The sequence below is a fragment of the Typopeltis vanoorti genome, chromosome 3 (assembly GCF_054136105.1).
Source record: "Typopeltis vanoorti isolate ZY-2024b chromosome 3, IOZ_Tvanoo_1.0, whole genome shotgun sequence".
NCBI lineage: Eukaryota > Metazoa > Arthropoda > Arachnida > Uropygi > Thelyphonidae > Typopeltis > Typopeltis vanoorti.
In genome coordinates this window covers 88,594,234-88,728,449 of record NC_143551.1, presented here as the reverse complement: position 1 = coordinate 88,728,449, position 134,216 = coordinate 88,594,234, and the positions used below count along the sequence as shown (strand labels likewise).

Sequence of the window (134,216 nt, the reverse complement as noted above, 5' to 3'; positions counted from 1 at the left end):
ATTCTGGTTGTATTCAATTTTGTAAGAACTCAAATATTGGCAATTAACAATTTCGTCATGTATTTAACTTTTATAACTCCTTATACAAATAAGGATAAACTTCAATCAATTCCTCTTTTACTTTTTATCATTAAGATTTCTTCACAAATTGGAAGCGTTTTCTTCATTCCATGAAAGTAAGTACTCATTCTAATTATGTGGTCACTTCCTTTTACGTTTTTTTTTCAAGCATGAATCCTTTCTAAGATAGACACCAAAAACTTGAATGGAATACTTTATTTTACAAATTTAGATATTACACTTTTAATTCCATGATCAGTATAAATGATAAAAAAAGAAGGAACAGAAAGAATAGATTATTACCAGGGTTAGATTTGCGCACTACATACATATATTTAGACCATCATGTCCGGCCTTATCAACTTAGAAATATTCGTTGATAATTATTTTTTTTTTTCAACCAAGAAATTTAGATGTGAAAGGATTTAATTTATTTTTAATGACTTTCTCTAACATATCTCAGCTAGTTTTATTTAATAAGTTTCCAGAGTTTAACTGGATAAAAATGTTACATTTAGAAAGATATTTCCATATGAATTGATAACGAGTTTACTATCCAAGTAATGAAAACTGTCATGATTATTCTGGATTAAAATACTTTTGAAAATTTTTTCCAGTTGCGAAAGTTAGATCGCTAGATGGCAGCACCATAACCTTACATATTTATGGAGGACTATTCACCAAAATATTACTAACAAGCGATATTCATTCCAGTAGCGGGAGGAAAAGGAAAAAGAGAAGATTGAATTTCTTACATTGCATGGAATGTGTCTCAGCTGCCATCTGGCGTCCAATTTCAAATTTTTGATTTGAATTCCCATCCATTTCCAGCAGACAGCCATGGAATCTTAAGTCGAAATGCGACTTAGGAAGTCAATCGTTATAAACTCATAGAACATCGAACTTTTCCACAAGAAAGCGTCACACTTACCAAATCAGACACGCGAATGTGCAAAATCTATTCAGTACGAAAGCATGGACTCGTACTTTAACAATCGTGTGCCAGTTTGGCTTCGTTCGGAGATGAAATTGTGCACGTGAGAGAAACTTCAAGAATATTAACAATAAGTCGCTTCATTGTTTGCGTGCTCCCCGTGGATCATTGTTGAACCACTGATTTCTCAGAATTCGATTGACGAGAGTACATTATGGATTCCAGCAATCATCACGATACCAGTAACGCCAAAAAAAAAAAAAAAGATAAAGAGACGAACAGAAATATGCAAGAGCGAGAGAAAGAATTAAATAAACAACCACGAACATTGTTTATTTTTAATATTATTGATAGAATTAAATTATATATATATTTTAATTAATTTTAATATATTTTAATAAAAATTAATTATATATATATATATACAGGGTGTTCGGGATAAATTTGACAGTTTCGTAAGGAAAAAGAAAATCTTCTTTGTATCTATTAAATTTAATGAATTGACAAAAAAACATTACAGGCAGAGTTAATTACAATACTATCAACAAGATTTACTCAAAATAACCACCATTAGCATCGATCACAGCTTCAATTCTGCTTCGGAACCTCGAACAAGCTGATGCTACAGTCTCCCTGGGAAGGGCCGCAAAAACTGTTTTAATTTTATCCATTAACTGGGCTTTTGTATTACTGGAAGTGCGATTGGTGTCTTTTTCCACTGCGCCCCATACAAAATAATCCATGGGGTTAAGGTCTGGGGAGTTTGGAGGCCAAACATTTGGACTGGTGAAGTCGTAGAAATTTTCACACAACCATTTTTGACTTTTCCCAGAGGTGTGGCAAGGGGCCGAATCCTGCTGCCATACATACGGCCTACCATTGGCTACCCTTGTTATCCAGGGCTTGACTACAGTTAGCAACTCCACGAACAAAGCCCGAATTCCAATGCCAGGGTTCTTCAACACCTGTTCCTGCAGATTTGCGAGGAATTCTGCTGTACGAACGCAATCAGATCGTCTGCTAGGGATCTTTCTTCTTGCTACATCCTCGTAGTCACCATTGCAAGTCTCTAGTTCATGCCTGATTGTTTTTACTGTATTCAGGGAGCATTGGGCAGCAGTCGTAATATCCTTATTTTGATGGCGGGCACGAATCATCATGATACAAGTTATTCTCTTCCATGATTCAGGTGGGTTCCAGCTATCCATCCTTTCTGACATCTTGTATATGAATGAAGAAGGGTCCAAACTTTTAAATGAAGAGAAGTGTGTGTTAATACATGTAACTTGTATTAATAAGGTAACACACCTTTTTTATATTTGTATATTTGGAGAATATGATTTTTGCATTGATTTAAGTGTTCATCGAAAAATCAATCGACCGTGAGATGCGGTGATTGATTCATTCAATCCAATTCCCTTGGAGGGTAATGGATGGCAATGCTGTAGCTAATGAAGTTCTTACTGAGGCTCGGCTATTGCTGTTACCCTCCTGCCATGATCAGAGCTTTAATTGCTCAATAACACCTTATCCTACACTGTCCTCTACAGATAACGGGGAATATGAAAAGCATTCTTGCTTCGCCCCTTTAAGCCAGTCCTTATATATATATATAAGGACTATAAGTGTTCATCGAGAGGCGGAGTCGAGAATATATTTGGGAGGGTTTATGGCGGTTGCCAAGTGAAGTGTTTATATATATGTGATCAGTGATTTAAATAGTCGTTATGATTTTCTGAAGAAAAGTTTATTTTGTAAAATATTTGCTACTGATGCTGGTAGATCGATTTGATCTACGGGATATTTATATATAGAGGTAAGTGTTCTTCATTCTGTGAAACATTTACTACCTTTGCTGGTAGATCGACTTGATCTACGGGATATTTACATTGGGCTCTAGGTCCCACTTCTCAAACTTTATTTTAATAGAGTTGTTGATTTCTGTTAATCATGATGGGGGGGGGGTGGGGGGGGGGGGGGGTGGGGGGGGGGGGGGGTGGGGGGGGGGGGGGGTGGGGGGGGGGGGGGGTGGGGGGGGGGGGGGGTGGGGGGGGGGGGGGGTGGGGGGGGGGGGGGGTGGGGGGGGGGGGGGGTGGGGGGGGGGGGGGGTGGGGGGGGGGGGGGGTGGGGGGGGGGGGGGGTGGGGGGGGGGGGGGGTGGGGGGGGGGGGGGGTGGGGGGGGGGGGGGGTGGGGGGGGGGGGGGGTGGGGGGGGGGGGGGGTGGGGGGGGGGGGGGGTGGGGGGGGGGGGGGGTGGGGGGGGGGGGGGGTGGGGGGGGGGGGGGGTGGGGGGGGGGGGGGGTGGGGGGGGGGGGGGGTGGGGGGGGGGGGGGGTGGGGGGGGGGGGGGGTGGGGGGGGGGGGGGGTGGGGGGGGGGGGGGGTGGGGGGGGGGGGGGGTGGGGGGGGGGGGGGGTGGGGGGGGGGGGGGGTGGGGGGGGGGGGGGGTGGGGGGGGATCCTCATCCACAAACCCGGAAAAGCACCTCAATTCCCCCAGAACTACAGACCTATCAGCCTCCTATCAAATCTGGGAAAAACACGGAAAAGATAATTCTGAACCGCCTACAAAATGAAACGGACACGATCGACCTAATCCCAAAAGAACAATTCGGATTTCGCAAAGGCCACTGATTAATTCTATGAATAATTCTAAAACAATAATTTAGAATTAATAATCTAAATTATTGTTTTAGAATTCAAAATCAAAAAACAATAATCTAAAACAATAATTCTAAAACAATAATTCTAGAACAAAAAAATAATTCTATGAATTATAGAATTCATAACTACTGAATACAACTGGAAACAACACACAGGTGCAATCTTCCTGGATGTGGCGAAAGCATTTGACAAAGTATGGCACAAAGGCCTCATCCACAAACTAATAGCTGCAAAATACCCACTAAACCTAGCAAAAATCATAGAATCCTATCTGAAAGACCGAAAATTTCAAGTTAAGCTACGTGGCCTCAGATCCCCCATGAGAAGCATCACAGCAGGTGTCCCGCAAGGCTCCCTCCTATCGCCGCTACTCTTCAACATTTTCATCTCAGACCTACCAAACACAGCATCAACCACCACGGCCTTCTATGCAGACGACATGGCAATACTGACCAGATCACTCAGACCACACTTAGCCACACAACGACTACAAGACGCAGCAACAAATCTTGAAGAATGGTTTCAGAAATGGAGGATAGATGTCAACGCCGACAAAAGTACTGCCATACTATTCACAAGAAGGAAAGCAACCCACCACGGAGCAGTCACGATGTTTAACACTGATATCCCATGGCAAAAAGGAGTAAAATACCTAGGAATCAAACTGAATAACCGACTCAGATTCAACTCCCACATCTCACATGCCTGCAACAAAGCCAACTCAGCAATTGCTCAACTCTATCCGCTACTCAACCGAAGAAGCAAAGTCAGTACAGAAAACAAACTAACAATATACAAAATAATCATCAGACCCATATTAACGTAAGGATCGCCGGCATGGAGCCACACCTCCCCCAGCAACATCAAAGATTACAGGTACTACAAAATACATGCCTCCGAATGATCTTTGACGCCCCGTGGTTTGTTAGGAATGCTCTCCTCCACCAAGACGGAAACATGCCAGACATACCTTCATATCTCAACCAGACTGCAGCCAAGTACTTCGCTCAGGCATCACTCCACCCCAACCAACTCATTCGTGATGCATCAAATTATGATGAAAACGACAGATGGAGACACAAACGTCCGAAGGCAGCTCTGATCATCGCTTCACACGATGCTACACATCCCTAATTCGGGCGAGCCATGCTCTCAAAATAATTTCTCATTATCGATAATCACAATCTAGCGATGAAGGGATAAAAATCCAAGGGATTGACGTCCATCTCGCCATTTAAGTTAACAGTGTTCATCGAGGTATGGGTGAAGGAAAAGTCCTTTTTAGGACTTCCAGGGTAACGAATGGCAATGCTGTAGCCAATGATGTTTTAACTGAGGCTCGGCTATTGCCGTTACCCAGCCATGACTAGAGCTTTTTAGCTCAATAACACTCCATCCACACAGATTTTCTTCATTCAGATGACGGGATAAAGAGTCAAGGACTCAGTCCATCGCCCAGTTCTTTTAAGAACTTTAAGAAAGTGTTCATCGAGATGCAAATATCTCATACGTGTATGATCGGCCTCATTCTTACACTCTCTTGCAGCAGATTTAATTTCGAAAACGACCACACAGCTTAATCAACAAGCTGCAGCCTTCAATGAAAAAGACATTTACAAGCATAAAAGACCTAAAGTTATATTTTAATATTCAATGATAGTATGTAATCCTGTCCTCAGGGGGCGAGCTAAATACTCATAAATTTTTTCTCATCAGTTTCCTAGGTATCAGACAACGGGGAGTATAAAAAGCGGTAAGCTTCACCCTTTGAATCAGAAATGTTCCTTTGTTAGGTTTTGTGTCATGTCTGCATAATTGTGTGCTTAGATTACATGAAAAAGATGGCGGTTTTTTTTTTTAATTTAAAGTTACTCATGAATTGTTATGCCGTATTGTTGGACTAATCCTAGCATTTTATTTCAGGTTTCATAGTTCACTTGCAATTTTACAGTTTCTAGGTAAAATGTAGAAAACATTTGCTCAGGAATAAGTCACAGTTCCTTATACAATTTACATAATATACCTGATCGTCTATATTGGGGATGCACAAACTGCGGGCCGCATGCGGCCCTCCGTTGATTTGCTGGCGGCCCGCCTCACCGTGTATTATTTTAACTTTAACAAGTTACACGATAGTTTTTTTTAAATTTTTATAAATGGTACATGCGCAAAGTAAAGTAGCTGTGACGTCACGATTGCCTGTCTATTTACGATAATCGGTTAGTAATAATGTTAACACATTTTATAATTCGTCTATTTGTCATATGAGTATTTTGTTTTCGTAGGTGCGGTTGCTACAATTAATAAATTCTACAATGATAAAACAGGACCAAGTAGAAAACGCAAACTACAGGATGATAAACGTCGGGTTCAGGATAGCTGGACCAAATAATATGGTTTTGTGCAGTCGTTTAATAATATCGTGTGCTTGATTTGCAAAAGTGCTGTAGCCATACCAAAAGAATACAATATAAGGAGACACTATGAAAGTCTGCATTCTACATTTTCAAATCTACCCGAAGAACTACGTAAACAAAAGATTTCATTTTTGAAACGAGAATTGACAGGTCAGCAAGTGATGTTTACAAAACCTATTCAAGATTCGGAAATCGCAACAGAAATAAGTTTTGAAATATCTCGCCTTATAGCAAAAAGGTGCCAACCATTTACAGACGGAGATTTCGTTAAAGATTGCCTTGAGATAGCTGCTAAAAAAAGTTGTCCTGAATCAGCCGAAAACTGTTGAGAAAATTCAGTTAAACAGGATGACTGTGCAAAGAAGAATTACTGCAATGTCGGAAAATGTAAAGGACCAATTAACATCTTATTCAAAGAAATTTGCCTATTTTTCATTAGCTATCGATAAATCAACTGACATTACTTCCACAGCGCAGTTGTTAATATTTGCACGAGAGTTTAACACAAGAGTTTGAGGTAATTGAGGAGCTGATTGGAATGAGTTCATTGTCAGATCAAACGAAAGGTAATGACACGTTCACTAGGCTTTTGGAAGAGTGTTCTAAAATAGATTTAGATCTGACAAAATTATCAGGTATCACGACTGACGGAGCTTCTTCCATGATAGGAGCTAATTCTGGATTAGTAACATTATTGAAACAGCATTTGGGACGGCACGACGATGAGTTGATACAATTCCACTGTATAATCCATCAGGAGAGCTTGTGCCTTAAGAAACTTGGATTTGAGCATGTCATGAAAGTTGTGGTTTCAACGATTAATTTTATAAAATCCCGTGGCCTTAATCACCGACAATTTAAAAAGTTTCTTGAAGACATTGAAAGTGAATATGGTGACTTAATTTTTTACACAGAAGTGAGGTGGCTAAGTCGTGGACAAACATTGGAGCGGTTTCTAAATTTAATTGATGAAATTGAAATCTTCATGACTGAAAAAAACAAAAACGTCCCTGACATAAAAAATCCGGATTGGTTATGTGACTTAGCCTTTCTGGTTGACATTACTAATCATTTAAATACGTTAAACACGCGACTTCAGGGCAAAGATCAATTGTTACTCAACTTTACGGCCATATTTTGTCTTTTCAGTGCAAGTTAAATCTATTTCAAATCCCACTGAAGTCAGGGAATTACATCCATTTTCGTAATTATAAGAAAGTTTCTGAAAAGGTCAATGTCCACTTCAAAACTGTGTATGTTGAAAAGATTGATAACTTGATATCAGCCTTCAAGGATCGGTTTTCTGATTTTAAAAAATTGAAACCGTTGCTAGATTTATTTAGCAATCCTTTTGCCATTTTGCCCGAATCAGTACAGCTTGAACTCGTCGACATTTTCAAAACAATGAGAGCCTGCGAAATAAATTTAACGAAGGCAATTTATTAAACTTCTCTCGTTGTGTCGATAAAAACAATTATAGACGGTTGCTAGATAATGCATTAAAATGTACAAGCCTCTTTGGCTCGACATATATTTGTGAGAAAACGTTTTCAGTGATGAATATTAACAAATCGAAAAATAGGAACCGCTTGACTGATGAAAATTTAGAATCAATTTTGCGGTTGGCTACTACAAAACTCGAACCAAATATCAAAACAATTGTCAAATCGATGCAATGTCACGCATCAAATTAAATTCACTTACTTTTTATTATCTTTTTTGTAACAATTATGATAGGTATAAATAAAATAAACAATATATGGTAGATAACTTTAAAGTTTTTTTTGGCGGCCCTTCCATAAATAACAGTGGAACTATGCGGCCCTCGGCCCTAACAAGTTTGTGCATCCCTGGGCTATAAGATTCAGTCACACTCATTTCGAACTGTTCTGTTTCAACTTCTTTTTTCGGGTAAATAACATTAAGTATGTTCAAAGAGGGTTAATAACATCGATCGAAAGATTTTTTTTTTTATTTAAACAACGAATACGAACTCGTAAACTTTGTGCACACAACTACTGTTTACATAAAAATTAACATAAGAAGAGGAGAAGAGGAATATTAGTTCTATACTGTTGTCCATATCCTTTACTGGAATCTTCTGCTGGATATTCATTTCTTTGAAGACGTACACTAACGGAGGTCAGTGTCCCGGTGCTTCTCAAATGTTGGATCAATCGTCTGAAACATTTCGTCCAAACAGATGCCCCGTTTTAATCTCATTTATTAAACAAACTCGCCATCGAACATTCCGAAGTAGGGTTACGCTTTCCCTGATAAACCTCAGAAGAGAATTACCCCCAGAATTATCCAGCAGCGTTTGTTCTTACGGACATTTGATTGGCGACTAGGAGTAATCCGTGCGAGATCATTTCCGATAGGTTTTCCGATGCCAAACTTCGGCGCACTTCATTAAATGGGCAGACAGCCGTGGGAGACTAAAGCGTTCGTAGGAATCCCCTTCAGTGAAATCACCACGGAGGACACAAATCTTCTAAATTCCAGTTAGAATGTCTCCCAGGAGAGCGACGCTGTACACTGATCCCTCCCCCTCGGGGGTTTGTGTTATCATTCGAAAGCCGACTTCCCCCACTTGTTTTAAAGCCAATACTGGGAGTAGAGTTAGCGATCCGCATAAAAACTGATAAAGGCTACTCTAGGGATGCTTAGGAGCAAAGGAATCGTCCAATCGATGGGCTGTTATACGAACAGGAATTTACGGTAAATCCGCGGTGTTGTGAACTACAGATGTTAATGATGATTCTAGGGGGATTACCTGAAAATGATGGTCAATACGTCCGACCATTATGAATTTATATGAATAATGAATTTATCGTGATATACCGGGATTCGAACCTTCGTAGTTCAGTTGGTGTCGACGGAGCCCTTTGATGGAAACATCTACATTAGAATCCTGTCTTTGACGCGAATAATATTTATCAAGTTATTTCAATCCAAAGTGAGTTATCCGGTCTTATATGAAAGCAGGGGGGAGTTTTTTCTCCCTGAGAAAAAATTCCATTAGAATGTTAGATGCACCAGAGGAGTTCAAGACGGTTGCATCAATTGCATAAAATTCCTAATTAATTACGTACTCAATCCATCTCGAACTGACAAGAACTGAATTAGATGGATACTGTAATTCTGTAGGAGTCAGTCCTCTAATCTGGTTGTTTTACTCCTCCCCCACCCCAGGTTTATACTAGTTACTGGCAAAACGTCTTCCGAATTACAACTGTATACAATTTTCGCATCAATGAATTGGATTGTTTTGAGTCATGGCAACCAAGGCTATGAAGATGATGCACTGTCTGTTCATTGTTTTGCGTCAGTGAAGCAGGTATGAATAATTACATACTGATGGAATAGGCCTTTAGATAACCGAGAGAGAGAGTAGCACTTGCACGCCTTGCCACGGTACTCGATGGCGTATATTCTTCAGCAGGTTTATCTTTGAGTTTTTGGAAGTTGTAAATCTCAATGGATTCCTTGGTAAACGCTGCAGTTACTTTCTACCGACAAAAGAAAAGTCACAATTTGATAAACAGAAACCAAAGACGGAAATGTCCAGAAGATAATTATAAAAATATTTACTTACATAAAAGAGCCAATAGGCTTCACTTCGGCGATGTAACATTATTTAAATATCCCCTTCATTTAAATAATAAAAATATTATTTAAATGAAGTTTTTTCACCTGGGGGGGGGGGGGGGAACGCATTAAGCACGTATTCAATGTCACTACTGCTAATTGGAAAGTCGTTTTAAAATATTCGTGTCTACTCAGCCAATCTTTATTTGTATTAATCCACAAAACATGCCACGAAGTGTGGCCATTTTAGTTTGCATCAAGTCAATCAAGTAATTGTTAAAACAAGAGCAACTGCTGTCCAATATCCCTTTACAGTGCAACTGCAAACTCATCGAACCTGCTTCTTCTCTTACTCATTTATTCCATCTTCCTCTGGAACAGCCTTCCTCATAATGTGTTTCCCAACAATTTCAACCTACAGAAGAATGCCAATAGGTTTCTTCTCAACCCTCATCTACACCTCCCACACAGTACTGATGTGCTGTAGGTTCTTGTACCTCGTGTGTGCGCGCGCGAAAACGATCTGGTTCATTCCGTCCTCCATAGCGTACTTCGCAATAGTAATGAATGTCTGATAGGTTTAACCGTATAGAAAAGTTTCATAATTCGTAATGCTTTGTCCTTGAGTAGATTATCTTCTTCTTTATGTTTCTGAAAGCCGATTCATTAACACATCAGTTGAGCTAGCTTTGGTTTACGGTGCTGTGCACAGATTTTTTAAAATTGTCCTTATAACAATTTTGTATCCTTTTCGCTACTGAAAATAGATCGATTTAAACTAAAACCGAGACGAAGATCAACAGACTTTAATACGGCTTCTAAATACCAAATTTCAACAAAATTCATCTATCCAGAGCAGAGATGCGTACGGACAGACCAAAATGAATCTAATAAAAAAACACCTTTAAATTGCTTTAAACTTTTATCTGAAACGATCCAATTGCGAATTAAATGAGGGTCAAAAAAATAAGTTAGGAAACCAGGTGATCACGTGTTACTTAAGCAGTACAGACGTCATTCTTTCACAGACTACCAAATCGAATTCTTATGTATCTGACATTACTCAATTTCATAGAGTCTGGCGCGTCTCCTTATTCTTCCTTACGCTTTTGTCTTTGTTATCTCATTTCCCATCGCTCTCTTTCCAATCCCCTGCAGGCTTTTTTTCACGCTAACGGCACGTACCAAGAACGTAATTAATCTTACGTCAGAAGCCAGGACATTATCCAAAACTCCATCAGAATTTTTCCCTAATTCATTACATTAATAATAGATCGACAACGCAGTATCCTCAGAGATTATAGATGCATACGTAACAGGCTGTCGAGACTTGACCAGCCAACTGGTGATAAAACAATCTCATCAGTAACGTCATTTTTTTTAATAGTAATGTTTGATTTATATGCGCATACTACAAATGCTGTTCACATTCCAATAAAATGATACTGTCCCGTAACCAGCGGCAACCACTGAATGATTTTAATTGTTAGATTTCCAGTAATGTTTAGGAAAGAGTTTTTTCCCATAAGGCTGTTCGACTGCTCAGTGAATAATCAACTTTTGGTGTTATTTCTACCGTGATATAAATATTAAAGAGAAATACAACCAAAATAGCTGCCTTTTTTTTTTTTAAATAAAACGCACGAATCGACTTCGAATATATTGGAAAGTCTTTTAAATCACCCCTTCCAAAAAGAACTGTTTTATGAATCGAAGTAAATTTAGAATTTTTTATTTTTATTTTTAGAATCGTTGTGTAATAGCGAAAGACACACACACACACACACATCTAAGCCGAAGCACAAGAAAAACAATTTGCAGCAGGAATGAGAAGAAAGAAAAAAGTTTTGGATGTCGATTTAAGAAAGCATCTTCAAAGAAAAGCGTGTCAAAGAAAGTCATAAAAAAAGACGATCCTTTCGTCTCAAATAGAAAGAATCTTTCTAGAAAATCATACTTAAAAACAACTGACTGCAATTGATAGAGACAAAAAAATAGTTTGTTCTGAGTTTTAAAATAAATAATAAACTAAAAAAAAATGTGGTCAAGATTTTGTGTTTTGGAGAATCTTTTGAAGTGGTTGCTATAGAGAAAATGACTTAAAACGTGATTTATTCCACTCCTCGAGTTTTCCACGATTTTAAGGACATGTTGGATCTCCAGTGCACCATTATTTCAATTAACGTTGGTACATATTTTAAAGATTATACACAAGTGAGTTGCAATTATAGAAACGGAAAGAAGTGGGTGAAATCGAAGATGTCAAGTTGGATATATTCACACTTTATACAGCACAGCTTAATTATCTTTAGTCTGATATTTAAAGTAAGATGTTTAAAATAGCATGTCTTATCCGATTAGGTAGTAAATTTGTCAATGAAACGCCTACTCCCGTCATTTTGCGTATGTGCATGATATTGCAATGAAGCAGAGAAGCTCGTAACTCCAGCAACTAGCTCTGGCCATCCCTTTTTTTTTTTTTTTTTTTTTTTTTTTTCACAAGCGTGCTGTTCTAATGAGTTTCAAAACTGTCTTCTATTCAAGTAATTTTATTGCTTGAATTATTCGAACCTATATATAGATGTATGTGTGTGTGTGTGTGTTGCAAACCTTCCCTGAAAGTTATTCTTCATAAATGGTATCCACTTTATGGCGGTGAAATGCTGTTCTCAGAGAAATTAAATCATGATGGTAAAATATAAACAAAGAGAGCTAATATAATTATTTTTTTAAGATAGTAATAATCAATAATAGTAATGGTCCTGTTTCAGTGGAGATCATATTATATTTTAACCGTGTTAAAATATATGTCTCCCCCCCTTCCAGAAAACTGCACATTTTTAAGGAATGTGAGAAAGAGGAGTATAAAAGAATACACAGATCAACTAATGTTTTCATCATCTTTATTGGTGATTGGTACAACATTGGTGACACGATTTATATTTATTGACTTTGGCGTAGTTAATTTTTCTTTTTTTAATTTTCATCATGGTGCTTTTAGGAGAGCCAATAAAGAAAAATCATGATCCAGACATAAATACAAAACTTTCTTATAATTAGAATCAAGAACTAAACACTAAAAGTATTAAAATCGATATATAAAAGGTTTCAATAAATAAGACAAATAGCTATAGCTAAAAGAACGAAATCTAAGCTATTTAGAAATAGCTTTAGAAATTTTGTTTAATATCTATAAATATTTGAAAGAAATTATTTAATTTTATTCAATATCAATAAATATATCAATAAATATTTGATATTTGAAAAAGCAATAATTGTGATTATTTAAATGCTACTTATAATTTATATAAAAAGGTGTATATTAGTAGCGCTAACGAAATTTGTACATTGAGATCAAGTTATATAAAACTATTAAAAGAAAATAGTTTAATATAATCCTTTAACTAAGGTTGTTAATGTTCCTTATCTCTAACAGTAATTAAATATTCAGCTGGGAAAGAATAATAAAGTATACTACACTTTTTATATTTATAATTCTATTGAGACAATTTAATAGTTTCTTGGTTTATCGATAGATGGCGGTGTTTTCAGTAATGATACAGTGTAGATAAACTTGGAATTCTCGAGGTGTCGAACAAGAGTGAAATATATTATTGTGTTTAATTGTTAAACTGGTTTGTTAATTGGATTAAATTAAACAAGCTGATTGTTGGAATGGAAGTGTCGTCTGTTGTGTACTTTGATTTTTTAGAAACGATAAGGAATAAACATTTGGAGGTGGGGGATCTCTACAACAAATTACAAAAACGTAAAAGAACACTTTTGTGTAATATATTAAAATAACTTAGAAAACTAAACACAGAATATCTACAGCTATTTCCAACATATTCGAGTCTCCTTTATGGAGCTGTTTTGAATTTCTTAGGTAATTCTTAGAGAGTTTTTTTTTTTTTTTTTTCTCTCTCTTTAAGAAGTCTAACTGGAAGAATCTAACATTTGTGTTTTGGAAAATATTCCGAGTCTGAAATTCTTTTATGGCGGATTTCTAGGAGATATCAAAACAGCTCATATAGGAAACTTTTTTTTTTGACATTTACTTCCTTTTTTTTTATTTGCATCTTAAATTTACCAATCTACATAAAGTAAGATTTGAGCACACTTTTTAGTACAGAAAACCATGCAGGAGTTGACACTGAATTTTCCGTTACCACCTCCCTAATTCTTAAGTGTGAAATCATAAAACAATGCACGTCTCCTATCTTTACAAGGACGCAATAAATAGTGCAGTAATATTTACAGCTAAGATTTTAAAACATTTATTTAGATCTACAGTTAAGACTTAGCTAATACTTTGCAACTATTCGAGTACTTCGACTATGATCAATAGCCAATATATACATACATACATACACACACACACACACACTCATTACGATCATTCTAATGTCTTATAAACTAATATAACACACATGCAAGCCTGCTTACACGTTCTATTCATATTTTGCATTCTTATTTGAGCAGTCGAGTATCACCGAAGTTGGTATAATTCTTAACCAATTGCAAATGAGCCCCAAAATTATTTGTAATTGGTTGGAAGAGATTAAAACGCAACGTCCAAGATACTCTGAACTTATTCAAGATGCGTATACAATACCTGTTTCATTGATTTCTCCATTCTGATTACTAAAATGGATAAAAACCATTCAAATTCTTACCCATACCAGTTATATACAAGGTCTTGGATTTGACCCGGATTCAAAATCTGACTAGAAAAAAAAAAAATCTTTCCCATTTAGGCTTCCATTACACAGACGCATATATGTATATATACACACATACATACAGACATGCGCGCACACAGACTGGAAAGAAAATTTGGGCTTGGAGAGGAAGAACAACAGGACGTTATCTGGTCCATTCCCAGTACGTGGAAGAAACAATTAGTCTGGAAATACTCTTCTAGATGAGTACCAACATCTTGTTTGCTGTTTGTTCTAAGAATAGCCTATTTTTTTTTAATTTTTTTTTTTTTTTCATCTACTCTACAAGATACAAGTGGCCTACGCCTTTGGTTGTTTGGTAGAAGGACGATTGCTTAGTTCTAGAGGAAGACGATGAATCATTTGTTGAAGGCAAAGTATCCATTACGACTTTATTTTTCAACATCGTGATGGTGCATTGATTTTTTTTCTCTCATTCTGAAAAACCACTCTTTTTCAAACGTATTTCTATAGGAATGTTAAACAAAGGAACCAAATCCACCAACACGCACGCATTTATATCATTGTTAGTCTGTGAGCAATGATCTTCATCTAGCGGGAACCAATCACAGAAAATTGTTCTAAAACAACTCTGTTGACTGCAGTCTAAGTGGATTCTGAATAAATGTGATTGTTTCAAAACGCACAAATACGACTCACAGTACTGAGTTAGATTTGCATAAGATTAACTTAAATGTACATCGCATTATTATAATATTTTTTTTCCTTTTTTTTTTTTTTTATTCCTTTGATCTGTGAGCCCCTTCATTATAGTTTCCGATATCGAAATTAGAACAGATCAAATAAAAATACCCATTGTTCTTCAAATTAATTAGATTCTTCTGTTCTCTACATTTATGGATATTTTTCTTGTGGTCACAGAGAAGCTAAGCTATCCTTATCACTCTCCGTTTGACATTTGGATGGAGTTGCCTGCATTGTCAACTTTACTTGCTCTACAGAACTGCCTATAAATAATACAAAGGAAAAAATAAATTAAATGTAGAACGTGTAGCATTTGTAATTGAAAATCAATGCTGACTTAAAGTACATCAGCTTTAAAAGCATTTCGTTATCAAAATACCATGGTAATGCAATCAAAATACATAATAAAACTATAACAAAAGATATTCCCTTTTTTTTACTTAACATTTTATTTTAAATTGACTTGTGTTTGATACAAATAATTGTTACATGTATGTATTGTATTCAATATTCAACCTCGTTAATTCCTTGTGTAAATCAATTATTAAACTATTAAAAAGTAATAATGGTGTATTAACTTGTTTTAATTAAATTATGAATTTATATTGAATTAACATTTATTTTGTCAATATTCCAATATTATATTATACTTGACAAGAAATTATATTCTTTGTATTTAATTTTTCCGTAAAAAATTGAGGTTTATTTAGTTATTTCTTTGTAATGTTTAAAAAAATTTTTTTTCTTTTTCTTGTCGAGTTAATAATCCGATTATGTTTAATTATTTTTAATTAGGAAACACTATCGTTTAAATCTTTAAGTAGTTCTCTATATATTTCATAATTAATTAAAAATATATACATTAATTACATTATAGTGATATATAAAAATAATAACATAAGTATGAATTCACTGTTGTTAAATAATCCTGTAGAGGGCGCAAGTAGTCACATTTTACAAAAATGTGCTTTTCTTTTATTATTATAAATGGCTTTTCATGTTTATTCATGGTGTCATGTTTGAATTTTTCGCCTTTTCAAACAAGAAATTTTATTATCGATTTCAACTTTCTTATTCTTCGGCTAAGTCGATTTCCTTAAAGATTTTTTTTTTTTTTTGTCTTCTTCTATTAATTGACTACGACTAAGTTACTTTTGTTATTGATTTCAAAAGATACTTATTAACTTTCAGAACCACCTGAATGGAGAAAATGTATCACTTTAATGATGAATATTGTATGAAGAATAAATTTTCGGACCTAATTTTGAATACGCGAAGACAAATGATTTGTCGATGCCACCGAAAGATGACAGCGTGTGGCGAAAAGAGGACCGAAGATCTGTCAGCTCTTTTCAAAGAGCTACGGCTTTAGTTTTAAAGTTGAGAAGTTAATGTGTGACAGCGATGAGAAAAGATATTCTACACTTCTAAAGATCCGACTTTCTTAAAATAATCAGAGATGGGATCGATTCTAAATAAGTGAAATTTCATTTGGGAATGGCGAGTGTTGGTTCTTAAAAGGATTTTATTGTAGAAAAAAAAAACGAAGTCTAATTCAGGAAGATTTCAATGATACATGAAAATCTAGGCATTTGACGATTCCCGATGGAATTTTAATTTGTTGTCGTCGTCGTGTGGGATTCCTCCAATTTTGCTCATCCATAGGGCCCTCCAATGAGGGATTTAAAGTATGTGTTTTTTTAACTATAAATCCGTGTGTGTTCACGGGCCAGTTTGCCTGTTCTGGGAGGACGAAAAAACCCGCGTTTAGAGGTGAAAAACCCCTCTAGTTCCGTATGAGATCGGCTAACTCACCTTTGATCGAAACAGACCAGATAAAGGTTCCTCACATCATGGACGAGAATCGAACCCAGATCTTTCCGACCCAAGGGCTTCGTCTATACCCACTGCGCTACGGAGGCTAGTAGTAGTAGACCAGCCACTTTGAACAAGATCAAGATCAAAGATAAGGAATCGTGACATGATTGGTTCTTCATTTGATGACGTCATTGTGGTGTGACGTTAAAATTGGAATGTTGGGAATTTCCCTGTGGGCATATGTGTCAGTGACGTGAGTTTTTGTGTTTTGGTTCGCTTATGGAATTATGGGTAATGGTAGCGATAAGGATTCGTGTCGTGACTGGTGGTGCAGTTCTGACAAGATCAAGATAAGATAAGGAATCGTGACGTGGGTGTGTGTGTTGTTATGAGATGTAGATAAGTGACGTCATTTGTTAGTTGTAAATAAGTGACGTTATTGTTTTGAATGGAAAGGAAGATATATGAGAGATAAGGAATCGTGTCGTGATTGGTGGGACACTTCTGTCAAGATCAAGATAAGATAAGATAAGGAATCGTGACGTGAATGTTTGAATTTAATTATATGCTGATGTCATTCAAACATACAGATTTTTTTCTTCTATAGATAGCTGCTAATTTTCCAGTACATTTTGGGGTATTTCTTTCCTGTTAAAGGGTGGGAATTCTTAGAGAAATTCGTGATGGCGGCAATGTTTCGAGCTTTTCTGAATAATTTAATTATATACTGGTGTCCCTTAAACACACACTTTTTCCCCCCATAGCTCATCCGTATTTTCTTCTATATTCATATTCTAATTCAAGTTCATATTTTATTCATAATTCATCCGAATATTTTGATTTGTCTAAATTAACATCTTAAAGTTCAATAAATAAACAAATCTTGTGTGCATTCACGGTGATTTCAAAAGTGATCTTACTTAAACATACATAACCCATAAACGACACTGTTCTTTTAAGTTTACATGGCGACAGTATTTCGAGCTTTTCTGAATAATTTAATTATATGCCGGTGTCTCTATGGCATTTTAAAATAAATAAATTAAAATAAACGGACAGTTAAATGGATTACAAAACCTTTTGTATGTATTCTAGAAATTCTAGTGATAATTTAAATTACTTACAGCTTTCCAGAATGGCTCTTCTAAATACGAATATTCCAAAATAATTGAATTTTATATCCACACCGCAACACAAACACAAAAACCACAAAGAACGAAATGTATGTAAATACTATAACCTGAAATAGTTGAGTACTTCTTCCTTTAGATTTCAGCCTGTATAATCATGCTATGTTATCGTCATGAGCAATATCCCCCCAGGCGAGCGGTTACTACAAATCGCGGTTTTCTTCAAAAGGGTCTTTCATGAAGATGACATGAGTCACATCCGTAAATTATGGTATTGTAAAAAAGGTATAATTTTCCCAAGTTTAAATGTTTCTCAAATACTTACATATGACTAAGTGATTAGCATTCACTTGATTGTGATAATAGGTATCCTAAAATTATTCATTCTTCGTTCCCATGGGAAATTATTGCTGTAGTAAATTAATGCTTACATTTGTTTTTTAAAACCAATATTGACTATTAATTTTACCTGCGATTCCTTGTGCTCTTAACCTATTTCTGTAACTGAAATTTATTTATTTTATTTTATTTTTCTTTCGAGTCTAGTCGGCGACTAGAGGAAATTTTTCTAAGCCTTTTTTCGACCGGTTCCCGAGTTAGTCGATCTCTGGCACGGGCAAGCAGGTTTTTCCTCCCGGAAATTCGGGTTTTTCGTCCTGTAAACTCAAGAAAATCGACCGTAGAACCCACATTATTTCAGGCATTAAAATATATTGTGTTAGGGTTAGAGACCACGAGATGGCGGCACATTTGAGCAGTCTCTCTTCACTGCGTACCGCTTAATTAGTGATAGCTTTGGGCCATCTGTCTCTGATTGGGTACCAGTGGAGATTGAACTGCCCACTCAGTCTCCAAAAGTTAGATAGGGCTAAATGGCCTCGCCTACTCCCGTATATACGGTAATAAAAAGGCGTTAGCTGATTTTTTTTTTTTTTCTTTAGAATTAGTAATTTTAAGTAAGGGATATGCAACAAACACGGTTTTGAACTCACCGTTGCGTTTTCTTTTAGAAATTTCTTTTGCCAGCACAACAAATAAATAGTTATTTCTTATTATTTGAAATGAATATTAGCTCTGTAATATATACTTTGTTAATTTCTATGTAACCTTTTATTTGACTGTAATATTATTAACAAATGGCTCTGTAAAATAGCAGCCAAATTCTTACAGTATTGTAACTTTTCAGGTGAAAGCTTCTCCACTAAAATTCTGGTTATTAATTTAATACCCGATTATTCCTTTTGCTTCCAAGAGTTGACAGTTTCTTGAAATATTTCAGGACTTGCATAAACAAATAAGACTTTTAATTCAGTAAGTCAAAAAAAGTCTCTGGTTAGTTTGTGGCATGAAATTTCACAAGGAAAAAAATGTCATGGTCTTAATTAAATTTGTATAGCACATCAATGACAGCCAATTTGTTCATTTAAATTTACACATTTTATTTGAATGAAATATTATTTACAAATTGTATTTACTGAATCTAACATACAGAAATAAATAAAGTGAAAAATACAATCTTTTGTTAAATTTGCACTGTTGTTCAAAGCTTCTTCCCATGCTTGTGGAATTGCCATCATGTGGTTTTTGACAATGTGACTCTCATCTGAAAGTTAATTTTCATCTGGTGATCATTGGGAATTTATTACTGGAGTAAAATTAAGGGTTGCATATTTATTTTTTTTAAGCCAATACATATATTTCTGAGCATTATTAAAAGCACAGAATCTTTCTTTATGTTTCCAAAAGCATTTAAAAGTACACGTTATGTTTTCATGGTTTGGGCATCCAATTTCATTTAAATCAAGAACAGGCCTCCCTATTAACCTCGTTAATGTTTTTGATTTTTCTCTTCCTTTGGCGAGTAATATTTGTTATTTGCATGTTGATTCTATCATCCAATTTCTTAGTTTGTCCAAAGCTAGTGAACCAATTTCCCACTTCAGCTGATGGTTATATATTATTAACCAAGAATTCTGTTTTTTAACTCTTTCAGGTAATTCTTTCCAACTACAGGGTGATTTTGTCAATGCATATCTTAGAATAATTCCATCAGAAATACAAATTTCTTTAGGAAATAAATTTGAAGTCTTATTCAAAAGAAATTGGCAATTGATTATCCCAATGATAACTGAAACTTCATATTTTTCAGAAACGTTTTCCTTCATATGGCACCACAAATAAATAGTTTATTATTATTAATATTTCACTGATTATTAGCTCTGATCGTATATTTTATGTTAACTTCCTGTTACAAAATTCTAAACAATTAGAACTTTTCGCAAAGAAACTTTCAAAGAATTTTGTGGCTCACCCATTATTTTTACATTACCAAACACAAAACACTACAACACAAAACAGCAGCTGCAGTGGATGAACGATTACCTTAAGTCCAAAGTCACACGACTCTGTTGTTTTTTTATAGTACTGTCTACCCTTACTATATGTCCTACCCTGACCGTTCCTTCAAAAATGAACCTTTTGTGCAGATGACTCAACGTCATGTTTTCACATGCTGTTGGATATACTGTTGGTGTATTTTTATCTTACTTTGTGTGGGGAAAGGTAAAATGTGCATATATGTTATCTGGAGAGTACAAACATTTATTCTATACCAAACTTTAAGAGTTAAAGTCACGTTTTGGGTTAATTATCTGCTATCTCTCCATAAAACAACCAAATTCTAACAGTTCGGATTTTCGATTATGTGAGTGAATTGTTTTCAGATAACTCAAACAATGTCAATAAGTAGCATTAGACAATTTCTAAAATAATCAATACGTGGATATCAGTTTTCAACACTTTTTTATCTGTTCCTGGCATTAATTTCACAGTAGTGATTTTTTAAAAATAATTAAACAGGATTGCATTAAGGTATAAAGTTGTGGATTTAAATATCAAATTCTAATCAGAATAACTGAGTAAAAAATTCACTGGGGAAAAACACAACAACAAATGCACACATCTTTCTTCATTTAAGTTTACAAATGATTTCTGAATTTTTTTCTGAATAATTAAATTATTCAGAAAAACTCGAAATACTGTCGCAGTGTAAACTTAAAACAACAAACAGTGTCGTTTATGTGTTATGTATGTTTAAGTAAGATCACTTTTGAAATCACCATGAATTCACACAAGATTTGTTTATTTATTGAACTTTAAGATGTTAATTTAGACAAATCAAAATATTCGGATGAATTGTGAATAAAATATGAACTTAAATTAGAATATGAAATAGAAGAAAATATGGATGAGCTATGGGGAAAAAGTGTGTGTTTAAGGGACACCAGTATATAATTAAATTATTCAGAAAAGCTCGAAACACTGCCGCTATCACGAATTTCTCTAAGAATTCCCGCCCTTTAACAGGAAAGAAATACCGCAAAATGTATTGGAAAATTAGTACAGTCATCTATAGAAGAAAAAAAAAACGTATGCTTGAGTGACATCAGTATATAATTAAATTCAAACATTCACGTCACGATTCCATATCTTATCTTGATCTTGACAGAAGTGTCTCAGCAATCACGACACGATTCCTTATCTCTAATATATCTTCCTTTTCCATTCAAAACAATAACGTCACTTATCTACATTTCATAACACACATCCACCCACCCACGTCACGATTCCTTATCTTATCTTGATCTTGTCAGAACTGCACCACCAGTCACGACACGAATCCTTATCGCTACCATCACCCATAATTCCATACGCGAACCAAAACACAAGAACCCACGTCACTAACACATATGCCCACAGGGAAATTCCTAACATTCCAACCTCATGATGACGTCACGCACACAGTGACGTCATCAAATGAACAACCAATCACGTTATCTTATCTTGATCTTGTTCAAAGTGGTTGGTCTACTATTGAGGCTCTTTGCTTTTATTATCTACCCAAGATATAAGTATAAAAATGTACTCGCACGCTACACGTTGTTGCCGAAACTAGGCAGAAGTTAGTTTTTATATTCCAAGATGTATTTCTTTCTCTCTCTTCCTGAATATAGAAAGGGGTATTTCATCTGTATGCCATCCTTTGTTTGATTTGGATGAAATTACCACAGGAAAAAGTAAGATTATGAAGCTAATGTAATTTGAAAGTTATGTGTTTCTGCAATTGATTTTTCTATTTGGAGGGATGAAAAACCCCTGATTTCGAAAGTTAAAAAAAAATCAGGTAATCTTTGTATAAGATGGAAGCGTTATCGTATCACTGATCTTTCCATTTGCGACATTAGTAATAAAAGACAATGACCAAAATCAAGAATTTAAGTGCCGTTATTGGCCAGTGGGACATGTTTAACCTCAGCCGATGTGCCAGGCGTTCACTTTGTTTAGGAAACACACACATGCGGTTCTTGGAAATGTGATAAGAATCTTGTCATTAGCAATTCCAAGATTCTGCACGATTCACGCGAGAACGCATCAATTGAAACATCAACCAATCATGGCAAATTCGATAACACAGAATACACTGATGTAAAGCACGTCGCCCCTGCTCCGTACAGCGTTGCGATTTCATAATTCATTGTTATTCCCACCTACGAAAAACTGTAAACAATCGTGTATTACTGCCACAGTTTGGGCTGAAGGTAATAAAATCGGGGAATTTTCTGTGGAACCCAAATATGGAATTTCTCAAGCCACTTCAAGTCTCCAGTTAAGCAGGATTGGAGTCATACCTGTCAATAAAAACTTCGCCACACTAGTATACGATTCACCTTATTCGCTTTTAAGCACTGAGTTAGGAATTCCTGTATTGTGACTTTGGGTGCTCTGGTTCCATAATCATGACTGGAGTTCAGGCCCCATTTTAGACTTAAGACTCCAGGCAAAAGGCAAATAAAATAATTATCAACCCACTTATATATAACTACTATATATATATATATATATATATATATATATATATATATATATATATAACTACTATATATATATATATATATGGTCCACGCACGAAAGGCCACAAGATCTATAACACACTAGTGCTGTGGGTGGACAAGAGGAATCTGTTCACATTTTACTTGAACAGCTGAGGGTTGTAATCTTTGGGAAAGGCAGAGTGTGGGAGACTGTTCCAAAGGACAGAATTAGATGGGATGATAGGGGGACAGTGAAATCGGTTTGGCGAGTTTTAAGGTGGACTGTTAAAAAGGTGTTGGTTAGCAGGCTCTTATTTTAACGATTTTAGAGGAGAGTGGACGAATAACAGTGGCCAATTCAGCAGAACGCCGTCCATGAAAGCATCTGTAGAAGAGGCAGAAAACGAACATCTGCGTGAGAGAGGAATTGTTAATTAGCTGGATTGCCCTCTTTTGGATAGAATCGAGTAATCTTAGAGAGGATTTTAATCTTAGACTTAACAGCCGTGAAGGTGTGAGGTATTGTCTTGTGCTAAAAAGTACGCCAAATTTTTTGGCGGCTGCAAAAGCTACAGTTGAAATGTGCCAGCAGAGAGATCTGAGATGCAGGTCAATCCAAGAAGAGAAATCTGATCGTGTTTGGATATCTCGGTATTATTGAAGGTGAAAGGTGGTGATGCGAGCTTTTTTTTGCGAAAAATCAGATAGAACTTATCATAATATATAAAATGCATAATAGGGAAGATGACCGAAAATGAAGATACTCCCCATTTATTTCTCCATCAGATATTTTTTCGTCATATTCTACTGCTTTGCAGATAGTTTAACCTGTATATTGTTCTACTTCATTATTCTATCAGGATTTCCACCCAGTCAGTCACTGTTTTGTTACACTATAGTCATCCCTGACCAACGATCACGTTTTATTCCAACAATGCTAATATATTATCACTAACAAATCAAGCATAGAGTTATCTTGGTCAATCGAATAGAGTATTTGTTCCGTTGATTTGCTGTATGGTTGACGTGTCCTAAATGCCATCTTTAACCAGGCAGTAAGATTTTACCGAATAATTCAGATAGAGAATCTTCGGATCCAACCAACCACGAAATCTCCTACTGCCACCCCCCCACCCCTCCTCAAAACCACACTTTTCCAGCACTCAGATCCCTGATGTAGATCACCTTCCCGATGCATTACTCCGTTATAACACTTAACCCCGAGGTTAAAGCGGTTCGCAGAGTTTCCGCAGAACTTGCAAAGTAGATTTTCGAGGTTTCTATTACACTACACTTAAGGGGTCACAGGACTATCCCTCCGCTATCAGTGGCGACATCATTGATCTCAGTGCGGTCGTTAAAGTGCCGGGAAATACAGAAACTGCCGACAGAGCAATGACGGTAACCATTATGTGTTGAGCGCAGCCACTCTACCCTCTCGCTTCGAGGTAATCTTCTAACAGTCCGTTTCTGGATCGATCTCGCTCACTTACCATTGACGTCATCAGAAACGGGAGGTTTGGTTCTCTTTTCACTCAACTTTTGCTCTTTCAGTTCGTTTCCATATTTACCTTTTTTTTTTTTCGAAAACAAAAAGAATTTCGTTGCTTCTTTTATCTTTACGCTTTGAAGCGGCTTTCTCTATTCCTCTCTGTTCTAACCCAATTCTTCAAGAGGATTCTTATGTACAGAAATAATTTTCACTTCATAGAACACGCTTCGTATCTTGCAGCGGATGTAGTCTGTGCTGGTTCGAGATCAAAACTAAAAAAAAAAAAAAAAAAAAGAAATCAGGCCAATAGTGCTTTGATTAATCCCACTTCAACTCCACAATAATTGTCGGTACTCATTTAGAATTCTACTTTAATTCTATTGCAACAATCTACGTTGCTTAACAAACGACAATTAAAAATGCATTATTTAAATTGCATGAGTAATTGTTGTGACAACAATGCCCGCTAGTCGATTTCAACAATCGAATAAATTATTTTTAATTGTCAGCTCGCGTCAATTCATGCTTTGTCATTATAATTTCCTCGGTTAAAAGCAATATTAAAGTAGGGAAAGATAACGAAGGGGGGGGGGATATGAAATGCAACTTTTGTTTTTGTTTTTATATAACTCAGAAGATATTTGCACCCTAATTAGTTTATTTAAGCCGATCGGAATTACCAATTCATCTCTTTAAATTAGAAACGTATTAGTGCGAAGTTGACGAGAGGCAGACGACTGTTTTGAAATTCTTAAAGATGCATTCTAGAGAAAATGTGAATCAAATACGAAACTAAGTCATGAAATGAGAATAAATAGATTATTGGGAAGCACACATTTAATTAATCGGAATACAGATTGGGTTACGTCAACGAAATTGTGCAGTTTATCTTTGGAACAGACGATTTTAAACTTCTTTAAGTTAACAAAAAGAAATTAAAAATATTTGAATTACAGCATGGGAAAGAATACTTGTCACAGAGTCTATACTTCACAGTCAATTACCCCTCCCTCATCTCTGCGAAATTCCCTTATTGTACAGCCATTTATTCGATCACGGCCTTTACCACATATCTTCCAAGTAACTCTTCACTGTTACAAACTCCCTAATCGAGTAATTACCAGCAGGAAATGAGAACCGGACATGCCGTTGCTTGGCAACAAGCCGATTCAAGGGAAGATAATGATTAAGATGTGTCTATTGTCATAAACCAAAATTTTGTCATAGGACGACGAAAAGTACACCGTGTTAACAGCAACTGCGTGGTTGCATTCGTAATTATAACAATAGGAACACTATTGTGATGAACAATAGCAAGTGTAAGTCTTTATATTGTTTCGCAGTTGATCATTTTACGTATTATTTCCTTTGATTTCATAAGAATGCTAATTTACATTTTTTTTTTTTTTTTTGTCTGGCATTTTTATCACACAAACGGAAATGTCTTAATTCTGTTATCAGAACTACACTTAAAAACTGACATCTGGGAATGACGTATTCTCCTCCTTTGCTGCGTGTGCATTCTTTGTTGCGACACTAATTGCACCTATTACAGTTCTACATCGCTGTTCCTCGATATGTTCTTACAAATATCCTGACAGCAATATCTTATACCTCTTTTCGCAGGCAAAAGAAGTCTTGGATGATGGTGCTGCCATCTGTTATAAAAACAATTAACTTTTAGTGAGGATTTATTATTATTGTTTCTCTTTCCATAAACATCTGTTATAAAAACAATTAACTTTTAGTGAGGATTATTGTTTCTCTTTCCATAAATATATAAACAAATAAACAAAAAAATACGTCTTATGAAGCACATTATTTTAAAGTTGAAGTCCTTAAAAGGTCCTTAAAAAATCACTCGAGAAAACCGATTTTCTATACTAGTTATATGAAAAAAAAATGGTGTTGTTTAAACTTATGTAATATTTTAAAATTTTATTCAGTAAAATTGCTTTAAAATTCTTTTGCATTCTATACTATTATATGAGAAATTAAAATATTAATATAAATAAATATGCAACCCATCTAGAAGTACACACACAATTTATAGACATAGCACACAATAAAGATACGTTAGCGGTCATACAGTATAACAAGCATTAAGATTTCGAAGAAGCCAGGGTACCTGTCATTGATGGAGTCATTTAGTCTGACACGAAAAGGAACTTTCGTTCGGATATCAAAAATTAAAAAAATATATATATAAACTTTTGCAATTTTTTAAAAGTATTTTTGTTTCTATTCTATTTTTCGTTTATTTCTTATATTGCCAATCACGTTCGTACAGTCATTCACATTAAAATCAATTACAACATATTCTCTTGTTGTCATAAAGCATTATTAAAATTTTATTAATAATTAAATGGTGTCTTTATAAATTTAATCATACAATTAAAAAATTAATATTTAAAAATAGATGTTCTAAATAATTTTAATTTCTATATAATTGACTTTATTATTATATATACTTAATTTTATTTTGTTTGAAATACATTTGGTAAAATGATCATTGACGATCTGTTAAAGAATTATTTCATTAGTGAGAAAACAATCACGAGAAAGAGCTAAATGACTAGAATTCATATAAAATTCAAAACTTTTGCATTAATTTGTAACAATTAGTACAATAATACTATATTGTTGAAACAATCATTTGCTATCGATTACTAATAATAATTAATGAATCTATTAATCAGAAACTAATATTTAAAATGAAAATTTGAAGATAGTTTGTATTTATACGAAATTAAAACGAATTTATACGAAATTAAAAATATCTGTTTAATTTCGGAAAATATTTTAGAATGCATTGATATACAGAAGGGGAATGGGGAAAGGCAAAATATTTTTTAATTTAAACTCCACATAAGCATTTTAAACAAAATTTTGTATTGATTATCGTTCCAAAAAAAAAAAAAAAACATTTAATTCCCCTCCCCTGATCCTCAAAAAAAAATAATAATAATAAATAATAATAAATAGATAAATAAAATAAAAATACAGAACACACACACATACATGTGTGTGTGCGCTATGAATTTACGATGCTCTGAATTCACTAAAGAAAATAGTAAATTCAGAGAATCGGAAAACACACAAAAAATCTCGTTGGTCCAGTTGTAAAGTAGATTCATAATCTAAAGCTGTTCGGACGATCGTGTTTTCTAAAATAGACTCCGTCAACAGGCTGGCGTTTCCTCTGACGTTTTCCACTGATTTGCTTTCATTTGCATAAAGCGGCCTACTTCACCCTTCTCTCTTTCATCCTTGGCAGGGTTTCCTTAGACACACACACACACAGTTTTCTTCGGATCGAAATGGGATCGATGAGGGTCGATTCGTGGTTCGCTGGTGATATCGACGACAGAGTGAGCAAGTAAATAAAGATTTCATTTCGCCCCGCTAGGTGATGCTTCAATTGGAATATTTCTGTCAACGTTTACACACTCCCACTCGACTGCACCAAGCAAAAAGTTTTCTTTGGCTAACGAGGGCAGTTTGGGTCTTCCCTAAGGAAATGAAGAAAGATACTTCTGTTTGGTTAAGAACTGCAATAGGTCTAAGAGTTTTTTTTTTTTTTATTTCGTCTGATTTCATCGATTGCATTAGTTAGCGCAGGTTGACTGAAAACGTATTCAAAATTGAGTAACACTCCGTTTTTTTTTTTTTTTTTTTTTTAAACTTCAAGTATATTGTCTCTATTTTTGATAATAGATGGCACCACTAGTTAGGGTTTGAATAACTAACACTATGTAGTTAAAAAACTAATGTTATGAAGTTAGAAAACTAATGCTTCACTTATTTTTAATTTACAGGTAATGATCGTTGCTTTTTTATTTGTATTAAAATATTATTCTCAATACTCAAATCACTTTTATATTTTTTGTTCTCAAGTTTATGAAAATCAGATTTCTATTTAAGATTGCAAAATCTCCATATTTAGTACTCTGGTAATAAAATATCGAATTGTGTTTTACAGATAATCGATAGATGGCAGCAGTCCTAAGGATTAAAATCTAGAGTAATATAAACGGCATTAGGCTAATATTTTTCTAAAAATATTAGAACGAATATTACTTTGTTTTAACAAATATTAAAACAAAGTAATCTAAGAGCTACTGCTTAAAACAATAAAAAAAATTTTAAAGATAAGACCTAAATATTTAGATAATTATAATTAATGCAACATACACTTATGTGACTTTAATATGGCATGGATATATAAGAGTAAAATCTTCTTGAAAATGGCTTGATTATGAATTATACCCCGTGTAGTAGTCGGGATAAGAATAGCTCTAATGTAGCTCATGCATGTCGTACGAGGCGACTAAAATGGGTATCCAGGGAGGGTAATGGATGGCAATGCTGTAGCCAATGAAGTTCTAACTGAGGCTCGGCTATTGCTGTTACCCTCTTGCCATGATCAGAGCTTTAATTGCTCAATAACACCTTATCCCTACATTGTCCTCTACAGATAACGGGGAAGATGAAAAGCATTCTTGCTTCGCCCCTTTAAGCCACCTTTTAAGGACTTAAGGAAATTTGCATTTTTTTATTCTTTTATTTATATTTTTTATTCTTTTGTTTATATATTCACATGCATAGTTACAGGCTCCCAAAATTCACGCAAGAAGTAATTTTGATAGAAAACACAGGTTTTTAATTAAAAATTGTAATTTCTCATTGATTCATAAAGTATACAGTATTGGGTTATGCATTGAATAGTATATCGGGTAAATGGCCTCCACGGCTTTGCTGGCACATACGCACTCTTTTGTCGAAATTTTCCATGACCGTTTTGCATAAATGTGGCTGAATTTCGTTGACACAGTGCTCAATCTCCTCCTTCAAGGCGTAGGTAGTCGTGGGCTTGTTGACATAAACCTTAAACTTCAAAAAACCCCAAAGAAAAAAAAAAGTCCAAGCGTTAAGTCACATGATCTGGGCGACCAATTCTGATCACCAAAACGGGAAATTACACGACCAGGAAATGACTCATGCAGTAATTGAATTGTTTCTCGGGCTGTATAGCATGTGGCACCGTCTTGTTGAAACCACATGTCGTCCACATCCATATCTTGCCATTTAGGCACAAAAAACTGGATTATCATGTCGCGATAGCGAGCACCATTAACTGTTATTGCCTTACCAGCCGCATTTTCGAAGAAGAATGGACCGATGATGCCTCCAGCCCAAAATCCGCACCAAACAGTGACACGTTGTGGATGCATTTGTTTCTCAACAATCACTCGTGGATTTTCTGAACCCCAAATGCGACAATTTTGTCGATTAACGAAGCCATCAAGATGAAAATGAGCCTCATCGCTGAAGATGATTTTGTTCGAAAAATAAGCATCCACTTGTTGTTGTTCTCTAATCCATTCAAGCGTTGTTCTTTCGTGTAGCGCTCCATTTTTAATAACCCTGAACTGTCAGCTCTCACGCTGTCTTTTTTTTTTTCTCGTTGGCAACACTTTACCGCACAAATGGCGCTAAATTTAAATCTTGCGTGAATTTTGGGACACCCTGTATATTTGAATGTGTTTCGCTTTGTTAAATAAATAAAATTATTAAAATAACATAATAATGATAAGAATTACGCTTTAAAAGCTAAAATATTTTCTTAGATGAAGTGGAGATGAATAAAAGAAAACTGTAATCAATGCACGATTCACTGAAATTATTTTAATAATGTAGCTTATGTATTAAAGAAATATACTGAGATATAAAATCAGATCTCTTTGTAGGAGGATAGGATTTATTTTAATTTGTCATATAAGTGTGTGTGTGTGTGTGTGTGTGTGTGTTATAGGCTCTTTGATTTTATTCTTCTTGTTGGGCGTATTCAAATACGTGTACGCTGTTTGGAAAGAAGTCAAAGGACACCCCCATTAGCGAGGTACATCGTGCCATGTAACGAGTCACATGTTTCTAGCCGATATAAACCGGATAAATATGACGCTCCTAAGTCAGTTGAACTGTGTCAAAGTGAAATGATTGTGAGAAGGGAACTCACGGAGTTTGAAAGAGCTTTGCGATAGGTTGCCATGTTGCAGGCCTCTGTTCGGGAAATTGCTGAAAAGTTGCCCCACCCCAGGTCAACAATCAGTGATGAGATGGAAGCTCAGGGAATCAATTGCAAGTTATGTCCTCAGTAGATGATCCATCACACTCACCGAACGTGATCCTAGGGTGCTACGAAGGATAAGATGTAAACACCGTCATTCGTCTGCGAACATGTTGAATGCAGAGTTCCGGGCATCGACTGGAACACAAAAACATTCAGAACCGAAACTGACCAAATGGTTTCCATGGTAGGACCAAAATATGCAAGCCTCACCTTACTCGAACTAACATGCAGAGTCGTCTTTCTTCAATGGTGCATAAAGCATGTACAGCGGAACGTGGAAAAGTTATGTTATGGGGCAATGAATCGCACTACACCCTCTACAGAACAGTTGGAGGGGTCTGGCTGTGGAGAATGCCCCTTGAACATCTCTTACCCGAGTCCATAATCCCAACTATGAAATTAGGAGATGGCGGTGTGATGGTATTGTGCTGTTTTTCCTGCTTTGGCTTCGGACCACTGTTTGCGGTATCACGAACATTGAACTTTGTGACGTTTCGACGGAACTGACCAGTCTCTTTCAGCAAGGCAATGCACTGGGTCGTAATGATGCTTCTGTAACTGCTGGTTTGTTGACCTGTCAGTACACTTGTCTGGTTTCCACAGAGTCCTGATCTCAACCCTATTGAACATCTGTGAGATGAACTGGAGCGTCGGATTAGGTCCAGAGACGTTGTCCCCACAATAGTCCATGACTTCATTACAGGAAGAATGGTCCAACATTCCCCTTAATCGCATTGATTGCTGCAGTCATCGCAGAGAAAGGAGGTCCTACATCTTATTAAGTCAGCCGTCTTGGCTATTTGTTCCTCAGACACTGCGGTGTCCACTGACTTCTTTCCAAGTAGTGTATGTTACACACGTACGTGTTTATAATATATAGGTTTAAAAATAGCCAAGCGTACGTTATTTATCTGAAATGCCCACAGGCCCATTTTTATGTTTTTATCGTAGCATGGATGATTTGTCTGAAATAGACTTGTTTCATACAAGGAATTGACAGTATATTGTGTCAGGCATTTTATTATTACTATCAATTATTATTATATTTTATTATAATCATCGATATTTAGTATTCAAGTCTCATATCGTTACAATTTATCGATATTTTTCTTCTACGATAATTTTTTCTTTATAAAATCTTTCTCATTATTTACCTAAATTGTGTGATAATTTACATGCGTCATAAAACAATAAATTTTTAATGAAGTAACCGAACTAACATTTGCGCTAATTAAACAATCGGAGTATTAAAATTGCGATAACTTTTTTTCCAGTTTGGTTTAGTTTATAGGAAAAATCTTTGGATTCTTAGCGCTAAGTGCAGAATGAAGTTTTTCTATTACAAAGAAATTAATATTTTAAAAATCTTTCTAAATATGTTAGAATTCTGTGCAACAGTTGAGTTAAGTAATATAGTCTGTTCCTAAAGTACAATCATCATTTATTTGTTTAGTTGCATATTCATGATATCAACATATTTAAGATGCGTGTATTACACGGGCATCAATATAATGGAAGCTTATAATCTTTTGTGTTATGTATGAGATCCATTCGTCTTTATGTAATATACGAACGCTAGATGGCAGCACCTCACACTATCGCGTTTTATTCGTTCCTGGTTATTTTATATTTTTTGTTTATGTCTATTAATCTTCCGTTTATGTCTATTAATTTTCTTTATTATTTGGAAAATTTTTTAATCAAATGATCGTAGCGTGGAAGACGGTCTTCTTAATATATATTTATAAACAAGCGATGTTCGTCTCAACAGAATTTAAGTTTTGAAAAATCTTCTTTGGTCACGAAAGAAGATTTTTCAAATAAATTTTGAAAAATTTATTTGAAAATTAATTTTAATTTGATTTTTCGTCTATAAAAGTGTGATTAGCACATATGATTTACTTGTATAGGAAAATGAAATTACCAAGACGTTCCAGTATCCTGCTTTTACTTTCGCACTCATTTTTGGTTTCAGTTACTTTCCTCACTGTATTAAAGTTACATTTACGTTAATAAAACAGATTTAAAAATAATAAAGTATATTATTTAATAATAAACCTTCACATTTGATTCACTGCTTTTTTTCAAGCATGTTCGTTATATGGTAAATTTATGATAGATGATGTTAAAAGTATTCAGTCATAATGTGCTGCCATCTATGAATTGATGTAGTAACTATTACAATGGCAATGAGAAATTTCTAAACTTACGTACAATCGGTTCACTTTTGATCGATGCACTGTAATGAATATTAAACGATGTGATATTTAATTGTTAAATACATAATTCAATTTATATCAATTTCATTTATTGTCGAAGTATTTCTTGTAGAAATATATCGTAAATGATTGCTATAACACATTCTTTTTATTTTCTTAAAAGTTTAAAAATATTTTCTGCTATCAAAAATTAATTAAATAAAATAAATAAACAAATTCCAAGAAGAAACTGCAATTATGCAGGGAAATTAACTCAAAAAGGTTTCAAAAACCACCTGTATAGATGTGCAATTTTTTATTCTCATGTATCTATCTATAATGAGACAAACTTCCATAATCAATCAAGTATTAAATTGAAAATATATTTGCAAAGCTGTGTTCAATTTTAGTCGCTGACGAGAGGAACTTTTTTTTTAAAGCCTTTTTTTTTATTTGTTCCCGAGCCCGGGGAAGTGGGTTTTTCGCCCCAAGATTCAAGAAAACAATATTATTAGGATTAGGGACCACGAGATGGCAGCACTTGTCAGTTGCATCTCTTGACCAGATGCCGTATATAAACAGTGATAATCTCGGGCTAACTTTCTCTGATTGGCAACCCGTGGGCTGCCTACTCAGTCACCAAAAGTTAAATAGGGCTAAAACGGTCTCGCCTACTCCTAATAGGGAAATAAAATGTGTTAGCGAATAATAATAACTACAAAAAAAATCATAAAAACGTTTCAAATAGGAAATACTTCAACTGTCTTGCTAGATTATTCTCTCTATATATCATTAAGTCGATATACCTAGTTCCATATCTTGTATAAACGCAGTTGGCAATTATTATATCTTCTGCGAACCGAATACAAAATGTTACTTTCAAAGTTGATAAATAAAAACATTTGGTTTCTGCTAGAAAGAAAGCTGCCTGGAGAAAAAAAAAATCCACAATTTATATTGTGGATTTTTTTTTTTTTTATTTTCTCCAGGAAATAGATTCAGAAAACAACACGAGCGATAAAGAATGAGAAACGTGCATTCATTTTTTTATCACGAGGAAGGTACGCGCTGCCAGCAACAGAATGAAATGAACATCAAAGCGTTAACAATATAAAAAATCGAAAACATTTTATTACGTAATCTTCATTCGGACAACAAAGCACAGTCAACAATTCGACGAGATCGCGCGCTCCATTGTTTAATCTTTTCAAAACCTTCAAATACAGAAAAGATATTAAAAGCTTCACAATCCTGATTCAATTTTGCATTTTTCGATCATCTTTGGCTGTTTAGTGTTATGAAAGATGTCGAAAGAAAAGTGGGGTGGGTGGGGGAGAGAAGTTTGAGTTGGATATATCGGATTTTACGGCAACGTCTTTGAAATTAATTAGTTCACCAGAGGGCAAGAATGAAAAAAAAAAAAAAAAAAAAACGGATTGAAGGTTTAATAAATTCTTTGACGCATTTTCGTGTTTCCTTTTGGGTCGAATATATAAAATCCCTCTTGACAGTTTTGTCGTGAGAGGGAGGGAGGGAAAGAAAATGATATTACGGCAACTGACGGCACCTTTTTGATGCCCCTCATATTCTGGTTTAGTGTCATTTGTGCTGTCGGCTTTTCTACTTGATGCGTCTTTATTGGAACTTACGCTAAGGTTCCACTTAATTTGGTGCCGCGACCGTGTTCGGAGAGTTGAGAAGGCTGTCAGAACATTAAGAGAGAGTTTACAAGTAAAAAAAAAAAAAAGTACTTCATTAACCCTTTGACACCTGAAGCCAAGATGTCGCCAAGAAAATGAAAAATCTCGACGAGGTAAAGAAGGGACAATATCGGAAAGGAACGAAGACTGCATTCGAGTCAGAAGGGCGAAATATGACGCAAAAATGCCGGAAGATGAGTCGAAGACGTTTATAAAGATTGAATGTTTGATTCTATAAGAATAGACAAATTCGGTGCGAGGTAGTAGAAATTATTAAGACTATGACTAAAGTATTGTCTATCAATTGAGTGTGTTCTTGGGCTGATTTGCCTGTTCCTGTCCAAGAAGGAATTCAGACTCAGTTGTTTCTTGTAAAAGGTTATCATTGGAGTTACGGACGACTTGGAGATACTCCAAGTTAATTTCCAGGCAACTTAGGCCACAGGGACTACATTAATGTGCTTTAAGACGGAACATTACCAGAAAATCTGAGAGCTGACACAAACGTTCGTGTCATATATTATTCTAAGTTGAATTCCTCACGGTCGTCAATGCAATAATACTTAATGAAATTGACGAACTTACTAGGGAACGATTAGGAAAAACATTTGTGAGGTCGCGCGCATGCTATCAACACTCTGCTGGTTTTGAAATTCATTTATTTTCTGGAGGAAAGAAAGCTTCATTTCAAAACTGGGTAACTCAGTCTTCTTTGGAAACGTTTTCAAAATCTTGTCAGATCTTAGTAAAGAATGGACACGCGTCTTTTCGAAGGAGTAGGCTTCTATTTCGCTCATTGCAGATTAGGGTTCAATGAAACGGTAAAAGCGAAGACCAGTACCAAGGAATTTGAATTCTTTCATCGTTACGTCATTGCTTAATATTTATGCACGCATTCTGGTAGCTTGCAGTAAACAAACCCGGGATGGACATCCAATCGATACTTCAAGGAGGTTTCTTTTATGCTTGGAAAATATGAATCTAACTCTGAAGTTGGGTAATGATTATTAATGCTGAAAACACGTCTTGCAGTTGTGTGCGGGTGCACTTTGAGATACTCGCGTTGCATCCCTATAAGAAGAGTACCGAGAGAATATACGAGAGGTCTAGTAAGGAGGGAGAAATGGATGAATAAAAAGAGAAAACATTCTGAGATTAAATGTCTGATGAGAGCTACAGTTGTGGTTTTATTAGTGCAAAGTCTTTTGTACGGTTGTTCTAAGGTTGGTTTGTCTCTTCGTTACTAAAAAACTTTTCTGTTAGAGACAAAATCTTAACTCTGATCGATGCCGAATAACTCAACATCAACCGAAATAAAAAGACAAATAGAAAGATAGATTAAGATGTTCTGGACATCAATGGTTCACATTCAAGCCTCTTACTTGTTTCTCAGAAACTTCTCTAGACAGATGCAACTGGTCAGTTTCGCTATTTCAAATAAATTCTTTTCTACTTATTGTTTATTTATTTATGCGCTCATCTTGTTTCTTAAATATCAAGTTTTTTCTTCTGAATTTAAATGTTATTTCCCAATTTTAAAACTCCATGAGTGGTACTTTGGCATCTGTTCTTAATTCTTCAAGAAGCGACTATTACTCGAAGTATTTATTCAGATCGATCGTTTCCAATTATCAGTCCTCTTTCGAAATTTATAATTTTTCTTTAGAACAGGTTTAGGATTGGAAGAATTTTTTTTAATCATCTTTCAAATGTGAACGTGAAATATAATAAGCAAATATTTTATAAAAAAAAAAAAGTAAAACGAAACAATAAGAAATATAAAAAGTTACAAAAAAATGAAATAAGAAGAACGAAAAGGCATTGGTGGAAAAAAAAAACTCAAATGAAAAGATTGGAAAATATAGAGGGAAAAAAAAAACAATAAATAAAATTTAAAAAAAATGCACTCACCATGGTTTGCCGAAGTCCCGCATGTGCTACTGGTCGGAGCTTTTTTGTAGGTGGCGCTGTTCATGGTGAGTTTCCTGACATTTTTGTCAGGATGGAAGATGATTATGTAGATCTTGGGCGAAAAGAGACAGAAAAGTGCCACGTAGGCGCTCAGCGATATGGACACGCACAGAGTTGTAATTTGTACCTGAAAAGGACAAACGAATTGCATTACTACAAACTGCTTCGCAACACGTGATTAAATAATTTAAAATTCTATTTGATTTGCCGACACTTCGTAAGATTACTCTTCTCCCGTAAACACACGAGCTATTTCTTTCCGCTGCGTCATGGGATGTCGTGAAAATTAGCTCGAGCGAGAACGAAAAGAGCTGCAAATATTTTGAGAGAGGTTAAAGGGAATGTTGAAAGATAAATTAGATGATGGGTAGAAAACATCCGACCTCGAGAATAATCAGGAGGGAAATGAAGATAGAGTTCCCTTCAGATTACTCTTTAAGGCCCATTCCGTACATTCCCTGTCTTAAGAAGCCTGCAGAGAATTGCAATTTTAAGAAAATTTGACCCGCAAATAAAATTAAAACGTTTATTGAACAAGGTTTAAGTCCTATTTCCACTAAAGCCTTTTTATTTTCCTACTATACAAGAACTAAAACAATTCCATATAATAGACCTTAAATAATATCCTGGCACGTCTCTTTAATTATATATTAAAGACAACCCATAAAAAAAATGATAATGTCGACCAAGATTTCAACATTTCTATCTTTTGCCAGTAGATGGTGCCACTAGTAAATCAAGAAATTGATACTCGGAGTGGAAAATTGATTCGGAAGACCCAGAAAGCAAGGGAAAGCTAGCAATTACAATCCAATTTACTCTGCAATATTCTATCATGATTCAACTGAGATGTTTGTATCCCAAGGGGTTTTCTCTCTTTTGCGGAAGAGTGGCCGGGTGAGATTACCAACGATATCAGTAGTTGATGGCTATCAGACCAGTCCACACAAAATGGAAGCTGAAGCTAAACAAACACGATTAAGTTGAGCTCTTTCCACATTCCGAAAAATATACAGGAAAGAAACCGTAACTTCGTTATAGGAAACATTTTAAAAGACCCTTGAGGACATTCAAAAGTAACGGTTATACGAGATCTACATGGTAGATGTCGATGGTTTGCTATGAGAACAGAAACACGTTTTTTCTTCCTATCATTTAAAAGCTAAGTTTAAAATATACATCAGCGCCATTTTCTACCATCATTGTTATTAAATGATGTTACAACCCAAGTTCCATTGTTCTAAATATCAATGTATGTGATTAAAATAATTAAATGGTGTGGGAAGAAAACAATGCAAATTATTTTAAATATTTAATAGTTTAGTCTAATATAAAAATATAATTTTTTTAATTAAGATGCTACATTTCTTCAGAACACTTAATATTTTATAAAATTTAAGGCTTTAAAATTGCTTATAAAGAAGCTCGATTAACACGTTCACCGAACTTTCAAAGTTATAATGAAGTTTCAAACTGAACAAAAAAATCCATTTTTATTTTGTTAGGCAGGTTAATTAAATCTTTATTTTTGCTAGAGGGCACAACTGCATCGCATCGTCCTTTAATTATTTATGTGTATACCAAAGTGGTACATTCTAATTGGTTATGATAACGTAATCATTGTTTTTAAAATTATCCATTTAAAATGTAACTATCGAGTATTGATTCCGTGAATATTTTGTAAGGAATTATTTTTAATATATTGTCGAAGTGTTTATGAAAAATTGACACAATAATTGAATATAATTTTCTATTGTTTTCACAAACAGCTTTGCGTGTAATTAAAAAATAATGACGTAAAATTGAAGGTGCTGACATCTAGTGAGCACTAGTGAAATTACTATTGCTCACTAGATGTCAGCACGTCCATGAATATCATACACTTCCTAGATTACTGTTACACGTGCTAGGCACACGAAGAATGGAGCTTGAACATTTCTAAAGAGGTTTCGGTAATCAAGTGGGATAGTTTCATTCCCGGATGTGCTAGATGAACACTGGAGTGTCTCACGCATCTCTCCTTTGTCCCTATTATTTTCCCTCTTCGCTATTGTTCAGGTAGCAAACAAAAAGCCATTAAGAGAAACGAGGGGATTAATTGGCCACTGCTGTTATTCGGACTAAAGCTAACCCCATGTGGTCATTAGTCGACCAGCTGTCGGGTGCATACTTCGTGTCTGCTCTAATTAGAAAACAGACTCATTCTTTCGTATGCTCGCGCACTGCTTCGTTAAGTTCTGCTAGTAGGGGGATGGTCAGACAGTTAGTCCGTTAAATAGCACGGACTGCAGACTGGCACGCGGTTTGGAAGTTGGGCGGGGGAGAACAGAGAGGCTGTGGGCGCGAGAAAATGTTAGGAATGCCAGAAATCGTTAATTTGTTGGGAAATCTTTTTTTTTTTTTTTTCATTATTTTTTTCTCCTCTTTCTTTCAATCTTAGACGTTCTGGTATCTCCGTAAAGGTATGCTTTCCTTTTTTTTTTTTTTTTTTTCGGTTCAGTAAAATCAGCATTCATTACAGCGGAGACAAGTTTTTTTTGGAAAGGAATTCGCAAAAATGGAATTCTAATGAAAAAATTATGCGTCATTAACTGAAATGTACTGATGATTACTAAGACGTTTTTTTCTCCCTTAAAATTGTTTTCTTTCTTTCTTTCTTTTTCTTTTTTTTTTTTAATTGTTTGCGCGGCTGTTAAGACACCTTAAGTAAAGAATAAAATTGAATTAATCCTCCAAACAACAAAAAAAGGGTAAAAAAAGCTTGAATTCAACATCAGGGGAGGTTATTTGCATAGTTGACGCCGTTGTCTTTAGATCATAACCTTCTCCCGCTCAATAAGACGTTCGCCATGTTAATGCATCCATTACCATATAAGTTTGATTAATATGCAAAATAAGTTCGCTTTTTACTCACTAGATGTCAGCACTTATAGCTCTACTCAAGAAAGGCATTAGTTTATCAATCTATGACGCACTTCCGGAACATTCAAGACGTCATTTCCCGTTCGATATTTTTTTTAGAACTGCAAACTTTTTTGCGTTGTTAATTTCATCCTAGCACTATATTCCTTTACTAGTAAGATACCTATTTTTCCATAGTTCATCAAATAAGTTAAACTACCTTAAGCTGTTCTAGACGTTCGCCATGCACACACAAAAATTAAAAAAAAAAAACCTAACGGTAATCTCCTTAAACAGATACTTTATCAAAAGCTTGTCAAGCAATAAAGCTAGCAGGATTTAAGGGCGAAACTCCATAAAGAAAAGCACTTTTCTTGTCAGAAAACTAGTTAGAGATTTACCTGCTTACTTGAAAGTCAATTTTATAGACTTTTCTTATTAGTTTTTGGTCTTTAAGAAGGCTTAAGAATTCAGCAGATCTATCCGTGCATATTACAGGCAGATATTAAGCTTGTAAAACAAGCATTCAAAATGGTGTCCGAAACGACTTCAACGCATGCGCAGAATACACTTCTATCATGCAAGCGAAGCCCGACTTATTCTCGAACAGGAATTTCTAATACGCACACACGTGACTATTTATGTGAAATGTTTTCACAAAACTATACTCAACTCGAAGGCGGTTTAACGGTTAATTGTTCTCCAGAATTAATTTCGAAACATTTTTCACGCCATCTGGTGGTGATTTATGACACTTTTAACGATGTTTACGGACCGGAAGTAGTTCGATTTTATGGCCATTAATTTACAGGGCAGTCGTCGTTAATTGCGGTTGAAAATTAAGAAGGGTGACTTTCACTTTTTTTTCGTAATTAATTTTAGTTGGCTTTAATTATTCTCTTAAAGTGTCGAAGTATTAGAACTCAAATGAAAACTGTTTCTAAATGAATTCAAAGTATGTTTGATGTAACTTTCAAGTTTAGTATCCTAAGTAGTACATTCTTTTCACTAACTTGTATAAAGTTTGAAAAAATATAAGAAAACCAAATACTTTTCATCTGCTGGAAATCAACTGATGCGCACTCTAGCGAGAAATCATAGAAGATTGGCAACAACATGTCCGGCATTTTTGGGGGTGCTTTGAAGATCCTCTTTTTCATGCCATTTCCCCAAAACCTACGCTGTGTACAAATAGATCGACATATTTGATGTACGGAATGGTTTTTCATTGAGTTTAGTGCTTTTACGCTCTAAAAATAAATGCGATTCCTTTAGGGGTCGGTTCATTCTAGAGGAGGAGAAGAAAAACATAACCAGTTAACCTTTCCGCATTTATTCATCCTTCGTTAGCCGAATGGTACTTTGATATCCTCAGTATTTCGGAAAAGAACTTATACTGACTTTTATATTCATGCTACCGTCTAAAATCGGAATTATCACGACCCTTATTACATCTTGCTGGCACGTGTTTGAATTATAAATCCTTTATTACCAAAACAATTAACAGAGTTAAGGCTCTACATCCGTAGAGCCTAAAATACTTCTGATTCCTTATGTTAGAGGAATATGCGAACTTACTGATAAAGTCCTGATTTCTCTCGGCGTCTTTACATCCAGTCAGAAAAAAAATTTCAGTCTTCCTTTTTTCACCTAAAAGACTTGCCCTTAATTTTCTGGTATCTGACCAAATCCGTTACTCCCGTGGCTTATCTTACTTCGGACAATCTGACAAATCTACGCTTGTCCGCAGTGCAAAATATAAATGTTATATCTAGTACCAAGAAGCTGAGCAATCTGGCTTAGGTGAACATGTTATCTCCATTACCAGCGTCAAGTGTATCATTCTTCTGATAATTCATATTTTTTCTTAGATTTATGCATTTTGTATGGAGTGTTTATTGTTCAGCTATTATGATGCTTAATCTGTTATTATTTTTAAAATTTTAATTGTGTTTTGTTACACATTTTACTTAAGAAATGGGCCACACGGTCGTTGCATATCACACACTAACAAATTTTATTCCGTTATAATAAGGAAGATTGTTGAGTTGTTTACGAATTACGAAGCGACTAAGGCTACAAGGCGTATTATGTTATCTGTTAATTGTGGGTGTTCTTCTAGCCAGTTTGTCCATTTTGCGGAAGGCAAAACCCTTCATGAGATTGGCTAATTTACGTTTAGATGGGATCTTCGCATTCTTGAGAGGTGGGGGGGGGATTCGAACCAAAGGACATCGTACATATCGACAGTGCTCCAACGAAATGGGACTTCATTTCATTTTTAATTATAACTGGAAGTAAGTCGCCTGAGGATACTTATTTTCATCCAACAGCTCCAATGAGCATGATGGTTATTATCAAATACCCAATTTATGAAATGCAAAAATCTCTAGTTGGAATTAAACAAGGTGGAAGAATGTGCATCAGTAATAATGGATACTCATAGCTAATCCAACGCACATCATCATCCCCTAACGATTACATTTGAGAGAACCAAGGTTTCCAAAGCTCACGGGTTTGATCTGATTTTCGTGAGGATTGGCTTCATTGGAATCTTCACTAAAGGCGCTTCTGCAGATGAGAAATGAGCAAACTTAGCGAAAAAGCAACTTGTAAAATGATATGTTCTTAAAGAATGTATTTTCATGGAAACATAGCTATTCTGCTGAAAGGATTGCTAATCGCGATCTAGTAGATAAATTTGAATCTACTCTAAGCCAAGCATAGCCATTACATGCCTATGTTTTTCTTGACTGGATTAGATTAAAATTCAATGTTTGAAATTTTCTCTTAAGAACCCAAAACACCGCACAACAAATGGAAATATATTTGCGATACGTCAGATCAACGGCTTGCTCTCCTTCTTTTAGATCTCTTATTTAACTCTCATGGAATTCTTGTCCAGCAGTTTCTCTCTTTTATTTTGAACAGATGTAAGATGTGCGGAGCATTTCCAAATTTTCAAGATGACGTTTTCTTACGACGTTAAAAAAGTGAGATATAACATACGGGTATTTACAAGTTGGGTTCTGCGATTGAGTCACGAGTGATATTCATATACGATAGTGTATTAACATTGTGTAATACGAAGACAATAATATAAGAAGCCAAAGAAGAACTCTTCGAAACAATAGTATTTGAAATCTTTGAAATGATGCAGTCAAAACTAATCACACGACAATACCGAAGCCCATCATAAGCGCACAGAATTCTATTACAAGATCTTCAAGATTGCTTAAAGAAACATAGGAGACATTGATTCAAACTTTAAAAAAAAATGATTTTATTTTAAGCCTTTCTTGTAACTATAATATCTTACTGATCTGTGAAGCTTCACCACCATATTCCTACGATATAAATACTAAAACGTATCGCTACGTACTTTTAATTCAAACAGAAGATTCCACAGTTAGACTTTTGATAAGGATTGCGATATTTAATCGAAATGTTAGTTGACATTAAATATTCTTATGCAACGTATTTACGTTTATATTGCTGATTATAATTTAATAACCAGATGGACCGTGTGCGCTTGCGTATAATAACGGTAGACGAAAGAAAATTTAATTCTAGATGATTCTGGTACGAAATGCATTTAGAGAGGGCATTGGATATATTTTTGTCTTTAAGAATCATCCACTAATTATTGAAAGTCTCGAAGACATGACCAAATAAGAAAATGAATGCAACTATTCAATTTCGCATAGAAATTGTTTCGAGTCAATACATAACGAAATGAAACATTTAACGGTGAATAAATTAAAAAGAAGGGAACAACAACCAAAGCTGTACTCACCTCAAAGGAGTTTCCGGTCCCGAAGTAGATGGGAACGAACGCTAGCCATATAATACAAGTGGTGTACATGGTGAAGCCTATGAACTTGGATTCATTAAAGTTCTCGGGGATTTTGCGCGTTTTTACAGCGTACACTGTGCACACAGTGATGAGGAGCATGTTGTAGATCAGCGAAATAAGGAAGCTGGAATCCTTGATGCGACACTTGAGAATCACCTCGTTCCGCTTAGCGTCCGGATAATATTGGCGGGTGCCCGGCGGCTCTACGATAAACCACACGATAGTCGCGATGACCTCCACCGATATGAAGATCAGGGTGATAATCACCTGCGACTTCGGACTGATGAAGCTCGGCCTGCGGGCGGATTTGCGGGCGCTGTCGAAGATGCGGGATATGCGATTGGTCTTGGTCAGTAGCGCGCTGTAGATGACCGAGAATCCAAAGCCCACTCCGAACCGTTGCATACCGCACACCGCCGTGCTGGGCTTCGCTAACAGCACAAAGGTCATTAGGTAACTGAACAAGATTCCCCCAAGGAGCATGTAGCTGAGCTCCCGTCCGGAGGCCTTGACGATCGGGGTGTCATTGAACTTGAAGAAGATCGCCACGACGGACATCGTCAAGAGGATACCGAACCCCGCGATCACTATCGGAACGATGGCGAAGACGGTGTCCCATTGCATATATTGCTGGCGGAGTTCGTAGCAGCCCGTCTTGTCCGTGTACGGCCACCACCCCGGAATGCAGTCCCTGCAAGTGAACTCGTCGTGGACGTATTGCCACGCGTCGCATTTGGAGCAAATCCAACAGCAGATGTCGCCTGCCTGCATGATTTTGATTTCACCCACTGCGCAAGGAGGGCTGCAAACAGAAGGGGGCACCATCTTCGTCCCCTTTGTCCACACTACCTCGTCTAGGTCCATGTGCAAGCCGTCAAACCACCTCCCGACCACTTTGTATTCGAACTGGGAGCTATTTCGCAGTCTCTGATAGTTGTAGATGTTGTAGCGACCCAGTCCATCACCTTGGCTGTCAAATTTCACTTGGCTTCCAGCTAAATCTGTAAAAAAAAAAATAAAGAAGGTAACAATCAGACTAAGGAAAAAAAGAAAAGAAAAGTGCATGCAGTAGGTGTGTATAAACAAACAGGTAAATACTTGAAATATCAACGTTAACTTCGAATATTGTGGTGTCATCTAACGAGCAAAACTAACAGTGTACGACCAGATAATTTTTTTTTGTTTTTAAATAGCGCTTCTCTAAGCAAGATTCGGGTGATACTTTGATCTACTCCTTAATTTAACTACACTGATTATGAAAACATCACTGAATGATAACATCACTGGAGAAAGGATTAAACATAGTGGCAAAAGTGTGGCTCCAGAAATGCACCAACTATGTAATATGGTATGGAAGGAAGGGAAAATGCGAGAGAAGTGGGCGAAATCGATATTAGTGACATTATACAAGAAAGGAAATAAGTTAGAATGTAAAAAGTATAGAACAATTGTCTTGACAAATCATCTTGGTAAGGAGATGATGATGATATTGACAGGAAGATTGAGAACACAATTGGAAGCATACCTTGCAGACGAGCAAGCAGGATTTAAGAAGGAAGGATAGAACTACAATTCAACAGATTTTGACAATGAGATTAATAGAAGAGAAAGCCAATAGAAAAAACAAAAGCATATATATATATATATATAAAGGCTTAACAGCCGTCATCAGGTGACATTATAAAAGAAAGAAAAAAGAAAAATCACTAAAACACTGAAGCTTAAATAAACTATGAACATCACAGAGAATCTCTATACATAATTAGCATTAAAACGTTGTGGTTGTATTTAAAGCTGTTCTTTCGTTTGTTGTATTGTTGGGAAAGTGCGTGCTAGTAGCATCTCGTGAACGCCAGTACATGATTCCAGCTGAATGATTATCTGGGAGGTTGTAGTTCAAGTTATTATTTAGATGAACAGGATTGAAGATGATTTCTCTAGATTCCACAAATTAGCAAAAGTTATAAGAAAATACAATATCAGAACCTTGTTCACTCCACTTCCAAAGATCCGTTTCTTAATAAGCCACCCAAAGCCTTGTCATCATCATCTTAAATGCCCTGGTGTATATAAAATATTGTGTGATTGTGATATTCCTTATTTTGGGCAGACAGACAAATCTGTCGAACTGCGTGTGGAAGAACACATGAGGGACATTACTTACCAGAGACAGCGAGCCAGTGCCTTATCAAGCCATATCCTTTTCTCGGCTAATCCTAATGATGAAAACCCAAGTCATACAGTTCGCTGGGACAGATTTACCAACATTTTTCGTTGCCATGATGAAATGGAGAGAAAAATCGTAGAATCTAGGGAAATCATCCTCAACCCTGAACATCTAAATAATAACTTGAGCTACAACCTCCCAGATAGTCTGCAATTCAGCTGTAATCATGTACTGGCGTTCACGAGATGCTACTAGCACGCACTTTCCCAACAATACAACAAACGAAAGAACAGCTTTAAATACAACCACAACGATTTAATGTGAATTATGTATAGAGACAAACTATGTTGTTCATAGTCTTTTAACCCTCAATGTTTAGTGTTTTTTCTTTTTTCTTTCTTTCATAATGTCACCTGATGAAGGCTGTTACAAGCCGAAACTAGTCGTGTTTTAATATTAAAACCTTTTTACTTAAATCTTGGTTCTAGTCATTCATATATAAAGTAATATATATAATATAAATTTATAAAGTAAATATACAGGGTGTCCCAAAATTCACGCAAGATTTAAATTTAGCGCCATTTGTGCGGTAAAGTGTTGCCAACGAGAAAAAATAAAGACAGCGTGACAGCTGACAGTTCAGGGTTATTAAAAATGGAGCGCTACACGAAAGAACAACGCATTTTCATTGTTGAGCAATATTTTAAAAATAATGAAGGTTTGGCAGCTACAGTTCGCAATTTTCGTACAAAACATGGTCGGAATAGTGATTTAACTTCATCAACTGTGAAAAGATTAATTAAAAAATTCAAGGAAACTGGATCAATTAGTGATCTTATATACTCTGGCCGTCGTTCAACAGAAAACATCGAAGCAGTTCGTGAGAGTGTTGCTGAGAGTCCAGGAACATCAATTCGGCACCGTGGTCTTGAATTGGGCATTTCGAGGAGCTCGCTACAGCATATTCTCACGAAAGATTTGCATCTTTATGCTTACAAAGTTCAATTGACCCAAGAACTGAAGCCTACTGACCACACACAGCGAAGAGAGTTCGTTGAATGGATTATGGAACAACAACAAGTGGATGCTTATTTTTCGAACAAAATCATCTTCAGCGATGAGGCTCATTTTCATCTTAATGGCTTCGTTAATCGACAAAATTGTCGCATTTGGGGTTCAGAAAATCCACGAGTGATTGTTGAGAAACAAATGCATCCACAACGTGTCACTGTTTGGTGCGGATTTTGGGCTGGAGGTATCATCGGTCCATTCTTCTTCGAAAATGCGGCTGGCAAGGCAATAACAGTTAATGGTGCTCGCTATCGCGATATGATAATCCAGTTTTTTTGTGCCTAAATTGCAAGATATGTGGACGACATGCGGTTTCAACAAGACGGTGCCACATGCCATACAGCCCGAGAAACAATTCAATTACTGCACGAGTCATTTCCTGGTCGTGTAATTTCCCGTTTTGGTGATCAGAATTGGCCGCCCAGATCATGTGACTTAACGCCGTCGGACTTTTTTCTTTGGGGTTTTTTTGAAGTCTAAGGTTTATGCCAACAAGCCCACGACCACCCTCGCTTTGAAGGAGGAAATTGAACGCTGTATCAACGAAATTCAGCCACATTTATGCAAAACGGTCATGGAAAATTTCGGCAAAAGAGTGCGTATGTGCCAGCAAAGCGTTGGAGGCCATTTACCCGATATGCTATTCCATGCATAACCCTATACTGTATACTTTATGAATCAATGAGAAATTACAATTTTTAATTAAATACCTGTGTTTTCTATCAAAATTACTTCTTGCGTGAATTTTGGGACACTCTGTATATATATATATATATATATATATATACCGTATATATATATATATATATATATATATATATACCGTATATATATATATATATATACCGTATATATATATATATATACCGTATATATATATATATATATATATATATATATATATATATATATATATATATATATATTTATATATATATATATATATGGATGGAATTGATGTAGAAAATGTAGAACAATTCGCATATTTGGGAAGTAAAATGACGTATGATTTGGACTGTAAAAAAGAAATAAAGATCAGGATTGCAAAGGGAAGAACAAATCTGAAGGTCATGAATAACATCTAGAAAAGTAAAGTGATCAGCCTGCAAACAAAACTAAGAGTACTGGCAGAGGTACTCTTAGTTTGTACTGTACGGATTTGAAACGTGGGTAATAAATAAGGAATCAAGAAAAAGAATTTTGGCATTTGAAAGAACTTGTTACAGGAAGATTCTAAGAATAGGACGCGTACAGAAAGTTACAAATGAAGAGCTCCATCAGAAGGTACAACCAAAGGAGAATCTAATGCAGAAGATTATAAAATGCAATTATTTGAACGCATCTGCAGAATGAGCGAGGATTACAAGACAAAAGACATTCATGTTTGATATTATGGATGGTGCAAACAGAAGAGAGAGAATGGATAGATGACGTAAAGGACTAGTATGGAACGGGTGTACAGAAACTGCAACACTGTGCAGACGAAGAAAGGTTGAAGAAGATAGTGAAGGAGGCATCGGACACCAACGGGCAGTGAACCCATAGTTCGTGATGACGATGATTATGAAAATAAGAAAAAACGGCATGCTAAACTTAAACTAAATGAACTAAAAATACCAGAAGATAAAATGGAAAAATGTTCCATTTTATCCAAATTCGAGACTGATCTTCACCATCCAAAGAAATATAACAGATTAATATATTAAAAAGTAGTCAAGTTATGCGTTACATTTTTTTTTAATGCCAGTGAATGAATTCGCGGTTTACTCAGCTGCAATTAGTTTTACACAAGAAGCACCTTGAACTGTATTCTTCATTTGCTGTTCGAATATCACCCATGTTGCAATTCATCAGGGAAAAGTCGTCCAATCAGTGACTAAACTTATAAAGCATTCCAAGTTCTTCTCTTGTTCGCTTTGTACAATACTTTTCTCTTTCATGCGAGCGCGCGCGCGCAGACAAGCACACCCACCCATTCACGTGTGTGGGTGCGTGAGTGTATTTTCTATTATTATAGTTTTTTTTTTTTTTTTTTAAATCTGTATTTCAAGAACCCGAAATCAATTGCAAGTCTTTCGATGAGTGTGAATCCTGTCCAAAAAATGTTTCCCTTCCATGATTCGTAAAGTTGCACTCTTAGATCATGAAAGAGAAGTGGGGGGAGGGGGAGTCTTTGAGTACATCAATCAATCCTTTCTGCTCGTGTTCAAAAACCACTTATTCGCGATAACCCGCTGATGAAATCTAAATTTAGTAATAAGAACTCAATCTTCATTTATTTGAGTCTGAAAAAAGGAACGAAATTTATTATTAGCTTCTGGTATGCTGAAGAGTTTCTATCACTCAATAGTTCTGAGTAGTAGTAATCACTCAGAATGGTTATGAGAAAAATTCGCACTGCTTGCGAAATATACATGCACTTAAAAAAAGACTAAAAACTGTTTGTAGCTATAAATTCTCCTCACTTCATAAGATAAGATATTGAGGTCAGAAATTTGCAACACTGACTCAGGAGTGCAGTCTGCAAGAACTTCCTCGATCTGCACATACTTTACCAGCAGTATAACTTTATATATGCATTGCGTGTGTTCACACCCATAGAATAACTTGAGTGGATCCATTTTCTCCAAAAGTTTTCTTCAGGTTTAGACTGGATTAAAGACTTTATTAACAATTTAACTTTTAGCATTCTCTGAAAATAACTTCAAAGATCAAAGAACGGACACCCGAAACTTCATTATTTCAATCTGATAAAATAACACATATAATTAATGAAAAGGTGTTTTTATGAAATATATGAATTTGATAAACAATTTTAAAAGAATTAAATATTGATACGCTTAGTAAATAGGATAAATTTTGATAAATATTTTCATTATCTATTAAATTAATTTCTAAACGCTATTTTTGTTAAATTTGTTTACTTGTTGTGGATGACACCATGTTGAACGAAGAACGCATGCATATATATATATATATATATATACATTATTTAAATGACATTAATAAGGCTTTAACCTCTGCAGCCTGACAAAATTCTTAGATAACATAGCAAGCAAATACTGTTAGGGCGTATATTAACCAAATATCGCCATCATAAGAATGATAAAAAAGCAAAATCAGTGAAAAAGCCTACGCAATGGCTCTCTCTCTCTCTCTCTCTCTCTATATATATATATATATATATATATATATATATATATACATATATATATATACCGGGTGATTATAAAATAACGTCAAGTGTTCAGAGCCCTCTAGCGAGTGATGTATTAGACGAAACACACCAATATTCGGTAGACGTACACAGTGGAACATGGGGATTCGATTTAACGGAAAAAAAAATCATAATAAAAATCGCCAACAGGGGAAATTGCGTGCTTCATTAGTCGAACAATAATGGCGGTGATTTTAGGCGTATGAAAAATTTACGAAAAGGACCGATTAGCGTAACAAACTTACGAAAACTGATTCGGCGATTTGAAACTACTGGAACTCTAGCAGTGCAGGTAGGCAGAGGATGCAAACCAATCAATCACCAACAAGTTGAACAAGTTGCAACTGCTATTGTGGAACAGGAGATGACGAATGTGCAGGGTACCAGCAGTGCACGAGCAATATCCCAGCAAACGGATATCGCATACACAACAGTGTGGAAAATCCTACATCAGATGTTGAAGTTTTACCCCTCTAAAATCAGTCATTTTCAAGAATTGCGCCCGGGTGATGCGACCACACGAATCGACTTATCTTGAGATTCTTAGCGCGCATGGAAGTGGATGATGCATGGCCGTGGCAGATTTTATGGAGTGACGAAGCGCACTTTTATTTGAACGGTGATATTAATACACGCAACTGTCGCATTTGGGCTGAAACTAATTCGCACGTGTGTCTGCAGATGCCTATCCATTCGCCCAAAGTCACAGTGTGGTGAGGATTTACTGCATCTTTTATCATCGGTCCATTTACGAGAAAATCGCCAAAATGGACCAGTGACCTGTTCCGTCAATGCTAACAGGTATGCCAATATGCTACAGAACTTTGTGATTCCACAACTGTAGCAAAGAGGATGTCTCGATTCGACCATCTTCATGCAGGATGGTGCAACACCCACATCGGGCTTCAGGTACAGCGTGTTTTGCGACAACATTTCTCTGACAGAAGAATCATTAGTCGTGCATTTCCCACGCCATGGCCACCGAGATCGCCTGATCTCAATCCTTGTGACTTTTGGCTGCGGGGATTTCTTAAAAGCATTGTGTATCAAGGACATGTACCCGATATTCCAACTTTGAAAGATCGAATAACGTTACACGTGAGACAAATCAATTCCGATATGTTGCGAGCGAGCCACTGTGGAAAATGTCGTGCACCGTATGCAGTTCCTGGAACATCAGAATGGTGGTCATATTGAACCTCATTTGTAATTAACAATGGACGTCATGAAATTGATGTGGGCTGTCTCTCATTTGCCATTTAGTCAGTCATTAGTCACACCTACTAAAATTAATTTGGCAGCGCCAAAATTTCCCCTGTTGGCGACTTTTGTTACTTTTTTTTCCCGTTAAATCGAATCCCCATGTTCCACTGTGTACGTCTACCGAATATTGGTGTGTTTCGTCCAATACATTACTCGCTAGAGGGCTCTGAACACTTGACGTTATTTTATAATCACCCGGTATATATGAAATTCATTTATTTAAATTTATATAACCTGTACACCTCTTGAGAGCACATATCAGGACATTGATGAAATATATATAAATGTTTATTAAGTTTTAATTTGTACAAAAAAAGTTAAATGGCATATTCAATATAAATTGACACTACAATGTAAATGAAATGTAAGATAAAAATAAGTATTTCAAAAAAAAAAATAATAAAAAATACAAGACATGTATAAAATATTAATTCACACCTTATAAAATCATATATACTGTTTTTATATTCCTCGATACATTTCAAGAAGCGTATTTCATTTTAGACGTAGAATCGACCGTCAGATGCGGTGATTAATACCCTTGGAGGGTAATGGATGGCAATGCTGTAGCCAATGAAGTTCTAACTGAGGCTCGGCTATTGCTGTTAAATCTTGCCATGATCAAAGCTTTAATAGCTCAATAACACCTTATCCCTATTTAATAGCTCAATAACACCTTATCCCTATACTGTCCTCGACAGATAACGAGGAAAATGAAAATCATTTTTGCTTTGCCCCTTTAAGCCAGTCCTTATAAGGACTATAAGGAAGCGTATATTTTATTTTTAATTATATAAAAATAATTTAATTCACAAGTTATAAAATCATGTGTACAGTATTTTTATTTTTCAATATGTTTCAAGAAGCGATAGCATATTTTATATTTTAAACTATATAGTTTGAAGGCTGAAATACTACTACTGTACCTCTAGACATTTATGTGCATCAAACGAACCAACCAACATGCAGAAGCATATCAATTAGTGATTGAAAAGGATACAGTAATCGCCTTCGGTTTCTATCACTTTCTTCCATTGGATTTTAGTTGAATGGATCCCAAAATTCCGTGTTTTCTTCAGCTTTTTGATGACTAGTCTAAAGTTTAAAGCGGATCGCAGTACACCAATAACGACCAAAATTTACGGGCATATTACCGAATGCACTGAATTTCTTACTGGAAATTTTCCTCTCTATCACTCGGCGTGCAATTTTAGTAACATGAATTATTAATGATATTTAAATTTTCAAAATGAAGATTCTTAACAAAAGTGAATGGAAAAATACGACTGTAAGTGTGTGTTCCGAGGTGGGCAAAGAAGTTCGGGGAAACAAGAATGAGATGTAATTAAAAGAGCATCGAGCATCACGTGCATGAAAATAAAGAATAAAAAAAAAAAGACATTAATGTGAATTTCGTCGTAGGGTGCGCGTATAAATATATATCTCAAAGAATTTAATTTTCGTCAGCCAGTTTGCATTTAAATAGAAAATGCGTCCCAAAGGCACACCGTTTCCTGAATATTTAACACGTTAAGAAATTAATTAGTATTTTCCTTTTGTACTAAAGGAAATCAGCGACTTATTTAAATAAATAATAAGGGTTCGTTCGCTGATAAGTGAAATTAGTTTCGGGTTGGCTTCAAACTGATACTTTCATCACAATTTTATCTTCCCTAGAGGGGGGGGGGGATCTTCCTTTCTAACAAACAGAACAGTGTATTTGGCGCATTTATGAGTATATCGGAGTACAAATTTCCTTATAATAGATACAGTAAATACATGGTAGAGAACTGATGTACTAAGAAATTGTTTTGAGACATTGAAAACGTTAACTATGTTAGAAACTTTATTTAATTAACAAAATGCAATATGAATTTTGATTTTAAAAGAAATTTAATTATATTATAATGTAGGGTATTATGGATCCATCCATATTTTATAACCAAATATAAAAAAAAATTCTAAAGTTTCGAAATTCCCCGTAACTTATGAGAATCTAACCTTCGGCATTAGAGTTGCCTTGGCTTGACTATTTCAAAGGCATGAGCTCTTCCCACAAAAGCCTGTATATAGCTTGGTTACTGTTTCAATTAGGTTTCACTTGCCTGTTGTTTCGAACTGGTGGTTTCCTAATAAAAACCAATACGGGAAGATTTCATATCTTCAACTTCGATGCGAATGTTACATTCTCATAAGCTCTCTGGTAAATTTGAAACTTTTCACTTTCTTTTTATATTGTCTATAAAACATAGATGGATCCATAATATCGGTTTTAATATCTATATTATTTATACCAAATTAACTTAAGGATGTAATGTATTATATTGTAAGTCAGTCATTAAGTTGAAAGGTGAAAATTAGTGTGTTGTGCGCGCAACTATTGAGCGAAGTTTTTTTTTTTTTTTTTGTACACTTGGAGGAGTAATTAAAGGGGAAATGGAAGAACAATTGATCTATGACGAGGCGCTCTGAATTATGAAAACTCTGTTTTTGTTACTTTCACAATAAGTTAGAATTCCTACATATTGCTATACATTTTGTCCTTTTAAGGACAAAATATGAAGTTATAGGATGATCTCTAATATAATTTTTGTTTTATTCACACTCTCCTAATTTCTTAAAAGCAATTTGCGAATTTCCTCCGGAAACTTCGGATTTTTCATTTTATGAAAACAACAACAACACTACAAATACACATTACAATATTGGATACTAACTCTCCATCGCTTGAGTTAATTAGGTGCTCATGCATTACAAATAATCAAAGGCAAATACAGCTGTTAACTTGATGTGTACATAACACAGCGGAATCAGTATATATTAAAACATACATAATGTTAGAAGTATAAAAATATAAAGTATAAATTTAATCTTTCTTTATAATAAAAATTATGAATATAAATTTATAATGCACTTTTTAAATATATATGTAAAATACATATGCGATGATTAATACCCTTGGAGGGTAATGAATGGCAACGCTGTAGCCAATGAAGTATCTAACTGAGGCTTGGCTATTGCTGCTACCCTCCTGCCATGATCAGAGCTTTAATAGCTCAATAACACCTTATCCCTACACTGTCCTCTACAGATAACGGGAAATATGAAAAGTTCTTGCTTCGCCCCTTGAAGCCAGTCTTTATAAGGACTATAAACCAGTGATGAAAATCGATCGTGAGATGCGGTGATTAATACCCTTGGAGGGTAATGGATGCAATGCTGTAGCCAATGAAGTTCTAACTGAGGCTTGGCTATTGCTGTTACCCTCCTGCCATGATCACAGCTTTAATAGTTCAATAACACCTTACCCCCACACTGTTCTCTACAGATAAAAGCATCCAAGGTAATGGATGGTAATACTGTAGCCAACGAAGTTTTAACTGAGGCTCGGATATTGCCGTTACCCAGCATTACTAGAGCTTTTAGCTCAATAACACTCCATCCACACATTTTCTTCAATCAGATGAAGGGATAAAGAGTCAAGGACTCGGTCCATTCCCCCCCCCCCAAAAAAAAAAGAGAGAGAAATTCAATCTTTAGGAATAATGTAATAGTTTCTGATCGAGTAATGTACCCTTGATTTTACAGAGTAAAGCATTTTGTATGTTAATCACGAAAAGTTATAAAAGTCAACTGCATATTGATAGGTTAGGTAGGCTAAAGGTCTTATTTTCTAAATGCAGTAGTTTACTTCTTTTGTAGATAATCCGAAATTCTTCTCTAATGAACAAACATGGAACTGTTTCAGGCCTCCAAGTTGACAGTGCTCTTACAACGGGCAATGAAATTCACCTCGTTATAAAGAAAACTCCACAAATAGAGGGATTAGGACGCGCAGCCTGTCTGTTTGGGGATCGCGTATGCTACTGTTCCACTCAGCTCACAAAGAGATATTTTATAATTGTGTGATATACATTCAATATCTGTGTTCTGTTTCCGCATTAGAAATCAATTAATATTAATTATTAACCAAGTATTCCACGAACATCTTTTAATTCAGTAATTCGATATCAGCATATAACGCAAAGTCGCTAAATTTCTTATCATAGGAAGAACATGGGGATGGATTGGGACAAACAGACAGACAAACAGAGCAATTCAGTATACTTAATTGTGCAGTGTGTAGTAAAAAACTCACATATTTTTACAATAAACAAAAAAAAATACAGCAACAATCCTAAATGCAATTGGATTAGACTGGTTTTCGCATACTAACAGCTCCTTATTCCATTCAAATAACTTATCAGAGGAAGTTACATCTATTTTTATATCCCTTTATCGAAAGAAGGGAATATAATCTTATTTAGAATGGAGTACGTTAACTGATGTCACTACTAGTTTAAATTTTAGGGATCTACATACTGTTGATTTGATCTATATTATTCCTAGCTTCGTAAGTTGGCTTGTTCCTATAGGCTTTTAAGAGAATAGCGTATCTCTAGAGGTGCATTTTCGTGGTAAACGTCTCTTGGGAGTAGTGGCGCACCCAGAGCGAGGGACCAAGGGGCCCCTGGCCTCCCCCCCCCCCAAAAAAAAAAACCACTAGAAAATTTTCCAAAAATCTTTTCTTAATTAAAATTCATTTTTTTGTTTATTTATTTATGTTGTGTCGTGTCTTCTATTTCTATACTAATTATGAATTAGCGATCATTGTAGATGCTCGGTCGTAGGTTGTATGCGATGGGTGCTGTGTCTCAAATCTTCTACTCAATCTCCCCCCGTCCCCCAAGATTAAACCCCTGAGTGCGCTACTGCTTGGGAGAATTTGATTTTGAGAAGATATACCTGAGTGAGAAAAAAAAAAAAAATCAAGCAAATGCCACTCCTATTCAGCTTAATGGCATGAAATAAAATTTCAATCGAGTTAGCGGATTGCAAAGAAAAAGTGTGCATTCCATTCCTGTGATTGAAAACAAACTAAAAATATCTTTTGGAGCATATTTAATTCAGTAAAAAATCATTTCCAACCACTAAAGATTTTATTCATCTAGACAGAAATCTCTATCAGTTGTCATAAAACAAAGACAGATTCCAAATTATAGTTTCTCGAGATTGCACTTAATCCCTGTTGTATGTGGAGGGGGAGGGAGTGAATTTTTTTTTTCTTTTTTCGCTCCGATCACCTCTGATAAACCCTTCTTAACTATGTCAAAAGTGGTGGTTTTCGAAGAAACGTTTTTCAGGAAAGTGCACAAGTCGCGAGGCTTTAATAGTATTTCAAAGGGCGTGTCTCTGTCGACCACCTCAAGAAATTACAACCTTGGCGGACAGCAGGAGCCGCTGGAGACAGGCGACAAAGCGAACGTGACAGCAGTCGTCATCACCCTGTCAAGATGAAATCGTTTGGGGCGCTGAGAGACATCGCAATTCGTCTCCATCTGAAAGCTCACTGGTTGATCAGAGAGACGAAAGCAGACCTGGTCGCCGTACAATTTTCAAGACGATAACAGCAATCCTTTTAGCCACACGCTACAGTTAAATTCAGCCTCCTGCTAGTAAAAAAAAAAAAAAAAAAAAAAAAAAAAAAAAAAAAAATTCACTTCAAGCATTTGGAAATGATTGTGGGGAAGCAAAAAAAAAAAACACGAAATTTCTACAGGGACGAATTTTATAGATTGCTAACCCGCAGGACATGAATTACTTTATTGGATATTTACGTAAACTCTAAAACGCATCTTAGATGAACATGGTGAAGAAAATGTATTCGATGAGCCAGTTCTCTGCTATTAAAACCACAATAAGTAATAATGTGTTTTCTACTAGAAAGGCTTAATCGTTTTTGAACCACAGCACGCAAGAGTAACGAGGCATAGCTTTATTTATTTAAAAAAGTTTCCTGAACTTAATAAATAGAATTCTCCCAGAATCGTTACTAAACTTAAGTAGGATTCTTCTTCCAGAACCGCAGTAAATGGAGGATAGTTATTGATTTACAAATATTTTGATAATCTTAAACTGAAAGATTGGGTCCTGTTCCTATCGTACTAAGTCAGTAAAGACTAGTTTCTGCCAATTTGAGTGAAGAACTAAACAGCAAGCGCCATTTCGTTGAATGAATTAGTTTTTTTTCTTCTTCCTTTTTCGTATTAGGACATGGGCTGTTACGGAGCTGTCCTAAGTCCTTCTAAGCCCTATGCCTCCCGGTGTGTCCTATGTCTATAGATGCGTGTGTTCAAGGGGACGGTTTGCCTGCTTGCGGGAGGGAAAACCCCAGATAAACTGGCGGTAAAAACCCTGCTGTCCACTCCCAAGATTGGCTAACTTGGCTATGGCTGAGGAAGATCCTTAAGTTCCTCACGTCATCGACGGGAATCGAACCCAGGACACTCCTTCTCCAGGCATATGGTTGCGAAGCGCACAGCCACTAGGCTAACGGCACGGGAATTAGGTTTCTATGAAGCTAAATTACGTGGTAGTAAGAGGTCTTTTAAGTCTTATACATTGAGGGGGGGGGACTCACCCACATGAAAAATAAGATGGCACCATTTGAAATCGGACAAGCTAGAAACCCCTTATGTTAGTTGGAGAGTAGTTAGCAATCGACTAGCTGCCGTTTCGAAAACTACGTAAGTTTATGATTGCTTTTAGGTGGGAGATAAATTTCATATCGTAGTGCGAGCTCATCGTACGTTTATTGATGACCTCCATGTTTCTTTAGAAGTAGAATTTCCGGATTATGTAAAAATGCAAACATCTAAAATTAATAAAAATAAAAGAATAGAAAAAAATCCTAAGCTCATCCACGGTACTAATGTCCCATAGGTTTGCAACCTTTCGCAGGGTGGAGAGCATATTTTTATGTATTCTGTAACTGGGGAAAAACTAAGGAGGTCTTTTCCTGCAAAAAAAAAAAAAAAAAAACGCACGGCTCTTGCACCACATTCCACGGGTTGGCGGGTAGTTGATGATGTAGGCAACCGCTAATAACTATTAAAGCGATTTTTTTAAAATAAATATTTCGTGTCATTCGCTTCCTTTTTATGATTAGATGATGAGTTAAATTTCTGCTTATTTAAATAGTAATTTATTATTATTTACAATTTTCCACAAGACGAGAATGAAGCACTATTATCCTAATTTGTGTATTTAAAAGACAGGATGTGCAGCCTTGAGAGCGAAGCCAGTAAAACAGCAAAAGTATAACTAAGTAAGAAATAGATTCTAGGAATGTACATTTCACCAAGTTAGCGTTGTTGACTAATTTGAGTGTGTCTCCGCAGGAATTAATTGTATAAATTAGTCTAATTTAAACAGTTTAAATTTTTCTGTCCCGGAGACTGCAAAATCTTATTGCTTTAAATGATTTCATTATTATATATATAAAAAACATTTCAATTCTTAAATGGGACGAATGAGAATCATTTTAGACATTTCAAAGGCGGGTAGTTGAGTTTTGTGGTGCAATTCTTTTAAATTGTTTGTGCTTTTAGCGAAAAACAACAAACCAGCCAAAGAATGCATGCTGTTTACATACACAAATATTGTTCTTCTTGTAACCGTATATTAGTTTAACAAAATGGTTCCATGCTTGCGTGTGAGGGATTCAAGGCAATAATATCGCATGCTAATTAATTAAAGAAAACTTCCTTATTTTTGACGTAATATATTCGTTCCCAGACAGCATCAGCTGTGTTTGACACATGCGTTTCCTCTACATCTTGAAGCCCAACAGGAAACTGTCAAGTTATGAAGCAGGACAATTTTTGTGGCTTTATTTTGGGGTTATTCTTGGCACATTTAATAAAAGTAACTTATGAGATTTTCACTGGTAACATCTTTAAATAGGAATAGTAATCGATCACTAGTTTGAAGAAGGGAATTGTCTCGTTATGTATCAAAGTTATACACAGTGTCTCAAAAGAAAAATGAAAAAGTGGGTTGTACTGAGTTCAGTATTCTTGCTTTCTTTTGTACATTCTACAGCGCTGTAATGCGGAAGTAGGTGCCAAGAAAAATAATACGTACCCTTAAAAAACCAAGATGTATAATTAGATTTCGGTCATGCATCTTTGTAAATGTTGGAACATGATTGAACTGTGAATAGCGTGAGGTGATAAGTTATTTGCAGAGAATACAAAGAAATTGAACCAAGAATGAATCGGTCTTTGTAAGGACAGCTGGAGTGATGATGGTTTGACCAGGGATGCAATTCACTAGTACTGTTAAGTGCAAGATGTTGCAAATTTTGAAGTGTGAAGATGAAAAGCTGCTTACGCTATTTCACATTATTGCAAAGTGTAGAGTATGAGAAAGATAACTTTAGACAGAAAAGACATTTATGGGGATCTAATCTGTTAATGATATTTGACAAGCATGGAAAAGGAAAAGTTGTCCCATTTTATAAAAAAGGAGTTGATCAACAAGTGAATTACTGCATGAAAATCTGGTCGGCTTGAATGATTTGTGAATCTTGAGAAAGATCTGTAGGCGGCCGCTGAATTAATATCTACATTATGGAGTGGTGATGTCTTACAACGGCACAATAAGAGTTTGATAGATGGAGGAAGAGATATATACTGTATATGATATGATTAAAATGTACATTTCCTGTGAACGTTTATAGAAATGATTCTGATGAAATCGACAATTTTTTTAAATTTCTGTACACGAGAAGTGGCATGAACTATATCACACCAGTACTGCGGAAGGACAATAAGTTGAGACTGGATGATCTTTGGAAGTTATATAAAACTGACGATGTTTTTTTTTTTGGTTTTTATTTATTATTATATCTGAGCGCTGAGAATTCCGGTGTAATATCGTGACTTCAGACATAATGAATGCAGCGTCTGAGGATGAATTTAAGCCACGATCAACATGGGAGTAAAAGAGAAATAAATAATGAAGTTATACATGCTTAGGCTTGTGATTCCAATGAGGTACAATAATAAGGACAGAGTGTGGAATATTTACAATTAATTATTAGTATTAGAGAAATTAATACGATACGGCCCTATATAAATTGATGAAGAATGTGGTCATCACACCTTTTATCAATTTACAAGGATAGCCCTAGTTCTCCCACCACCAGATCTGTTGTGAAAAATTTCCTCTGCATTAACTTTTAAAAAGGTTTCAGTAATTTGTTTGTCAATGTTTCTGTAACTCACAAATCTTTAATCTAACCTCAATAAGGTAGATTCCATACCTGCCACCATCTTGGTTACTCGCCTTTGGATCCTCTCCAAAGTCCTCATCCCGAAGAAACCCAAACGATCTAATCTATGCAGTCGAGATGGGGATCTTGTCAAGAGGTGCTGGTCACTATGTTCTTCACTAATTACGTAATCCAATAAGCTGTTATCGTGACTTTTGCATATGCTCTCTAAACGTGAACTCCCTCACAAAAAAAAAAAAAAAAAATCACTGGCTCTATCAATTTCCTGGAGTACAGTTCCACCAATGTGGTATACAGCTGGTAATCTTTTCGCCACAAAATGCATAACCTTAAACTTTGTCACATTAAACTGACATCCATTTTTTTTTTTTTTTCAGGATGATTTAGTCTATCTAAATGATCCTGCAAAATGTTAACATTATCTTTATTGCCCGACCCAGGTTTCCATCATAGGCAAAAAATGAATATTTTCCTCTCAGATCATTTCCTACATCATTAATATACAAATTAAATTGTAGTGGACAAGTACGAAACCCTGCAGCGAGCGACTAGTCCCAGGCATATTACTGGACTATTCCTGAATAAACTTCTGTCTGGCATCTCTCCAACAACCACCCTCTTATTCACTTTCCTAACGTCGTATCCATCTCCATTTGCTGCAACTTATTTATCAGAATTCCAGGCGGTATACTATCAAAAGCCTTTGCAAAATCCAGCAATATCACCGTATAACCCATTGCCTTTATTCACCCCGGCTCTCACTATATTAGAAAAGGTAATTTACTGAGACATGATCTACGCTTCACAAATCATGTCTTCCCCGCTCCCAATTCCTGTCTGCGCATTCCTGGATTTTTCCGTTACCAAATTCTCCAATACGTTGACCACCAATTCCCGAGATGCTGATCGATCGGTCGGTCAGAATCTCGGGAGCCTTTTTTATGCAATAGAAGTATTTTCCCTCTTTCCATCCCATAGGGACCAACCCTGAGCTGAGACTTAAATAATGTGGTCAAAGGCACTGCCAAATCCTTAGCGCCTTATAGTAATACTCGAGCAGGCATACCATCTAATCCCATGGCTGCTTTCACACCAAAGTTCTGTGATATCTTATGCACCTCTCGTTCATCTGTCTATTTGCATATATGCCATTTTGCCTCTGTTGTTACCTCCATCTGCATAACATGCCCTTGTAAAGTACTTATTTAATACTTCAACTACTTCATCTGTTTCAGTTCCCTCCCTACATGGCTGGAATTACTTTTGGCACATATATATATGTTCAAAAATTCTGCATATATATATATATATATATATATATATATATACAGTATATATATGCAGAATTTTTCAAGCCGTTTTCCAGTTTGGGAAATTGTGATCTAATGACAAGACCTACCAATTATTCGGCCACTCATTTCATTAGCTGGGCGGAAAAAAAATTCTGAAATTCCCAATAATTTGCAATAAATTCAAGCAAGATTTGCAATACTGTATCTAGTAGAACTGAACTTATTGTTTTAACTTATCACTTTGGAGCATGCGCAAAGATAAGTCGTTTTCTCATTGTTGACAAGTTGATTTTTTTTTTTTTGACCCCCGCTGAACAACAATCTTTGGACTTTTATGTTAATTTTCCCGGATTGTTCGTCTGCTCTCTCGAGAAATGGCGCGTTTTATGTTATGCTTTGCTTCCGTAGCGCTTTATTCCTGAGAGGTTGGAGCCATAGAATTCTGATAATAAACGCATAGAAATTCAACCTTCAGGAATAAAAAATAGGTTTTTCGACTCTTCTAACTTATGAAAGAAGGCGTCAGTGATAATCCATATCCTATCTGGAATCCGAGTATATATGCAGGAGCAATAAAACTGTCGTAATTTTTTTTTTTTTTTTGGTAATAAAACCGCAAAGTTGAAAACGTATACACGACGAAAGTTTATTGAGTGTTATAAAATTTAGCTTCGAACTTATACCTGGTTTATGAGTTTTCTTGAATTATACAGTCTTATCGTAAATTTGAATTAAACTGAAAAATGGAAAAAAAAAAAACTTCAGTATTTCAAACTAAACTGGGAAACAATATTATAATGATTTTTCTGATCGTTTTTGAATGAAGAGTAATTTATCAATCATTTATATTTGAACATAACGGTCAATCGAATTACTTAATGTCTAAGTTGTATACTTTGACTAAAAATAGATTTCCATTATGTATAAAAATACATGAAAACACTAAAAACATTTCATATTTGAAATTTCAAATATTTTAGTATTAATGCATATATATTAACTTTGAAACTTTAATTATAGATCGTATTTATTTAAGTCAAAATTAATTTTTGAAAATATTTGGAGAAAATTAAAATTTTGTAAATACTCTATTTAGTTTAATATATAAGAATTTTACTAAAGATGTAACGAAAACTTTTCGGCTTGTGAAATTGATTACCTGGAATGCATAATTTCTTCAAAGTTTGGAGAGTAATATGTTCCCTAATTTTCAAACAAACTAAATGCCTTACGACGTCCACCTAGGATTGCAATGCCACGAACTCTCAATTCATATTTGAAGCAGGATGTATACGTAACTACTACTAAATGTTTTCAAGGTCTGTTTCATGTTTGGGCAGAGAAAACCAACTCCATAGTCCGATATCGACTAACTCATGCTGAAAGAAAACCGGTAGCTGAATTTTATACATTAGTGTCCAAAACCTAAAGACAAACATTATTTCTGTAGATTACAACAGCAAATTCAGACGAATGAGCTTGTGGCAATTTGCATAACTGACGATTTCGAGTAGAAAGCGGGTACACATTCAAATTTTCGAATCGCGTAAACGGATCACGTGGTAGCACTCAACAGGATAAAAGGCAAAACGTTGGGCTAAGTAAATTGCGTTTGAAGGAAGTTCTTTTCGCGAAGGTAAAAAAAGGTTCCAACTTGGATGTCTTGTAATGCCTCAACGACATCATCTAGATGTCGTTATTATTGGAAAGCTTGAAGGCCGCAGAATTACTGATATTCTCAAAGAGTTCGGAATATCATACAGCGTTGAATCCAGGATCTGGGCAGCATTTCGATCCAATGGAATGTGTTCCAGACGTTTGCTAAGAGGTCGACCTCGCTCTACCACGGAACATGAAGACAGATTTTTGGTTATAACAGCAAAAGGTAATCAACGCACCACGGCAGGTCAGCTTGCAAGCCGGCTCCATTCAACCATAGGTACGCGGATATCTCGATAAACTGTGGAAAGACATCTGCGACAAGTAGCCATATACGCCAGAAGGCCTGCATCCATTTATCAAAAGTTGGACAAGACACCAATGAGCTAATGTACTACTCTTTACAGATAAGTCGTGTTAGTATTTCCTCCGATTCTAGACGGCACTTGATTCCGGCGTGAAAGTGGTACTGCTTACCATCGCGAGAATATTCTTGAAAGGGATAGATATGGCGGTAGTGGGGTTGTGGTGTAAGGAGACATTATGCTTAATGGATGCACCGAGCTACAAGGCAAAGAATTCATTTTCATGGATGACAATTCCACACCACATCGTACACGAGTAATGAAGATACTTCTGGAAACCGAGGATATTAATCGAATCGAGTGGCCAGCATGCTCCCCAGATCTCGACCCCATTGGATACGTTTAGGATTCATTAGGAAGGCGCATTGCTGCTCGAAATTCCCCTCCAGAAAACAAACAAGGCCTTATCCTTGTTCTGAAGGAAGAGTGGCCCAGTTCGCCTCAAGAACTATCGAATCACTTGGTGCTAAGCTTGGTACGACGTTGTGAGAGTAGAATCGCAGTTTTGGGTGGACATATTCTATACTGAAAATGTCTGTCCGCACAGTCTTCTGTAAGTACTGCACATTAATTCCTTAATCCTTAGGAAATTTATAACTTTTGTCAAACACGTATAAATTTTGTACAATTTAATTTGTACGAAATTTATAACACATTTTTGTGTAATATAATTCATTAGTATGCTGGCGATTAAATAAATATATGTCGACATTGGCTGTATTCATGGAAATTTATTCATATGGAGGTAGAAATGTAGTTTGTCCTTAGCTTTTGGATACCAGTGTAGTAATTGCCGCTGTGGCCAAATTGACATATGTACCATGAAATTAGTCATCCGTGTGTAGGATGGTTTAAGCATTCACTCAGCTTATTATCTTGTCATTCATTCATTCTATTCGTTTAGATTTTACCATACGTATTTATACTCAAACACATAACAGTACTGCCATTCTCAACTCTGCCAAATCATGTGATAAATGTTAATTAAAATATCCTCTACAGCCATAAATTAATTTGAGCTTAAAATTACATAAATGCATCGCTTTATAACCAGTTGATAAAGGTTATTCCACCTATTTGCTAATCTAAGGTAAAGAAAATTAACTTTTCTCTAAAAAAAAAGTAGAAAATAGTTCAGTTGATTCCCAGGTACGAAAGGATGCTAGTCTATAGGTCCTTCGTATCGTGGGTCAACTGATTTTATATTATACATTTCTACATAATTCCGAAGCTCTGATCCAGAGACCAAAGATGGAACATTTTTAGATACTTCAAGTAAACCTGACCCTGTAGTAAAGAGAAGGAGATGAATTAGTCGTTATTGACATACAATTTGTGGGTGCTGTGCGACGGTTCACTACCCTCCATCACGAGAAAGCTGTCTACTACTTCAGGAAGAACATAACATCGTACCAAACTTTACCTCTACAACTGTATCCTTTAAAGGTGTGCAGTGTCACCAGAGTTTTGGACTTACTAAGCTTTGGACTCTCTCTCTCGGGCTGATTTTAAGATACTCTCTTTGCGCGCCTTATAGGGCACATTGGTGCCATGGAGGACTTACCAGAGAATGACTTCTCGAATCCCCAAGTTTGGAGTTGGATAACACAGAATACTGTTGGAGTGCTACATATAGCACCATAGTATGTAGCATTGTTTCAGTGCGAAGTTACTAATAAACATCTCTATAAATCGATAGTGGTCTTTCATTGGGGGGGGGGTATGAAATTCATTTCTCCACCTCAAGGCATTTACAAACCTTCATGCTTAAGGCGGGATTCGAATTAGCGTTAATATGCAGTTCGCTCTACCAACCTTCCAGCTACAATGAAACAAAGTCCTGCTATTTTATGTAAGCCTTGAATTAACAGACAAAACTCCTCTAACGCCTTTTATTTCCTAAACGGATGATATCCATTAGTCCCAAGTAACTTTTTTGAAGATAGACAGAGAGCCTGTCACTATTCCTTCAAGCATTCACTGATAGTCAGCCTAGAATATCACGAAACAATGATTTTCAGGGGAGATTGTACAGAAGATAACTTCTGCCATCTCGTGGCTCTAAATCCTAGGGTAGAATGTTTTGTGATCCAGGTTCAGGAAGGAAAACTCACACTTGCTCGTGTCAGAAATCGACTAACTGCAACTGGTCGTCAAAAGGCATACAAGAAGTTACTCCAGTCGGCAACTAAAATCGAACTTAGAACGGTTTTTCTTGTTGGAACCTAGTGCTGGACGCAAACTCCATTCCCACAAGGCTACACGGGCGCTCTGAACTAACTGATGAAATTCAATTAAATCCATCAGATTAAAACTAACTTCATAATTATTACCGCAGAATCCATCCCTATACGTAATCATTTTTCTCAATACTTTCGTTTTCTTTGAAGCCCATTTCGGCGAGTAAATCTGGAAGTCATAATTCAATATTGGTCTCATTAAGCACCTGTAATTCCTACAAGCGAAGTTTTTAATTAATCCCAAAATCTGACGAGCTTTGCTAGTTGTCCTACAAATATGATTCGTCAACTTAATTTTCATGTCAACAAAAATATCCAAGTCTTCGTATTCAACTAATGATTTATTAAGTATGTCCTTCAAATTATTGTCTTCTTACTGAATCGTACATATCCGCATTCATTCATGTTAAATGTTAAAACTGCATTCGACACTTCTGCTCTTCAAGTATTTTCATCCTGTTAAAACTTAATCCAAATGATACTCTGCCCAACTTCACATGATCAACAAAGAGAGAACTCTACACTTAATATTTGAACTAAGATCATGTATTAAACAATAAGAGTCCGAAAACTAAACGCTATTAGTATCCCGCTTCTAGTAACCTCTGAAGAGTCTCGCCTCCGAATAGCAATCATATCGTCTATCAATCAACCGGTTCCCCTTTTATCTCACTAGATAGAAAATTCGGTACATTTTAAGTCAGTATTCTTAAGGGGAACGCTATCAAATGCTGCTGAAATTCGATAATCATATCGTAGACATTACTCGGTTTGTTTCCTTCGGGATTTCATAAATAGGAAGTAGTTTTGCTAAAACCGATATTTCCTTAACGTAACCATATTGCATTATATACAATACAATTGAGCACTATTAGTAATTAATTTTTTTTTTTTTTGTCGATTGTCCATAACATTAAGAAGACTGACTGGTCTGTGATTCTTCACTCTGTAATGATTTATTCTTATGGATTGTAATATTGATTGCAATCAGAAGCTACAATTTCTCTGGGATTCATCTTCAAATCACCAAAATTAAAAGCGGATTATTTGGAAATATATTTCAAAATTTAGATATACTTTTGAATAACTATATTTCCAATGACATTAGCTTGTTATAACTAGGATTATTATTATTATTATTTTGAAAATTTGTGCGAAATTGAAAAGCATGCATACAGTGCAATACTTTTAGTTTAGAATGAAAAGTCCATATTATAGTAATTTATGCCATTGTTTTTATTTAAATAAAAAATTATTATGCATATCTCTAATTTGTATTTAAATTACAGTAACAAGCGTACAGAGGGTTATTCCACTTCCGGACACAAAACGCTACTTCACTCAGTAACAATGTCCTTTAATTGCAAGAGCTGATCTTCTTTGAGCATCGTCATTTGGATTCTTTGAAAAGCCCTTATAAAAGTTCCTTGTGTAAGACTTAAGAAATCTTAGAATGGCTTTTCATCCTGTAAAACATACAATGAATCCCTTTGCCAGCATTTCTAACCAATGGATCGCGTACTCGCTCTTCAACCAGCAAGCTGTAAGTTGGAATAGTTGCTTGTCAATGTCTTTGGGTGGTAGATGAGTTTTGTCGTTTGGAGTAAGACCACCATAATGCTTATTGCAAGCCTAAGCGGGTTTTGGCTCAAAGAGTTCCATATTTTGTGCAACTTTCGTTGTTGACATTTTTATCTAATAATTAGAATTTATGCAGAAATAAACGAATGAAAGGTTAAGTTTCTCACCTTCATGGTACTACGTTACAAAACTACTGAAAGTAAGAAGGAATCATTTCTTACAGGACCTAAATGGTCTATAAGATAACACTAGAAATACTTTTCAGTCAGTGTACCAAATCGAACAAAAAATTAAAATTTTCCACTCGGCGTGTCGATATGTTTTCATTAGAGCACATTTGGAAAATTTGATTCTCAAGGTCCACCCGCTTCTATGAAAGGTGTAAACACACAAATGACTTATATCGTAAATCATATAAATCATCATCTCCACTTTTTTTGTGTATTGTTTAACTTGCACACTAATCCAGTTATTACATTAAATGTACATTTTATATAAATAGATTATTTTAGATGCAATATAACGAACTAAAATGTAAACTATGATGCCAATCTGAGCACTTGTAGTTTGAAATTAAGGCAAAAGCAACCAAGGATGTAAGGCCAGCGAATGGTTGCCCCTGAGGAACATCGTAGCATGCTTTGATTATGTTAGTTACCATAGAACTATCATTCTTTAAGGACTAACCACAGTATAGTATGTTCCATTATATATTCCTTTTTCACAACGGAGATAAATTTTAGATTTTTTTCCCTCTTTCTATATTTGGATGGAGTGTTCAATCTCTCTCTCACACACACACCCTTCTTTCTCATTGTAAGGGTTTGACAGATGTTGCTATAGGAGATCCTTTATTGAATTTTACCGAAAACAAAAGACAAAATTAAACAAGATGTGGTTCTGTTCCATAGATCGAAGTGTAACCACACTTCTTAAGTCCTTGTCGGCTAAGAAAACATTCTGCCTTCGTCGGATATTTTAACATCATGTAATCTATAATGGCATTGTCGATTTTCTTAAATATTAGCTGAAATTTCTTGTAAGGTATTATTGAGTCTTCACTAGTGAATGTAACAATTCTGTACCGACGTTGTTTTAAATATTAGAAGGTTATCATATCAGTCCCACAGTGAACACAGAATGTTTTATTTTATTTTTTTGTCGACTCTTATTTTTTTATTTAAAAAAACTCTCCGGTTTCACTAAAACATTAAATATTACAGTAAGCGATCGTTTATATATTCTTTGGATACTACTGTATCATAACAGAAAATACCTTCCCACCAGTGGCGGCTCGTGGCTTGAAATCGTGGGGGTGCTGCAACTTTCGAAATCTACATACACACTGTAAATACAGTGCATACGTGTTTCGATAAAATATCAAAATTATGGTAAAAATTAAAAAAAATAAACATGAAAAAATATTGTTTATTATCGATAAAAAGTATACAGTTTAGTATAATTCATTCCTTTAATTGTAATTAAAGGAATGGATTTAGTTTTTTAAAATTACAATTAAATCCTTTAATTGTAATGTCCAAATATTTCAAGAGACGGAGTAAACACGATAAGCACTACGAACACTCTACTACTGGCGCAAACTGCATATAAACAACAGTGGAACTGCGCGACGGACAGTGCCACATTACGCTAATAGCCTCGCATCTCACTATGACGTGCATATTGTTGCGCGCGCGTAGCAATATGACACTGTGGTAAACACAGTGCCGCTAGCGTCCTTCGCCCTCCTAAGTGCTACAAGATGGATTTTTATTATTTTTTATACAAAATAAGAGGATTGTATAGGATTGTTGATGATAAAATTAAATATTACAAGCAAATATAAATAAATTAATAAATATATTTATATATCGAGAAAAATTGGGGGTGCTGCAGTTCCGCAGTGCCTATGCACGGGCCACCCCTGCTTCGCGCGCGCACACACACACACACACGTATCTAATTATACAGATTGATTCTATATATTATTTCATTACATTTTTTTCAAAAAAGCAAAATTTCAGTTTCTTTTTCGTACAGGGTTTGGATTCTTGTATTATGAATAAAATCGGATCGATACGAACTTAGAGAAACGCTGAATTTCGCTATTAGAAATATAAGGTTTGCAGCAATTAAACGTAGCCTAAGGAGAATACAAGTTTTGCGATAAATAGGCACTCGAGGCCGTGAGATAATTTAGAGTTCATAAATCAGAGAGTTCTTGGGAAAGAGAAGAATGTTCTAGACTGGCCCGCGAGCTGTAGCATACATCAGAGAGAGAGAGAGAGAGAGAGAGAAAGTGAGAGAATTTCGTGCTTTATAGTAGCCATCCCTCACACGATATGACTGTTTCAGACCCAACATAGTTTTTTCAACGTATTATCACATCTGTATCTGTTTCATTGCATAAGTAGTGAGGTTATTTAACTCTCATCTTGCAAATATCATTTTTTTTTTCTTAGATAAGTGTGGCAACAATTGCATTGTGCAATCGGTTAGAGAAGAGAAGTTGCACACATAACGAGCGCAGTCATGATAATGTGCATTTAAGCAGTAATGTGTGTTTGCTTACATGCCCACGTCAACAGCCACAACGGGAAATAGACGGCACAAAATACTCATGAAAAGAAAGAAGTGCTCTGCTCACGCAACCAGATAACAAAAAAGGATTTAATTCGATACTAAATTGAATATTAAATTATACTTGCCCTGTAGCTCATTCTCGGTAGGTAATTCTAGGTCACCAACCTTACGTGGGCCAGTTTATTGGGTCAGATTCAGATATTTATTTCGAAATGGACGTATGAATTTTGTAATAAACAAACACAAAAAAATTGGCTTTCTTTTGATGTTCATCGTATACCTCGACTGTCACGATGAATATCAGAAGAAAGCCAATATATTTTTTTTTTTTTTTTTTTGTATTTGTTTAGTACAGAGAATAAACAAGGTACAAGGTATAGAAAAATAAACACACGCAGATGAGCCAAAACATCACGAACTGTATTCGTATGCATTACATAAATAAACTGCTAGCGCATTCATAGTCTCACTTGCGTGACTTTGCGTCACGCTTTTCACAAATTGTTACTTATAACTCTCGCCTCCCTCAAATTACGTAACAAATTGGCCCGGTGTTTAGATAAAGGGTTAATAGAATGGAGTGCCCTTTCGCAATGAGTCCTTGGACTCTGGAGGTTTTCTATCCCAGTAATAAACTCCATTTCCCGAAGGGTCCAGATATCTTGATATCTTAGTTTTATAAAATTAATACTAAAGTAATATATGTAAAATTGAATATCTAAATATATTAGTTGAACACATAAACGATTTTTATTTTTTTGGCTAGATGGGTGAAGCAAAAATGCTTTTCATATTTCCCGTTATCTGTAAAGAAAATGTATGGATAGGATAATATAGGGCTATGAGAGCTCTGATCATGGCAGGAGGGTAACAGCAATAGCCGAGCCTCAGTTAAAACTTTATTGGCTACAGCATTCCCATCCATTACCCTCCCTGGATACCCATTTTAGTCGCCTCGGCTACATTGGGGCGAGTATGTAAGTAAAGCCCTTTCTAAAAATTCAGACGATCCCCCGGACCCCCTACAAGTTGCCGAAAGACCGACCAACTCAGTGACAGGCTCCCCCACCACCGAGTAGAACCGCTCATATTCCAGGGAAAAGTATCCATCGACAAGTCGACTCCGGAGAAGACCCTCCCCAGAGACTCAAAATGCTCTATCAGGGCAACCCCCCCCCCGAAATCTAAGCCCCACCTCCTTAACCGGGAGCAAGATTCCGGAAGAAACCTAAGAGAGCGAAACTCTCAAAATTCGATGAGTCTGTCGACTCCTTGGAGTTTCCCGGAACAATAATAATAAAAAAACTCTGCGTCCATTTTAGTCGCCTCTTACAGCGGGGCTTATCCCGGCCATCACATGCATGCATGCATCATCTCCTTATAAGGACTGGCTTAAAGGGGCGAAGCAAGAATGCTTTTCATATTCCCCGTTATCTGTAGAGGACAGTGTAGGGATAAGGTGTTATTGAGCAATTAAAGCTCTGATCATGGCAGGAGGGTAACAGCAATAGCCTCAGTTAGAACTTCATTGGCTACAGCATTGCTATCCATTACCCTCCAAGGGATTGAATGAATCAATCATCACCGCATCTCACGGTCGATTGTTCACTGCCGCATCACCTCAACCAAAACCTTTTTCATTTATAAAACTTATATTCAACTTTAATTTGGTGTCGGAGTATACTTGTTTTATAATATCAATTTATTGAAATTCAATATTTGAACTTCCAATATCACATAAGGAATATGAAATCTTACTTAAAACTTTATAATAAACTCTGCTAAAACTTATTCAGTTCGGTCCTAATCAATGAACAAATAAGACGGTATTCACCCAATACTGCACAATTACTTGAAGATCGATTTGTAGATTTTACTGTAGTTTCTTCACATGCAGATCGGTGTTACCATAACATATTACAGTGAAACCCAACGATCGTCAATTCAGCTTTTATTTTTATCCCCCAAATAATTGATAGCTGTCCGATACGACCGTCAGCATATACGACGCTTTTAGAGATTGTCTTAAGTGGCGATACTAGAGTACAACAATTTCATGCGAGGTTACAACCTTATTTATTGATGAGTTTAATAATCATAACCAAAATATACTGGTCACGTCCTAGGTCCTATTAAAAATAAATAAATAAATTTATTTAATTCATTTAGTAGAAACGGAGAGATGTCAATTCCTTATGTCAATTCCCTCCATTTTCTACTGGTATTCTTTCTAACAAAACACCCCCTTTTCGAAAGACTGTACTTTATGGATGAGCCTTTATGAATCTGTATTTCAAATGAATGTGTCGGACGTTAAACAAAGCTTCAGGTATATAATTTATTATTTGTGTCTCTATTGCGCATGACATTTATTTCCTAATGTTTTATCAGGGCATTAATTTTCCCTCCCTAAGCATTGAAATGTGATATCATAAAAATACCAGCTGTTACGGAACCACCCTCCTAGCAATGAAACTCAAAACCTGAACGAACCATCTTCAGCGGCCATCAGCATTAAGATGAGGCCCACTTACACATTTCTAAGCGTGCCTTACAAGCAAATCTTCAAAAATAGAATGGACAGAAACCAGGAAAAGCAAAAGGGGTTATATAATAAATAATCTCCTCACGTCAGTTTCTGCTTGCAATAGGAATGCTGGAGATAATGTCTAACCCATCTGCGACCCGTAGAATGAACGATAAACTCAGGAAATGTGGTACCTTATGTGGCTAACATCTCGACATCGTTTCCGTACTAATAGAATTTGTATGCGGGGTGCATTTTAATGGTTACTGAAAGTCGTGTAGGGTCTAATTTATAAACAATTCTCGTCATAATCATAACCATTAAGGATGGCTGTTTTAAACACGTTTAGTTAGGCTAGAATCTTTCTTCCACGAAAAATTTAATTGCTAGATGCAAGTAATGTTTAATCCTACATGAATTCGTTATATTGTTCCGAAATTGTCGGCATACTTATTTACAAGTCCATAGCTATCGGCATAATAGTTTTGCTGAGTACGTAAAGTTTAGAACTAGAACTTAATTCGAAAACACTTTAAACAGAGAATAAATTTCCAGTTTGTTTATATTTTTGAACATTCACATCATGATTAATAATTCGCTAAACAATATTCCATTGTTAACTCAGCAATGAATATTATAATCCATCACGATTGTACGCGATTATAGTCAGCTCGAGTCTACCATTGTAATTTGCTCTGCCATGAGTTGGGTGCAATATTAAAAAAAAAAAAAATATGAGGACAGCCTCATAAATTTCCCAAAAGTATGTGTACACACATCTCGTTTTTTGGTAATCTTTTCAATGTGTAGCTACTAAAATGCAGCTATACATCCTCTTTTCTTAATAGTATGGCAAGTCTTTGTATTATCTGTACAGCCTTATGATCGATGATTTTATTGCCTCGGAGAAACGCACGCAAGGGATATTTTAAGTCCCTTATAACTTTCATGTACAGACAAGCTAAGCATGCAACAGAAATTAATAACAAAGAATTTTTTTTTTTTTTAAATACCGAGTTCGAAACACGCATTTATGATTTATGGCTTATTTACGATGTAAAATTCATGATAAAATATCACGGACTACTTTCGAACTAACTGTTAAAAATCGCAGATTTGGCATACCTAATTTAAATAAATAAAAAAAATGATTCATTTAAAGAGAAGGTGTGAATGAAGAAAATTCCAAATCAAAACTTGACGTTGCGAAAAATCTACACTATTCAGCGATTTTGAATGATGTCTATACAATTCGTACGAATAATATGAATATTTTATGGATAGAAACTTAACTTTTTCTTCTGCCAACAATCAATTTCCATTCCAATAAAAGTGACAGTGACACTAGACTGGCAGAAAAGTGAAGGCAGAAATTTAAACAGCATTGCCGAAAGATGCGCTGTTGTCATCAAAGTGTGCTACCAAAAAAAATTGCTCTTTACATTTCTTTTCACGACCCTAATAATTTATTCCTATATGTATCAATATATCATACTTTATTCCGAGATCATCAATACAGGTAGCATCGTAATATAAAACAAACGTATAGACGCTTGAGAACCGAGTCTAACCTATCAACCTGATATTATCACAATATTGGGGTTTATATATATAAATATTACACTTTAAAATTATCTGAACGTATCTGCAACAGTCAGTGAGGGTTAGCATTGTTGCGTAAATACAACAATAAAAGTAATTCATGTACTTTTCATCAACAATGGGCTTCACGTCATTGTTTGAGCTCATTTAGTATGCATGACTTAATAATTTCATTAAAACTGTGTTCATTTTTAACGTAACAAAATATAGACCTTAATTTCTTTTGCCAAAAAAAAAAAAAAAAATTAAAGACAAAAACCCTAGAAGATAATAAACAATATTTTTACGTTTGCATAAAAAAAGTCCACGTATATACATAAATAAAAATAAGATCGCTTCACCGAGTTAAAACAAAGATCGCTGAAGCAAGCCTAAACCACAGGCCTTTATAATGGGTTCGTTTCAATTACCATAATCCGTCATAAAGTTCTAATGAGATGTCTAGGAAACCTCGTAAGATTAATCTGCAACGGATGGTTAACACTATACTGTGTTCCTCCACTGGTTTAATTGTACGTAAATTAAAATACTCCGGGAACACGAAGGCATGCTATGGATTTATGGTGTGAGAGAGGCAAAAGGTAGAATTTATTATCCATAACTGCTCCTGACACGCTGAGTTAGAGAAAAGGCGTTGAGCAAAGTGCCTTGTATTGCGATACATGTTAATCAGGTGGTGTTTACTCTCGAACGAAGGTCGCATTGGTTACCAAAAATAACCCGTTGCTTTATCTATATCAGCGCTTTACTAAGCAACCTAGAGCACGTTTAAATACACGTTGACAGCGTTTTTTTTTTTTCGTGTTTTTGAAGCTCCTGATGATATAGAATTGTGCAATGGAGTCATGAATATTAACATCTCCCGGTTTATACTGGTAAAAACGAATTTACATCGCAAAATCCCGACGTGCATAGCTTTCATATTCCATTTTGTTTTCTTTAAAATGCAGCAGACTTTTTTTTTTTCTCCACCCAACATTTCTACGATAGGCATCTTAAATTTATGATTTTCAAGATATTCAAAATAGAACTCCTTGAGCGAGTATCTACTGTTTTCATCAATTTTAGGGGCGGGGGGGCGTCGATAACAGGGACTCTTGCAGCAATGAAAGTGCCAATAAAATCTTGTATTGCACGGAGAGCTAAAAACATTATGGATGGTTATGTTGTCCTCTTAGCCAATGCAATATTCGCACATAAATATAAGTGTAGTGGGAAATGTACCGCTAGATGGCGTTCGTTTTAAGAAGACGTTATACGGTAGAAGAATGTGTTTGTTACGTTCAGGAGATATTAGGAGAGTTCGCAGTTCTTTTATCGCGTCTAGCAAATAGCTTTTGGACTAAACCCGAGATAAGCAACCATTCATAGCAAATTGAGGTGCTTCTAAGTCGAAAGAATTTGCGTTAGATGGCAAAAATTTCAGTCTAAAGATCCTACTATACAGGTAATCCAATCTTTATGCTTATACGTACATAGTTTCAAAAGTCGAGATCACTTGCCAACATCGGAGATTATGATAATCTGCGAACTTTGAGACTGTTGCTCTGCTGGTTAGAGGTCTGAATCCTTGGAAAAAGGTCCATGTTTAGATCACGGCATCCGAAATATCTAACCTTATCCGAACCAGGATATTAATTTTCTTTAGCTTCACCGGAAGCCAAAGAAAACAGTCTGCATTGCTGGAACCAACACGGATATTCAAGTCTATTGTTTGTTCTGGAGAACGATTACCGTTTTCGGCATATGAGGTTCGTTTGCAATAACAAACTGCATGGATTTTTCTCAGTTCGGAGGAGAGGGCGTTTAGTAAAGGGGGCATCTGCATCCAGAAGAATACTTCTGCGATTTGTTTTTCTCACAATGATGACGACTGTTTCGAATCTTTCCAATGCGTAAAAGCCAGAGAACTCTTTATTTTACAGAGTTGGGTTTTCATTCTATTGCTGTGTGATCAATGCGCAGAGAATACTACAATGTATTTAGGATTAAAAACTGATACCGACATCAATTGGAAATCGCATGTTAAAAGTATAAACATGAGTACATTTCATGCTATAGATTTTTTATTTTAGATTTTTCGCAGTGATAATGTTAGAACTATCTATTACGCTGTTATACTGTACGTTATTCTAAGCTGTTGGGGAGAGATGCGGATCCTCATGGATTACTTAATTTATTTTGTAAAGAAATTAGTTATACTAATTATCCCCATTATTTACTAAAGGAACACTGCAAAGAAGTCAAATTACGCCTCGAATAATTTATCACTTTAACAATTATAAAACCTATTCGCAAGAAATATAATTCCAAAAGTATAAGATGAAATACAAACATATTGTACGCCCACAGTTCATAGAACCGGGGCTGGCAGATTGTCAAGAATGGTGATTTCATGCTGAAGGGGAGAAAGAAATAAAGGATGTAAGAATTAGCAACTAACACGCGAAATCGCGTGCTTGATACGTAAAATTTCCAATTGTTGTACAAGCAAAAGAGTTGCCACTTTAAAAACTACAATGTTTATAAAAGAAAAGCTAATTTTCTGACGTATAATGATAAACACTCATCCAATGAAACACATTGATTATCCTATTATCGGAATGCATTCGCCTTCTGACATGCGCAGAAGTGTCGAAGGATCTCGCATCTGTGGGCGTACAGTACTTATTTGGTCTCAAAGTTTTTTTTTTAATACTCTATCCCTCTTTTTATAAATTTACAAAGACACATACTGAATATAATCAGAAAGTACTTGAGTTTCTATAAAAAATATTTCTTTAGAATAAATGCTTAAGTTTAGAAATTAAATCATAATAGCAAATTAGGCAATCTACAGGATCTTATTGTGTGTTCGTTTATCGCGCATGGCTATTGTACTGTGCGGAGTAATGTGTAATGTTTATCCATGTCGTAACTCGGATGCACTCGGGTTTTAAATATATGTCTAATATAATTCCGAAAAAAATAACAAAATGTAAACTTTAGTTTAAAATACCATTTATGTATATGTTGTCCATGGCAGTGTTCCATCTTTTAACGATGGAACACCCCCCCCCCCCCCTATTCGTTCACAGAGAACGTTCTGTAGCGCTATTCGGGATGTTACATACGGGATCAATTTAATTGTTACGTCATATTCACTCATGTTTTTAAAAACAGTCCCAGTTGTCACCATTATTGTCTCGTGTTCAGTATCAGTCTGTACCTGCTCGTCCCCTCCAAGTACAGATTACAAAGCTGCACGAGTTGAAACTGATTGCAGATATAATAGTAAACAATGTTTTTCGTGAGTTTATCATCGCGATGGTTGGGTCCACTACAACATGCAAAAATAAATACGAATCAACCATATATTTAACGTACATAAAACCATTGGGAGGGGGGGTACTGTTTCACTTGGTTTATAGTCTGCCTTTCAACAGACTGAGATAAATCTAAATTAATGCCGTGTATGGAGAGATGGAGGGTGTTAATAATTTTGAGGGATGTTGATATTTTGTAAAGACCGCACATCAAAGGAGTTTACAATACCGCATTGTTGTGTGTTTATATGGCCAACAATGTGGTGAAGATTTCCTCGCCACCTAACACGTCTCATTACGCATGCGTAAGCCGTCCTTTGTGATAAATGAGTCTGCTACTGCATATAACAGATTTTTCTATTGGCTTTTTCCTGTTATACGATATTAATCACTTTCTTTAGTGGCGTTACTGCATAGCAAGAGACTGTCATTTTTATCTCCCTAATACAAGAAGAGATTGCATCAGAAATTTATATAAAGGCCTACAAAGAATAAATCTTAAGTCTTCTTCCGACCTCGAAGGCAATTCTTTTTGGATGGGAGCGACAAAATGAATGAAAGAAATAATACTCGAGCATGTAGGAGACGATTAGATGAACAAAAGATAGGACACGTTGGAGTGGGATTTGGAACAAAACGAAAAAAAAAAAAAATCTATTTTTGACGCTTGGTAAAACTTTAAGGAGTGTCAAGTAGTTGCTGCAGCTGCAATTTTAAGATTAAAAAAAAGAAGCAAATAAAGATCTTGTTGTCAGTAGACAAGCGATCAGTAACGATTCATGTCTCGAGGGAAGGTTCGTGTAATACATTGCCAATTTCTTTTCTTTTTTTTTTTTTTTTCACTCTTCCTTCTTTGGGTGCAGCGATTGTTACTGGGATTTTGTCTGTAATTAATCAATCCAAAGGAATGGCGCGTGAACCAGACGATTGACTTCGATGTCTATGAACAAAGAGTCTAATCAGTTCGCTCTTATAAAATCAAAGATATGCGACATTTAATCCACGTTTTTCTCTAGACGTTCAGTAATTCGTTAGTTTTATATTTAAAATATCTTTTGGAGATGGCAAGGTTTTCTCTGGGCGAAGAAATGACTTGAAACAAGTTTTGATTCTTACGCAGTCTCAACTAGAGTGATGCATTTCCTACGGCAGTTCGATTCTTTTTTTTTTTTTTTTTTTTTTTAAACGATCTGAGATTTCCTTCCGTGTATGTCGTGATTTCTTTTCTTCCGAAGGGCTTTTCCGGACTTCGAGGAAACATTAAAGGTGATGTATCTTCTGTGGTCATTGTTGACGCAGCAAAATCTATCTCGGTAAACATATCCATTTGCTCTTAAAGGAAAAACAATCACAAGCACACCTTTTATTATATTGTATAAGTTATTATTAATTGTTCATTTTAAATGACAAAAGAGAACAATGATAATATTTATGGAAAAATAAAAATGTGAACAATGAAGGCAATTTATTTTTTTTATGAAACCTACATGACGGGTAACACGTGATGGAAGTCATTTCATTGTTGTGCATGAAAAAAACATTGTTGCTTTTCAGAGTAGCACATGCGCCATTCTCACGCTACAAATTGTTAATTTCTAGCAATTCACTAGATCGCGTGCTCATGGCACGCGCTACAGTTATAAAATGTTAATTTCAAACAATGGATGTGGTAATACATAGACTGGGACATTTGTTATAGCAATTTTTTTCTGTATTGTTACTTTTTCAATTCTTGTAATGTCACGCGCTACAGTTATAAAATGTTAATTTCAAACAATGGATGTGGTAATACATAGACTGGGACATTTGTTATAGCAATTTTTTTCTGTATTGTTACTTTTTCAATTCTTGTAATGTATTATTTAATCATTTTACGTACATTATCATATTTAATATTCTCCAATTAAAAAAAAAAAGATTTATCGATTCTATTGTGAGAAACAGGAAAGTTTGCCTACTGTGAATCGTATATTATTGAGATGAACGTTACTTAAAATATAAAATCACTATGCCATTTTAATTGAATATTCATTTATCTAAATAACACATCAGGATTAGTCAACCTCACTTTCAAACACGAAATAATGAGTTTCGTTAAAAGAAAAAAATATATTTTTCTTGCTAAAATTAGTCATTTTTCATTTGAATAGAAACTAATCACAGACATGTAAGCTGTCATTTGTTCTACGAAGTTTTTCTCTTTTGTAAAAAGCCCTTGAAAAGCTTGTTCGCATCCCCAAGTGATTTCCTAAGTCGCTTCAGAAATTAACAGATGTAGCAAATAGATGGAAACTAAAGGAACTAACCTGCCTTATCTCTCTCGATCTTTATGAGTGTTTGAGGTAGATTTGTTCCATATTATTGGATGTTGCTTTGCATGTAACGGCGGGGGGGGGGAGCATCGAAACGCTAACGTCAAGTGGGAACGTAATTCTCTATCCACTAGACGTGCCGTATCTTTTCTATGTTCGACAATCATTAAAGTCTGCTGCTTCTGGTTTCCCTCCTACAATTACGACTGTGAAAGATGAAAAGCCACGTTTCCGCATCTCTGGCATATAATCGAAAGTTGTGCCCGTCGAGTTAATAAAGAGCTGGATACTTCAAGACGTGCCGACTAGAAGTGAAGAGCTTTGTGGGTTAAACTTCAAATGCTATCGCGGAAAAAGTTTTGTATTTCAAATGTCGATGTTTCTCTTCGTGTTTTTTTTTTTTTTTTTTTTTTTTTTTTTTACTGTTTACTTTTACACCACGTGTAATTCGGATTTTGGATAAGAGCTACAAAAATGTCAATTTCTAACAATTCAACTAGTTCGCGTGCTAGAGAGTCGCGCGCTGGAGTTAGCCAATGTTAGTTTCAAACAATGAATGCAGTTGAATGATGAAATATCGTGGGTAGGTACGCGATTTGTTAAAAAAAAATAAAAGTTGTTTATTTCAACAACTGAAATAAACAACTTTTATGTTTTTTTAACAAATGGATTTTTCGGCTGTGTCAACATTTGATTCATTATTTTACCTATTATTGGCCGAATACGATGCTACAAGAATGTAGAAAAAAAACATACCACCACGAAATCGAACCAGTTTAATTAGGCTAGCATAATTATTTGCATAATCATAGACGATACATCACGTAAAACAGTTCACTAAGATGGATGCGAGGCCCAAAACAGTAACTGAACTATAACAATTGCTGTCCGACTATCTTAAATTAACTAAATTGTCTTAACAGTTGACAGAGTTGTGCAGTAGCGACAAACTGAAATTAAGGTGGAATATATAAACGGAGTTTAATTTTGGTGAACATACTGCATTTAAAGGATATCAAATAGGAGCGAAATTAAAAGGTCAACTGACGAGGAAATTATCCTGCTGTTATATTAACGTTGCTGTTGGACATAACATCGAAACTGTTGTTTCATGAAGGGAAAACTACGAGGGAATGGATGGATAAACATGTTTAGAGCATTGTTAGCGGTAACCCTCCTTGTAGTAATCTTTAATCCGTTTATTTACAGTTGGAAACCAACTGAAAATTTGAATTCATATCAAAATCACCACTGGAAAGAAGAGAGAATTCGCTAGTGCGTAGAGATCTATATTAGATCCGCGGTATTCATAGTTAAAGTTGTCTACTGCGATACCCTGCGGATGAAACGGATTAGGGGGCTGTCGAAGTGTATATCTACAGGCCGGGTTTGGCTTTTCTTTTGCGAGAGGAGCAGTCTCTGTTTCCAGGAGAATGTTCAAACTACTTTCATTTGAATTCATTAAAAGCTATACTGCCGTAATATGCCATTTTTAAGTCATTGCACGAGATTTAAAAGGCAGTATTAATTCGTGTAAAAATGCCTTTCATGCTTAACATTTTATAGTGTTTTTTTTTCTCTCTCTATTTAATCGTCAATTTTAAACATTTCATAAACTTTAAAGCTACACTACAAACAACTTCTTCTGATCTGCAACGTTAAACTAAAATTGCCAGGTTAGATTTCTTTTAAGTGGGCTAATTTATGGGCAGGAAATGTGCAGAAATGTCAGGTATCTTGTTAAGTCCATCAGCATCCTCTTGCTAATAAGAGATCAGGTAACAGAGGCTAAGCAAGAGCAGGAAATTATACGCTAGTCACTGCATGGTAGCAACGTGTTTAGCTATTAGTATGTTATTACGGCATTCCGTATCCATTACCTTTATTGGAACGGGCAACCTGGAGTGTTGACGATTTGTTTCCGCCTCCAACTCCGATAAACTAAAGAGATGCAAAAGTATCGTGAATAGAGAACATCGATAGGATGCTAACTTAGTTCTGTGAAATTTGTTGATAAAAAAACTAGATGTGTAATTAAGGAAGAACATAAAATGGTTTTCACTTGTTCGAAACTCATTGTTAGAAGTTTCATTGTTGTGTTTAAATAACCAAACTCGCGACTGAAAACTCGTTTGCTTTTTAAACAATGCCACATGATAAACAATTTATTATAGAATCGTAGTCAGAACTAACAATATGGCCATAAGAGTAACTTTTTTAAGGTGTGTTCAGCTCTGTGAGCTTCTGTTCTGCTCTGTTTTGTAATTTATTATTTCGATACTGTTACGAAATGTCTAACACTTTCACAGACACCATCTTGCACGCCAACAAGATTTATAATACACGAGTCAAATACAGAGATTGTGACATCGAATAGCTTTTTTTTTTGGGGGGGGGTTGCCTTTATTGCATCTGTACCTCGTGCAGCAGCGAACGAAAAATATTACAGAAATTGCGAAGGAGAAGTCGTTTTTCACAAAGACAGTTGTCATGATAGGGTCTTTATTGTTATGGCATCAGCGCTCACTACGTAAAAAAATGAATCGAGGAAAGCTCGGAGTTGGATGGGGAATAAAAAACTGGATTAAGAAAAGAAGGTGACAAATTCTAGTTTGACACTTACACTTACCTTTGAAAGACACATTGAGCAAATAGTTCTTGTACAAGACACCACCGTCGAGATCTCTCATTTCGTCGCAATATCTTTTTTCATCTAACGGTGCACAGATGTCCTTCCATACGTTATGCAGCGAATGCGCTAACGAATACACCGCGTCGACCACAAATTGCACCTTGGATTCTTGCTTATAGCCCACTGTCTCGTCCAGACGGAGATTGGGAGAACATATAGGCACCGAATGATTGCGATTTTCCTCATTGCGAGGGAGCTTGCACGAGAACACACTCTCCCAGTACTCTTCAAACCACGGGTTTCTGATATTGTTGTAGGCAGTTAAGTTTTTCATATACAAGTCAAATTCACCAATTTCTTTCGAATACAATTCCACTGTTATTGCTCCTTCGGCCACTTCTTCTAATCCAGCGACTATTTGGTCCTGTTTTCCCCAACCGTCGCTTGCAATCCAAGCAAATGGGTTGTTTGTTCCGGCACGTCTTGCCGCTTCTAGGATCCCTCGTGCGTCTTCGGCTCTCGTGAACAGCACCACTCCTTTAGCGTTGTGTTTGGTGTGCAGGTTGTGGTAGATCTGATCGAACATCTCTCGGGTGCAAGAATGGGGGACTTTGTCGTTGATGGCGATGCAAATGTTCCTGGCCCGCGCCTCTCTCTGAAACGCCGTCATTCCGGAGTCTCCGTACTGTCCCTCCGAAGATATCAACGACACGTACGACCAGTTGAATTTCTGTACGACGTCGACTAAAGCGATCGCTTGAAAGGTGTCCGAAGGAACCGTCCTGGCAAAGAAATCGTACCTGGATTTGTCGCTTAGAGAAGTCCCCGTGGAAGCTGGACTCACTTGAGGGATGCGGAAGAGACGAAGTAAGTTGGCCACTTGAAGAGACACCTCACTGTACGATCCACCAATCACTCCTGTGATGGCCTTGGTGTTGAACTTCATTTTGGGCACCGTACCGTCCTGACATTCGAAGGCGGATGCGTCCACCGTGTTGATGGACGCCCTTATGAATTCCAACGATTGGTTGAGGGCGTAGCTATCGCTGGAGCACGTGTCCAGAATCATGGCACCAATTTTGATACCGTTCAAAAGCATCGGGTCGTGATTGATTTTATCGATGGCAAACAGCATCGCTTCCAACCGTTGAATTCCTCTGTCTTTATTGATTTCGCCGCATCTCGTTCGGCCACCTTTCTGATGGATTGGAAACAGACCGCCGAACACGATGTCTCCCGGCACGTGCACTTTCATGCCCCTCGTTTCGTGATAGACCATCGTCATCCAGATTGCCGTACAGGAAATGAAGAGAGTCGACAGCAATTTTTTCGCCTTCATTGTTTCCTTATGTGGTTGCCTAATTGATTTGTGTTGGTCACATTGTAAGTCGATGGGATGGACTGATTAAAGAAGTACTTTGGTGTTAACATCCGGGCAGTAGGTTGGGGTGCTTGAAGACCCTATCACAGGGCATGGTAGGTTCTGAAACAGAAGAACAGCGTGTGTTAGAATCTGTTGGCGTCTTTGAAATGCATTAGTTCACTAAACAGAAGCGAATTTCTAAAACGTAAAACATACTGGGATGTAAATAATGAACAAAATGTATTTCTAAATGAAATAATTCATCATTATATATGAAAAGGCATTAAAGATCGTGATTCATTACAGCATGACTGCTAAAACAATACTAAAATGTAAAACAGTTCAAGACGTATTCTTTACAATATTGCTCAGTTATTTTAGTTGCTATGGTTACTTTCAAAGAACATATTAAACCATTCGTTAAGGTGTAGAGAAGAAAGGTTTCAATTTGGCACAAGAAAATATTAATATGGAAGACATTATAGATTCGGTCATATTTTATAGCAAAGTATGAAAGTTTTGAAATTTAAGATTATATAACCGAGCTCTGTGGTTAATTTTAAACTTTAAATGTTTCAATATTTGGCTATAAAATATAAATATATCTATAATATTCTATTATATTGCACTTTCTTAAAAATAAAAAAAAAAATGGAAATATTTTTTCTTTACACATCTTTTTACAGTAATTATAACTTCATTTATCAAACAATCAATGTACGTGTGTTTGGAATTACTGACTTCAAGTAATATTACAAATTTCTATGGAATGACTTCTGATGGGACTATATTGATCAAGCGCATATAAGAAACAACTATGTTATACCAACTAAGGCCGTTGGCATCTTCAGAGTAAATAACTGATGTAAGGCACTAAAAAGTAAAAAACTGTTACAAACTATAATCAACCGATTCCAATTATATTAGACAAAGAACAGAGCGCGTACAATACATGCATAGAGCGTGCCTGTTGTTATTTAGGAACGTTCTATAGTTGGCACTGTAATTTAGTTCTGGTGAGTTAAGAGATTTAATAAGGTGCCTTCCGGATCACGGACAAGATTAGCCCTTGGTTCCTCTTAAGGTTTTATATACAGCGGGTAACTATTGTGGCTTCTTTAAAAATTCGGGAGCGGAAGTCCTCCTCTATGTAAGGAATTGTGCTTCTATCCCACTCTATGATATGGTTAGTTCTTGAGAAATGAAAAGCTAACCCCGATTTTTCTTCTCTGTTATTATTGACGTCACCAATGTGTTATTTTTGCCTAATTTCAAGGCTCCTTGAAGTCTGGCCGATGTTATTCAAGCCGCACGAGCAGGGTATGGTGTCACCAAACTCCAGCATATTTGAAGAAAGGATGGCTATCTTTTGGTGATCTTAAGAATTGGCTAATCGTTTCTGTAGGTTTAACACGTTCATTGCCAATCACGCGATATCGCGCGATGCGAGTTCTCACCAAACGACTGATCACGCGTTATCGCGTTGACGTCACTAACTAAATAAAAAAATTTAAAAAAATTGGCCACCACACGAAATTCCAATTTTCAGCTTGGCAATGAAAGTGTTAAAGGCTACTCTTATTTTATGTGGTCTAAGGAGTCTAGCAATCTTATTCGAAACTGTCCCAAAGTATGGAATGACGATGGTAGAAATATAGCGTATGTCATCGCGTTGTCTTTGTGGGGGGGGTCAGAGAAAAGTATCTTGTGGACAAGCCTTCGAGGAAATCCATTTCATGGTAAGGTTGTTAGATATCAGGGATAGTTCTTCCTGGAGGTCTTGTTGATCTGTTGTAAGGAGAGAAGCTCGGTTCTTCAGCATGTGTACAATGCTAAGTTTCTGAGAAATGTGGTGGGAGGAAGTGAAATGTAAATAACGTCCTGTATTGGTAGGTTTGCGGTAAACTGAGTAGTCCCATTAGAAGTCATCCCATAGCTTTTGTGGTCAAGAAAATTAAACGTTTTTTAACATTATAAATTTCTATTAAGTTCCGTGTTTTCTTAACCGTGATTCAAAATTAATATAAAATTTGCTAGCAAACAGATATTATTTTCCTTATCAATGAAAAAAAAAAAGTATCAAGTAACAGATGGCTCGTATTTCAGAGCAATTTTTCTTTGTCAGTTAACGACGCCATTTTCGTGCCTTACTTAATAATGAGAAAAGAAAATGACAAGGAGGTCAATAAAAGTATCATCTTGCGGAGATCATATCCTCCCTCCGAACACCGTATATATGACCATGCCGCAATAAATGCAGCCTTAGTAACAGGCAATTACCAGGCAAACACACTCGATATTTTTATCGGTAAAATGAGATCTTCCAGCACAGTTAATTTAATACCGTTTTTTTTTTTTTTTTTTTTTTTTTTTTTTATTCATTTTCTTTTTTTTTTTTTAACAAGTCTGTAAATAATGAACCATCTTTGGGTTGAAAGAAGATAAGATGATTGGTTGTAATCACATCTGGTTGGAAGAAAGTGTCAGTTTGTTAGGAGTTTGCAGGGGGGGGGGGTTGAGGACGAGACAATAAACAGAACACTCGAATCCGATATAGTGCATTGAGCACGCCTTTTATTTCTTTTGTATCGTTGAACATACGTTTGACAGACAGCTTGACACACTCTTGGGAAAGCACAAATAGGCCATGCGACTCTTTGAGAGCACCTTGCTTCGAACTGACCACCGGGGTTTTCTATACTATAGCGTCTTTCATTGCTTTTCGTGGCGTTATTTCCCTGGGCAAGGAACAATACCGAAAAATCGAAGGTAATGTAACAAAATAAAAATCGTTTCGTTGCTAAGATACCGAACTAACTACGAGGATATAAAACTGGAGTGTAGGTGCACATGTCGGACGCATTTTCAAGCAGTGATATATGTCTTACCGATAGTTTGAAAATTGGATGACGATACCTGCACAGTTCGAAAGTCAGACTTATTCACTTCCGATAGATGACACATTTTTATGACTTATTCAGTTAACAGAGATAAAGTAGGTTTTTTTTTTTCTGTCTCTTTATATATTGTATCCACAAGAGTCACCAATCGAGTAGAAGTAATAATAGTTTGTCGCTAACGTAGATAATCGTTTCTAATAATGAAACAATAAGGCGCGTTGCTTCTGATGATTGGTAGTCTCTTATAATTTTTTCTATATCTGTTTTTTCCGATATAAGACAACACCAAAAAATTATTAATTTGGTAGAAGCAGGTCTAATTTTTTAAAAAACGTTTTTCTATGATGAAAAAGTAAAATGTTTTGTAACTAATTTGGCCAGTTTTTTATTTTTCTGAAAAAAAAGTTACGATATTTAAATATAAGGAGATAGATTACATAAAATCTTCACAAAATAATTTCATTTGTTCTTTAAAAAAAAAGTTTTGTTCAATCTCTTTTTAGCAGTATTATCTATGTACTGCTATTCGGTACACCTGGATGAACGCTAACTTTGGCAATGCATCACCAGGATTGTTTTTAAGACCCAGTAATGGCTAAAGTTTGGCAGTAAATGTAACCTTTTGCGAACCGCTGATCTATGATAGCAGTAGTAAAGTCTGTGGTAAAACAGTAAAGAGTCAGCTGTAGTTTGTTACTTGTAAAATACAACGTAATTTTAACAGAGATTCCAATAGTGTTTTGCATCATTTAGTGTAGATGGCACTGCTGTCTGAAACAGGGATGCTTCTAAAGTTGGAAGATGAACGAACATTTCTTTGGGGAGGAATTCGTGATATTTAAAAAGGAAAAGAATTGAAACTTGAGGATGTAGAGAGACTACGAAGATCACAGATTTAATTATTCCATGTGAAATATTACTACGAAATCAATATTTCCATTTCCAAAAAATATGTCAACTTTTATTAAATTATAATTTCATTATATTTAATATATAAAGGTGTCTTTGTATATCTTCAAATTTGTTTTTTAATTTTATATATTAAATCATTTAATTGTTATTATTTAATAACTCATAATAGTTTTACTATTTTAATATTATTATTAAACATTTTGTATAATTTTTGTGCATGCAAGTTGCAGATAATACTAACGTGATGTATCTGTGACGTCATAAAACGGTGGCTTATTTCTACCGTACGTATATCCATTGTTCAAACTGTTTACTCGACGGATATTTGGTTTCAAACAAATACATATTTATCATACGCATGCTCCCAGTTGTTGATCAACTGTATATATCATAAGCTTTTAACAAAAGTAAAAGCACACTCCTGACAGCAAACTTGAACACTATATTTTAAATGTCCGAATTAATTACAACCGTGTCCTTATAATTAGTAGGAAGATTAATTGTTGACTAATAAAACAGAACAGAGAGATAGTATGGTCTATTGCGTATCTTTTGGGGAATATAAATTGTTTGCTTGATTGTTGTAGAAATCGTAGAATACAGAAGCGGATAGAGCCTAATTATCAATGACAAACATAACAGTAAATCGAATCAATGGTAAATAGTCTATTTGTTGCTAGAAACATCTGGAGAAAATTAATGGAAACCTAATGCCCTTAGAACCACGTCCTTTCATCCCAAACTGAATACACAGAGAAAGCATTTTGATGAATAAGAATTACATTGGAAAAATTACACTGATTTATATACCGCAAAGGAATTTAATTTCGTTCAAAATATCCATTTGAAGAACGAAATTAGCAATAACGAAAATATTCTCCAATTCTAATATTTCCTAAGAAACCAACCATTTCTTTTTTTTTTTTTTCACAGTTAATTTCGTATTATTTGCTGATATATATTGGCATTTTCATTTATTTCTGCTTAATGTTCAGATTCAATTTGCATCAAATTTTTCATTCGTTTTATTTTATGCGTAGAATCATTTTCTTTATTAGAGTTACCATTTCGCCAGACCCATTTAATGCAGTCATATATGGAATTTTTCTCTAATTATATTGCAGAAATGGCGGAAACATCTTCCTGGTTAAAAATATTAATTTGGATGAAGGAAAGCGTATGAAAGAAGAAGCACGTTTTTTCTGATATTAATTTTTACTCGGCATGAATGTTTAATCTAGAACTGAGAACAATTTTAGGCTCAAATGAAGTTCGAGATTGTGTGTGTGTGTGTGTGGGGGGGGAGAGGTGGGGAATAGATGTGCACTTGTGGAAGTGTTTGACGTCAATATTGATCGATAGTTGTTTATATTTACGTTGTGTTCTTGAGAATTACTTTAGCATAACGATATGTTCTTTTTTATCTATCAAATATCAGCATCTTACGCAGGACGAACACAGCGATTTTGGGTTATAAATTAGGTCTGAAACAAGTAAGTCTTGACGCCAATGAATTATATATAATATTTGTATCTGTCTTTGGGATAAAAATCTAAGTTTCTGGGAGCAAAAACCTTTCCACTATATGAGACTGGCTAACTCAACTTCAGTTGACGTCTTAATAAAATATTCTTGTGTACAAGGGATTCAAACCTAGGTCTTTTCAAAAGAAATATAAAAAAATAATCAATATAGACCGTTATGTAGTTCCTTCACAATACTATTGCTATCAAAAACAGTGCTTTGGACACATTAGTGGAGTCCAATTAATTCAATTTTCATATTCATTTTTAATTTCTTGAATAATGATTGAGGTTGTCCGTCCGTTGGTTTGCGTAGATGAGTGGATATACGAGTTTTCTTTTAAAGTAAGCATTTGTTACCTCCTTTACTTATCAATGACCCAAGTTTCGGAGAGATAGTTTATTCGGTTCTTTCTATGCATCCCTCAGGAATCAGTGTTTCGAGCCAGCCATAAATGGCATCATCTATTGTCTCACTGATGTCCCAACATAAGTATAACAGAGAACTTTACATTCTCCAAATTGGTTTACTCACATATGCCCTCCCCCCTTTTTTTTTGTAAATAACATTTTTTTGACAATTCTCCCAAACAACTCGTATTCGCTCCATATTATTCCTATTAATACTGAGACTTAAGATTATGACTAAGGTTAAACAGAGCATATTTCAAGGTTCTTCTTCTTCAACAGATATTACATTTGTCCAACAACAGTTGTTGTTGGACGAATGTATCTGTTCTTGCAGAACTTTTAGATAAATTGCTTACGGATTGGCTTAACTGACATTTTGGCAACAAATTCATTAAAAAAAAGTACAATAAAACTAAATTATAACTTCATATTCAACAACAGATTAACTACGACTGACCACATCATTGAAACAACCCCTATAATAATCTGTTATTTTATGTTGATCGTTTCAGTACATTTCTATATTGCTTTGCAACTTCTAAATGGATGGCTTAGCCGCGAGATCGTTGAAGCAATTTTTTCTTTTTAGGAACATCGAAAAAAAAATATATAACCATTAGATTCAGTAGTTTTCATAAGTTTCTATTCATGATGTTATTACGAAAAATAAAGTATTATGGATAAGGGTTATTATTCACTGTCGTTATAATGCTCATCAAATCCTGGTAAATTAAAAAGAATACACGGCCATAAATCTTAGGTAGCTAGATAAAGCTGTTATCGATGTCAGGGAAGAAGTCCATCGTACAGGAAAGCCATAAAATAGAAGAGAACGGGAATTGAGTAGCAATTCTGTTTCCCAATGAGGATGTTGTATTCAATCACTTACAAAGCAAGGAATGACCCCGCGCATGACCTTGAATTTATCCCTGTCAGATTAATGAAATGCTTTTAAATATATTTATGTTAATTACTGCTTTTTAAACAACGGAAACCGAATAATATTAAATTATAAGCTTCCTTAGTTACCAGATTCAAACTTCAATATTCACTAAATTTCTATTGTCCAAATTTTGACCAACATTAGTTGGGTGTTTTCCAACTTATTACAGAGGTTATAACAAAAAACAGGGACGTTATTTTCATTTTATTTATGATTTTTCATTCTGGCTTGTCTTTTGTGAGAAAACCTGACATTTCCGTCTAAGATAGAGAATTTCATTCTATGTCTTCAGATCGCCCCTTTCTTTTTTTTTTTCCTCTTTCAAAACAAGCTTAAAAAGCTCTTTACTCCAAGGAATGTTTCATGGAGTTATTTGAGTAAGAGTTCTGGATTTAAATCCTGAACTGCTTCTGTAGCACTTTTATCGTAAGCTACGGAAACAACCTCGGGCATTACAGCTCTCGCGAGAAATGAGAGCACATCTCACTAAGAAACAAAACGAATATCAGATTATATTAAGTATGATTTTAATGGATTAGGAAAAAAGTCGTTTAATATCACTGAAAGGGAAAAATCAGAGAAGAGAATTGAAAGATTTATTGATATATATATTCGTATAAATATTGCTAATCTTCCTTTTATTCACTTGTTTTTCTGACAGTTACTCCAATCTATTGAATAGTCTGCTATATCTATTAATTGCATGTATTCTTTTGACCTATTCCTGTTTTGCAGGATGAAATCTCGAGTTCCTGGAAGTTTTCCCCTGCTATAAGAGATTGGTTTTCTCAGATTTAGGTGAAAATTCCTTATGATGGAATTTTTTTTTTTTAGCGTCCTATTTAACCTTTTCACCCAAAGGGCCATCTTTGCCAACATTGAGATATAGAACATTTTAATAGTTAGATTGCAGGCAATGGATAATAGATCGATTTCTAATTTAGAGAGAGAAACTGTAGAGTAGATATTCAACTTGGGAAAAAAAAAAAATGGCTGGAGAACACATATTTAGCAGATATAATACAATAGCCTCGTAACTTGAGTTTCTTCAAAACACACACTTCGACATCGGAAAAGGACAGTGGGAGTCCGACTAGATAGGAAGACGAGATTAAAAAGAGTAGCTGAACGCCACTAGAGAAGAAAAGTGACACCTGGTTTGCTCTCAAGGTTTTGAGACAGAGAGAGAACCTTCGCGCAGAATGGATTGATTGGTTCATGACGACTTATTTGTGTAAATTATTTCAGTTTCGTCATTGCACTGAAATTCAGTTCGAGAATCGAGACCGTGTTCACAATATATTGATAGGATAGTTTAGGGTACGAAGAGTTTTTTTTTAATTTTTTTAAAATCATATTACACATATTCACTTTACAATTTCTTAATTAGTATATTCTAGGATTTCTTTCAAATACTTAAATTACCTGGATCCGGTTTCCTTAATAGGAATGAGGGACGCTGTCACATGCTTACTGTCTCACCCACAGGGAAAAAAATCTGTTTGCAATTGCAGAGAGGCAGAAGACATTCTTTGTGATCACCACCCTATGGCAGGGTTTCCCAAACTGTGTTCCGCGGAAAGTGAATAAGTGTTCTGTGAAAAATTATCAAAATTAATATGAGCCTGGAAATGGCTTTAAATTCTGCGACAAGTTCAAACATGTTTGAAAATCAGGCGCTCCTCACTTTGCGTGTGGATTGTGCTATTAAGGCCAGCGCGCAATGGCCTTGGCTCAGCCTCCCGCGGTTGTCGAGACCGCTGAGTGCGAGTGAAGTACGGAGGTATCTATTCTAGGAAACGTTCGGTCACAAGCAAGGCCAGTGCGATGCGATGTGGCCCGGCACGCCTGTAGTGTGCGCTGTCGCATTTTTGCGATGCGATACAGCCGACTTCGGCGATAGTGTGCTCTTAGGTTTACATTGAATGCGAGATCGATGATACTCGACTCTAACCAAGGCGTTCCGTTAAAATTTCAGGATTTGTGAAGTGTTCCATCATAGGAAAAGTTTGAGAAACACGGATCTATGGTATTGCGATGAATGGCAACAGACAAGTGAAAAACTTTCAACAACTATCTATCTCTAATCCAGAGTATTTTAATAATAAGACGTGACACCCTTTGGGCAACTCATATAGGAAAATCTGACTTCTGCATTACTTCAACCTTGGTATCTCACTTCCGGGTCTGGCTCCCACTGATGAGACCTCAATAAAGGTCGAAATCGGTCTGAGTAGTGATCCTTCCCATAATGCATAGTATTATACATGTCCGCAAAGAGATGTGCTTTGCATTATGGGATACTAAGGCAAGTGATGTGAAGTTCATGCCACCTTTGCCACGAGTTGCCCCAGTCCTGAAAGATACGACGCAAACTTTGTTTGCTTACACTTGGATGAATGATTAAACCAAGTATATAATTTCTTGGTATCTTTAGTGCATTATAGACATATTCAGTTTCAAACTCCATTATGGCAAGCATTACAAGATCTTTAGAGAGATTCATTGGTTAAGCCTCATCATGGATATAAATAGATAGCACAGTGCTTTCAATTATACATTGATTATGTTTATGCATTAAATATCAACGTCAAGAGAACTTATTTTGTCTCCTTTTTTTTTTTTTTTTTTTTTGCACGGAATGAAGTTTACATTGTCTAACCTGTAGAGAAATTACAGGTGAGATGATCCTCTCGATGACAGTAAACTCTTGGCGTTTATTCCAATAATAGGCAGTTTTTTCAGTTTGTTAAAAAATGGTTGTATTTCACACAGAAATGGTTCACTGGATTATTCTTTCGATGTTTTTAACTCGATAACTTTCTTATACAAAAGTATATACACTGAGGAACCAGATGATAAAATGGAGTATTTGAAAAAAAGATTTTTGACTGCATAAGTGCCACTTTAAGGATCTCATAACCACTCTTTACTTAATATTCACCGTTAAAAGCCCATTTATGATAGATTCAGCTAAAATCACCGGAAGTGAAACATTTACTTATCCAGCAAAGCCTAGAATATTTACCGTTTATAAATTTCTAGCAAAAAAAAAAAAAAGTGGTTCATCGCGGTGGACTCCAATTTCTTTCAAGTGGTACTAAGAGAAGAGTGCTAAAGCATCAACAACCCCTTAAAGTAGTTTTATCCTTCAGAACATGAAATATTAAAGAATACGATAAAGCTAATGCGAAACACCAAGACTCACTGAAAGCAGAAATATATAAGGGTTTATATCTGCAAAGTAGAATTGCTCTTTGAAAACAAAAAAAAAAACTTTAAAGCACTAACGGTGCCCATTTTCTTACCGTTATAGCTACTGCAGGAAGATACAGTAAGAGGGTTATTCACATTTCTTTTTTGTTCAGTTACCATAGCAACACTACCGTCCCGCTATATAGTGGGTATTGAGGGGGAAAAACACAGAACCTGCAATCTAGCGATTCGATCAAGTTTACATAATCTATTTTATATTTGAAAGCTGCGCCAAATATTTTACCTGATATAGGAAAAATTGATTGCATCTAGTTTCACAGTTAACGGTAATAGATGTGTTTAAAGATTGACTTCCTGGTTACGAAAAGCGCAATGCATGCACACAATGACGGCGAAGTAGATTTAAAAAAGCCAAATGGATTTGTGCAATTACAAATCATTTATATATTTGTCAGTAGTACTTTCGAAGTTACCGCCAGGAAAAAAAAACAAACAAACAAACCGGAAGTGCAAATGTCACTTCCGGTTTCCTCCCGAATTCACTTCCGGTTTCAAGGAAGTACACATCGCTTCCGTTTTCGTCATTATTTCAGATTAATACTGTTACATAATCATATTTATTTTTCTCTTGGAACATCGACTTTCATTTAAGATGAAATATGCTGTTTACCAAATTCGATAACGAAGAAAGATTGGGATCAATAAAACTAGACGGTTAGTATTGCATGATAAACGTATTCCAAGGAAAGAATTGTTCAGCACACTCGAACGTGTGTGATTCTTCGAAATAGCTACATGGTAAGCTATATCGACAATCGTTGTAGCAAAGTAGAATGGGGGGGGGGAACCGATGACAGAAGGGTAGATGGGTGGGTGGATAGAGTGCGCTCAGTAACGGTCACAAGAAGTATCCTTCAGGGAATGGGGTGAGGGTCGTATATCACGCAAGGAGGAGGGGGGAAAGAAGAAAAACAATTCCGGTCTACTGTAGAGCTGCTTCAATCATGACTGTGTAAACGATAAATAACATGAAGGTGAAGTTGGGGGCAAAGTCTAAGAGAGTCCCTTTGGTTGTAATGGAATGGGAAAAGGGATGAAGAGGGGGAACGATACCATCTTAACAGGATTGCCCGCTTTGTAAGGGACTAAGCAAAATTGTACCGGATTATTGAAGGGGTGGGAACGGGAGAGAAGATACTTTCTTAACACTGTTTTTTTTCTTGTGTATAAGAATAATAAAAAATAAATAAATGTATTAGATAAAAAATAGTCTTGTTAATTTTGGTCTGGATTGTTAATTGTATTTAAACATTATTGTAATATTGAAGGAACTTCACGATTAGCTCGCTTATATATATGTGTGTAAATAAGTTTTTTTAACTTGGGAATAATGTATATTAGGTTTACCGAGTAATTTTATAAGCCTGGTTATTTTATTACTCCTAATCCCAAGTAAGCAAACAGTTAAGTTTGCGCCTGAACGTAGTTCAAGTCTAAAGATGGTGCAACACCAGGGCAACTCATTGTAAAGGTGGGTAAAGCTCTGATCACTATTCTTAGTATTTTCCATAATGTAAAGCACATCTCACTAAGAGATGTATACTGCAATACATTATGGGTGGGGTCACTACCCAGACCGGTTTCAACCTTTTTTGAGGTCTCCTCAGGTTGAAACCGGTCTGGGTAGTGACCCCACCCATATCATGACAGGAGGGTAACAGCAATAGCTAAGCCTCAGTTAGAACTTCATTGGTACAGCATTGCCATCCATTACCCTTCAAGGGTATTGGATTGAATGAATTAATCCCTGCCACCTCCCGCACCGGAACAATTTTATCAATTGACAATTGACATTTATGTCTTTAGAAGTGAAGCAAAATGCTTTTCATATTCCCCGCTATCTGTTGTGGCCACAGTGAGGGGGTAAAATTTACGAGCAGTTTGCTCGCCCTGAATGGGCATCGTTATAGGAGGCTAATACAGCTTTTGGTCTTCTATACTTGAATATGTCCGTTGCCTCATATGCTGCAGCTTGTTGAATCAAATCGTTGGGATGTGTGGACGTCTTTAGGAAAAACTTGGATGCTAAGGATTGTAAAAAAGAGAGAATATAGGGAATATTTGTGTCTCTGTGGAATTGATTGTTTCTAACATACCACGGGGCGTTCAGAATCATTCTCAAGCACTTGTTCTGCACTCGCTGTATTTTGATAATGTTAGTATTAGAGGTGTGGCTCCAGGCTGGAGAAGCATAGGTGATTATAGGACGAATCGTCACCTGGTTTAGTTGCAATTTAATTCTATTGCTGAGCTTGCTATTTCTATTAATTAGCGAGCTATGGCTTTAGATGCTTTTGCGCACGCAGACATGATGTGTTGGTTGAAAGATAGCTTTTTGTCGAGAATCACACCCAGGTAATTTGTTTCTGTCTGCCAGGGAATTTTAGTATTGAATAGTAATACATCTCCTGCAGGAGACATTGGCCTTTTTGAGAAAAGAACGGCTGAGCTTTTCAGGGGGTTGACTTCCAATCTCCACTTGGAGAACCAACCCTCCAGCTTTAGAATGTTTTCTTGAAGGTTTCTGGTAATGAAATGGGGTCTGAGAGATCTGGTTAGTATTGCCGTATCGTCCGCATACAGGGCCAAAATGGAAGTCATCGGATTGTGTAGGATGTCTGACATGTATACAGAAAACAGCAATGGAGCCAGTAGAGATCCCCGCGGTACTCTAGCAAAGATATGGTGCTGGGACGATGTAGAACCGTTGAATTTAACTTGCATTGATCTATTCTGAAGATATGAATGGATTAAATGAACCATTTTTAGTGATGTACCGGCTGAGATAAGCTTGTGCTGGAGTCTAAAATGCCAGATTTTGTCAAATGCTTTGGATAGATCTAGAAAACAGCTCCTGTGCACTGGCGCCAGTTGTAACTGGTGGTGATGTATTCGGCAATTCTGTGGATTTGCTGGGTAGTACTATGGTGTTGCCGAAAACCAGACTGTTCTTTAGGGAGGATGTTTAGGTCATTTACTGAGGTTTGGAGTCGTGAGAGGATGACCTTCTCTGTAAGCTTACCTATATTGCAGATATGACTGATTGGACGATAATTTTGCTGTAAGTGTGGGTCTTTGCCTGGCTTATGTATAGGAATCACATCAGCCAGTTTCCAGGTGGAAGAAAAATAGTGAAGTCTTAAGATTGCATTTATTACACTGGTCAGGTGCACTACAGCTTTTCAAGGCAGCAGCTTGATCACCCTGTTTGAGATGCTGTCTGGTCCAGGAGCTTTATTGTTCTTAATTTTTTTAATAATATCATATATTTCAACAGGTGATGGGGGTGCAATATGGTCAGCACTGGTATCTGGGAGGTTTAGTGCATGCCTGACCTGTCGATGGATTTTGTACAAATGATTGAAATCTAAGTTGTTATAAGAAGGTTTGCACTGATCCTCAAGATTTTTTAGTATGGCCTCTGCCTTATCTGTTTCTGTGTGGACTAGGCCCTGGTTTGAGATTATGGGGGGGGAAGGATCTGTTTTTATTTTTGATGTTTCTCAGTAGCCCCCAGATAGAGTGATCAACAGGTGAGATAGAGGCTAAGTTTTTATCCCAAACTTGGTTTCTATGCGTTTTAAGTGCATCTCTTACTGCTCCATTCAATCTATTAAGCACTGTCTTGTCCTGAGGAGCGAGTGTTACGAAATCTCTTCCTAGCTCTGCTCTTCTCTCTGATCTGGTCCATAATATCCTCAGGCAAACGACCAGGTTTCTGGAAGGTTGCAACCGATATAGCGGACTTAATCTGTTGGGCAAGGCTAGTCACTGCAGATTCCACATCTTCTGGTATGTGAGGGACGGGTCCAGTTTGATCCCTAAGTGCTTTAGACAGTCTCTCCCACGATATGCCTGAATGAGAGGGAGAAGACAGGCATTCTTGTTCTCCCAATTGCAGCAGAATTGGGATGTGATCCGACGACAGCTCGTTTAGTGATATAAGGCTATACTGTAGTTTAATGTCTTGCAGGATAGCTATATCCAGGATATCAGCAGTGCCAGACGTACTGTGATGAGTTGGTTCGGTAGGTCCAGCCACAACAGCATAGTTTGATCCTGTGTAGCTAGAAAGGATGCGACCATTTTTATTGGTAGATTTACTGTTCCAAGCAAGATGTTTTGCATTGAAGTCACCAGCGATGATGACCGGTACTTTTATTCCAAGGATGGCATCCATAGCTGAGGTCAATAATGTCTTTAATGGAGGGTTGTACGCAGAAAAAATTTTAAGGGTTCCAATTGAGTTTGTGAGGCTATTAATTCCTGTGATTTCGAGGTTGGTGGTTGTAGGGTTAGTTATTGAATGATGATGATTGATATAATTTTTGATAAGGGTGGCTGTACCTCCACCTCTATACCCAAATCTGTCGTTTCTGTAAATCTGATACCCTCTGATTTTCAGGGTGTCAGCAGGCCTCAGGTGAGTTTCATTGATTAGCAATATATCTGGGTTGTATCTATTATTAAATTCCTGGATTTCTAACAGTTTATTTTTGATACCGTTGGCATTCCAAGCAATAATCCTAAGAGAATTTGGGGCGATTTTTTTCCTATGCATCAGAGAGTGCAGATAATATGGATTGGTTTTGCTGTAAGAATCTTTTCGTAACACTTAGGGATGGATGTGAGTTGCCGAAATCCTGCAGCATGTTTGCAAGAGAAGAGGTGATAATAGCTGATATATTTGGGTGTGGATTATTCAGGTTCTGGGTTTGTACTATCTGTTTGGAGCGGACCACATCAGCATATGTTCTCGCTTGATGTTGAAGATTCGTTTTCTTAAGGGGATCGGTTAATGATGGGCGAGCACCTGTTGTCATGATCTCACTCTTGGAGAACTGAGGAGCCTGAGCTTCAGGAACTCTCGCACTAGATGACGAGGTAGATTGATGATTTGGATCGTTCCATCTGTTTTTTGGGGTGATGTATACACCCTCTATAATTAGCAGGGTGAGGATCCCCACAATTAGCGCACTTAGCCGGATTGGATTTTGGCTTGGCGCAGGTGTTTGTGGGGTGATTCTCGCCACATTTTTGGCATCTGAACTGAGCTTTGTATAGCTTCTGGGCATGGCCAAATTTTTGGCATAGGTGGCACTGCCCAGAAGATGCTTTCTTTCTCAATGGTTCTGGGGTAATTTTGAGTCCACAGATTGATTTTAGATTATAGATGTCTTTGTAAATGTTATGAATTTCTGCTAAAACTAAAGGCATAGGTGTCTTATTTGATCTAAACATTCTAGTGACCTTTATGGGAGGTAGATCCTGTAAGTTAAGGTCAGTAACTATTTCATCCGTGTCAATATCCTCGGAGACTCCTCATAGGACCACTTTCAGATTATTTTCGGAGGCAAGTGAAAATGTGTGATATTGAGTTCCTCTTGCGTCCAATTCTTTGTAAGATTTCTATAATCAGCCACCGTGGTGGGCTGAATTTTTTTATCTTCGTACATTTTTAGCAGATCTATAACTTATTTGTAAGTTAGCCATGATGGTTCTTAGTGTTGTCCATCTCTTCTTTTCCCTTAGGATAATCGGTGGCACCGTTTCATTGGGAGAAGCAGAGGGATCTGAAATGGGAACATCCTCGTCCATACCAACATCATTTGTTGGCTCAGCAGCGAGAGTTTTTCTCTTCTTACGAGCGTGGATTTCTCCTTGATCAGAAGGGTTAGAGGTAGAGACAACTAGATTGAGTTTTTCCTCCATTTGAGGAGAGTCTTCATTTTCCTCAACGTCGATTTCAGGTGAAGAATATACGTTTAAGTAGCCGGGCCAATCCCGTTCAAACTTTTTGAGAAGCTTTTTAATAAAAGTGAGTGCTAGCTTTTTATCGAGTGACTCGATAATGATGTCGGGGTCGGTCATGCTAGTAGACCATGTCAGCTTGAACTTCTTTTGGAGTTTATCAATAAGTACAAGAGCCGGCTCTTTATCGAGCAAATCAGTGAATACGTCTAGGTCAGGTACGCTCATATCGTTCTAACTGCGTATGAGCGTTAGTAAAAATCCCGCTGGTCTGAAGACCTGCCAGCAGAAATTTTTTTTTTTATAGAATATCCCACAGCCGCAAAAGACTGCCAGCAATACCAAGCGTAGGCTAAAGGAATCAATAGCAATTAAATTGCATCTAATCAAAGTCTTACTTTGATATTTCACAACACTAGCAAGCAAGCCGCTATTTAAAATGGCGAGTTCTAAACTCACAATTTTATCCTTATATATATATAAGGACTGGCTTAAAGGGGCGAAACAAGAATGCTTTTCATCTTCCCCGTTATCTGTGGAGGACAGTGTAGGGATAAGGTGTTATTGAGCTATTATATTAAATTAATTATTAATTAAAGCTCTGATCATGGCAGGAGGGTAACAGCAATAGCCGAGCCTCAGTTAGAATTGCCATCCATTGCCCTCCAAGTGTATTAATCACCGCATCTCACGGTCGATTAATTCTTTTCTTCGGGAGAGATTTCTTCCGCAAATTCCACAAAAATTCCACAAATTTATCATTTTTCAGATCCAAAAACATATTTACTGTCTACTAGTATGAAAAAGGTGTATACTCTATTATTAATAAATACTTTAGAAAAATCTTAAATTTTGAAAAGTTTTTTCCTTAATTGAAATTTATAATTATATTTAAAAAGAAATTATATTATTCTTTTAATTCTATCTTCATTAAATTACCATTTTCCTTAATGTATTCTTTGTACTTTTTATTCTTCAATTATACTGAAGAAATAACAAGGATTATAATTTTCCAATAACCGCAGTAGATGTGTCCTGTATATATAAACAAAAATCCCAACCACTCCTTAACCATCAACAAAGAAAGCATATTTTTGAAAATTCATGTTTATATATGAATTCAGCCTAAAGCAATGAACTCACCAAAATATTGTTGGATCCGATAGCCTATCAACATTATAAGACCAACGTCAGAAAAGATGAGTTCACAAAAGATTAAAAAGAAAAAGAAATTTTCAATGGAAAGAAAGAGGAAGTTTATACTTTGAAGTGCATCGCTGGTAGAGAGATTAAAACATTTTGCCTCAAGGTGAAAGAAATATCATAAAAAGAAATACGCTATAAAAACATAGTTGAGGACACTAAGAACTGTTGTAACTTAGAATTCAAAGGTTGGTTTCAATAAAAAGCTATAGAAAACTACGAGGTACATTAGCTCTTACGTCATTGCAGTTATATCCCTGATAGCGTTGAGGAACATCAGTTGTACAGCATGACCTTCATTCTCGTTGGTAATGGGGGTTGCTTAATGTGGTTATTAGTTGGATAATGTGGAATATACACAGCCAGATAGGCTCCGGATGGATGGATGACTGTTGCGGGCTATGACAAGAAAGGCAGCCTTGGAATCTTTAATTGAAGTTTTACTTTTCTCAAAATGGAATGAAGAGAGCACGGAATAACCAAGATGAATTAGGGTAAGAGGACTTTATTTTAGGTAATCATTACTGGAAACTAGAGTTTAAACTTTTACTGAGCTACTTTCTTGCCAGAAAGTAGCTCAGTAAAACGAAAACACATTGAATAATAGATGCAGAGCAGTTAATATAAGATAGCAAAAAGGTTTGTGTGATTATAGGCATTTATTTCTTTAACATAATCCTCGGTATTAACGAAAAACTCGGAATTAGAAATATCACTTCCGGCTTTGCATATGTCAATACTAATGGATAACATGAAGTCGCAAATTAATAAATGAATATTGGAGATTTTTTTAAGGAAAATACCTGCAATATTTTTGAAGTACATTTTTATTAATACGAGTCATTTCTATTATAAAACTCTCATGGAGTGCACAGCTCATCGTGTTAACACCAGAGGTTATTTTGCCATTGCTAACTACTTGCCTGTTTCTGTATAATCTCTTAGCACTTAAATCACAAAGAAAATGCCATCTCAGCGATAATGTAGGATTACATTTCTGCAACTTGTACGCATGCTCAGTTGAATAAAGAATGCATACGTTTGCTTGTGATGATCAGGCGACTTCTCAATAGAGGAAACGTGCCTGATTGCATCCCTGAAAAGAGATGCAATGAGGCACCTTTTATCCAGTTGAGTTTAGAATAATAGGAGGATGAAAATAAAGCAAATTTCTAGTTTCATCTGATGCTACGATGGTTGCTAAAAGTGATTAAAACAACTGTTTTAAAAGGGGTCTATTTGAAGCAGACATTACTTTGATAGATTGAAATGAAACATAAAATTCAACGTGAAAGGGTAAAGGCTATTTTTAAAAATAAACCAGCAACTGTTTGTTGAAAACAATTATAAAAGATGGAAAATCTAAATGACTGTATATTCCATTGGGAATTCTGCGCCTCTGTTACAAATTAGTGGTCGTTTCAAGAATGTATTATGTTCATTACATTTACTGTGTTTTTATTATTTTAATTAAAGATGAAATTAACATTTAAATACTGGGCTAATGTCTAATAAAAAAAAGAAGCAATATTTAACAAATATACTTTACTTTAACTGATAATGATAGGAAATAATGATAATATGCTACCAGATTTTTTTATTTATCAGAATATATAAAATTCGGCATTCAACACATTTTTAATTTAAATATAACGTATTTATTGGATATAAAACTCTGCGCCAAAAATTCTTAGTTATGGCTTTGTGAATTGCATTATTTCGGGACAATTAATTTTTTTTTTTTTATATATATTCACTTGGACATTGCTTAAACAATTATTACGTGATTTATGATTTGAAAATTTTCACACACAAAAATAACCAAATTTTGAAAAATTTGCTTAAAATTACACCTCTACTTACAAATGATTAAACTCCCCCTCAAAATCGTGTTTTTAAAATTTCTCTACAGGTTACTTAGCAAAAGCAAATCGTTACCATGACGACTCCTCCCTTATATAAGCGTGACCTTGATTTCTTAGTTCATTGTAAAGCCTAGTAACAACTCATCTCCGTTCTCACCCGTGTATATTGTGAACATCGCCAATAAATCACTGATAACGTGCTTTCGTACAGTAGTAATCACCCCGAGTTTAACCTCTCTCCCCCCATCCTTTTTAATCTAACGGGTTCTGCTAATAGCGGCAGTTTAAAAAGAGTAACAGGGGTAGCCTTCGATTCCGCCAATGGTAGCTAAGTAAGACTATCTCTGCCTACTAAACTAGTCACAAGACGTTTCGAGATTTTTAAAGGTGCACTTACTGTGGTTCGAACGAGATGGGCGGTCGGCGAACGAAAAAGGCAGCATCCTGATCCATACGTGTTGAAGCAGCAACTTCCACTGCCTTCTCCATTCGTTCTTTCCATCCTTTAAAACCGCAAACACAACATCAAAAACGATGCCTGAGCAAAACCCTTTACGACAAGACTGTAGATGCAACTGCGAATGTTGTCTCCGCGCTGGTCTGTTACTGGTGGATAGCTGGTTGCCGGGAGCCAGCCGAGTTGGTACGCATGCTCCGAACATCCGAGTGACAGCTGATGGCACCATGGTTCCGAGTAAGTGGTGATCCATCTGAATTGCCCTGGCCAACGAGACCAATAGGATGGCCAAGAATGGCCGTAGATCGTGAACTGTTTGTGTCGCTCGCTCTTGCTTGCCTTTATCGCACAGGTGATTTTTACCGTTACCAATGAAGTGAAAAGAAAGAATTTAGCTGGGAGGAGGAGAAGGGGGGAGGGAATAGTTGATTTGACGGTGGCAACGCTGATAATGAGTTCCAGTACAGCGTCCACTAATGGTTCTACGAACAATTAAGTCTTATCAGAAAATACGTTTTTGTCACGTGCGACAATAAACACCATTCCGTTGATGTCTGAAAAAAACTGTAAATTAATTTCGTGTTTCAGATTTCTCTTCCCCCTTTTTTATGTAAAATTTTACTTTTTGGCGACTAAGTTTTTAGGTAGTTTCGGGAATTTGTTGAAAATGGGTTTTGTTTAACGAAAACTATTAATGTGAAGAATTTAATCAGATTAATTATGAATAGTCAATTTATTTAGTATGATGTACAACTGAATAATAAAGTTCTTCAATAAGATTAAAAGTTTAGAAATTATTTCAATAAAAAATATGCGTCTTATTAGCATTTTAGTGACGTCATAATACAATTCACATCTTATTTTGTTTTAATCATATTTGTCTAATTCTGTCACTAAAAGAGTCCAATTTAAGGCAAAATAGACGAATCGACACATTTTAGTATGAAATTTCCGTACAATCATTCTATCTACAGCGGAGTTTTAATGTAAAAATTTAAACCCACATCCATCATGCCGCCAATCCTATAAAATCGCGAGCGAACGCTAAATGACAAGCTCCATTCATATTCCCTCTTTCATTTTACCTACCTGTCTTCTGAAACAGAATTCTTCCCGGAATTCCGAGAGATTTACAACCTTCAACTGTTTCAAAAATAGCACGAATAGGTTATTTCTTTCTTATCAACTTCCTAACTTCATGTAAGTCGCCCATGTTCTCTCCCCACCCTTTCCACAGCTTCTTTACCAAGGCCTTGTTAAAAGGACCTCCTTATCCATACATGTCGAGTTTTGCTTCAACATCACAATTATCCTCTGAGTTGTATTTGCAACTTTCGCTATGTGACCTTTGCACTTCAAATTCCTATCCACCATTACACCAAGATCCTTAGCCTCATCAGTTTCCAGTAGCATAACCATGCTAATATCATATGCTGCTAGAAATCTAATCACGCCAAAGTGCATAACTTTACACTGACTGCCATTTTCGTTTGACCAAATTTCCAGTCTATTCAAATCATTTTGTAAGTGCTGAATATTCAGTAGCATCCCTGATAGCCCTGCCTATCTTCGCATCATCGGCAAACAATATTGCGCATCTCCTGTTAGATCTTTTTTAATGTCACGAATGTATAGATTGATGTCATTGAATTATGACAAGATTAGTTTATTTCTCTCTCTTAGTGTTTAAGAAACATGCGCGATGCTCTTATTATTGCTGATAATACCCAATAATAGATTAAAAAAACAAATATAAATAATCTATTTGTGTTTTTAAGAAAAGCAGAGCAATATTGAGACAGAAAATTGATATCCCAAAAGAGTTTTTTGGTCAAGTGGTCTTCCTATTTGACGTATTTGGAAAATACCGTCAACTGTAAATTCTTTAGCTTGTATATAGGTAACATTAACTTGAGATAGAAGGGAGAGATTTTCCAAATATTATTTTTGTTCGTAACTATATTACAATGTTTACTTTTAAAATTTCTTTACTCAGGTAAAGTTTGTCACATTTTTCCAATGTACACTCTTTCGAACGTTATTCCAGTTCCAATCATTTCAACACTAAAAGTTATTTTACGAACAATTTAAATTAGTGAAGGCCTGCCTATTTCAATTAGAGACAATTAACTCAAATCTGAAAAAAAAAAATGATACCAAGTTAGTGATTAAATAGATTGTCCTAAGTTCGTAATGAGAATTTTTAGATGGACCGAGTCCTTGACTCTTTATCCCTTCATGTGGTTGAAGATGTGTGGATGGAGTGTTATTTAGCCATAAGCCATCTAGTCATGGCTCGGTAACGACAATAGCAGGGATTAAGTTAAAAACTTCATTGGCTACAGCATTGAAACACAGAAAATGCCATCAAACATTTATATAAATAATTAATATGTAAAATTAAAAAATGTGTTAAAGATACCAAGCAATTTTATAAGCTAGGTTTAATCCTTTTTTTTTTCCCCCAAGTAAGCAAACAGACAAGTATGCGCCATATTTGGGAAAAAAGGATTAAAGCCTAGCTTTTAAAATTGCTTGGTATCTTTAACATACTATATACCCAAGGTAAGAAAAAGCTTTCTACATCTTAAAAAAAGGTGTATTTACAAGGTGAATTTTATTCTCACTTTTAATAAATGTTTTATTAAATATACTTAAAGTTTTTATTTAATAAAAATAATTAAAAATAGTCTTTTAATCTTTTATTTTGATTTGCATTATAATTTCATTATAACTGGCTTTATTATGATTCGACTCATTTGTTTTAACAATATTCAAAAAAATAAAAATAAAATAAAAAATTCTCGCCAATAGAAAATTTGATTTCTTTTTAAAGAAAAACCAATTGCGATGATTAGTAGCAATGACATTCACCATCATTTATTTAATAATAACAAAGAAATCCGAATGTTTTTCGGCGGAAACATTTCCTGTTTTTTCATTTTTTTTAAATACCAAACATTTCAAAGGAAACCAACTGAGTTTATATTTGATATTATATTTAGTTTGTATTTCATTCTTACGAACTTCATATGTTCTTATTCCATTGCTAGCTTTTGCCTAGCCGAATGTTGTTTAAATATTGACAGCAAAATACCGTTGTGTTGGTTTATACTTTTCGATTTCTATCTTCGAAATTTTTATATATTGTTGCCCGTAACATCGGTGCATGAAGAGGTGTGCGAAATTATATCGAATTCATTCAATTTTAATTCAGTCGATATAGAGCATTTTTTTTTTAATCGTATTTATTTATTTTTTCTCCAGCGTACTTTATATATCTTACTGGTCCTTGATATTTCAAATTTTGGGATTAATTGGATACTTCTGAACTCACTAAGGTTGACGTAGTAGAGATATTAATTGCTGCTTAACTCAAAATATGACGTCATCCTTCCAAGAAACTACGCTAATGAAGCTGAAATCACTCCGCGATTGAAATAATTGCCAAAGCTGCATAAGCGTACTGTATTTTACAAAGAAAAGCGCAATTGTTACTTACATGACTGTGCATTCTCTCCTATTCAAAGAAAGGAACTTAGATCAGCCTAATAAAAAAAAAGTTTTTACTAAAAGTCAAAATAATTATCTACACTAAGCTGGGAAAAAAAAAGGATAGCGCCGCCGTAGCTCAAACGGTATCGACGTTGCCCTTTGGCTGTACGATTTGAGTTGGAAAGTCTACGACTGGAAAAAATAAGACTTTTCATAACTGAAAGACCGTTAAGGTGTAAGTGGCTGCTCCTTCTGCAAACATATAAACTGGCCAGGATAAGGAAGGCAATTTACACACAAAAATGTCAATTTAGGCATAAGACTATCCACATTATCATAAAATTATGGTGACGAAACTTGAGGATACTTGGCGGGTCTTAAGCCTAAAACTATCACGTATGTACAATACGCTTCAGAAAAACTTAAATTGCAAACACCAGCAGCGCGTAAGCCTTTCTTTGGCCATAATCACACATTATCTATGCATAGTCCTCTTCAATAGTTTCTGATATTTGGCAAGTATTTTTATTACAGTTCTTTAACAGAACTACAACAGTCGATGTACTATTGCAGCTGAGGCAGTTCGCGTTTTACTTTGTTTCATTGTGGTTATGAGCAGTCTACTTTTCGTCCATATTTCCTCGGACCATATCACAGTAGCACCACGAGTAGTGTGCTGTCATTGTGAAAGACACAGTCGGTTCCATCAATCAACAATATTGTAGGAAGCACAGCATTATTCAAAAGTGCTGCATATCCGTTGAAATACAACCATTCAGAAGTCGGAGTCATACCAAGAGTATCAACTGTAGACTATTGCATCACAGGTGTCACTAAATTTCATAATACGACGATGGGGACTCAAGTAATGTGTTCCAAAAGCATCCTTTACATCCATTCTCGTCGATCCAATCAAAAAAGGGTGGAGCTGTGGCGTGATTCATCTTTCCATATCACGGACTTCCTAATGTTCTAAAGACCTGTTCTTCTTGCCAGTATAAGTTTGCATTGTTGATTGCCGTAGTTATAATTGACACATGTAGAGCTGTATTTTACCCAGAAAAAGGGGACCCTGAGAAGTTTTACATACAACTAATCCTGAACTACTATAAATTCTTTATATCCTGACTGGTCGTTTCCACACCTAACTATAGCGATTTCTGTACCATTATTTCAAGCACTTTGGTCTCTTAATGTTAATATAAGTCTTCCTCACTGTGCATTTTTTAATTAACATAGAACTTATACTTGTCCATTGGATGATAATGTTGCCTGCAGTCGATTTTAATGATGCAAGTTTTCATCATGGTTACCAATAGATAGTTCATTGATATTGGAACCTATGAAAATACCATTTTTCGGACTCCCCAGTATGTTATTGACGGTATACAGACCATTCACTCAATGATTATATCTGTTGGTGTTAAAGAAATATACACTACTTGGAAAGAAGTCAACGCAACGGTTACCATTGTGTGAGGAACAAACAGTTATTGCGCCCACCTTAATAAAATGAAGGACCTCCTTTCGCTGCGATGACTGCAGCAATTCTATGGGGCATATTTTCCATAAACGTACGATAGCAATCAATGGGAATTTGGGACCATTCTTCCTCTAGGCATGGAATATGGTTCTGAACTGTTCTAGGACGGCTATCCTTTGACCTCACCTGAAGTTCCAGTTCATTGCACAGATGTTCAGTAAGGTTAACATCAGGTCTCTGTGGAGGCCAGTCGAGTTCGTGACGTTCATATCCACACACCACGCAGTTACAACAGAAGCCTTATGACAAGGCGTATTGTCTTGCTGAAAGAGACAATGGTCGGTTCCATAGTAGTAGCCACAAAGTAGGAAGCATTCTATTGTCTAGAATGTTCGGATACCTCTCGGAGTTCAATGTTCGTGGTACTACAAATAGAGGTCGGAGGCAAACCCTCCTCCCCCCCCCCAAAAAAAAAAACAGGACCATACCACTACTCCGTCACCTCGGGATTTCATAGTTAGGTTACACACTCTGGTAAGAGACGTTCACCGGACATCTGCAACACCCGCGCCTCTGCTCGGTAGAGAGTAGCGTGATTAGTCGCTCCATAACACAGCCTTGCAAGCCGCCATGTCCACCCTCTTTGCACCATGAAGACGAATCTGCCTGTCGGTTCGGACAATGTGAGGCTTGCATTTTGCGGTCCTACCATGGAAATTCATGTCGTGAACCTCGGTTGGGAATCTTTTTATGCAGATTCGTGTTCCAGTCGATGCCCAGAACTCCGCATTCAACGCGCCGGCGGCCGACGAATGGTAGTATTTTTACATATTATCTTTCGTAGCACCCTATGGCACGTTCTGTGAGTGTGGTGGATCATATGCACTTGCAGCTGACTGACTGCGCTTCCAGCTCAGATGGCATCACTGACCTGGGATGGCCAGTTGGACAACAATTTGCCGAACAGATAAGTCTGAAACATGGCATCCTATCACAACCCCTCTTTCAAACTCCTTCAGTTCCCTTCTCGCAGCCATTTCACTTGAACACAGTTGCACTGACTTGGGAGCATCACATTTCTCCTATTTATACCGGCTACAGACATGTGACTCGTCACACCTTACCCATGGAGGTGTCCGTTTACTTCTTTCCAAGCAGTGTATATAGTTTATCGATATATATCATATCATTGGTAATATAATAACATATCAAAATTAATCTAATAGCGGCAGAATTTTTTCAATATCGATTAACACATTGGCATAAAAAATTAAACACTTCTTCTATACGTATGCATATACGCGTTTTAATTGCAGGGTTACGGATGAATTACTTAATGCTATTTTTCATTTTCAGCCTTAATTTTTACCTCGTCCTGTTTTTCATCACAGAGAATCGACTTATTAAAATAATATTGAAATAAATGTTAAGATCTTAAATTAGTAATTCATAAAGGATCTCGAAGTTCATCCTTTGCGAGAGAAGTTTTGTATTGCTTCCTTTCTCTACCATTTCTATAATTCTTCATCCCAACAGCATTAGATAACACATGGAAGAGGCTTCATTATAAGTAATATTTCTGAACATGTTTCCTCATAGAAAGCTCTGCTAAGTTGCAACAAATGCAGGAAAATAATTTTGAGTAAAAAAAAAAAAAAAATCAACACTTAATAAGAAACTCGACGATGATGTGGCGTTACTTAAGCTCTTCATGAAAGAGCGATTTTTTTTTTTTTTATATTGCATAGATTTTCGCAGTAGGGATATGAACTCATGTGTCGCACTCGATGGCATTTTGATAGCTAGATATGACTCGTCGACATTTAACATAAGTTAATTCTCATAATATTAGCTACGAAATTTAAGTTCATCTGAATATAAGAATCAGCATTAAAATCTGTTTTTAAAGTACTCAAATAAAAAAAAAAGTCACTATACAATAATCATCTTTTAAACAGCACAACACCTTGATAAAAATGGTATTTGAGTCCTAAAGCGTATTCGACTGCAACTGATCGTGAAGCCTTGTATTCGACACGTGTCATATCTGGATTTCCTCAAAGTATTAAATCAGCTCGCTACGATTGCCTGTGTATTGGGCTTCTGTTATGCTTCCCATTGTTCAGATACCGTTGCAGTCATTCAACATAAAAAAGTTGAATTTCTGACCGTTTTTGGACACAGTACTCAACTTTCTCTTTTAGTACTTTAAGAAACTATTTCTAGAATATTACGAACAATTTTCAATAGTGATTCCGAGTATTGGGATCTCTTTCACTGAGAAGAATCTAGTCCGACTAAGTTTATTTCATTCCAAGTACAATGATATGAATGAAAATAATTCAAGTGATGTATATGATCCCGCATAGGTGTAGGGTCCGCTATGATTATGCGACTGTGGGAAACCCCAACCGGCTTTTCACAGAGTCTGGCGTTTTTTTGGGGAGGAAACAATTTTTATGACTGTAGATGTGCTCGTGTGTTCACTGGGCTGGTCTGCCTGTTCCAAAAGTCCCCCTTTCTCCGTATGAGACCGGCTAACTTACCTTTAGTCGAAAGAGACCAGATAAAGGTTCCTCACGTCACTGATGGGAATCGAACCCAGGTCTTTCCGATCAAAGGGTTTCGTCTATACGAGGGGATCGGCAAACGTTTTAGACCATTGACTCCTTCATGGAATCCTTGATACCTCATCAATCCCCCATCATGTTAAATACATTTTACCAATAATATTGGTGTTTATTGACCCTCTTTTGACCCTTAGACAATTATAGACCCTTTGGATAGCCACATCGACCCCAGGGGTCGATATCGACTACGTTGCCGACCCCTGGTCTATACCTACTGAGGCTCAGAAAGCTAATGATATATTTTTCTAAATTGATTAAATAGTAACGGTCATCAAAACGTCTGTGGATTTGCTTCTATAACGAATCCTCAAAAATGACAAGTCAGTAATTTAGAAACATTTAACCGAAACATCCAAAAATGTTATTTGAATGTTTAGTTCAAGACCAAACAACAGCACCAAGTTGCCCAAATTTGACTACGTTCTTTATCTATAAACGGTACTATTTGCTTTAGTTCTCCAGCACAGAGTTGTTGACAATGTAGAACCAAGTTACTTATTTTCTCCTCACTGAATTTCATAAAAGCGATCAAAAGAAATTCACGTGCTGCTGATATCATATGAGCGTGTTTCGTTCAGGGCTGAAGGGATTTTCTGTTACTTCCAAAGTGCAAACCAAGTTGTACAGAAAAAAAAAAAATTAATGTCAGAGAGAATCGATTCCTGCTTTTTTGGGAGTTTTAGCTTCATTATTTTATCGATAGATTTGATTCCAAAGTCAAAATGTATTATGCAGTTCTTGTGTAAAACACTTTACGCTTCTAACGTAATGAATTAATTCCAGGATAGTCTTACAAATTATTCATGCGCAAAATCTAAACAAAAAAAAATGTCTTTGATATGGTACCTACAAAGTAGCGAGATATTTGGTTCTTCGTACCATTTACCTCTTGCTCAAATAAGATATATAAAGTATATCTCACTCCCACCCATAAAAGGTTGTAAAGCTATAACAAATTAGTAAGGGAGGTGAGCTGAAGATTGTTTAATTTAAAAAGAAAAATTAAAATCTTAATCACGACATTTCGCTCTTCCAAGCTATTTGAAGGCCTCCAATAAACAGACCTGTGCTCTCGCATCGGAAAATAAAGTTCATCGTCGTTCACCTAACGGTAATCATATCTATGTCCCCAACCTGGTGACTGGAGAGCGAAATGCTCCACACTCAGTCAACCAGGCTGGTCATATATTACCCAAAGACAATCGCAAATATCTATACGTAATGCGGGATTCGAATTAATTGCCTGTTGGTTAGAGAATAAGTTTGTTAACCACTCAGCTAACCAGTCGATGATATAGCAATAATCACTAAAATAGATTTTTATTGTAGTTGTAGACCTGTATGTGCCATAGAAGTGCATTTTTAGTTTGAGTTGTAAGAAGCTAATATTTTATTATTGAAAAAAAAAAAAAAAAAACATCTTGGGCCACCAGTTTTCATTTTTATAATATTCGATCAAGAGCCTGCGTACCTCAGTCGGTATAGACGAAGTCCTTTGGTCGGAAAGATCTGGACTTGATTCCCGTCCATGACTTGAGGAACCTTTATTTGGTCTCTTTCGACTAAAGGTGAGTTAGCCGGTCTCATATGGGGAGTTTTTTCACCTGGAAAATCGGGTTTTTCGTTCCCCAGAATAGGCAAACCGATCCTGTGAGCACACGCTTCTACAGATATAGGACACCTCCAAGCATAGAGAGTAACCAATCTATTCCGTAGGATTTCGGTTCCAAATGCCTACACGGTAAAATGTGTAGGTCTACGCGTGAGCGTAAATTAGGATAGGATAGTATTCGATCACTTAAGTGATATTTATTTGTCAAATGAATGTAACGTGAAATATCTCAAAATGGAAAAAGGCAATTCTTCGGATGAAAACGCGAAAAATCGATATATCAATTGTGTTTTCAATATTTAAAATAAAATGATTAAATAATTTTTTTGCTTTTTTAAAAGCATCTCTTTTTAATTATCATTTTCTTGTAAGAAATTGGAAAAACTTTGTACTAATAAACAAACTTAATACACCAATTATTATAATAATAATATTTCATATAATATGATGTTGATGGGAAATGAAATAATTAATGATTAACCTACTAGGGAAACAAGACACACCATAATCTAAAATGTTGTTTCGGATCATATTGGTGTCCTCTTTATATTTTTTTTTTTTTTTGCATTAAATAAGATAATTATCTAGATATGCGTTCTTGCAACTTATTCAGAAAAATCAGAGAAAGAGATCTCGCTTTGTTCTATAGAAAGGAGCATGAAATAGGCAAATAAAGAAAAACTACATAATGACCAATTCCAGACAAAGCAAACGAGAAGTTCATATTTCTTTTGTGTATTACAGTTTAAACAGTGTCTTACAAACTGAATTTAAAACTACGCGATATTACATCAATTTCTTTACTTAATAGCAGACATGGATGACAGAATTACACAATAATGCAAACATTTCAAATTCTGTTCGAGCTAGAGCAATTAGGCAAGTTCTATAGCTATCCGTCCATTCAAAGCAGCTCTGTTATTAATTATAGCTCTACTATAGTGATATACCACATCCACATACATTGGAATGTTTAGGAGTTAAGTCGAATATATTTGTTTGTGTTCATCTGACAGATTTGCCTGTTAAAAGAATTAAAAAAAAAACCTCCCATCAGAACATAATCTGTCTTTTTTTAGATTCTCACGATTAAAAATCCACGGAGGTGTCTTATTAATTTTAACATTCTACCTAAATAGCACGAAGAGTCAAATAACGGACTGACTTCCTACACGGTTAAATAATTTCCCGTGCAATATCTGTCGGCAGTATTCGGAATAAACGGTTGAACATTACCACTGATCGTTGGGGATTTACGTAAAAGCAAAGAGGAGTTTCGCAAAGCTTCATAAAAACATTTTGTATCATTAGGTTATATTTAACGCTTCTTTCTGTCTAAGGATTCAGAAAGGAAGTGAGCCAATGGGTAGGGCGGAGTTTTCTTCCAAATCTCTCTAAATCCTTGTAAACATTATACTCCCCTCGTTCCAATGCTGGTTTACAGTTTTCTCAACTTTTTATAGAATGAACACAATAGAAACAGATTGCAATAGATTGTCAGATTTGCTTTATAGAAGTAAATCCTACTAATACTGTGAAATTGTAGAAAGATTTACTGCAGTTTAGTGTTGTGTTATGAAGAAGGTTATTTAGGTGTTACGTTTTGACTGACTGTTGTTTAGATAATAAGCAAAAACCAGGATTTATCTGCGCAATGGATCAACAGTTTTTTTTTTTATGTTAATCTCATTTAAGAATGGCTGGAGATCTTTAGTATATCAGCAGCTTGGTTGTCGAGTTGTGGTGAGGATGATTTAATTCGAAATCTTGCTCCAAAGAGCAAACACGGAACCTGTATAAGTTACTTAAGGACTCCAAATAAGCAGGATCGAGTCTCAGACTAGCCGATGGAATTCTTCTCCCATCAATCCTTACCTATAAGGGAATCCCAACCCACAAATTAGCGGTTGGAAAAAGGGTACACTTTCTACTAGGCCATTGGACCGCTATTTTTTGAGTGAATCCATGGAATCTTTTAATTTTCGAATGATAAAATACTAGAAGAGTAAAAATATCAGGAGTATTATTTGAAACTTTTTCTATAAAACTAGCAACAAATCTGAAATAACGTAAAGTATGTTGTATGCCTATGTTCAACTGAAAATAAGTTGAACAAAATAGATCTCTACTATTAATTTTTCAAATAAACTTTTAACATGAATCGATCGTCTAATAAATTAAAATAAGATTTCAAAATTGGTACCAACTAATGAAAACATTCCTAAAAGAGGAATGTTTTCTGTGTGCAAAATTGAAAATCTATTACCATGCAGCAGTAATGCCGAAAAGACAAATTAGAGGGCTCAATTCGAAATTTGACCCAAGATCTGTGAAAGAATTATGAGAAGAGGTTAATAAGTATGTAAGAAGCTTTAAGTTATTTGTTCTTTGTCAACATTAACAGCAATGCATACACTGTGTGTAGACCACGATTGATGTGAATAATACTGCCCCCCCCGGGAACTTGATGTTTTAAATGAGAATACTAAGTACGTATATTTTGTATTTACAGAACATAATTACAGAAAAAAATGCATATAACGAAAGCGTATATAAAATATATAGACTCAATATCACTATCATAAAAACGTTAATTTTCTATAAATGGAAGTTCCTTGAAGTTGGGGATTCCTTTTTATCCTGTAGAACGAACAGAAAGTAAACACCGAATTTCGGTGCAATGTGGAGAGTTAATCTCTGAGAAGTCATCAATATGGCTGCTGAATAGAATTTACAATTGACGTAGTTTTTTAATGTACTTTTACGAACCAGATGTGAAACTGCTAGTGGGCATTTTTTTCAGTCGAGATTAGTGTCAGGAGTGGAAGTGAAATCCATTGTTTTAGATAGTGAAGTAGTTTGACCACATGGCTATTATCAAAGTGATTCAAAGAAGTCGAGAGATTTGTTTGTGAGAAATTATACAAGATTGTTCTGTAAAAACTATAGTACTTAATGTCTCTTGTTCTTCACTAGATAGTCCCTTAAAGATTAGGATCGAAGAATTGTAGATATTGTGAGGATCTTGCTTTTTAGAAAGAAGCAAGCAAAACATAAAATAAAATTACAATAAAACGCCTTCATATCCCACGATCAAAGAAACTTAACGGTGAGTAATTTGCATTTACATTTGTCAAGAAAAAAAAAAACATTTAAGTTACTGATTCCATAGTTCGCAATTTACCGAACCATGGAAGTATATTGTTGACACCAAACTGAAGATGCTACCGGTTAGGCCTAAATACTGACAAGGATTCCACATTCTTCTAAAAGCTTATTACTTCATCTCCAAATAAAAATTTCTGTCAGCCATCATTTAGGCAAGCAATCCCATCAAGTATGCTTCCGTCAAAGGCAGAGAACTGTCTGCCTTAGATTTTGACGGAATAGCTGGGGGGGGGGGAATCCAAAAGTTATTGTCAGTTGGTCACAGCAAAGTCATAAAATTCGGACAGTTAATGGAAATCAGTCGTATGAAGCGACGAGTTAGTAGCAATCTCTTCCACCTGAAAAACACTTTTTACCTCAGCGTGTTGTATTAGCGAGGAAATTTGGAGGTAGTTCTCAATTATGTGGGAATAAAATCCACAGTATATAGAATCATGATTGGTAAGTATTACACTAAAGTTCTGGACAATTCTACTAGTTCCAGACTGTGGAAGATTTGTGATAATGCTCATTGCCACAAAGCAACGATTGCGAAAAGATCATCGAAATATTGCAGGATCGCATTACCTGAAATATCGACACAACGTCAGGTGGGATGAAAAACCGCAAAATTAGAGCAAGTCCTCCACCGTCCTCTTACTTTAAAGCAATAATACTAATGCTTTAAAGTAAGAGGTGAACTCATACCACCGACGTTTATCCGAAATTAGACAATTTCGTACGGTGCTTTGGAAGAATTATCATTGCGGTTAATCTGCAATCGAACTGTTCATTTCTGCCAGTAAAACAAGCTTTATCGCGTCCCACAAATTTTGGTAGGTTAAAATAAAATATGTAAATAAAAACCCCATGCTGGAATTATTGCAAAATGCAAAAGTATTGCTTGTACTGCTATTGATAAGTGATCTTTAATAAGTATTTAATGATAATTTAAATGATTAACATATTTCTGTAATGAATGTAGGTAGCAGCTGATGCAGAAATTTTATCTAATAGTTCTAATAAGAACTGGGCGATGGACTGAGTCCTTGACTCTTTATCCCGTCATCTGAATGAAGAAAATCTGTGTGGATGGGGTGTTATTGAGCTAAAAAGCTCTAGTCATGGCTGGGTAAAGGCAATAGCCGAGCCTCAGTTAAAGCTTCATTGGCTACAGCATTGCTATCCGCTACCCTGGAAGTCCTAAAAAGGACTCTCGCTCTCCCATGAACCGCAGAAATTTTATAGCCGATTCCACATCTTAACAGTTTACTTGATCGTGAATTTAGGATGGTGTTTAGATAGTTTTTAAAAATAAATGTAAAATTTAAAAAGATGCTTATTGAAATTACTTTATTTTACAATTTCTTATAACTAACTAAAGTATTTTAACTTAGTATTCTGTTATTATAATTTTTCTTTTAGATATTGGAATAGTTATTATATTCCTAATTAACATTTATATTAACATTTATTTATTATCATATACAAAAAACTTTCTTGTGTCACTTTAGCCTTCCGACCTTTCTGAATTTTACAGTTGCCTTTCAAACACCAAATTTGCTAATTACAATATAATAGGATATTCGAAACATTGGGAAATTATTATCTTGGAATGATCTGGAATAAAAAAAAAAAAAAATCGATTTTACGAAAAATAGATTCTGAACAGATTTTCGAAGTTTATGAATATATATCTAAAATTAAAACTTAATTTCATCGATTCTTACCTTTCCCAATTTCCATAAAATGACTTGTTTCTTAGTTTGAGATGAGAAATCTGCGATTGTTCTCACTCGCAAATTCTCCAATAATTTTCATTTACTTTTTTATTTTCGCTATTTCAATGTGTCGATAAATTGAATTTTTTTTTTTAAATCATTATCTCAAAATTAAAAAATTGGTGTTATTTGATTCGTTTTCGAAATACTTATAAATCATGACGTCACATCCTAAATCTCAAAGCATTCACTGCCTATTCACAGGTCATATTGAAGAAATCAGATTGAAAAATGATAAGCTTTTTTATAGGGTGATAGGTAACACTCCAAAGCTTTGAGAAAATTATCTAATTACTATAACAATGTAAAATTAAGATAGGTAATTAGCATGCGTATAAAAGTAACGCGTTTTTGTTCATCAGAAAATGTGTATCTGATATCTAAAGGATTATTAGCCTTCGGTTATCAGTGTTAATAAGATACGTGTCTAATATCGACTATAAAATCCTTTTAGTATTTATTTCCGATATTCTTCAGAGATAATCCTCTAATAGGTTTTGCAACACTGCAACCAAAGTAGGGAAACAATTCCGCATGAGAAACAATGACATCGATTAATGGCATGTTAGTTTAAAAAAAAAAACTTAATTCTGTTCAGAAAGCAGTTGCTACATTTCTCTGCCAATTTCAGAGAAGTTTGAAATCTTCGTATTTAATTTCTCCTTAATCTCGTCTTTCCGTTGATGCTGATTAAATTTACATAAAATTTGAAACTCAAATTATTTCCAAATAATATCCCCAGGCAAGGGAATCTTAAATGCTCTCTTAGATGGGGGAAAAAGAATAGTAAACTTTTAAGCACTTTTCCGATACTCTTTTTTTTAAGTGACGTCATGTCACCAACTCAGTGTAAGCTGTTCGTTCACTAAATTATCAACGAAAAGTGAGCAATGAGCAAGTTCCATACAATAAAATATAAAATATTACGTTACAAGCATGTTCATTACATAACTAATCAATATTATTTAATGACCGCAACCTTAAATACAAGTATTAAGAAAAAAATTATAAGGTGTATTAGATATTCTCAAAATTATTGATAAATTATTAATAAAAATAAAATTTATTAAAAAAAAAACAAGAAATTTATTAGTACATTTTTGTTATTTAATGATTTTATCTATATATCTAAAAAACACAATTGATGCCGATTCCCTTTTGTGAATAAAACAGGGATAGACATTTACACAAATGACCAGTATTTCTACTAATATAAAATTTATTTTTATTAATTAATTTTATTTACTTATTTTTAATAAAGAATATAAATTAAAAAGAACACGAAATGCATTGCCAAACGAAAATTAAAAGTACACAATTTTTAATAGAATGTAATAATCGCGTTTGTTAATAATTGATAATTTCCATCAAGGAAAAAGAAGCGTTAATATTTCAAGTATTTGGCTCATAATCATTAATTCGGAAAATTAATTAGATTTTACTTGCAATGCGAAAATTCTTTCAAATAAATACATAGATTGTTCATATAGGTTCGTTAGGTGTTTGCTTTTTCTTACAATTAACTAAAATATTTCTAAATTATTTTAAAATATTGATTATTTTTTGTTAAGTATTTGAGAAGCTTAAATGTTTTATTTAAATAACATAGAAAACTCAAATTATGCGACTTATTTTCTGGATGTCAGTTCATAACTGAAGGAATAGGAGGAAAAAAATGTAAATTGCAAAATTCACATAAAAGAAATGCATGCTAAAAGTGTTGTTTGGTTTCTGTCATCGCAGTGGAGCTTCCATAAATTTTTGTGAAGAGTAGCGTTCTTGATAGAGAAGTGAATTTTTGAATTTAAGACCGAATATGGAAAAGAGGAACGGGCCACTTGTTGCTACTTGCCTAGAAAGATCGATGGTGGATTTTGTATTCATGGGGAGGAAAGGTTGAGAAATGCAGTACTTATTATACAAATATATCATTGAAGTCAGAAGACTCATACCGGGATCCCCATTATTCACACAATGCCTATCATACCTCTGTTTAAACTCATTCACTGACGAAATAACCACAATCACCTCTGGCAACCCTTTCCAACTTTCAAGGAAAACTCTCTAGTCCCAATAACCCTGCTAATTACATTCTTACATAATTTCCACGGGTTCCCCTTGTTCTCTCCTTTCCTTCTTTGTACTGAAAAAGTCTTAAGTGTCAATCCTACAAAACCTTTGCCAAAATCTTTGTCACTCGTCTCTGAATCCTCTCTACCACTTCATCCCCATGGAATCTGGTGAGTAGATCCCAAATATAGCCTTATAAAGGAAGCCAATAGCTTCTCTACCCCTGCTTGTTAGGGTCTTCAACAATCATGTAATCTGATTTACTGTTTTGGCAATAAGCCCTCTAAACTTCTACTCACTGCCCACAGTTATTCCCAAGTCCATTGCCCAATCAGTTTAGTTCCATCAGTATAGTGTACAGTTTGTGATCTCTTTCCAAAGTGCATCACCTTACACTTGGCCACATAAAGCTGGTAGACATTTACCTTTGCCCATACTGCTAGTCTATGTAAGTCTTCCTGCGGGATCTCTGCATTACCTTCATTTACCATTACTCTTACCAGTTTCGTTCCATCAGCAAACAACTCAGTATTTCCCTTCAAATTATTTCCTATATCATTGATGTACAATACAGAAGAACCAACTACTGATCCCCGAGGTACACAACTAGTTATCTGCCTTCTCCTGGACTCAACTCCTTCATAAATCACTCTGATATTTTTCCATTAGTCATCGCTTTGAGGGACCTATTGTTGGTCTGATACTTAAAGACTGGGAAACTAAAACATTATTAATGTGGAGGATTTTAATATGCGAGATTGAAACAGCTGATTGTAAGATGTTAAAGTTTTCCATGCACTTGGTGATAATTATCTGAAGCAACATGCACGAGAACCTGCGAAGAGGATATGATTTCAGCTTACGTAACATCGGAAAGAGTGATGGATCATTAATTACCTCTTTCTATGATAGCTAAAATTTGTCGTTGGAAGTGGATGTAATGTTAAAGGGGGAGAGATGTGATCGTTAAGAAGTATCAGGGATAGAATCACAAGAAAGCTAATTAAATTACAATTAATAATTGAAGGCGTAGAAGTTAAAAAGGAGATGATTCTAATGCAAAATGGGTAGCACTTTAGGACAACCTGCACAATATCTTTGTCGGTAGAAGTAAATGTCGTAATAACCCTAGAAATACATTATAGAACAGAGTATGGATCGGATTAATTAGCAATGAAATATGACAAACGCAACGATAGAATAAGCTAAACTGTTACTTAAAATACTGCAAAATAAAATTTGAATTACTAGATAGGAATGCTGAAATAAATTCGAAGGAGGGAGGCAAGTCAATTCTTTATTGAGAAAGATCAGTTCTTTGAAATGTCATTAGTTCAGAAGTGTTAAGCAATAAAATTCTCGGTTTTTATTGGTTGCCTGAGTAGGCTAACTCTTGGTATAATTTTGTTATTCTCCAGTACACGAGTCGGTGAGTGTTCAAAGTTTCCCAAGAGCATTTCGCTAAAGTAAACACCAAAGTAAATCACAAATTCAATTGATAAAACAGTGGGGAAAAAAGGAGAAAGAACACTCTACGTAATTTCTAAATATGAATGCACTAATTGTGGTAAATCAAATAATCGCAAATCTCTTAGCATTTCTTCGCCTGTCGTGAGAGCGTTCACTTGGAGTGTGAAGAACTTCTGACTTCGTGAGCACATTTGGCCGAAGAAGCACTAATTAACTTATGCAAGTTAACTTAATTTTCTAAATTAAACTAATTATTCCCCCCCCCCCAAAAAAAAAGGGTTGACGATTTGGGTACGTGTTAACCAGTTTAGTCGTCCATTTGCTCACTGAATAATAGGAATAGCTACAAAAAAGTGATGAAGGGAAGGTCTCTTTTCTCGTGCTAATTGGCGCATTAAACAGCTGTTTCACGCAGTGTGACTACCATCCGTTTTAATATTCTAGTCTTGCTCTTGTGGCTCCAAATAAAAATTGTGGGGAGTGCTACAAGTTATGCAACTATGGTGCGAGGCACTTTTGAAGGAACTTAAGAATGACTCCAGGATAAATGTCAAGAATAATGACTTATGTGAAGACGAGTCTGCAGCATGCCTGTTTAGGTTGCGACAATTCTGCCCTATCGTGGAATGGAAAAATTTTAGAATAGTGACTATTTATTGATCGTCAGCTTCAAAGGCTTATAAGAATGAGAATGTTTTTTTCTTTAAGTTATACAACAAAGACATATCACCCAAGAGCATGCATCCGAGTTTGTATAGTGATGACACATAAGAGCAAGGCACCCTACCCTGAGATACTGTCCCTGAGATACATTCCTGAGCTAGAACAATAACGTTCTAGATCACCCAACACGCACGGTTGGCCGTAAACAGGCTGACATCAGAATTGGTCTCATGGACATCACTGGATCCTTTCGTCCCCATTAAACATGCGATGACTGCTAATTTTTATCTAGGGATTATTTCGGACAAGATAACACAGTGACCCGATGGATCTGAACTCTTCCAGCAAGACAACGGTATCACAAAGCTGGCATCGAGTAAGCGTGGTTCGAAGAGTGTATATCCAATCATACTGTACTCTTCTGCCCAATAGTCCTGATTTGAATTCTATCGAAGATTTGTGGGATTATGCAAAATGGGGCGTCCTCTGGTTGACCTTCGCTCGGTCACCGAACTCCCGGACGTTATTCTGTTTGGTTCAGTTTTTCAGGACACCTTCTGTAGTCTAGAATACCGTACTGAATAAGTCTGTATCCAAGCGCCATCATACTCTTAACATTGTCAACAGCTAAGATCTTGTTTTAAAAAATCTACATAGCGTAAATCTTACTCGTTTAGGTACTTCTGTAATGTGGTTTTCAGCTTAATTATCAATTTTTAATTCTAATTAAGGTTATAGTATTCACGTTTTCTATCTCCATGCAGTTATACTTTTAATTACTTTGTTATTACTAGGAATACATGGATAAAAATTGGCTTTACTAATGCGTGTATTTCTAAGTTGAAAATTCTAAATTGTTTTTTTTTCAGTAATGAGAGTAAGCTTATTAGCGAGAAACCAGTTTGTTCGCATTTTCAGATTTGTGTTTACTAGTTCTGCATTTCGCTTTCTATAGTGAAGAGTGAATACACTGTCGTCTGCAAAAATGGTTCTTTTACTTGATATCTGCACCGTAATTTAGCTGAAGGAAATGTGCTATAGCTTTTATTTTTACTGTTTGCGAGCTAAACATTAGCCAGTCAAGAGCGCAACCTCTAATTCCGATAGTCTGCAGTTCTTTTAATAAACTATCATCGCTTTATCGGTTAGCGTCATCCCCCTTTGAAGTGGTTCTTTTGCGCGGTTGGTATCTGCAGTTAGAGCACTAGAAATATTTTCTGGAGAAAGCAAACGTTTTATCTTTTATGACAATAAAATATCTTCAGTGACTTGAAACATCAGTATACGTTTGTACCTACGTATTATAACAACGGGCGTTATTTTTTAAATGAAGATAGTGAATACATTAGAGTTGGTAGAAAACTAGTCGATCGACTGAAAACGGCTCTGCTGCAAGACATTGCAGCCTGTTCGGCATTGTAAAGTGAATGCACCGATCAATGCCTAGAATGACCGTTACCAAATAAATTTCATTTCAATCCTTTTGCTCAACTCACTAAACTTGAATTCCCCCCCCTTAAATTAAGCGTTAACACACGTCTTTACGTTCTTTATCCCCCCCTCTTGTTATATTGTAACTCAGTTTAGTACAGTAATATTCATTTTGAAGTCTATGAAGGAATACAACAAACACCCAACGCCGAATAGGCACAGTAGAAGCATGGGTTCCTCACTTTCTAAAAATTACTGGAAGTTTTTATTTATTATTAATTAGTAAGCTAATATATGACCAGTAGATATGACTTAAATCGCGTGAACAACACGGGAATTCTCAGTACAGCTAGTAACAATAATTCTACAATTTAAATTGTTGTTCAGCAACAGAGAATGCTGTCGCCTGCTGCTTTTTCTTCATTTCTAGTTAGGATTCGCTACTGGGTTAAAGCCTTTAACTTAATCGATATCAAATTCTTTTGATCGAAAAGACATGGGTTCGAATCCAGTCCATTTAAAGAACATTTATAATTTGTTTTAAGTGAAGGCAGGTTTCATACGGAGCAGGAAGCATGAGATTTTTATCCAATAAAACAGGGACATCGGTCAGAAGAACACACGCAATGTACAGTCATAACATACGTAATTTCAAACATTTCCAACCGGCTGGATTTACGGTTCGTCGATCGGTGACTAATCGTATGCGTTTTCCTGTTGGCCGTTTAAGCAACTGTGTGTGATCATCAAACCATCCATGACCTTAATCAAGGCCTATAGAAAGAAGAAAAACAGTGCAAAGATCAAAGTCTGTTGGGTCCATGATCAGGTGGTCCTTTCAACGAAATCTTCATGGGGATTGAGAGTACTAAGACTGTCAGATTCATCTTTAGTGGTACTTTGTACAAGCTAGATGATACACGAAAATAACTGCAGTTTTCCTTGCAAACAGCGAGATATTAACAAGCATAGTTCTTTCCACAGATATCTTTCATGGCGACACAACAATACGTTCTGTTGGTGAGCACAAACTGAGGCTTTTGTAATTGTTGTTGGATTTGAATTCACTTTTGCAGCAAATATAGCATTATTGTCGGTTCATTTTAAACAGATAATTGTAACCAGTGTCATGTTTGCCTTTTTTTTCTTATTCAGACATTGGGAACTATTTTTCATCTTGCAGAAGGCCACAACACAATAGCATGATTCACAACAGTGGACGCGCAAGACCATTCTGAAGAAATCACAAGGCTCTCGAGAGAAAGAAAGTGCTGAGAAGTGAAGCGTAGCTGCAAGCCACAGCTACAAACATGACACGAGCCATCAAACGAACCGTAGTTGCTGTTCTAAGAACAGAACGAAAATGCGATCTGAAACGAAGTCACTCTTCAGTACGTCACCCTTCACTTACAGGAAATATAAAGGGGAAAACTATGACAGTATTATATTTTTACTTTTAAATGTGAAAATGAGATGAAATGAATTTAAATTTACAAAAAAGAAATCACAAGATAGGACTCTGTCTACGTGTATGTTTTACTTGTTAGACTCGAATTGCGTCAGTGATTTGAAAGACAAAAACTGGAAAGACCGATTGTTTGAGGGTGGCGAACAAAGGCCCAAGAAAGGTCTTAAAGCAACGAAGTATGCCAATCATTATTTTCTTGACTACTTCTGCAGCTTTTATTTATTTATTTTTTGTTGTTGTTAAATGATAGCTCAATGTATTACTGTTTTAAAACTATGCAGGCAAGTTTTTTTTAAAAAAATCTATTCAAGTGCTTAGATTATGCTCCGAAAGTCGACCTAATTTGTCGTTAACGATTAGCTAATCTTCATTTAAAAATAATTACAAATAGACTCGTGCCTACGATCATCGAACACAATTCGTCGAAAAATTTGACCTTTTTACGTCACTTAAGACATATCTATTTCATTGTCGGAAAGGGCTCAATCTATCCGAAGGAATACACGTTTGTATTCCGACAGGATACTTAACTCGTAAACAATTCAACTATGAATAACATGGTGCAAAGAGAAACATACGAATTGAATAAATTGACCGAGAAACTTATGAATTCTTTTCCCCTCCCACGACAGCATGCTCCCTTAACCACAGTTGAACAACCATTGTTGAAAACTCTCCTCCCCCCACCCAACATCAGCTATTTGATGTTCAAAAAATAAGCCATCTATTTCAAACGGATCTGCATCTGATATGTTCTGGGGAAATCGAATTATCAAAGAATATATATCGATAAACAGTTTGAATGTCTCTTTAGCTCTGTTAATACCTTCCACAATGTATCCAAATAAAATTTCAACTTTATATAAACTTACATTTTCTCAAGTATCGTTTTCATTTCATCTTAGCATAAAACCAATCGAAAGGAGAACCGTAACGGAATCCATGGCAGTGTAAAATGACATCATCATCACGAAAAGCGACATCTATATTAATTCTGAGCAACAATATTAATAAAAGAACTGAAATCGCCCAGAATCAGCGAAACAAATTTAAGATGAAAGACTAATCCGCCTTATTCTACATAATTATATTATTTTATTAATTATATTATATTCTATAGAATTACACTAAATTATATATAATTTAATGTAATTTTATAAGGATGTATTGGGTGAAGGGTCAATCAAAACTGACTTAAGGAGGATTAAATAAGGTACATTGGATCAAGTTATATAAAATAATCATGAGCATCGAACTCGGTTGAACTGTTCTGAATTACTGCTGAACGAAGTAAGGCCATGGGTGCCAACGTATTATATCTGTTCATTCAGTATGTTCCATGGCTAGTTTGTCTGTTTTTATGGGACGAAACACTCAAGTTACCTAGAAAATGTGGAAAAAAGCTTTGTTAATTTACGAGTACACTGGCTGGAAGATTTTCTTCCACCAATCACGTTCCGATTTCAAACTTTCGGTTTGTGTTACTGCTTCAGAACACCAAAAAGATGGTAAAATGTCATTCTGTACCGATAAATGATTCAATTCCCAACTGGTAGGTAGGTCGTGTGCGATTACTTCGATACATGAATTGTTTGCACTAAACTATATGAATCAGCTCGAGCTTGAATGAATTCTTAGTCTAAACTAAATGAAAGTGTCATTCACAAAAAGCGAATCCGTGTGTCACAGGAATGGTAACGTAGGTAGCTAGAATGCAGACTACGTCACCCAACCAGCCAAGCATAGACGAACCCGATACTTTTAGAAATGACGTTATGCCTTCAATAACCAGGTGGTTGTAGCGATTTCACACCTATCCTATCTATCTCAATGGCTTTAACAGGCTTTAAGGCCCACAACCTTCCATGCATGCTTGGATTCCGTAACCGAAATACGAGGATAGAATGGTCACTCCTATGCCTCGAAGTATTCTTGGCTGTATTCTTGGCAAACCGGCCCTGTGTGTTTTCGGGACCGGTTTGCCTGTTTGCGGGAGGAAAAACCCCAGGATAAACTAGCGGAAAAAACCCTGCTGTCCACGCCCAAGACCGGCTAACTTGGCTGTGGCTGAGGAAGAGCCACTAGGCTAACCGCGCAGACAGCGATTTCACACCGCCTGATGAAAATCATCTAATGATATTCGTAACATCCAAGCTATATTGAACTTCCAACCTACAGCCACTTGGTTCGAGAGCAGAGACGATATCCACTAGACCAATCAGGCCAAGAAATGCACTGATTTTGAATTTTAATTGTAACTGTTCTTTTAACTGCCTTTTCAACAACCGTATTAGTAGCTCAGCGGAGACCTTAACGTAACCAGAAATGAATTTTTTTATCTCCAGTTAGCGGGGTCCCAGATAATATAACCCTTAGCCTACACGTAGTATTAAAATGTACCGCAGGCATAACCAGTCCTCAAAACGAACAAACATTCGCTCTGAGTACTGGTTATTGATTTACTTTCGATCTACTTCTATTGATTTATCATAGATAAATCAATAGAAGTTGATCGTAAGTCCTGCTGAAGTGACCATCACCAATCAACTCAATTCCACACCCGGTCAGATACCCATTGGCTGTTTCAGCTTCAAATTTACAGAACCATCTTCTCTTTTTTCCTCTTTTCATTCCATCTATCCCTGTTCTTTGAAGCAGCTTTTCCCTCCCATCTCAACTTTCAGTTAACAGATTCCTCCTTTCCTCTTACTCTCCCGTCTACATATGGCATAGATACGCTATAGATCTTTCTTCCGTAAATCAAATATATAAATATATCTTAAGATATATTATAAATTTATATATAATATTTATAAATATATCATAGTATATTAAAATAATTTTTATAAATACTATATATATATATATATAACTTTAAATTTTAACTTTGAAAATAAATTGATTTTTTTATAAATACTTTTCCGACACCATTTAAAGAAATGGAGTTGATCTTAGAAATAAAGTGTTGAGTAAAATCTCACTAAATTCCCCGTGTGGTAGCTGGGATAAGAATAGCTCCACTGCAGCCCAAGCAGTGGAGAGTACGAGGCGACTAAAATGGACGCAGAATTTTGTTCTCTGAGATTTTTTCCGGAATTTTGCTCCTGGTGAGGGGGGGTTAGATCTCGGAGGGGGGGTGCCTGAGAGAGCATTTTGAGTCTCTGGGGAGGGCGTGGTCCGTGAGGGGCCTTGTCGGTGGATACTTTTCCCTGGAATATGGGCAGTTCTGCTCAGTGGTGGTGGGAGCCAGTCACTGGGTGGAACCAATGCTGAGTTGGATCGTCTTTCGGCTACTCGTAGGGAGTGGTCCTGGCGATCGTCTTAATTTTTAGAGGTGGCTTCACTTATTAATTCCACTGCAGTCAAGCATGTCGTACGAGGCGACTAAAATGGGTATCCAGGGAGGGTAATGGATGGCAATGCTGTATCCAATGGAGTTTAAACTTAGGCTATCCTATTGCTGTTACACTCCTTCCATGATCAGAGCTTATATAGCTCAATCATAATACCCTATTCATAGATTTTCTCAATCAGATGACGGGATAAAAAGTCAAGGACTCAGTCCATCTACCTCCCTCCTCCAAAAAAAAAAAATCTCACTAAACAACTCCGTGTGGTGGCCGGGATAAGAATAGCCTCACTGTAGCCCATACATGTCGTACGAGGCGACTAAAATTTGTATCCAGCGAGGGTAATGGATGGTAATGCTGTAGTCAATGAAGTTTTAACTGAGGCTCGGCTATTGCCGTTTTACCCTCCTGCCATTATCATAGCTTATAGCTCTATATTACCCCATCCACACATTTTCTTAAGATAACAGGGAATATGAAAAACATTTTTGCTTCACCCATCTAGCCAAAAAATCTCACTAAACATTTAAGCAGCAATCGGATGTAAATGTATATCTGGTTATATATATTCTGTATGTCCCTTCTTTTATTTATATTTATGTGATAAGAGCAGTGGTTTGTTATGGCCAAATAAGTAATTTGTCATCTTTGTTATTGGTATATGATTACTGCTCATGATAAGGCATTTAATCCTGTCTGCTGTGACTATAAACTGTATGTTTTCTTCTTGTCCGATTTTCTTGTGTTGCGGGATGAAAAATAAGAGTTTCCTGGAAAGGAAATACTTCCAACTCCGTATGTCATCATCTAATTAACCTTCACTTGAAAAGTCCTAATAAAGTTTCTTAGTTTCCTAGGAATTGGAACTCGGGTTTTGCAATCAAAGGACGTTGAACTCAATACCGACTCAGCTAAGGAGACTCGCATACTAAATTTAGTAATGAGATACTGTAATAAAATTATAGTTAATACTACAAATTAAAAAAATTAATAAAATACTACAACTAGCCGATACTACAAAACAGAAACAAGACAATCAGAGGGAAAAGAGCGATAATGAAGAAATGAAACAAACCGGAAATTTATTGAATATACTGAACTATGCAGAACAATTCGAAAATGTATTGAGGCAGAATGAATTTTCAATTGACAATTCATACAATAAAAGATTGAAGAAAAGACCAGTCAAAAAATGTCAAACAGTAGTTGATGAACAGAAAAAACAAATGATTGTAGTCAACATACAAAATAGCAAAAAGAAATGAAGAATTTTACTCACTATTATATAAAGATGTCAAAAGAATGGGAAAAGACAAGACTGTGAAAAAAACCGAAGTGCCAGACATTCTACTGGAAGAGGTTTATGCTGAGCATCCAAAACATACAGAATGGAAAATTGGCAGAAGAAGATGGAGTCATAGATGAATTTCGAAAAACAGGTCGTGTAGTGATGTACAAACTCTTGGACAAAACGTTTTATCCTATATCTGAAGAAAATGGTACTGTTATTCTGATAAACAAAGTAGAAGAAGTAGCCCACCAAAAACTATCGACTCATTGGTGTACTATCGGTGATCTACAAAATGTTTACAAAAGGCCTGCTCATAGCCTTTGTGCAACTGTTGCAGCTAAAAGAGCAGGCAGGCTTCAAAATGGCTTAATCAGCTACATATCAGATTATTAATGAAGCAATGAATAATAATAACTTCCATTATGTCTTGGATTCATTAGTCTTGGATTCATGAGGAAGCCAAGCCTTTGATTCAGTAAAAACGTGTGCAACGCCTAAATCACTACAGCATCAATAAGTAGAAGAGAAATGTGTAATAATGAAATCAGCATACACTGTGGGAAGAGTCGTTTTGATGAATCATCTGTATGGTGGAAATGAAGTCAGGCTAAAGACAAGGTGAAACAGTATCCTCAAAACTACTCACATCTTTAGAAAAACAAATATACAAACTTATATAGGTATGGAAGACGGGATCCGGAAAAGTTGCCCCCAGCATTTCGCCCCCAGCATTTCGTCCCCAACATTTCGTCCCTGTAGATAATGAGTAAGCTACAAAAATGTAAATAATACACCTAATTTTTAATAATCCTAATTTATTTTGTTTTAATAGAATAAATGCACATCATTATTGTTTAAAACTCGAAGTTGTATACAATGCCTCTAAGGTAATCAATTACATTACGATTTTGAAAATCTTGGACTGTTCTTTTGATTCAAGCAGAAATTGCAGCACACTTCTTGTTTCTTTGATTGCCTGAATTACCGGAATTAGTTGTGTAATTTCGAAATTGTGCAGCCCTTGTTGTTTCTTTAAAGACTCAATTTAATCGGTAAATATTTGGGAATAAAGTAGCACAAGTTTCCTGAAATCCCCTGTGCCACCCTTCCACGCCGTTGTTGGTACGTTGCTGATCATTCAGTGTTCATGTGTAAACATTCCACAATTCGATGGCAAAAATGAGTAATTGCAGGCCTCTCCGGTGTCTTCTTCTTCTTCCAATATATGTATCTTCAAAGTAGTTTGCAATCACCGTAGCTTCAATGGGGAAGTCATGAGCTTCAACTAAATCTTCAAATGCTTGAATAACGTTAGCAGGAGGAATAAATGCCAATGCCGGAATCATTCGAATCCAACGAGCAAATTCATGGTCTTGTTCGTATCGGGCTTTTAAACCTTCATTCTGTACCTTTCGCCAAACGCTTTGGGAAAAATGAAAAAACAACTGGTATTTACAATACTAGGAAATTCTTGGTGGAAGGCTTGCATGGCACTTTGTTCGAAATCTGTCATAAGTCGCTGGGGTTGGAGACCCGGTTGTAGATTTTTAACTTCTCGAAGCAACTTGACGTATGTGGCACGAGTTTTGTTTGGCAGAAGCGCGTAGACCACTGTAATAACTGCATTGAATTGAGCCACATGAATTGTATAAAGCTGCTGGAAAGGCGTGGGTGCTGTGCTGAAAGTTGCATCAGAAAAGCACTCCTGGCTACGCGCAAATAACTGAAGATTGTTACTAGTGGAAAAAATAAGCATACGACCCGGGAGCAGTTTGTCCTGAGAATCATACATCAGAAACTGTTGTACGTTACCATCGATAATAATTTCTTGATACTTTTGTGGAATTACTAGGTCCTGGAGATTGCTCGGTAAAGCAGGAGTACCATTGTTGCATCGAACATGACGAATGGTTCGTTTAAGCGAATCCTTTTTAGGAAGTAATGCAGTGACACTGGCATGAGCCTCTGCAATTACTGATGCAACAATTTGCTGTGGCCGTTCGTTCGTGGTTGTTGCATGTTGCCGTATTTGACCAATCAATTGCAATACTTCCGACCTTGCAGCTTGAGCTGCATGGTTATGTTTAGTCACGACTTTCACAACTGGGCCTTTCAAACCCTCTGTCCAAACACGCCCTTTGCAGGTGGAACGTTTTTTTTCACAAACCCAGATTCCATGTTGTTCATCTACAGTTCTCTTTGAAAACACGTAAATGTGGTTGTCCTCATCTACCCATTTTCTTTTGCCTCTTATTGACGGAACACTTTTTGCCATTATACACACAGGATTAATCAATCAAGATGCAAAAATAATATGTGGATATTGCACGCTCAGCTTGTTCACGCGATGCACCGCCGATAATGAGGCGGCGAAAACAGCAAACAGGCGCTGTCCACTGTTCCCTTCCCCCCATGTCCGTTACTAACCACGTGACTATCGCCCTCGTGGTCGAGTATGTATTCTTTCCATGGTGAAAGGATTAACAGTTCCGGTTAATACTTTCACAATGGAAAGAGAACCCTGAAGACATACAAAAGGGGAGAAATTAGTTTAAAAGCTACGTGACAATTTGTACATGAATGTAATTTTAAAAATTTGTTCGGAAAAGTTAGAGTTATTGGAAGTTCGGTTCGAGTAATTGAGAGGGTTTAACATTGAATCTTCACTAAAGGGGCTGGGACTTCTTTAAAAATTCGAGTTATCGAGAGTTGACTGTATTTACATTTTTGTAACCTACTCATTATCTACAAGGGACGAAATGTTGGGAGCGAAATGCAAATGACAGAGTTATCTTTACTTCAAGTCCAGATGAACTGCACACTTGTATCTGTGAATTCCAAACTGTTAGCAAGCCATATAAAGATAACCCTAAAAAAAGGTCCAAAGAATATCCATGTTCTTGGTCACTTGCTTCACCACGTGTTTTTAGACAACAATTTAAGAGTTCGATAAAGGACGTATTGTGGTTGCCCGTCTGGCTGGAGCCAAGATTTTGAAAACAGCAGACCTGACTGGTTTCTCAAAAGGCGAGATATCTCTGGTGTTTAATCAGTGGAAAAATAATCCACATTGCTTGTCTAAGAGGCGTAACTGTGGTCTTAAGAGAGTCTGTCAGGAATGAGATCGCCTTCATCCGAGAAGGCTTGTACGGACAAACAGAACTTCCTGTGTGCGGCAATTGACCAAAGCATTTAATGAAGGAAGGCTGTTCCCGATCCATATTTTACGGAACTGTACGCAGGGAATTGAAGAGGATCGGTACTGTAAGTCGTTAAATGAGGTCCAACACGGTATTAAATGTTGTAATTCAGTGGCTGGTATGTGTGCCTCTCGCTACAGTATTTTACCATTTTTAAGTTATTTTATTTTTCCCAACACAGACGGCAAAAGTGATTATCGAAAAGGCATCAAGCAGAAAGCGAAAATTCGTAAGACAGTGGCTGAAGTGAATGTGTGAGAAGGAATCATTACATAAGCGAACTACTCTGTTTTGGACATCATCAAAGTTTTTTTAGGATTTTTTTTTTTTTTTGTTTTACAAATGCTAGAGGGGTATTCTAAAATTAGATGGATTTGGGTTTATATGGAGATTATAGTCGGGCAAGTGAAAAGTAACAACTTGAGCGAAAAAGGACAAGGTTTATTGGAGTCTGGGGAATATACAGAGAGATCATTTTATACCTGGAGTCTCTAAGTAAATGGCAGTCCAACAAGAGAGGTTTGATCTTGATTGCTCAGCTGAGTGTTAAGAAATATAAGAGTATAGATGGACTTTGGTCCATCTATACTCTTATATTTCTTTTTTTTTTTGCTAGAAAAAAAGACAGGATTGCGTTTTGCTAGCACTGAAGGTAAGCAGGTTTTCATTACTGAAGAATGGCATAAACGGGCAGTGATCTTTATGCTATTCTTCACTGTATAGAAGATGCTCAAGCATCAAGATATCCTAAAACACTGTTATAGAATGAAGAACAGCAATGACCTGCTATTATAAGCATGTTTGTAGACACTGAGAGAAGGTCATTTACGAGATGTATAGGAGAAAGAGGGTTGGTGATCTAACAGAGCCTAAGACGCACCTGCGTTGGTAGAGAAATCCGAAGAAAGATTGTTGTTCGTCATTACATGCTGTGAGCAATCAAAAAAAAAAAAGCTGGCTACTAAACTGCTAGGTCTTAGGCGGAGGAGTCGTGGGGATTCTACTATTGTTTATCAGTTATTTTGAAGTACTGCGAAGGTAACTAATACTACGTGGCTGTATATTTCATATATTTAATAGCATGTGCTCCTGTGGCCGATTTGCCTGTTTTGTGGAATGAAAAATCCCAGTTTTAAAAAACTCCACCATATGAAACAGGCCAATAACTCTTCGTTATTTGTAAAAGCCCTCATGTGAAGGTTCTTCGCGTTCCAACCAGGATTCTAACCTCCGATCTTTCCACCCATAGGAAATTGCCGATACTGAGCGAATTATGGAAGATTCATTTGCAAACGGTGAAAAGTAGAACAAAATATAGACAGTTGATGATCACATTTCCCACATTTCACATTTCGGTGGCCATAGGAAATGCCTTGGATGTGTCTAGTACAGATATACACTGCTTGGAAAGAAGTCAACGGACACCATAGTGTGAGGAACAAACGGCCATGGCGCCCACCTTAATAAGATGTAGGACCTCCTTTCGCTGCGATGACTGCAACAGTCCTATAGGGCATACTTCTAGCAAGTATACAATAGCGATCAGTGGAAAGTTTGGACCATTGTTCCTGTAAGCATGAAACGAGGTCCTGTTTGGGTGCGAGAAGGAGACGTCATCCCTTCTTTGGCATTCATTCTAAGCTTCCAAGGATATCATCTTGTCCTTTCTCCAGCCTCCATAAAATGAAAACTCCATCAACTGAAATCCTGTATGACCCTTTCAGAAGTTTGTAAGTCTCAATCATATCACTTCCCCTTCTTTCTCCTGTTTGCTAGTTTACAGTCTACAAATTCTCATAATCAGTATTCCACAATCCTGATATGATTGTAACACTGTCATTTGCACTATCTTCGCTGTATCAGAATCACAATGGAAACCAGGAGACCAGACTTGCGCACAATAGTCAAAGTGAGGTCTTGTCAAGGCCATGTAAAGAGGCAAAATAACATCCTTATATTTACACGTAAACGTTTGTTTCGATATTACAATTATCTTTTGAGTTGTATTTGCAATCTTTGCCACATGACCCTGAACTTCAACTTACTATCTATTAACACCCCCAAATCCCTAGCCTCATCAGTTTCTTCTAGCATAATTCCATCAATATAATACGACACTGGATATCTAATCACGCCGAAGTGAATGACTTTACATTTATTGACATTGAAATGATATCCATTTTCCCATGCCCACAATTCCAGTTTATTCAATATATATATATATATATTAAACTTAAATACTGTTCCAATTCATCTTCTGTGCTATTTTATAACAAACGAACTCCAATGAACCACCAAGGGGTCAGTTTGTTTTTTATTTAGTGATCCCTGATGTCCTCACTTACTGTCGATAGCGGAAAATCGTTTAAAAGGAAATGGCTAACTACTTGCGCTTCGTGTTGACCTGTGACATTTATTCAGTTGGGCAG

General features: G+C 36.0%; 2 protein-coding genes across 2 annotated transcripts; both read right to left on the bottom strand.

Moving 5' to 3' along the window:
* Nucleotides 1-15,259: 15,259 nt before the first annotated feature.
* Nucleotides 15,260-83,371, bottom strand: LOC150108362 (metabotropic glutamate receptor-like). Its single transcript, XM_090390453.1, has 4 exons — nt 82,090-83,371; nt 43,099-44,159; nt 36,342-36,528; nt 15,260-15,351 (listed from the first exon to the last, which is right to left on the bottom strand). Exons 1-4 carry the CDS (start codon nt 83,369-83,371, stop codon nt 15,260-15,262), a joined length of 2,622 nt encoding a protein of 873 aa, XP_090246579.1.
* Nucleotides 83,372-129,977: 46,606 nt separating this feature from the next.
* LOC150108361 (uncharacterized) lies at nt 129,978-130,862 on the bottom strand. Its single transcript, XM_090390452.1, has one exon. The coding sequence runs from the start codon at nt 130,860-130,862 to the stop codon at nt 129,978-129,980; it is 885 nt and encodes a 294-aa protein (XP_090246578.1).
* Nucleotides 130,863-134,216: the final 3,354 nt, after the last annotated feature.

Excerpts from the sequence above, each read along its gene's own strand:
- LOC150108362 (XM_090390453.1), bottom strand. The coding sequence starts at position 83,371 with ATGGTCTATCACGAAACGAGGGGCATGAAAGTGCACGTGCCGGGAGAC. Across the intron at positions 44,160-82,089 it reads GCTCAATGTGTCTTTCAAAG|ATTTAGCTGGAAGCCAAGTG; the intron begins GTAAGTGTAAGT and ends TTTTTTTTACAG. Across the intron at positions 36,529-43,098 it reads GGACCGGAAACTCCTTTGAG|GTACAAATTACAACTCTGTG; the intron begins GTGAGTACAGCT and ends TGTCCTTTTCAG.
- LOC150108361 (XM_090390452.1), bottom strand. The coding sequence starts at position 130,862 with ATGGCAAAAAGTGTTCCGTCAATAAGAGGCAAAAGAAAATGGGTAGAT.